Here is a 132,401-nt window from a genome sequence, read left to right on the forward strand (position 1 = left end):
TTCAGTGGGGCTTTGTGTTTCATTCTACAAGAGTTATGCCCAAGATGGATTTAATGTTTTTATTAGTAACCAACTGTAACTGTAATTACTCTCGTGAAGACACCCCTCTTACGCACTACACACTAATTGTACTGTATTGGTCAGCCTGACACAAAAGTACTTAGCATCGTATAGCATCTTATCCTAGCTATCTTTGTTGCATACGGGGATGTGTTAGCCTAGCGATTGTTAGTGCTTGGCACTTGTTCTATGAACATCCTTACTGTGTTACGAAAGCGATATATTGTTGACAAATGTACTTATTTTTTAGCGGCTTTGGATAAAAGTGTGAATGTAAATGTGAAAAAAAATCTTTCCCTTTTGTGCATCAATGGACAGGAGATATATATATATATATAAGAGCTGTCAGTTAAACGCATTATTAACGGCGTTAACGCAAACCAAATTTAACGGCGTTAAAGAAATTATCGCGCGATTAACGCAATTATTTTATACAAAAAAAAAATAGATCTTTTTTTTTCTTTGGCTCAAAACAAAGAAGCAGTAGCCTGACTGCTATGTTCAAATTACATTTGTTCAAAGCAGTCGTTTAATTGCACTATAGGCTCTTTTTTTGTATCGTCCTGTTTTGATCAGTATATGCCAATGTTGTTATCAATAAAAAATCATTTGCACAAGGCAAGCCGATGCAATTCACCATGTTGATAAGAGAATTAAAATGAGAAGAATTAAAAAAAATCAAGGGATATTTAGCATAGAAAAATAATTTGCGATTAATCGTGAGTTAACTATGACATTAATGCGATTAATCACGATTAAATATTTTAATCGCTTGACAGCTCTAATATATATATATATATATATATATATATATATATATATACTTAAATAAGGTGAATGTGTCCATACACATGGACAACCTTACTCTCCAATACAGTTGTGTTGCTCTCCCACGGTGAAGAGCTCAGCCGTGATTGGAAGGCCAAAGCGAGGTCACCTGCTGTCCTCTTCCTATTGGCTCTCAAACACAGACCCCCCCCAAAACCGCTGGCCGCTCGAGGGGTCCGCTGCCACGACGTAATGGACGGGGTCGCAGAGGCACCTCACACGCCAGCAGTCATCACCAGGGGTGGCTGTTGGTCCTTACCTGTAGTCAGGGTGTCCTGTTGTTATGGTTACCTGTTGTTATGGTAACCGATTCCCCACCGCAGCTCGCAATAAGACAAGGACCTGGAGCATCGACATGAAAAGACAACACACACACACGTGCTGACAATCGTATGCACACACACACACACACACACACACACACACACACACACACACACACACACACACACACACACACACACACACACACACACACACACACACACACACAAACCTACGTGTACAAAACACGCACAAAGAAACACACACAAGCCATAAACATGATTCATTGTTACTCTAAGTTTACACATGCACACACACACACACACACACACACACACACACACACACACACACACACACACACACACACACACACACACACACACACACACACACACACACACACACACACACACACACACGTTACAAAGGCTCAGCTCCAGCTGTTTATCACATAGTGGACACAGTAGAACGTGTGTTACTGGTTGATATCCACCGTGTCTATGAGCACAGACCCACACACACAAAGAGACAGACAGACGGCCCCTTCACCCTCTCACGTGCTCCATGCCAACCCGAACCATTTACATCGACATTTACATTCAGGGCATTTAGCAGATGCTTTTATCCAAAGCGAGTTCCAATCAGTACATTTGACAGAAGAAAGAGAAACAACAATATGTCGCTGTCGGTACAGTAAGGATGTTCATAGAACCAAGTGCCAAGCACTAACAATTGCTAGGTTAACCCATTCCCCGTATGCAACAAAGATAGCTAAGATCTGACTTCCACCAGCTAGCTAGCTCTATAGAGACAGCCACCAGTAGAAGTACTGGGAGTTAGGGGCCTCACTGGGGCCCCAAAGATATTAACCCCCACTCTTCAATCGCATGAGCTTTTCTAACCAATATTTAGAATATCAACATGAGCAGTCAAAGAATGATCTTCAATTCCATTCGTGGCAGCGGTCGCCCAAATAAGGGCGTACAGACCCTCCGGAGATGAATTTCAACAAAACATTGACTTTTCTTTCTGGAATGTTAAATCGGTCCCAGCGCCCTCCCTGGAGCCACACACAGCTTTACACTGAGCTATTTCAGACATCCTGCACCTTATAAAAAAAAAAAACACACTTTAAAGAGCACAAAAGACAAGGCGTCCTAATGGAGTTATCTGGTGTGGGGAATCACAAAGAAACGGCCGGCGGCCATTACACTGACTGAGTTACGCCGTCCTCTGTCCCCAGTGTGACGACGCCCCGTACCCGGGGGGGGGGGGGGGGCGGAGAGCCGGTCCTTATCTCCATGAAAGGCCCCGGCCCATTGGACGAGCAGGGAGATAAACTAGGGAGGCCTGCTTTGTTTCGCTAATCCACCCAGAGGGACCAAGACTGAGACCTTTTTCCAAATAGGTCACCTTTTCTTTTGTGATTGCGCTCGCTAAGTGTCTCTGTGTCTCTCTCTCACTCTCTATCTCTCTCTCTCTCTCACTCTCTCTCTCGCTCTCTCGTGCTCTATGGCTTGCTCTCTCGCTCTTTATGGCTCTCGCTCTCTCGCTCGTTCTCTCTCTCTCCCTCTCTCTCGTTCTCTCTCTCTCTCTCTCTCTCTCTCTCTCTCTCTCTCTCTCTTTCTCTCTCTCTCTCTCTCTCTCTCTCTCTCTCTCTCTCTCTCTCTCTCTCTCTCTCTCTCTCTCTCTCTCTCTCTCTCTCTTATAATGTCTAGTGTCCATCACTCCAGATGTGTGTGTTTCTGCACTTATGTTTGTGTGTGTGTGGGTGGATGTTTTGTGTGTGCGTGTATGTGTATCATTTTGTTTAAGGCATGTCTGTTTTTGTGTGCATGTCTGGAGGCGTACATATGCGGCTTTTGTTTGATTGTATAGCTGTTTGTGTGTGTGTGTTTATGTGTTTGTGTGTGTGTGTGTGTGTGTGTGTCCATCAAACACCTGGTTGTTTGCACATGCAGGGCTGCGCAACGTGCGCATATGAACACAGTGTGTGTGTGTGTGGGTGCGTGTGCATGTGTGTGCATGTGTATGTGTGTGCATGTGTGCGTGTGTGCATGGGTGTGTGTGTGCGTGCATTCGTGCATATCTGCAAGTACATGTGTGTGTGCGTGTGTGTGTGTGTGTGTGTGTGTGTGTGTGTGTGTGTGTGTGTGTGTGTATGTGCCTGTGTGTGTGTGTGTGTGTGTGTGTGTGTGTGTGTGTGTGTGTGTGTGTGTGTGTGTATGTGCGCGCCCGTGCCTGTGTGTGTGTGTGTGAGTGTGTGCCCTTTCTCAGGGCCCGACACAGAATCACTCTTGTTAATAAAAACTCTGGATCCAATGCAGCACTAAGCATCGTCGTGGCCTCCAGCAGGTCCTCATCCCCGCTCCATCACTTTACACAGGTCATGTGACGGCTCATGTGGTTCACGTAGCAACGACAACGACCACGACGACCGCGACACGAGGACAGTAGCGGGGCCTCAGAACGCGGCCGCAGTGTGTGGAGCCGCTCTTGTGGAAGTCCGGCCCGGGTGCACACTCCATACGATTATGTAACGCTACGCTGTCCCGCTAAGGCTAGGAGCGCTGTGCTGTGTTGTGTTGGGAAGGAGATACGGCTAGCTACCAGCGCTATGTGTTAGCGTTGTGTTGTGTTGTGTTGGGAAGGGGATACGGCTAGCTACCAGCGCTATGTGTTAGCGTTGTGTTGTGTTGTGTTGTGTTGTGAAGGGGATATGGCTAGCTACCAGCGCTATGTGTTAGCTTTGTTTTGGGTTATGTTCTGTTGGGAAGGGTTGTTTTGTGTTGGGAAGGGGCTGAAGCTACCAGCGCTACGTGTTAGCGTTGTTTTGCGTTGTGTTGGGAAGGGGCTACGGCTAGCTAGCAGCGCTACGTGTTAGCGTTGTGCTGGATTGTGTTGGGAAGGGGTTCCAGCTAGCTACCTGCGATATTTGTTAGCGTTGTGTTGCGTTGTGCTGGGAAGGGGCTACGGCTACCAGCGCTATGTGTTAGCGTTGAGTTGCATGTGTTAGCTTTATGTTAGCGTGGAGTTGCCTGATTTAGCGTTGAGTTGCCTGTGTTTGCATTGTGTGAGCGTTGTGTTGCATGTGTTAGCATTGTGTTTGCGTTGAGCTTCATGTGTTAACATTGAGCTTCATGTGTTAGCGTTGAATTGCGTGTGCAGCTTAACACGCGTGTGCCAGTAGCAGCTGCTGCTGAAGTCATGAATTTAATTTTCTTTTCTTCCTTTTTAGGCAAAGGTTGGATTCCCCCTCCATGATATTATCCCTCTTATTTTAAGAGCTGGTCTCTTCACTTCCTCTCTCTCGCTGTCTCTCTTTGTTTCTCTATCTCTCTCTCGCCCTATTTCTCTCTTAATTTCTGTAACCCCTTTTCCCTCACTTTAATTCTATATCTCTCTCCCTCTGTCTCTCTTTATCTTAGCTTTATTCCCCTGTATCTCTCTCTCTTTCGCTCCCTATCTCTTCATTCCTCCCCTGCCTCCTTCTCTTTGTCTCCCCCCCTCTGTCTTCACATTTCTCTCCCCCCCTTTCGTCTCCCTCCCCCCTCTAAGGTCGATCTATTTACACCCTCACCTCGGGCGCCACACGCACATTAGCTTTTCTTCTTGCTCCTAATGGCGTGTCAAGTGTGATTGTACCCTACTTTGGGCCGGGGGGGGGAGACGCGCTTTTATTTTGGCGGGGCGTGATGCAGTTAAAGCAGCATGACGAGCGCACCTGTCCGTGCCCCCCCCCCCCCCCCAGACCCCCCCTCCTGGAAGCACATGACCTCTTGAAAGTCTACATGGTTACGTAACGACCGGTTGGGGGGCCGGAGAGGGAACCCTGAGGAACGTGAGCTCAGAGAGAGAGAGAGAGAGAGAGAGAGAGAGAGAGAGAGAGAGAGAGAGAGAGAGAGAGAGAGAGAGAGAGAGAGAGAGAGAGTTACTACCTCCTGTGATTTCTTTAGGGAACGCAGAGGCCCCTATCTTTGGCATCCTGAGGTGGTTCGGGGGGGGGGGGGGGGGGGGGGGGGGGGTGAGGTAGGGGGAGTGAACGGGTGATTCATCCCCAGTACCCGGTGGAGATTTTGTATCAGCGCGTACCGTCTGGTGAATCTCAGGGAGGGGGTGAAAGAGTGGCGGCGTGCGACCGGGAAGAACAGCTGATGGTGTATACTTAGTGGTTTAGAAGTGTGTTCTCCGCTTTGTGTGGTTTGGTTGCGTGTCGACGCCCTCCCGGTTTAAAGCACGGAAAAAGATATAGGCCTCCGATAAGGAGGCCTATATCTTTTTCGGCGCTTTAAACTGCGGGGAGTCTAGCGATGTGAGTGTGACTGAGGAAGTGACTGAAAAAGATATAGGCCTCGATACTTTCACTAGACTCCCCCCCCCCCCAGTTTAAAGTACTGAAAAAGATATAGGCCTCCGATACCTTCACTACGCGTCCCCCCCCCCTCTGCCATTTTAAAGCACTGAAAAAGATTTACGCCTCTGATACCTTCACTAGATTCCCCCAGGTTAAGGCACTGAAAAATATTTAGGCCTTTAAGGATACCTTCACTCAGCGCCCTTTAATTCCACATACTTCACCTTTAAGTGCTTATATTTGGCCGGTCGTTCTGGCCGATGATTGTCTTAACTGGGCTCTGGTCTGACTAACCGTCAATGACGTCATTCGTCCAATAACAAAAAAATCTATTTTGTGTCTGGACACCGTTTGGAATTAAAGGATGATTCCTCAGCGGTGGAGTCTACTGGTTTAGAGTCGCCCATGTCACCACGTCCCATGGTGGGCAGAGTGTGTTTAATCTGATCCCAATCCACCGCAGGTCGGATTAGAGCCCCCTCCCTCTGTGGGTATAATGGGGCTTTCATTTTGGGGGAACACCCACCAATACGAGATTAACCATCCCATAATCTAGGAGCCAGCAGTCCCGCTGTATTAAAGCAGTACTGGGGCTAGGCGGGACGGAGCCTGGGCAGGAAACCGGAAATGGGAGGGGGCGGAGCTACGCCTTGTTCCCTGTTTTGAAACTGAGATGTTATGCTGAAGAAAACTCGATTTTAATAACTGTTTTTCTGAATTGGCATGTCTACACGGTGTTGATTTGAAACATTTATGGATACTTTAGATATTGATCTATCTGATTTGACCAACCTTCCCATAGTACATCTTTATCCAAAAATTGCAATCACAGAAGAAATTGAGCAGCATCACTTGTTGATAACCCTCTGTCAAACGTAGAACCGATATATTAAAACATTGTATCATATGCGAGGCGGTAATCTGTGTAAGCTGTTGTTCTTAAAGAGGGGTCGCATATCAAAACAGGCTTGGCCTAGTTTCTGATGTGGATTTTGTGAGGAGGACGTGATTGAACGGAGGGTGAATTGGCGATCCTTTGGTTCTATTGACGACATAGGATAGAAACAAGTCTAAAGCTGTGAATCAAGACTCAGAGGGCTGGACTAGCATCGCTATCAGATAGCCCACTGGCTCAATAATTCATATCAATCACCAAGTTCATTAAATAATCTTTGTGTTTTTGAGTGGAGGAAAAGTGATGAAAAAGAACGTTATGTCCATCTTAAATCAAAAAACAATTATATTTAATTATGTATAGACTAGCAATAGCCAGCGAGTGTCTTATTAATATTAAATCATTGGAATCACCAAGTGACCAAATTAATCGGTTTCAGAGGGGAGGAAATTTGCTGGAAAATAATTTCAATGCCGCAATACAAATCCCCATAAACCCAAACCAACATTCCATAATATATCACAAATAGAGCCATTCATATATGTCTTCCCTGATATAGTTCCTTGATAAAGATTGCAGGGAGATTAGCAGAGATGTCACCTGCGACCCTGACTTGTAAAGCATGAATCTATTGACCCTTTGACCCTGTATGTGTGAGTGCGTAAGTGTGTGTGTATGTGTGTGCTTGTGTGAGTGTGTGTGCATGTGTATGCTTGAGTGTGCGTGTGTGTGTGTGTGCGTGTCTGAATCCTCTCCCTTATCTCTACATATTGCTTTGGACTGGAGAAGCTACACCATCACTCCAGTTTGTTGTCCAGTTGTTTTTCTATTTCTAGGATAATATTTTAATTTGAAGCACAAATAATAATAATAAGTATTATTATTATTATTATGATAACACAGCACAGATTTCCTTTCTTATAGCTATAATATAAGCATATTGTATCATATATAGCCTAATTAAACATCCTCACTCTATATTCCTCAATCATATGGTTAAGTGTCGTTATGATCATGTGGGCCACGTGAATAACCCCGTAACAACCTTCAGTTGTTTTATATGTAATAACATATAAAACAACCTTTATTATCATATTATAATTTATTCACTGAATCTATGATTTAGAGCAGCTTGAAGGAGTTAATCGGCGCTACAAAGGCAAAGAGAAAAAACCAACTTTCAGAACCGAACACACACACACACACACACACACACACACACACACACACACACACACACACACACACACACACACACACACACACACACACACACACACACACACACACACACACACACACACACACACACACACACCTCTCTCTCTCTCTCTCTCTCTCTCTCTCTCTCTCTCTCTCTCTCTCTCTCTCTCTCTCTCTCTCTCTCTCTCTCTCTCTCTCTCTCTCTCTCTCTCTCTCTCCCCAAACACACACACACACTAGCATGACTCTTGCTCACATTCGGAGACCACCCCGACGGCTCGGCGGTCGTACGTTGGCACGTTGACGTCAGTCAGAACGTTACTCTCCCATCCGGGTCCTCGCGCCTCTCGTGCTCATATTTACTTTGTCCAGACGGGAGGGAAAAGCTCTGCGCGTCTTAAGCGTGTTGGACACACACAGCCTCCCGTTCCCCGCGCGCTGTGATGGGAACCTCGCGACGTCCAGCAGCCCTGAAACTATTCCCGCCTTTGCTGGCTTTCTACTAGATTTCCCCCCTAATTGATTGATCGCGTGATTGGATACTGATTTTTTCGCAACCACTTTTCGCAACAAGTGGTTTTACGCCCGCCCCCCGATGCATTCGGGTTTTTGATGGCTCCGAGGGGACCATGGAGATAGCCTTGGTGAGCTTTGAGAACGGCGGTGCCAAGCGGACCGTGGCGGGGGGCAATGCCGACGAAGCCTGCCGGAACGCGCTGGATCATCACCAACCCCAACCCCCTTTCCTGCAGACGGGACTCGGAGAGGACTACGGCAAGGAGCTGAACACCCTCAGCGGCTGCGGTGGTGGTGGAGGTTTTGGTGGTGGTGGTGGTGGACTTCATCCACCTGCCCGGCGAGGCTCGTGGCGAATCAACGACATGAACAACACGTTCGGCTGCAGCGAGGGCTCCATGGATGCGCTTTTACGCGCGGACCACAGTCCGCACCTATTCGACGAGGACACGCTGGAGCTGGACAACGTGGACCGGGACACGGAGTGCAACACGGAGCGCGTGCTCATCAACATCGCGGGGCTACGCTACGAGACGCAGTTGGGCACCCTGAACCAGTTCCCGGACACTGTACTCGGGGACCCCGCCAAGCGCATCAAGTACTTCGACCCGCTGCGCAACGAGTACTTCTTCGACCGCAACCGGCCCAGCTTCGACGGGATCCTCTACTTCTACCAGTCGGGCGGGAAGATCCGGCGGCCCGTCAACGTGTCCATCGACGTTTTCGCGGACGAGATCCGCTTCTACCAGCTCGGAGAGGAGGCCATGGAGCGGTTCCGCGAAGACGAGGGCTTCATCAAGGAGGAGGAGAAGCCGCTGCCCCAGAACGAGTTCCAGAAGCAGGTGTGGCTCATCTTCGAGTACCCGGAGAGCTCCAGCCCCGCGCGGGGCATCGCCATCGTGTCCGTGCTGGTCATCACCATCTCCATTATCACCTTCTGCTTGGAGACGCTCCCCGAGTTCCGGGACGAGCGCGAGCTCCAGGTGACGGGTCGCCTTGACAACAACAGCAACAGCACCGGCGGCGCCCCGCGTCCCTCGCTCACCTTCACGGACCCCTTCTTCATCGTGGAGACCACGTGCGTGATCTGGTTCACCTTCGAGCTGTTCGTGCGCTTCTTCGCGTGCCCCAGCAAGTCCGAATTCTCCAAGACGGTGATGAACATCATCGACATCATGTCCATCCTGCCCTACTTCATCACCGTGGGCACGGAGCTCGCGGAGCAGCAGGGGGGGCAGGAGCACCAGCAGAACGGCCAGCAGGCCATGTCGCTGGCCATCCTGCGCGTCATCCGCCTGGTGAGGGTCTTCAGGATCTTCAAACTCTCGCGCCACTCCAAGGGGCTCCAGATCCTGGGTCAGACCCTCAAGGCCAGCATGCGCGAGCTGGGCCTGCTCATCTTCTTCCTGTTCATCGGCGTCATCCTCTTCTCGAGCGCCGTGTTCTTCGCCGAGGCGGACGAGCCCGAGTCGCACTTCTCCAGCATCCCCGACGCGTTCTGGTGGGCCGTGGTCACCATGACGACGGTGGGCTACGGCGACATGAGGCCAGTGACCGTGGGGGGCAAGATCGTGGGCTCGTTGTGTGCCATCGCCGGGGTGCTGACCATCGCGCTGCCCGTGCCGGTCATCGTGTCCAACTTCAACTACTTCTACCACCGCGAGACGGACCAGGACCAGTCGTCGCTGAAGGACGACCCGCCCAACCCCGACCACGCGAGCCCCGAGGCGAAGCGCCGAGGTAGCAAGTCCTCCACCAAGTCAGAGGACGTGGAGCACAACGACGGGGGAGGCGGTGCGGATAAGGCGAAGGACGCGAAGGGGAGCCGCGGAATGGCCATCAAGCGCTCCCTTTACGCGTTCTGCCTGAACACCAGGGACATGGACCTGTAGTGTTTGAGACGTTCTGCTGTGGTTGTGACTGAGACGCTGTTATAGTGTGCTGAAAGGCCTGTTTACTAGGGTGCTGTACGAGCCAAGGATCCACACTTTGTAATCCTGGAAAGGGATTCATTGACTGCGTAAAATACGCACAAATTAAAACCATTGCCATCCCAAACTCCGGTGAACATTATACCCCCAAGTTTCTATAGGATTCATTAAGAAATATCCTTAGGGCCCATATTATAAAACTAAAAACATAACATTTAAACAACATAGCATGCACTGCACATCACCCCTTAAACCGCAAAAGTCCAGTTATTTTTTATGCTTTTATGCTATTTTGCATTATATAACAAATCAGAGTTATGTTCGAAGTGAACGGCATTAGTAGGACGTTTATAAAGTGTTAGAGGGAGAGAGAGTGCACTGATGATTGAGACTCTGGATGATTACTTTACGCGCTTTCCATTACGCACTGGATGACTGGCATCCGAGAGAGGGCCTTCCCCGCTCCCCTCACGGAGCCGCTGGCCCCTCCTGTACATATGCCTCTGTAGATAGAGAGAACCACATGGCGATCAGCCCCGACGGCTTATTTTCGTATTCTTTCGTGTTTTTAGTCGTATGTTTACTGAATTGGATAACACTGCGCAAATCGATATGGAGATACCCCCTGAACCGCCTGCTGTTTGTTGTTGTGATCGTGTTGTTTGGGATGTAAAAGAAAAAAAACTGAAATAACAATTTGTTTTTTAAACATAACGCTAATCTCGCTGCCCAGTTTGATTCACTCAGGTCTTTAGAAGTGAGTGAGTTTTTTAATTTTTAATTCATTTTATTCTTTATGGCTATGCCCAAACTCAACCCACTACCTAACGAGGACTCACGGAGCATTTTGTCTCTCAACACTGACAGTTTTTCCGTTTCTGATCACGTGACCAGAAGAGAAAAAGAAAACGAAAAAAAATGAAACAGACCCACTTTGGAAGTACCGCTGGAATAAACCGGAAATGGGACTAGGAGACCGACCAATCAGGAAGGCGTCTTGGGGAAGTCCTCAACCGTGAGTACAATTAAACAAATGTGATAAACTGTTCAGAGAGTAGGTCTCTGAATCATTAAGGTTTAACGAACTCCCACTTCAGAAAAAGGTCTTAAACAGGGTCTGTGTCCTCCAACAGCAGCCAGCACTCAGACAGGGATCATGCTTACAGATCAAAACCTTTTGTAGCACAAGGCTGAAAAGTTGTTCCAGAGAGCGGCACGCAGCCAGGCCTCCTGACCTACATCCCTGCACTCGTGGATTAGATCTCAAATCAAACTTCCAGGGCCAAAGCTATGCACATTTTGATGAGACCTATCAAAGTATCTTTCTTCTTCTTCTTCTTCTTCTTCTTCTTCTTCTTCTTCTTCTTCTTCTTCTTCTTCTTTTTCTTCTAATTCTTCTTTTCTTCTCACCGAATTCTTAATCTTCTCTTCCTCCTCCTCCTCCTCCATCTTAATCTTCTCCTCCTCCTCCTCCTCCTCCTCCTTCTGCCCTCATTCCTCAGAGACCTCCCCATTGTACACTTGACGGCGCTGCTAAACCAGGTTAATAGCCACCAGGGGTTTCTACCTGTCCGCCTCGCTGAGCGTTAACCATGTCTCCCCGTCACATCAGCCACGTGACTGGATGATGCATCTCCACTCTGCGTCCTTCTGCTTCCAGTGTGCTCACAGCGGTTCCTAAAGGCTCAGTTATGGTTCCACGCCGACACAACGCAATGACAACACAGACGCTTCGACACAGTCGTGAACCTGTTTGTGGTTCTGCGTCAGGTTTTAGTGAGCGGGCCAATCACAGCCCTTGTTGCTGCGTCGCCTCGACGCAAGGTTGCAATTCTTGGGAGGCGCACGCCAGGCCCTTGCGATGGACGCAAGGAGAATCCGCAAGGACGTAATGGGTTCGTAAACCCCCTTGCGTTGTGTCGAAGTGGTACCATAACTAAGCCTTTAGCGATCGTTACTCTGGGATGTGACTTTCACAAGACAGAGTGTGAGCTCTCTGCAGGGGGGGGGGGGGACGAGGGGGGGGGGGGACAAAGGAAGTGTCTAATGACAGCAGAACAAGTCAGAGATAAAGTGGAGGCTGCAAGGCCAGAGATGCTATCGGTTAAAAGGGCCGAGAGAAGCTCAAGTCGCTCCCCTGTCAGAATTGTACATTTGCAGGCACTTAGTGGCTGCCACGCGAATATATTTGACAAAGAGGGAGGGGAAAGGTTGGCCTTGCATGACAAAAGGAGATAAATATGGGCAGCTGCTAAATTACTGAACGTTTCATATGTAACAAACCTGCTTTTTGGTTTCTTCTTTCAATTTCTAACCAGAAGACTAATTTTTCCAGAGTTCATTTAGCCTCTGCAAAGCTTCCTCCCTTACCTCCCCATACCCCTTTTAGGCACTTATTGTATGTTGTACGTCACGGCACTTAATGTGCGCACTTATTGTATGTTGCACGTCCTTGCACTAAAAAAGAGTACTGAACATTTTGTAGTATCTTATCCTAGCTATCTTTGTTGTGTACGGGGAATGGGTTAACCTAGTGATTGTTAGTGCTTGGCACAACATCCTTACTGTACCGACAGCGATATATCATTGTTTCTCTTTCTTCCGACAAATGTACTAATTAATTAAAACTTATTAGTAATTCGATTTGGATAAAGTTTCGCTCTAAACATAGAATGTCAATGTAGATTTTATGCTCTTGGGTTAGTCAAGAAACCAGACCTCCAGCCCCTGAATGGTGTATTCACGACGTTGATTCTGATTGGCTCATCTTAGTTCAAATCGGTCACTTAGTCCTAAACCCCGCATAATCTGTGGTGCCCAGGGACCGGCGGGCGGATGTCGGAGCACATCAGATACGGCCCTGTTTGTATCCTGCCCGCAGTGTGATTGTTGGACGTGTTTGGTTGCTATGTGCATAACGTGGCCATTAACCGGCTGAGCGTCTATTTCACTGCTTGCTGGGCATTGTGCAAAACCACCGTCCTTCTCCTCAGACAAACTGGATTTAGACAATTTGCGTGTGGAGCACGGATGAAATGACAACGTTTTGCGTGGCGCTGTGCAGGGTTTACAAATTGAAACACTTACGGTTTCGTCTTTTATGCAAACACAATCAGTTCAGGCGCTCGCTGGCGTCTTGCCTGAGAGGACAAAGCCAGCATGGGTGTTTGTCTTCCTCCGTGCCGACGTCTCCAAGGTTACACCAGTAGCTTGGTGCTGCCTCTTCTGCTCGCGAGTATTGTCTGTCTCGAGACAGCATATAACCTTGGCTCCCGGGAACTTCTATTGTACATCTGAAAGCTTCTCGGCAAAGTGGTGTTAAGCGGCAGTCAGACGGCAGTATCAACAAGAGAACCCTAGACTCTTTCTATATACCGTGTGGCCTTCATCGTCCAACCGGAAGTGATTTAATAACCGTCTTTTGTGAAAAGGCGACTTTAGGTTATGTTTGACGAGGTCTCATGTTCATGCCCTGTATATCGTTTTTAAGATATGGGTCCTAGAATGCAACAATGTTCACACTGGAGATGAGCCATCTCCGCGAGACGGACGGACACACGGGGCGTTGTGTCTGTCGGTCGTTTCCTAGGCGATAACGGGTGACGCACATACATTGAGCGTAGAACACACACCGCCACCAGATCCAGGGATGCAATCCTATAGAGGGAAGCTGCTCTACCATCTTCTACTCTTCCTTCTCAAGCATGAGCGCAGATGCGTCCACCTGAGTAAAAATAGGAGTAATTAAGCATCCCAGTGCTCTCAGAGAGAGAGAGAGAGAGAGAGAGAGGGAGGGAGGTGGGGGGAGAGCTTGGGGGAGGATTCCTTCTGTTCGTCCGCATGGCCTTGTCTCCGCGCTCCTGAATAATCACCGGCAACGCAACATCTGGACGCAGTCATCCATCAACCAATTAACGTGCCATTTTTGTTTCTTTCCCGTTTTGTTACGGTTTACCTGGTGATTACAGCTTCCCCATGTCTCAGGCTGGGCTAAGTAGTGGTTGTCAGCTCTCACGGTGATGTCGCCGTGGTAACCAAAACCCTAGATTTAAATCCACAGGCTCAGCGGCAAAACTGGTTAGGGGGTTCGGTGATTGCCCGTTGGTGATTGGTTGGAGTTTGCGTCATCAGCTCTCATTAAGCATACTTACTTTGTATATAGTAAGTCATGTGACAACCTTGGGTCAATAAGAAAGTAGACTTGCTGGTAAGCGTGTATTGTTGTGAATGTTTAGTTTGCCGAGAATGCCTGTGTACCCCTGGGGTTTCATGACATTGTCAGTTGAGCTCTTTTAAAGATGTTACTTGTGTAGTTAGTGGTGTGATGTTAGGTACACTTGCCCTCGCTTCAGGGCGTATCCATAAGGCCTACCTCGACATTTTCTCACACTGTTTATTTGGGCCACAGTCAACTGGCTTATTAAAATTTGAAATACCGTATGCAATATTGACATTGCTTAGTCGAAAGATATTTGACCCAATCTATAACCTGTGTTTTCCCCTGTATGTTTGTACTTTGAAACTTTCCCTATACATGGTGACTGTAGACAAACAAAGCCTTTGAATTCGGATTTGGATAATTATATTGTGCGTACGCAACCAAACTGTCAAAACAGAGTTCATGGAAGGAGCTTCAGCCACCGGATCAGCAGGGGCCATGAAGAGGGAAAACCGTTTCTCACGGTTCTGTTTGGATAGGTCTGGATGTCTCCGGGCAGTAGTGTGTGTGTGTGTGTGTGTGTGTGTGTGTGTGTGTGTGTGTGTGTGTGTGTGTGTGTGTGTGTGTGTGTGTGTGTGTGTGTGTGTGTGTGTGTGTGTGTGTGTGTGTGTGTGTGTGTGTGGATCACTACTGAATGCAAATTAAGTTTTTTCCCTTTTCACATCCAGCATTAAGATTGACTGGATTAAAGCAGTGACTACGCTTACATTAAAATGTATGTATTTAGGTGCAGAGCTGTCTCTCACAGCTTTTTTTCTGTCCCGGTCCGACCCTGTTGCCATAGTAATACCTTAGGAAGGACAAGTGTCAACTGACAAGTTTAACTGTTATTAGATTTTCATGCATTTCAATGCAGTCTAACTATAATTATTTTTTCAAATGTAAGCTGATAATTGCGTACATGTTAATTGAACAAGAGATGATTGTTGTGGAATAATTTTGATGTGTTCATAATATTGTATACAAAGTTAAACGCAAAATTTCCACTAAGATTCCTGCAAAACAATTTGCCACTTCCACACTATGTGCGCTCGCTACGTCCCTTTCGGATACCAAAGCTAGCTGCTCGCCGTGGCTGATTCTGATGTTACCTGATACAATAATATATATATAAAAAAACATATACAGTATATAGGCCTATATATATGTATTCCTGCAAAATGTCTTTCTTGAGATCATTAAGCCAAAGAGCATTTGGCCCAAAGGCCCCTCATTAGAAAGGTAAACATAGCCGTAGCACTTTGGGGTATTGATTGCGAAGGGACCAAAGTGCTAATGCTGTTGTTAACATTCGTGGTGCGCTTACGCTAAATGCTCTTTGGTGGAATCGGAACAACAAAGTGATTCTATTGGTAACAGATGTTTTAGTGCAGCCAGGAAAGTCATGATCGAATCACCCGGATCGAATTTGGTGCATTTGCTGTTTGTTGCTCATCTAATCTAAAGGTGCATCTGCATTTTATGGATATACTATATCCTACTATCTTAACTGTAGGGTTTGGGTTAGGGTTAGGCCTAACCCTTTCCTTAATTTATGTTTTTAATAAGCAGGAAACTGCAGGATATTCCCTGAATGTTAGCATCTTGCGTTTATTCTTTGCTAGCATCCTGTATTCTAGCTTTGTGCTTCAAAATAACGTCACACTACCAACGCCACCGCACGTTGAAAGGCAGGCCAGTAACGTTTCAAGGCTAACATTTTGAATGGACCCACAACCCTTTTCTCCCAGAGTGTGGATCGCTGTATGCCGTCAGACCTCAATTTCTAAGAGTGTTAAGAGCTCACAGTAGCAGATAGCATCAGGTCATATCTTTGTGGGGGGGTTCGCTCCACATGATGTGAAAAAGTGAAAGCTTCTAGTGTTCACAACCAAGAAAGCGTCGGAACACTTTTAAACTTGGAGCGTGCTACGAAGAATGGTGACGGCTTCAACATGGTCTCCAAGCCAGGAGTCAGATCTACCTCTGTCTGTTGGCCTGAGATAGTTTGTTCATTGAGAGACAGGAAACAGATAGTGAATGAAGCCTACACATGACGATGGATCAATTGAACACATATTTATCCATATCAAACTACTTTATTTCACAGGCGTTATTGAGAGGAGTTGCTGTTCCGTAAGATGCTTTAGCCTTAGCCTTTATCATTTAGCCTTAGACTTTAGCCTTAGCCTTTAGCATTCATCTTTGTTTAGCAAGGAACGGTAAATCTATCTATGAGTCATGTTGCTATTCTAATTATTTGCTTGTCCTGCAGTCATGGTGATGACACCTGTTTTGACAATTAAAGTGTAGCTGTGGGAATATGGAGGATTGGAAAATTAATAACGTTTTTGGCAGAGATGGTAGGCTCATCCGGCCTTTTGTTGTAAGTTGTAACACAGAGGCCGATTCATATCGTAGGAATTCCAAAGGGAGACGTAATGATTTGGCAAAGTCTTTGTTGCTTCTCACCTCTTTGTTGTCGGAGACAACAGGAAAACCTGGATCTCTGCCTGAATGTTGACAGGGTTCATCAGAGTGACTTGATGTGTTTGTTGAAACCACGACAAAGAAGTTGTTCACACATTCAGAAGTAACATTGATGAGAAAAAATGTCACACCTCGGAATTGAAGATACATTGGAATTCTCAAGTGTTTGTTATTTTAATCTGAGTGGAATATGTGTGTGTGTGCGTAGGTGAGTGTGTGTATCTTGGTTGTGTGTGTGTGTGTGTGTGTGTGTGTGTGTGTGTGTGTGTGTGAGTTTGTATCTGGGTTTGTCTTTGTCTGTATAAGTGAGTGTGTGTGTATAAGTGAGTGTGTGTGTTTGTCTGTGCATGGGTGCATGTCAGCCTGAAGCCAAATGTCATTACTGCTGTCATGCTAATGCCATTAGCTAACTGAGTCTCAAATATTGTCCGCCCTTATTGGCAGCATGATAAGCCAATCATATTGAGGGGCGGGCCTAACGGAGGTTTAAATACCGAAAACGACTCATTGTGATGGGTAGATGATGCATTGTGGGTATTCATGTGTGTGAATGCCAGGGTTACCCTTTATGGAGGACCTCATTAGGCAAACATACATTCAGCGTTAATAGTGTTCTTCAAGGCAGTATGTTCTCATTTAGCCAACATTATTTTGACTATTGTGTTGTGTTGTGTAGCGTTTGTCTACAGTTTATTTGTGCAGCATGTATTTCAAGACCATTATATTTGTAGCTTATTAGAACTGTATCTTAGAATAGATTAGGGCTGGGTAAAAAAATCGATTGAATCGATTTTGGATCGATTTCATTTAAATTTTGCAATATCGATTCATAAGGCATGAGATTGATTTCTTTGTACTTTTTTTTATTATTTTTTTATTATTATTATTTTTGCACTTTAATAAACAATGCCTTGATGCAATTTGCAGTGATGGAATGTTGTAGTTCAAGTACACTTTCACATGCAATTCCTTTTCTAATTTCAAAATTGTGCTTTTGAGACTTGAGACAGTTTTGTTTACAGCTGAAGTTTAAACTGTCCAATTTACAAGTTTGCCCTTAAAACCTGTTGGTTAAGACGAAGAAAAAAAAGAAAGTACATTTGTATTTTGTAACACAGTTGAGCCATTTTCATTATTTAAGAGCAGATTGAACCGAATCGAATCGTGATTAATCGATTCAGAACCTTAAGAATCAAATTCGAATCGATTAAGGAAATTGGCCAAGATACCCTAGAATGGATATGTGATAAAATGCCTAATGTTAGAGGCCACTTCTAGGGATAACCAGGGGTGCAATACGTACTCTATAAGAGAAAATGAACGCACAATAGCAGAAGGTAGAACAAGACAAAATGTAAAATGTTGAAAGAGATCTGTTGCTTATTAAAACAATACAAAATTCACCTAGAAACCTTACATTCATATTTACATGAAGACTTAATAATTAACAAAAACATACACAAAAACAAACTTGTTATAGACACCTGTTTACGATAATAGGTTGCAGTAGAACCAAATTCTAATCCATCTAACCATTGTGAGCGCCTTAAGAGAAAGCGGAGGGCATCCTGGGGAAGAAAAGAGTGTCTAATATATCTGTCACAGACAGATATAAAGAAAAAAGACATCGGCCTGTTTGAATGAGACGTCAACACAAGATCTCTGATCAGGATCAGTTCTCCAAGTGTGACCCCTGTTCTCTCCCCCCTTAACTCCTGGCCTAAGCGCCCCCCGTTCCCTCCCCCACCCCCCTCTGCCCTGCATGGGGGGGGGGGGTGAAGGAGAGAATGTGGCAGAAAATGGGAGCGATATGAAAAGGGTCGAGGAGGAGATTACGTAAGCCTCCTGACACACAGTGGAGCGGCTGCAGCTGCGGCCGCCTCTTCCTCCTCAGCGTGGAAAAGCAAAGGTTAGGAGAGAGAGAGACAGAGGGAGAGAGAGACAGAGGGACAGAAGGAGAGAGAGAGAGACAGAGGGAGAGGGAGAGAGAGAGAGGGAGAGAGAGAGAGGGACAGAGAGGGAGAGAGGGACAGAGAGAGAGAGAGACAGAGGGAGAGAGAGGGACAGAGGGAGAGAGACAGAGACAGAGGGAGAGAGAGAGAGGGACAGAGACAGAGGGAGAGAGAGAGAGGGACAGAGAGAGAGAGAGAGAGGGAGAGAGGGACAGAGAGAGAGAGGGACAGAGGGAGAGAGAGAGAGACAGAGGGAGAGAGAGAGAGAGACAGAGACAGAGGGAGAGAGAGAGAGGGACAGAGACAGAGGGAGAGAGAGACAGAGGGACAGAGGGAGAGAGAGAGACAGAGACAGAGGGAGAGAGAGAGGGACAGAGACAGAGAGAGAGGGAGAGAGGGACAGAGAGAGAGAGACAGAGGGAGAGAGAGAGAGAGAGACAGAGGGAGAGAGAGAGAGAGACAGAGGGAGATGGAGAGAGAGAGACAGAGAGACACAGACAACGAGAGAGAGAGAGAGAGACAGAGGCAGAGAGAGAGAGAGACAGAGAGAGAGAGAGAGAGAGAGAGAGAGAGAGAGAGAGAGAGAGAGAGAGAGAGAGAGAGAGAGAGACGGAGAGAGACAGACAACGAGAGAGAGAGAGAGAGGGGGAGGGGGAGGGAGGGAGAGAGAGAGAGCAAGAGACAACGAGCGAGAGAGAGAGAGACGGAGAGAGGGACAGAGAGAGAGACAGAGACAGAGAGACAGACAACGAGAGAGAGAGGGGGAGGGAGAGAGAGAGAGAGAGAGAGAGCAAGAGACAACGAGAGAAAGAGAGAGAGAGGGGGAGAGAGGGAGATAGGGAGAGAGAGGGAGCAAGAGACAATGAGAGAGAGAGAGAAACGAGAGACGGAGACAGAGAGACAGAGAGAGAGAGAGAGAGAGAGAGTAAGAGAGAGAGAGAAACGAGAGACAGAGACAGAGAGACAGAGAGAGAGAGAGAGAGAGTAAGAGAGAGAGATAGAGAGGCTGACCTCATTCTGCCTGTCAACGGGGGACGTGACATTGTTATAATTATATCCGATTTTTGTCATGCGCTAAGGTCATCTTTGAATTGTTTGCCGGGCGTCTCGGCAATCGTTTTCGCCTCCGACGATCGTTTACGTTTGCCGAAACATCCCATAATTTTTGGGTCGGGACGTCTCGGGGCGTAGCGTTGGTAGTGTTCAACACAATCCAACACCTGGTCTAGGACAGGCTGACACTGATTTATGAATCAGTGTTTGGATATTATTATCGATGGCTTTTATGAATCGCTATCATTTATGAATTAGTCCCGTCTTTAATCAGGATCATTATTATTATCATGTTCATCAACATAACAGCTGACGCTGCGAAGCGTAGCTATCATATACGACAAGAGCCAGGGTCCTCACAATGCATCAAATGTGTCCGGGTTGCCTCATTGGATCAGTTTAGGGAGGTTGGTTCCCCCACCTGCTCCCATGTGCCATGCGGCCCAAGCCCCCCACAAGAGCCTGCGGCTGGATGGGGTCCCACAGAGGACATTTGTCATATGAAAGGACGTGGAAGGTGCAGGGCGACTTGGGCAGAGAGAGAGGGGGGGCTTCAAGATGAAACGAGAGACGACAGATCGTTAGTCACCCATGTCCCCGAGACGGAAGTAACCGACGTTTCTCCCCCTCGCCGTCGACAACAGCAGGTTCTGTCTGCCGAAGGAGGGAGGGGTTGTGCGCTGCTAGCGTGTAGCGTGTTAGCATGTAGCGGAGTGCGTTTCGGAGCAGCCATGGTGAGCAAAACAAAAAAACTCTGAGGTCACAGAAACACAACACACAATGCAAAACACCCGCACAACAGTATGATGTCATTGTGTGTACTGAGAAAAAATTGCGACGAAAAACGCAACGAACACTCTCAGGGCGCCGTGGGAACAGGGTCTGTGACGGTACGGTTACGGAGATTGAACGCCAGATCTGAGTGGCCTAGTAGGGCGGTGAACCTCATCCTCGCCCCTTCTCCTCCTTGTGCGTGTCTTTGTGTGCGTGTGTTTTCCCCGGTCGGCTGGCCGTACCGTGTCTTTATCGTGGACTTTAGCTGCCATCTGATTGGATCCCCAGTTTAAACCTCTACTTCCTTGGGGGCCGCTTCTCGCTTTCAAACGTTCTGTTGGTGGTGGTTATGGTATTTCTTAATCTTATACAAACATGTGAAGGGTGGTGGTTTAGCCTGGTTGTAGTCATAAATAAGTAGGAGAAAACGTATGTAAAACACAGATCTTCTTAACGACGCGTTGAGTTGAAACAACAACGACCTTTTTAATAATTTGGCCATTTTCGTTATTAAAGTGCAATGCAAAGTTATGGAAGAAGCTTTGCATTAGCTGCTGTAGCTTCCTCACAACCGTAGCTAAGGCTGGTGGTGTTGGAGCCCTGTATTGTGCTAACCCCCCTAGCATCCCCTTTGGCATCACTGTTCCCATTCGGATTATACTGGAGACCAGTACACTAAAGGGAGAAAAGTGAGGCAGCCTGTCCAGTACGATTCTACTGCACACACAGAGATGGGGTTGATATCTAGTGTGTTACAGATAGTGTTTTGATGCAGAAGTGCGTGACATTAAAACAGTTGAGTATTCATGAAATCTTGCTACGAAATAATCAGATTTTGCATGGAGAATCAGAATAATTCATGAAACAATACTAACACATTATGACATTCCCGCCTACTACTCACAGATACTTACATTAATCCCACCTTGCAAAATCTAAAATCCTGTCACATATGTTAGCAGTCATTAGCTTACTCACAACCCTTCTGCGATTGTTTAGAGAAAAAAATGAAATTGCATGAATCAATTTATGATTTATCAAAGACTACAAGACTGCAGGACTAAATGAAATGGGTGTATTTTAATATTGTACGGATCAATGCTCTCTGCTTGATGAATTTCCCTCAATGGATGTAGAAGCCATGGATGTAGGAACCCGGGTGTTGCACAGATATAGCCGCTCATGTGGCACTGAGTGAGCGAGTGAACCGGCTCATTGGTGTATTTGATAATTAGTTTATTTTTAAGCCGTGGCCGTGGCTGGAGGTGTGTGTGGCGGGGAACCGTAAAATGCTTGTAACAAGCTTACGTAACTTAATTGTTTCGCCGCGGAGGACGACAGCCGTGGAGGCAGAAGAAGAAAATAAACTGAATATGTGAGAGCACGATATATATATATATATATATATATATATATATATATATACACACATGGGGGTTTATAAATCCAGCTCTCAAATTATTTTACTTTCGCTTTCACTTTCCTTCTCTGTTGTTGGAAAACACCAAACGCTAACGGATACAACTTTCAGTTAAAGAAGTCTCCTCCCAGAATGCACCAGAAATGTTCGACAGGCCTACCGTCCCTGCGTGCGAGGCCACATGTGCACACGCTGACAGAACGCTTCAGTGTTTCATTGCAAACGGTTCTCCACAACCCGCGTACGGTGCGACGCGTTCACAGTCGACTGGGAGAAGAGAGATGCCACTGCAGTGTTTACCGCATCCAATCTGATACCAACTACATTCAGTCAGTGAGGAGGCTTCATGTTGGAGTTAGGGAGTAGACATGCAGTGTTTTAAAGGTCATTACTATTTACCATGTCAACATCACTGTTATCCAAAGCAGTTAACAGTGAAATGTGTAAAAAGAAAAAAGACCCACAGGTCATCGATAGATTAGTTTGAGGCCTCATGCTCGAGAATTGGAACAGAATGACCACAGGAAGTGAGGTTTGAACCCTCAGCTGGGAGTCAAACACCCACCAATCACGGCCCTCCTTGACTACCCTGCCCTTGACTATGTTATGCTGCAGAGAGACCGAACCTGGCCTCCACTATTGACTAGGGATCGACCGATACAGATTTTTTAGGGCTGATACGATACCGATATTTTTTCATCAGCCTTAGCCGATACTCCGATACGCCGATACCGATATTTAGAGCCGATATTTAGAGCCGATACTGCTTTTGCTCCCTCAATCATAAAAATTACACTGATAACAAATGTTACAAGTCTCAATTTAAAAAAAGGAACATTTATTGAACTCGAACAGTAAAAACAGGTGAGGTAAAACAAGTAAGAAAAATTAGATGAGCAATATTTAACAAATATTAAAAACAGGTGAGGTAGAACAAGTAAAAATATGTATGTTTATAAAGTATGTTATTGTAATAATTTTTATTGGCTTCTAACTGGATTATGATAGCCTGCACCCTTCTTCCCCATATGTGTCTTATCGGTGGGGTATATTTAGTTAAAACTGAATTTGTGGACAAATGCACATTGCCCATCATAAGAAGTTCAGATAAAATTATGATAAAATCTTTGGGATATCAACATTCCATGTTGGACGGTATTCCGGCCCTCCTGGCGTGACATCTCCTGCAGCTTACGATGTGCAGATAAAGAATGTGATGGTGTGCATTCCATCGGCTCTCATCCTCCGCTGCCTGACTCCCGGGATTTGCCCCGGGGCATCTGATTTGGCCGGCTGCATAATATCAGTCGGCCACACACACGCACCTCCTGTCAGATCAGATCGGATGATGGAACGGCTTCGTCACGGTATCTCAAGACAGCTGTTAGGCTTTTTGCTCGCCGTCCTCTCCCCAAAGAGCATTAGCGTGAACAGGGTAAGGTACCGTCGTGGGTTTTGAGCCACTCCTTTTAAAGAGGACTGGACGGATGAGATGAAGTCTCTCGTTGGCTGTCGTGACATCCATCATTCGTTGTTTATATAGGTTGTCAGGAGAAACGACCGATAAGACGATGCCTTTTATTGGCCGTTGTCGCATCTATGAGCTGTCTTTTATGAATGCCCCCTGATTGGAACAATGACCGATGAGACAAAACCTCTTATTGGCTGTTTATATCACATCTATTACACGCTGCTTATGAGCTCCGCCGTGTAAACAACGGTTGAGCCGTGGCCTCTCACTAGACTGGCTCCGCCCGCCTAAGTACTTCCGCTCAATTTTCATCTCCCTTCGGTACTACGTCTGGGTTTGCGGTATATTAGTGGGTTTTCTCCGTCCAAAAATGTTGTGCATCCAAAACAGACGCCCGCCTTTTAAGTGAGTTAACGTCAGTCAATTGAGTGGGTCCAGACTCTCTTGTGCAAATGAAATGAAGTACGAGAGTCTGGTGGGACCAGGCCAGCCTCTCACTGGCTGCTGATGTCATATCCCTGACCCGTTTCCTTATGAGGCTCCGCCGTGTCAATGACAAGACGAGCCGCGGACCTCCCGCTGGCCGCCATCATACGTATGATTCCGTTGACGACGACCGATGAGACAGGCGGACGCTCTCATTGGCTGTAATCTAAGCGGACGCGGCGCATGAGCGCGCTGCCACTCTGATTACCGCCGGGCCCCCGGGGACCTGTGGGGGCCGGAGCCCGGCCGGAGTCCTGTGCCGCCGCTCTGAGACCCCGCCGCACTGTCCCCTAGACCCGGCTCCAATGAGCTGATTGGTCCTATTGCTCCTCCAAGTGCTGATTGGTCCTGTCATTCCTCCTCCAAGTGCTGATTGGTCCTGTCATTCCTCCCCCAAGTGCTGATTGGTCCTGTCATTCCTCCCCCAAGTGCTGATTGGTCCTGTCATTCCTCCTCCAAGTGCTGATTGGTCCTGTCATTCCTCCTCCAAGTGCTGATTGGTCCTGTCATTCCTCCCCCAATGAGCTGATTGGTCCTTTTATTCCTCCCCATGTGCTGATTGGTCCTTATATTCCTACCCATGACCTGATTGGTCCTATTATTCCTCCCAAGCAGCTGATTGGTCCAATTTTTTCTCCCGATGAGCTGATTGGTCCTATCATTTTTCAAATGTTATCCTTCAACAAGATCGAGGCCCGACCAATCAGAATGGAGAAAGGGAACGTGAACTCACGATTCTGGGATGAACTCATCAGACTGGGTTGGAGGAATAATAGGACCAATCAGCACTTGGGGGAAGAATATTTGGACCAATCAGCACTTGGGGGAGGGAGTTTCAGTCCCTGAAGATCAAGGATCACCGCAGTCTGCAGAATCAAAGGAAAAATGACAGCGCCAGAGGAAAGTGAAGCAATCTTCAGAGCAATCGACACGGAATAGATAAGAAACAGACAGAATGGTGAATTACAGATCTCTGCACGGAAGGCTGTTCCTCAGAGGATGCTAAAGTACTAGAAGAAGATCCCTCTATGAAGGAGCCAACAAAGGGTTCCTGGATTTAAGGAATCTAAATAGAGAGCAAAGGACAAGGAGATACAAGAAGAGTATTGGTTACAGCATTGACCTGTGGGCCTCTTAGTTTTCAAAATGCAGGAGGATGATTGGTGGGGGGGTGCATGTTAATGTGCAGGTAACATGCATGAAAACATCCATGCTCACATGCATATATAAACGTGCTGCATAATGTGAATCTAAACATACTTGTAAACATGCATCTGATCGTGTATGTTAACGTGCATGTAAACATGCATTCAAACATGCATTTAAACATGCATGTGAATGCCCCTTTAAATTTGAATGTAAACCTGCTTGTAAACGCACATGTCAACGTGCAGGTCAATGTGAATGTAAACGTGCATTTTATTAACTGTGCATGTAGGCGTTCGTGTAGAAGTGCATGTTAACATGCACGTAAACATGCATGTCCTTAACCGTGCATGCAAACGTGCATGAAAACATGCATGTAAACATGCATGTCAACGTGAAGGTATGCACGCACGTCGTCAACTTTGCATGACCCCCGCTGAGTCTCCGGGTGAAGGATCGCGACGGCTCCCTGCCTTGTGATTGACTTTTCATTGAGGACTAATTCACGCTTGACTTCATTCAGAATTGCGATACACGTTTGAGCCTTCCCCTGAACGTTGGATCCCAGAGGGGCATGAGGTGTGTGTGTGTGTGTGTGTGTGTGTGTGTGTGTGTGTGTGTGTGTGTGAGGGTGGGGGAGATGACAGATAGACTAAGCCACCCCCCCAGGCTAGTTTGTAGCCCATGAGTGAGGGGGGGGTGTATGGCAGGCAGGCTAGTGCTATGGAGTAAATGTTAATGTATTGTGAGCTTAGTTTAAACAGAGGACGCGCGTCACTCTGTGACACAGTACAGTGCTCTATCAGTGACAAACGTGTTGCCTAACATCCGTCGAAATATTGATTGATACATCTGTCCGTCTGTTTGGTTGTTTATCTCCCTGTCGATCTTTCTATCTGTCTGTCAATCAATCTTTCTATCTATCAATCTCTGAGTCTGTCTCTCTGACTATCTGACTATCGATCAATATGTCTATCATCTAGCTATATCTATATAGATATTGATAAAGATATATATCTCTGTCTGTCTGTCTGTCTATCCATCTCTCTGTCTCTGCCTGCCTCACTGTCCCAAAGGCTGTGCATCATTGTTTTGTAACCACGGTTACGCCGGACACTTGGCCTATTTCGTCAGGATGATATTAGGAGCGTTTCCCTCCGCGTGTCCTCGTGATTCCTGCACCTGGTCTCCCTGCTCTCGTATCTGACCCCGAACCAGACGGTGTAGGGGGGGTCTAATTCAACCTAAGAGACGGAGAAAGAGTATTCAACCTCATACGGTCCTGGTTCTGCATCCTGTGCTGCCGCACGTGAGGCCATGGCATCAACAGTCGATGCAGGGATTCAGTTGTGTTTCTATGGCGACGGTGTTTGAACTAGGCAACAGGGCTACACCGTGATACATTGTGGTGGTTTTTTTTTCCATTCGCAACGGTATTCCCCCCTTCCCCCACGTCTTAGTATTGACATGAATAATATTGCAATGTTATTTTATTAAACTATAAATAATAGCATATAAGGCTAAACGCCCTTCATTTAAACAGGCCCTCCAAACCCACCTTTTCAAAATTAATTTTGCCACCATCCCTTCTCTCCCCCTTCCTCCTTTTTTTAAATGTTTTTTACTCATATACGTTCTTATTAAATTATTTCATTTTGGGTTCACTCTGTAAAGCATCCGAGTATCTAGAAAAGCGCTATATAATTCTGATGTATTATTATTATGATGATGATTATTAGTATGATTATTATTTTTATTATTATTGCAAGGGTCTGTGATATTGAGAGACCCCATACAGCTGTCAGCCCACCCAGTGTTTATACAGGACTTAGCAGCTAGGCTGGGCTAGGCTGGGCTAGGCTAGGCTAGGCTAGGCTAGGCTAGGCTAGGCTAGGCTAGGCTAGGCTAGGCTAGGCTAGGCTAGGCTAGGCCAGCTGCTCCAGAGCTGGGTGTCTCAAACGGGGGTGCGCTCTTCCCTAGGGTTCAGGATTACAGGGGGGTGCTGGGAAACTCTTAACAATAATCGAACAATCCTAATATAACGATGTATAACAGATGCATCACATCTGAATATCACATTTGCACAATCCTGACTATCCTGCAGTTGCCCCGCCCAGTTACTGTTCACCAAACCACCATCGTTACCTCATTTATATTCATGTTCGTTCTGGCTCCCAAAAATGTTTAGTTAAGATGCCCCGGAGTGGGAATACACAGTAAGAATACAGACGCTCGTTTTTGGAGCTTGAATTGACGACTCCATCTATGAACTGTTCCTTATAAATGTAACGATGAACGGTGAGACAAGTCCTCTTGCTCAGATCATATCTATAAACCATTCTTTATGAAGGACCACAGTGTAAATTACAGATGAGTCGAGGCCTCTTATTGGCAATTCAGATCATACCTAAGAACCGTTCCTTATGAAGGTCCACTGTATAAATGACAGATGAGAATAAGCTTCTTATTGGCTGTTCAGATCATATCTTCCTTATGAAGATCCACTGTATAAATGACAGATGAGACAAAGCTTCTTATTGGCTGTTCCGATCATATCTAAGACCCGTTCCTGATAAAGATCCTCTGTACAAATGACAGATCACAAATGAGACGAAGCCTCTTATTGGCTGCTGACATCATATCTATGAACGGTGAGTCAAGGCCTCTTATTGGTCGTTGATATCATATCTCCGTTCCTGATGGAGGCTACTGGGGCTGGGATTGAACCCTGGTCCGGTTGAAGGGTTGGGGCTAGGGTGCAGGCGAGCGCTGACGGGCTAGGCAGGGGGGGGGGGGGATGAGTTTGCTGTTCACTGTATGTCATTATGCACAGACGAAGGGACGCGGGCGCGTCACGTTACGCTCACGGCTGCAACCATGTCAGACTCGCACGTTCGATTCCATGTGTCACATCAGCCGCGCATGACAACACTTATTTAATTACTCACTTATAATATTCGTTCTGTTGGTGTGTCCGCGTGTGTGTGTGTGTGTGTGTGTGTGTGTGTGTGTGTGTGTGTGTGTGTGTGTGTGTGTGTGTGTGTGTGTGTGTGTGTGTGTGTGTGTGTGTGTGTGTGTGTGTGTGAGAGAGAGAATGTGTGGGTGCGGGCACATCTGTGTGTTTGTGTGCGAGTGTATGAATGTGTGCGTGTGTGTGGGCGCACGCATCTGTGTGTGTGTGTGTGTGTGTGTGTGTGTGTGTGTGTGTGTGTGTGTGTGTGTGTGTGTGAAAGAGGGGCATGAATCTGTGTGTTTGTGCGTGTGTGTGTGTGTGCGCATCTCTGTGTGTTTGTGTGTGTGGGGGTATGTGTGTTTAACCCGGATATAAATAGACACAATGTGTGTGTGCATGGGTGAAGGCTCATGCTTGTGTTGGCAGCAGCAGTAGGAGGAGTAGACACCAGATGAGATACACTTCATGTGTATTTAAATGTCCAAAGACAGAAATACATTTTGTCTTCTTGGAGAGAGAGAGAGAGAGAGAGAGAGAGAGAGAGAGAGAGAGAGAGAGAGAGAGAGAGAGAGAGAGAGAGAGAGAGAGAGAGAGAGAGAGAGAGAGAGAGAGAGAGAGAGAGAGAGAGAGAGAGAGAGAGAGAGAGAGAGAGAGAGAGAGAGAGAGAGAGAGAGAGAGAGAGAGAGAGAGAGAGAGAGATTTGAATTTGTCATCAGAGCCGGCGGTGTTTCCCAATAGATTATGTATACAGATAGATAACAACAACAAGGCTGGCCCAGGCAGCGTGTGATTGGTCGTCAGAATAAACGCACAACAACAATAGTACAACTGCAGTGCACACAGAAAGCCTCACATATGATATATATACCATTTAGTGGAGGCTTTTCCAGAACGTCATACAATGCTGCGAGTGCATTCATGCGTGGCCTGGGTAGCCCCCGTGGGATTGGAACCACGCCGGTGGTGTTTATGTAATGCCTTGCTCTGCTCGTGATGTAATGCGGCATGTAAATAGTTTTTTTGTGAACGGGGGGGGGGCAGGCATCCATCGCGGGTCCATCGCGGCCTGGGCGGCGTTGGACTCCCCGGCGAAAGGTCCTCGGCTCGAACCCCGATGCGCTAACCCCTACCTGTGTCTCAAGGATGAAACAATTCACTGGGCGTCGCCTCGGATCAGAGCGACTGCTGCATCAAACCCCAGACATAATTTGGTGGTTGCAAGGGAGAAGGTGGGCAGGGGGCTGAGCCTTTATAAGCGGCCTGTGGTTAAAACCGCTGGAAGCTAGCACAGTCTTATTGAGACATTAACAGGGAGGGGGATTAGGGCCTCGGCTGAAAAGGCATGTGGCCCGGCCCACACTCTCTAAGGCTAAAGCAGGGGGGTGGGTAGTGACAGAAGCCCTTGCTCCATCGTAGAATCTCCATCGGCTGAACCCCTAGCCCAATGCGGTTCATTCATCCACGATGAAAAAGTTCCCATGATTCCCGGCACAAGGTGTTTGATAAGGCTGGCGGTTAGCCTGGCAGAAGCCGAATTTGAGATTTGTTTCTGCTATGTGAGCCAGCGTACATTAAGAGTTGGGTTGAACCAACTGTTGTAGCCCTGACTGAGGCTAGCGGTTAGCCTGATAAAAGCCCTGGTTTTGAAAATTGACTCTTTCTATGTTTTCAGTAAGCTACGTTAAGAATGGTGTTTAAACAGCCCTCAATTCTCTTACTGAGACTTTATCGATAACCCTGGTAAAATCCCACGAGTTTGGAGTGTACTCTCGCTGTGTTGTTTGCTATCTATGTCAAGATTTATAGCCAACTGTTGGTTATTTCTTGTGCGTCAGCTGCGTCGGGCACATTAAGTGGGCAGCACCTTCCCGCCGGGCGAGACCGCGCTGTGTGAGCGCTAAGTGCCACTAGAGACGGTTTTGTGGATTTGTCTTTTAAGTACTTAACACAGAGTGCCACAGCAGTGGACCCACTTCACCCGTCAGGGAGATAAAAAATCAGCGCAGCCAATGGGACGTAAGAGATGGATGAGAAGTAGGGTTATCTCCAGAAATAGATTAAAGTGGTCAAAATCAGTTCCTCTTTCTAATTTCCCATCTGCGTTGCTTGAAGCTGTTACACCCGTTATGAATGGCGAACGGTTGGCCTACTACGAACATATTATATCATTGAGCAAAAAACTTGCAGAGCAGATATGTTGATATAATAAATCCTGGAACACTTTAGTAGGCTAACTATTATACGTGTGCTAGCTTAGCATTCTGTGGTTTTCTAAAATGCACTATTGTAACTATAATACTATGAGTGGCTATCAGTTCAATATTAATCTACAAGAAATGCAACTACATCTTAATGAGGTTAAGAGATTTAATTGGGCTATCATAACTAGAATATCTTCATTTGTAGGCCCAGGCATGACCTGATTAACGTAATTATTTTCTATATTTAGACTTCTCCACAACTACATACCGTTTGTTCACATAACCAGGAGTGGTGGAGTCTTTTTACTGCGCGGTAGATTCTGGTGTTAGGAGAGCCATTACAAAGGGTAACACTTTATTACAGGGCAGACATTTTTACGTAACTCGGGGCAAGGTCAGACAGCTTACCGAAAAATCTCTGCTTTAAAGGCCGATACAAAAACACGGGAGAACGGACACACACACATGTATTAATAAGGGCTTATTGATTTTTCTGCGAGGAAATACAACTTAATGTTTTTGAGCGTCATTAACTTCTTGTATAAAAATCTCTGCAGATTTAGCTACCGAATAAAAATACATAAAAAATAGTCAGCAGACAAAAGCAATTAAAAAAAAGGCTGCAAAGTCAAAAAATGTGTTTCTCTGTAAACTATTTTCTTTCTCATTCCTACTTAAAAAATATCGTGGGCAGTTGCTTAGATTTTAACTTGCATGTATTCAAGGCTATCTTCTAGGCTAAGCAATACAGACAAGAGCCATTCAAACGTCTTAACTCTGACAAGCGTTGGATCCTACACCATAAAGCTGTTTTATTTTTATAATCTGCTTTGCGTCATTAAATGGACATGTTCATGCTTAAAATAGTCCAGGGAGTAGACAGCTTGCTTTGGTTAGGCACGTGAACGTGAAAGTCACGGTTTGGATTACAAAGAGTTAAGGTCACAGACCGCATTGTTGTTTTAAAAAAAGAAAAGAAAAAAAAAAGGTTGAATAAATTCTGATCCCCCCCTCCACCGCCGGTCCACATCTGCCAGACAGAATAAGAGGGAACAACCTTTATTGCTTTCTAAAAATAAAAAAATATTTATAAATGCTGAAATAATAAAAAAAAATAATATATCAATAATAATGACCTAATAATAAATGGACAGGCAAATCCTGTTACAGTGGAGTCGAGGCTCGTGAGCTTTATCGTGCGAAACCACCGTTTATACTGCGTTTTAACGGCCAAAGTGGAGCGGGAAAAGGAGGTAAACAAGGCCTGAGTCAGCGGCCATAGATAAAAAACAACGGGAAGATAAACTCCCACACAACGTAAGTGGAGCATTTCTGTGGGAAACGCTTTAGTGTCCTCTAGTGGTGGCAAAGGGGTATATATCATCCTTGAATATCCCGCGGATAAATTAGAGCAGTTTATTGCAATGGCAATCGTTTTGTCTGACAGATTCTAATAACATGTTGTAGAATCGGTTGTGCGATTGAGCGGGGATGTTCCGAGAAGATGGTCTCCGGCATAAAGAACCGGTCGCTAAAATTAAGCAGTCCGCTGAAATCCATATTGGATAACTTAATCTATAAACAGCATTTAAATCCTTCGTTTTAACAGAACAGACAGTAAGAGAGAAGGAGAGATAGAGAGAGAGAAATAGAGAGAGGGAGAGCAAGAGAGAGATTGAGGGAGAGAGAAGGGATTTAAGCATGGAAAAATGCTCTAAATGCATCTTATGATTTATATGATGTCATACATCAAATCGCAATCATGGAAAGAAAAAAACGACCAAATAAAACAAAAAATTTTTTGAGGCCGTTGGACTAATAAATCAGATTGCGGGCGAATGATGACTCACTGTTAGCCGAACGCAGCGAGGCAACGCTAACTGATGGAAGACGGATGATGATGGTGGTGGTGGTGGTGGTGGCTGACCCACAGAAGGTTCTGGTACATGAAGGGTACCCCCCCCCCCCCCCCCCCATGTAAGCTCTACCCGATGTATCACTAAAACAAACACAAGGCCCCTCAAGGGGAACAGAGACAGGGGGGCATGAATAAGCAGTCACATTTCAGTTTAACTTGGATTATATATTCTTGTTTTTGCTTGTGTGCGTATGGATCCAAATGTTTGTTTATGTTTTTTTCTATTTTGTTTGTTTATGTATATGCCTATGAGTTTGTTTGTGTGAGAACACACCGTTGGGAGTCAGTGTGTGTGTTTGTGTGTGTGTTAGTGTGTATTTGTGTGTGTGCTGTGTGTGTGTGCGCAATGTTTGTGCTCAACGTGTGTTTGTGTATGTATTTGTGAACTGTGTGTATGTGTGTATTTGGGAACTGTGTGTGTGTGTGTGTGTGTGTGTGTGTGTGTGTTTGTGTGTGTGTGCACTGTGTATGTATGTGTGTTTTGTGAATGCGTTTGTGAACTGTGTTTGAGTGCTGTGTATGTGTGTTTATCTGTGCGTGTGTGTGTTTGTGTACACTATGTGTGTGTGTGTGTGTGTGTGTGTGTGTGTGTGTGTGTGTGTGTGTGTGTGTGTGTGTGTGTGTGTGTGTGTGTGTGTGTGTGTGTGTGTGTGTGTGTGAATGGGAACTTTTGTACGTTGGCCTCCTTGCTCACTCAGTCTGTTCCAGCCCCCGGGGCAGGACTCATTCTTGCCTCTTCTCCTTCACAAAAAGCCTTCTAGAGTGGACAACAGATGCGTGGGTCGGTCCTCACTTTGTCGGCCAAGCAAAGAGTGTGTTTGTTCGGTACACACAGTGTGACGCCATCCCCGAGAGAAGACATCTTGACATAAAACCCAAACAAACGGAAACGGGAGGCAGAGTTTGAGCGTTTACCCCTTGTGCTAAAACTATTTAGAAATCGCCGTTGAAACGCTTGCTCAGCATCCCGTCCCGACCGTCTGACCATGCTCCCCCCCCCCCCCTTCCCCCCCCCCCCCCCCCCGCGTCGCCCCGGGCGACGACCCAACCGGGCGGCGACCCAAACCCCTGTCCGTCCGCCGCGGATTACAGCTTTGGGAGGTTCTGCTGACCTCGGCGCTGTTACGAAATATCCATGCGCCGACACTGCGGTGACAGAACGAACGTGGCGTTGACCCCGGCATGAACGGGAACAGCTGTCCAGATGGCAGCAGGGAAACCCCCCCCCGCCCCCACCCTGCCTGCACCCCCACCCAACCCCCCCTCCGCCTCTAAACCCACGTGCAGACAGAGCCTGACAGGGAGAGTCCCTTGCCTCTTTAACCGTTGGAGCGTAAACATCAAGGTGACTACAAACTAGAGATGTTCTGATACCCTTTTCTTTTTTCCGTGCCGTTACCGATTACGATACCTAAATCTGCGTGTCGGCCGATACCGAGTTCCGATCCGATACCAGTGCATTAAAAAAAAAAACATGTATATTTTTTTGTAACAGCTGTATACTGCAAACTTTTAAACTGCTATAGAGGGTCGAACACATCTTTGAGTGTCCGAAAAATACCACTCAAAAATATCGACACAACATTATCAAATCAATGGTATCGTCCGATTTCTGTTTGGGCACATCGGTATTTTCAAGTTCTCTGCGAGCATTGCACTTGTCCACACATACACACTCACTAGCAACAAATTAAAGTACTGCGCAAAACGCAAAGAGGTTTCTGGTCCTTGTGTCGACCAAAACGAAAAACCATTGGCGTCCGGGACCTCCGGAAGAGAGAGACAAGTCCCAAAGTGGGATCAGCAGCAGCTCCAGTAGACAAGACCTTCCGTCTCTCAGCCTCAGGGGCAGAGCTTCTCCATCATACCATCGTGTCTGCACCACACATTGGCCCAGGCACCGGCTCTTTATGTGAGCAAATAAAGGCAAGATGAGGAGAAGAACGGAACCACCCGACACAGGGCCACAGGGCAACGTCACCCGAGCGGCCATTACCGGGAAAGAAAGAGAGAGAGCAGGCCAAAGCCTGCTCTCTCTCTCTCTTTCCCGGTAATGGCCGCTCGTTGCCTTAAATAGGACTCGCCAGAGGTCGCGTGGCTAAAGCGTTGAGGGGAAAGGGTGACAGAGGGGTGGGTGTCGCTCTGCCTCGTCACGGCAATGGGTTGTTGGGTGGTGACAGGGTTGGAGGGTAGAATTAGACAACGTGTGCGGTCGGGGTCGAGGGTCATGGCCATATGGGTTGCACTTAAATACCCGACACCGCCATTAGGAATACTCGGACCGTGGCGTACTAGGACTGACTGACATCGCATTGTTAACTAGCGGTGCTAGTTTAGCTAGTTTAGTGCTATAGTTCTGCAATAAGATGTGTATGTTGTCAAGAGAAAAGGAATTTTTAATTCATTATCAAAATTTTGAGAGACTGAAAAATTGTATTGATGGATGCAACCTAAAGATCATGAGTGAAATTGTTGTTTTTGGGCGAAAAAAAATCGAAAATCCGATTTCCCCCCACATCACCCCTAGTCCTACAGCATCCCCGGCCCCTTGTGGATAGGAAGGGGAGCGCAGAGCAGTAGGGGGGGTCGGGGGGTGGTGGTGAGGGGGTTGGCTGGTGGAGGGGGGGGGGGGGGGGGGGGGGGGAGGAGTTGGCGAGGGAGAGGAGAAACCCCTCTCTCTCCTGTCGTCTGCTGGACTTGGCCCCTGCGGGCGACTGCATATGCTGCCACTGGATTACACTGATCCACCGTAATGCCTAAGACCCTGCAATCATTCATAACTACAGGAGCCACCAGGCCTCCACCCCGGGGGCCCCGTCCAGAACACCATCTGTCACCCGGCGCTGCTGCTGCTGCGGGTGGGGGGGGGTGGGGGGGATTAACTTCGAGGAAGATGGGGAAAGGTTGTGATGGCAGAGGTGTTGGAGTGACGTTGGTAGTGGCGGTGTTGGTGGTGGTGGTGGCAGAGATGGTGGTGGCGGTAGGGATGTTGATTGAGGTGGCTGTTGTGGTGGTTGTAGGGATGGTGGTGGTAGACGTTGTGGTGGATGTGTTGCTAGAGGTGGCAGTGGTGGTGGTGGTGTTGGAGGACGGGGTGTTGGAGGTTGTGGTGCTGGTGGAAGTGGTCGAGTTGGTGGTAGGGGCGGTGGTGGATGTGGTGTTGGTGGTGGTGGTGGTGGTTGTGTTGGCTTGGCTGTAGGCAGTGATCATGAGAGGAGAGGGTGGCTGAGGTGGGATGGTCTGGTCTGCGTACGCCTTCGAGGGAGGGTTTTTCTGAGCTTTACATGTTCTTCCTGTTTGGTGGAACGGCTCCGCCTCCTTGGGCTTCTGAGTGCTGTGATAGGCTGGGACAGAGGTTATAATGAACGGCGGTAGGAGGGGTCCCAGCGTCCTGTCTCTACGGACCGGGGCTTTGAGAGATGTACCGATGGAAGATTTGCAGCCATCGGATGAGCCTTCAGTCAGACACGAGGAAGCCCGCGGCAGAGTCTTGTGTTGTCATTGTATTTTGTCGGTTGTGTTTCAGTTAAATAATGTGGATTTCTGGAAACATTTGGCATGCCCTCATGCACACTTATTGTATGTTGTACGTCCTGGCACTAAAAAATGGTACACTTAGTGTAACATCTTATCCTAGCTATCTTTGTTGTATACGGGGAATGGGTTAACATAGTGATTGTTAGTGCTTGGCACTTGGTTTTATGAACATCCTTACTGTGCCGACAGATATATGTTGTTTCTCTTTCTTCTGGCAAATGTATTTATTGTAAGTTGCTTTGGATAAAAGCGTCTGCTTAATGCCCTAAATCTAAATCTAAATCTAAATTTGACTAAACTCACTTGAGATTGATGAGGTCATGGGTAACGTTTATGTTCTAGGGCGGAGTCCTTCTCATGACTTTCAGAAGGAGTCTAGAAACTCCTTCTGAGAGTCCGGATGGGACATGATGTATGATGTGATTTGCGTTGATGAACTCAGGTCATGTGACCAGCATGACATGCATCACTTCCTGTGCTCATGATGAGTGCACTTTACCCACCTGTTCTGACCATCTGCAAACCTCCCCCCCCCCCCCCCCCCCCATTCTGCTCTCTTCCTCCTTCTAACTCCTCCTCTTCCTCTTTTCTTTTTGACAGAGTTGACCCACCCCATCAACTCCTCCCCCGCTGGACCACCAAGAGAAGCTCCCAGGAGGAGCCAGAGAGAGAGAGAGAGATCAGCCCACTGGATCCGGTCCTCGACCGCCCATAATAACTGCCACCCACTTCAGAAAGCTGTGCCTTCAACCACTCGTTGATATTCGACGCTTTTCTATTCATTCATTTATTGGTTAATTTATTTATGTTTGTTAATTTAATTTTTTATCATTTTTTTTTATTATGGAGGCAGCAGGCCACATCATTGGCCACCCTCTGTTATTTGCGCACACAAACACACCCACACACTCACTCACACACTGTTTTCTTCTTTTCCAATCGAGGACATCTGTCCGATGCTTTGGGGACCATCGAACAAGTTGCTCTCTTGTTCCCGGGGTGGGGGGGGCAGAAAAAAAAAGAGAGAAATAAATATATCTAAAAATATATTAAAAAAGGACATGCAATTCTACCTTTTTACTTCTGTGTTCCTGTTACTTCAACTTGTGTTAGTGCGTTGCTTTCTATCAGAGAGACCTCCTTGTGCAATATCAGTCAACATACTGTATGTGTGTGTCAAGTCGTCATGTGGAAAATGTAGATTTCAGATAGCTTTACTCGGTTACCGTTTATTTTTGTAACAATGTTCTCCTGATGTATATTTTTCTAACAACATTACATGAGCTCAGCAGGAACCAATAACTCAACGCGTCTACGTTCAAGCCCCTAGCTTGGAGGGTATTGACCACCTCTCCTTGAAAAGAAACTGATCTATTGACTTAAGAAGTCATCATGGACCTAGCATGCTCCTCAGCTAGGCTAACAGGACATTGCGTGTTCCTGAGTAAGGCTAACGGGACATAGCGTGTTCCTTGGCTCGGCTAACTGGCCATAGCATTTTCCTCAGCTAGGCTAACTGGCCATAATGTGTTCCTCGGCTAGGATAATGGGACTAAGTTAAGGGGACCTATCATGTTCCTCGACAAAGCTAACAGGACCTAGCATTTCCCTTGGCTATGGTGATCTAGCATGTTCCTTAGCTTACAGGACCTAGCATGTTCCTTAACTAACAGGACCTAGCATGTTCCTTAACTAACAGGACCTAGCATGTTCCGCGGCTGAGCTAACAGGACCTAGCTGCTCTACCAGGACTACAGCCATAGTCTTTCTTGGGTTTGAAATACAACGGCTTTGAACAACACTGCATAACGAAGGAAACGTCCTTATCATCAAGTGTCCGTCACAGAGATTTCAATGTTTAGGTTGGTTAAACTAATACTAGTTTGAATATTTGCGATATTTTCACTAGCTTTGTCATCAGCGAAGGAAAGGTGAAATTGTGTTCTCAACCTTTGTGTGGCCTGTATCTTCTTGCCGTAGGTCAATTTTTTTTATTTTATTAATTTTCTCGAATTTTCCTGCATATCATCGAAATAAGTGGCATGAGTATGTCGGTGAGTGAGTGAATGGCTTTAACGCATTTCGGAAAAAAAGAGTCAAAGACTAATGTTTTAAACTGTGTTATTGTTTCGTTTTTTAAATCCACTTTCTGCAAATTGTGAAATGTTTGTTGTTGTTTATCCTCTGTAAGCTGCCATCATTGTACTGTGTAGATTGAAGTCGCCCAGCCTTTATCCCTACAACTTTTTAGTCCTAGACAACAAAAAAAATACATATATATTTTTATAATATTAGGTTAATCAGATGCAGTCTGGATGATCACCATTATAAAAAGAATAAAAGTTAGCTAAACTCATTCAAGTGCATCAGTTGTCTCCATCATGTTCTGCACATAATCGAACCAGCATATTTACTTTTGAGCTGACTGCTGGAAAAAAAGAAAAAGGAATTGTCAACTGAAATGCATGGTTTGATTGAATAGACCTAGTTGTATATATATAGTGTTGAATCTGAGCTGTTGTGTTCTGAGGTCATTAAGAGAGATTTTTTCCTGTGCAGAAGTGGGTGAGTGAGTGAATCATGACTGTAACGCTGCCTCCATCCATCAAGTACCTTTATTTTTGACATTGTATCCCAAAACAATGCTGCCAAATGAAGCCAAATTTCTGATGTTCTCTGTGTGTAACTGACGTTTAACATGTTAAACCTCATCCTTGTAATGTTTGTGTTTTTAAACAGAGATCCTAATTGTTACATTGTTGATATATGCAGATCATACGGAGTAACAAAATAAACAAAATTAAATACATACATGTTTTTTTTGTTGTTGCTGTTTTGCTTCAACAGCTGCTTGTCAAAAGATGTCATTGCATTTCGCTGCCGCATGAGGGCGACATCCACCTATGTATTATTGCTTTCTCCTACAACCAGCCTTGTCCTTAATATGCACATTGATTTTGCAAAGCATGTACACACAATGTAGGATTTTTATTTGATTTAAATGGAGTTGTATAGAGAAGTATATCTTACCTCAAGTATAGAGATACAACATAATCCATCTCACCCAATACAACCAACTACTTAATTTGAGGAAAAAAATGTCTTCCTCTTCAAAATATAATAATCTTTATAGGCCCTAGGACAGTATGCTTCTCATATCAATCCAAGATCTCTTGATTGCATTTCTGCTTCTACAATGTACAAACCATAATCCATAAAAAAAAACCTCCCTAAAAAGGTGTCTGTTTTGGAATCGAACCCCGGGTAGCGCAGCACGATTGTTCAACAACAGGGGGCACTGTCGAAGACTCTGGATTTCCCATCATGCCGTTGGTTTTTGTAGTTGGATCAGTAAGCCCCGCGGACTACAACCCAAGACCAAGGAAGCGGTTCCCCTCTGCCGTTGGTAAGACTAATTACTTAAAAAACTGATTCAGTTGCAATGCCAAAGTTGATATCGACAACTGATATTATAAATGAGATGGCTTGGAGATGTTTGGACATAGATTGTTAAATGCGAAGTGCATTTGCGAGTAGGGTTAGCAAATTCAGCTATGCGGTTAGCTAGTGTAGAGGGTCAGAGAGCATAGATGTGTATACACATAGAAGCCACCCCCGTTGCTGCGAAACGTTAACGTCGCAGCCATATTGGAGAGGTCAATACTGACGATAGCTTCGTTCCTATACCTTTTTGGAGAAAAAAAAACATTGAAATGGGTTGAAGAATAAAAACGTAAGCAGATTTTTGCGCTAACTTTTAACATTCTCAAGCGATCCAAATTATAAAAATATACAAATCGAATATTATTATTATACATTATATATCATATTGATAGATGCATTGTTCTAACTCCACGTAGATCATAAACCGTTGAATAAAACGACAAATTTTAATCGGAAGTATCGAAACGCTATCTTTGTTTATGTCTAGAAAACCGCAGCTCCCCCATCTCCTTTACAGGCAGTCTTGGCCTCCCCAAGATGGTTGCGACGTTGCCGTACGAGCCCAGGGCTGAGGCAGCTTCTATGTGTATATGTCTCTCAGAGCGCCACATTTAAAAACAAGACTGGACGCGAGTCGCTATCCCGTTAGCTTCTTTCGAAAAGCACGCTCACAATTAGTTACAACTCTCCTTCATACATAAAACATTAAACATTGAACGCCCAACGATCTATCCCGGCATTATCTTCCCTGCTTTCCCATTACTGAACTTAAGTAGGGAAGACACTCGGGCTGATTGTTGTGATCAGCCTGGCAGTGATCAGAACGGTCGGCTGCGTAATTGTGTTCATCCGCTCTGATTATGTATACTTCATCTCCATGCTCGCCGTGAAGGGGCCCTTGTTATCGGTCCCCGCAGACGGCGCGTCTCCACAACAGAAGGCTTGTGGGTGTAGCTCTCTAATCACTTGAGCTTGATTCGCCGTTAAGCGGTTGTCATTTTCGCCGGCAGCTTCAAGCAGCCCTGGCCGGGGACTCGACCCGAGCCACCATGGTAACAGCCACAAAACACAGGCACAGACTCGTTTTATACTCATTGTCTGCCTCTTCCCCAACGCAGTGGCTTCTCAGCTCTTAAGATCTGGTGGATATTCAACTCGCTTCAATGTGGGTCGATCTTTTTTGTAACGTTATACGTGTTTGTCTGATGTGCGTTTGAAGCAGGCTTCAACGAACCTTCTCGTTCTTCGGAGTAACCACTTACTCACGGATGCTTATGGTTCTCCCGTTTTTCTTAAATTCCATAGGGATGAGATGATGAACCCCTCTTCGCTCCTCAGCCAGTCCACCCCCCAGCTCCCCGGGGGGCTGTGCGGCCTGGGGACCCCCGCCCTGGGTGTGTCCGCCCTGGGCGCGTCCGCTGGGCCGGGGGTGTCGGAGATGGAGCTCCAGAAGCTGCTCATCGATGAGAGGATGAGGTGTGAGAACCACAAGATGAACTACCAGACGCTGAAGGCAGAGCACACCAGGTACACCTCACTCTGGTCTGAAGACCCCCCCCCCGTTCATCACCTGGAGCTGATGAAAAGTAGAGTTTATGTCTGTGGAAATGGTTTGTTTGTTTGATAGCTGTAGATTGTCTACACTAAGGTTGTATCTGCTTGTTCGTGCTACTTTGCTGATCCCTTTAAGCAATGGTTTGAGTGTATCATGGAGTGACTGTTATTTTTGTTATAGCTAGAGACCTAAAATATAAATGAATTAAACCATAGTGACACCGACACCATCACTAACTGTCCTGTTCTTACAAGTGGAGGCAGTACAAGCCCTAGAGTATTTATTTTTTATTTGTTTCATTGCCTACATTTCGTGTTAAACTGTGTGTGTGTGTGTGTGTGTGTGTGTGTGTGTGTGTGTGTGTGTGTGTGTGTGTGTGCGTGTGCGCCCCCTCCAGGCTGCAGGAGGAGTTGTCGCGGGCCCAGGCGGAGGTGCGGGAGCTGCAGGGGGAGAGGACGGCCCGGCAGGAGAAGCTGCAGCTGCAGCTGGCCGAGCTGAGGGGAGAGCTGCTGGACAAGACCCGCGCTCTGGAGGAGAGCCGGCTGCAGGTACCCTCCTCCCCCCCACCGGCTCAACCCCCGCAGGCTCCACCCCCGCAGGCTCCACCCCCGCAGGCTCCACCCCCGCAGGCTCCACCCCCACAGGCTCCAGCCCCGCAGGCTCCACCCCCACAGGCTCCACCCCCACAGGCTCCAGCCTGACAAGCTCCACCTCCATAAGCTCCTCCCTCACAGGCGCCAGCCTCACAAGCTCCACCTCCATAAGCTCCTCCCTCACAGGGTCCACCCCCACAAGCTCCACCTCCATAAGCTTCGCCCTCAATAGCTCCGCCCTCACGAGCGCCACCCTCACAAGCTCCACCCCCATAAGCGCCACCCTCACAAGTGTCATCCTCTACGAGCCCAACCCCACAAGCTCCGCCCTCACAAACACCACTCACAAGCTCCGCCCTCACAAACACCACTCACAAGCTCCGCCCTCACAAACACTACTCTCACAAGCTCCTCCCCCACAAGCACCACTTCGGATGCGCTTAGTACAACGGCACAGGTGTGTTTGTGTATTTGTTTATATTATTGCAGTAAACAGAAGGAGAGACCAACCTACTGTTATTATTCCCCACGTATATATATATAAATATATATATAGAAAAGATTTTGTATATGTTCGGGCTGCACTTGAAAATAAGAATTTTGTTCTTAATTTGCTTGCCTGGGTAGATAAGGCAAGCAAATTACGAGGGCTTCCCAGCCCTCGTGTTCTGATTGTGTGTGTGTGTGTGTGTGTGTGTGTGTGTGTGTGTGTGTGTGTGTGTGCGTGTGCGTTGCCTAGGTGATGACCCCCCAGAGGCTGGACCTGCTGCGGGCTCAGCTGCAGCAGGAGATGGAGGCGCCCGTCAGAGAGCGCTTCAACAAGCTGGAGGAGGTCGGTGCCCTGTCCCAGGCGTCAGAACGGCCTTCATTCACCCCCATGCTGGGATGGCCACGTTCACATTTATTGATGTTTTTATTCATTATAAGAAATAAAAATAATAATAATTGCAGATGCTAAAATCGCGATTTTGATTAATATGAAATTAATTGTGCAGCCGTATTTTGCAGATCGATTACTGTCTGTCGGTCTTCCTGCCTGCCCATGTCTGTCTGTCTGTCTGCCTGTCGATCTGTCTTGAATGGTTAGCTGTGTTCTGCTGTCTGTCACATTGGTCCTTCGGTTTGCATACGTCTCTCAAACACTAGTACATTTGTGCGTATCACTATTTATATACAATACTCAAGTCAACACTATGGGTGTTTTGTTAGAGTGTGTTTAGTGTGTTGTTGTGGGGACGTGAGTGTTGTGTTAAAGTGTGGTGTGTTGTTGTGGGGACGCGAGTGTTGTGTTAGTGTGTTTAGTGTGCTCTGTGGGGACACAAGTGTTGTGTTAGTGTGTTTAGTGTGCTCAGTGGGGACGCGAGTGTTGTGTTAGTGTGTTTAGTGTGCTCAGTGTGGATGTTGTGTTAAAGTGTGGTGTGTCGTGTCGGTGTGTCAGGAGGCGGAGCGGTACCGGTCGGAGTACAACAAGCTGCGCTACACCTACACCCTCCTCAAGGCACAGGCGGAGCACCAGCAGCAGGAGAGCGCACGCACGCTGGAGGAGAGGAACATGCACTTTGAGGCCCAGGTAGGTGTGTGTGTGTTAGGGAATATCACATAATTTCTCTCTCTCTCTCTGCCTCTGCCTCTGCCTCTGCCTCTGCCTCTCTCTCTCTGACACACACACATACTGACGTGTGGTCTGTGTCTGGCCAGCTGTCCCACCTGGAGCGGGAGAAGGACGACCTGGTGGCCCAGCACCGGGGCTCGGACCCCAGCCGCGACGGCCGACGCGTGGAGGTGCTGCTCCGGGAGAAGGCCCAGCTCCACCTGCGGCTCAAGAGCATGGAGGCGGAGGTGGCGGAGCTCCGCGCCCAGCGGGACAACTCGGGCCAGCAGGCGGACAACGTGCAGCGCATCCAGGTCCGGCAGCTGGCCGAGTCCCAGGCTGCCCTCAAGTCCCTAGAGGTAAGACGGGGGTCCCCCATTGGCTGGTGACTGGTATGGACTGGTTGTGTTTGGCTGTTGATTGGCTGTTGACTGATTGACTGGTTGTGATTGGCTGTTGACTGTTAGACCGGTTGTAATTGGTTGTTAACTGGTTGTGATTGGCTATTGACTGATTTTGACTGGTTGTAATTGGCTGTTGACTGATTGACTGGTTGTGATTGGCTGTTGACTGCTTGTGATTGGCTGTTGACTGATTGACTGGTTGTGATTGGCTGTTGACTTGTTGTGATTGGCTGTTGACTGATTGACTGGTTGTGATTGGCTGTTGACTGGTTGTGATTGGCTGTTGACTGATTGACTGGTTGTGATTGGCTCTTGACTGGTTGTGATAGGCTGTTGACACTTTGACTGGTTGTGATTGGCTGTTGACTGATTGACTGGTTCTGATTGGCTGTTGACTGGTTGTGATTGGCTGTTGACTGATTGACTGGTTGTGATTGGCTCTTGACTGGTTGTGATAGGCTGTTGACACTTTGACTGGTTGTGATTGGCTCTTGACGGGTATTGACTGCTTGTGGTTGGCTAGTGACTGAATTGAGTGGCTAATGATTCACTAGCCAATCACAACCAATCAATAGTAGTGGTGAAGGTTGTTCAAGTAGTGAAAAGGTGTCCACCCCCTCGTCCTGATTGGTTGGTTGTACTCGCAGGCGGAGCGTCAGTCGGTGCGGTCGCAGCTCGAGCGCGTGGAGAGCGAGATGCGACTCGCTTACGAGCAGAACTCCACGCTGACGGGACGACTGCACAAGGCAGAGAGGGAGGTCAGCAGCCTCACCGACCAGGTACGCTACCCCTCTGACCTCCGACCTCCGACCTAGGGCCGTTCATCCCGGGTTCAGGTCATCCACCCTATCGCCCTTTAGCTTCGAACTCGTCTCTTTAAGTCATATCATACCACCAGGAGTGAGTGGGGTTAGCCGTTACAAGCCGATTTGAAAACCGGTCTCTTCTGACATCACAAGTGGGCGCCGCGTGTCCACCTAGATGTATGACGGTTAGATGAGCAACGTTTGCTACAGTCCACTGGGCAGTCTGGTAGACTGATATATCCAGCATTGAGGCAGATTTTCAAAACGGCTTGTAATGGCTAATCACACTCACCCCTAGTGGTATAATCTTTAACATGGTGGTCGCCTTTTAACAACTCAAGGGATAGTTTGATAGACACTGACCCTAACCGTTAAACTGCAGCGTCTGACACCTCTATGTACTCTATTTCCACCCGCAGACAATCCTTTTCCTGTTCTCATGGGACGCTATACTGCCCCCTATTGGTGGGGGTGTGTCAGTGTAATACACCTTTACTAACGAGTGTAATACACCTGTGCTAACGAGTGTACTGCTACGATTCTGTTACCGTTTGTGGCTGATTCAGGACAGTGTCTGTCACAGCCCCCAAAATAAGCGGACATTATTGAGGATATGTTGCACTTTTTAAAAGAAGGCTGACATTTATCCAACAACGTTAACGGAAAATCCTCCGCTTAAACTCTCGACATCCCGTCCGAGTTTTATGGGGAAGCGTCTCAGCGTAGCCACGCCGCCCGGCCCGCCTCACGTCGGTCTGTGTTTGGTTCCCCCAGGTGGAGGGCCTGAAGCACTCCCACAAGCTGGACCTGAACAACGTCAGGCTGGAGTGTGCCCGCAGCAAGGGGGAGCTGGAGAGGGAGAGGAACGCCCTGCAGGGCCAGATGGATGGTAGACGCACACACGCACACACACACACACACACACACACACACACACACACACACACACACACACACACACACACACACACACACACACACACACACACACACACACACACACACACACACGCGCAATAACAGTGAAAGTGTTTCACTCTGACGGTGGTTAGGTTATTTGACTAACTAGCGTTGAATGGTTGTGGGTTTGAACACCAATGGCCGCCCAAGGGTGGAATTTTGCCCAAGGGAGCCTATCAACAGATAGGCTCTCGGTTGGCCCCCTTGGGAAAGATTCCTCACCCCTGCCTGACTAATGATGCGTTAAGGCCACCCTGTTGGTTGCTATGGGAGCCTTGCTTACACACAATACATTTTTCTAAAAAACGAGTGCAGAGAGGTTTTAGAAGAATGTTATTACTAGCCAAATCAAATGAATAAGCATATGTGATAACTATATACTATCAATTAAATTAAACTGTTGGAACCTTATTCGAAATAGTAACACAAAGATAAAATGACATGCAAGAGATTTTTAAAACTACTGGCAGTAGGAATAGGGCTCGTGTTTAATGTATAGTGTCCAACGATGTCTCTGTCTGTCTGTCTGTCTCTCTCTCTCTCTCTCTCTCTCTCTCTCTCTCTCTCTCTCTCTCTCTCTCTCTCTCTCTCTCTCTCTCTCTCGCTCTCTCTCTCTCTCTCTCTCTCTCTCTCTCTCTCTCTCTCTCCCTCCCTCCCCCTCCAGCTCTGCAGACAGACGTGGAGGTGCTGAGGGCCTGCGGGGAGAGGCAGAAGGAGGTGCTGGTGGAGAAGGAGAGAGAGATGGTGCGGCGGGTGCAGGCCGCCCGAGAGGACGAGCTCCACAAGATGGCCATCCTGCACGAGGAGAAGTAGGGCACACACACACACACACAATAAGAGTGAAAGTGTTTCACTCTGACGTCTCTGAGATCACGTATTAAAGGCCTACGTGCAGGCTAACCGGAAGTTTTGATTAATGGGTACATAAAGCACTCAAAATATGTAGATCATTCATAAAATGTCTTCAAAATAGTGTCAACGTCCAGTTTTTGTCGTTTTTGGCAGTAACTGGTGTTTTCTAACGCCGCGACGACGTCACGTTGGGGAGAGGTGGTGGAAGGTAGCCTCAGCCTAGTACGAGAACTATGGTGTCTTAAGAGGTGGCAAGAACCACAAATAACATGTATGATGGCTCACAGCCGTATCATTTCGAACCTGTCAGACGTGAGAGGGCGAATGAGGAATTGCCGAGAACTGATGGCGGTCAAAGCTAATTAAATGCATGATCAGAGGAGAATGAGTGGAGAGTTGCTATCATTTAGCAACGCAGCAACGAGCGCTGGAGCTAGTAAATGAACAGCAGTGCATACAATAACGACACTTTTATTTATGTTTACTGTCCGAGTGAAAGTCAACGTTTTCTTTATATCTAGTGACGGCGATTATGTCGTTCAGATAAGTACCGGTAAACTTAGTCAGAAGATCTAGAAATAGAAGGCATAGTGCTAGCTACTGGCTAACTTGCCAGTCCCACCTGTGAAATCCCCCCAGAATCCCTAATTAAATCTTACCCCCGACGTTGTAATCAGATTTCCGATTTAGTTATCCCACGTTTTGATAGTAGCCTACTAGCCCCAGTAGCAACATCTTTGCCTAGTGTTTATTTCTAAGCTTTATTTTACCCAGTGTGTCTATATTCGGGGGTCCCCATCTCCCGATTGTTGCGCAATACCGATATACATTTTGCAGTAGGCCTATAACAATACAATAGTTGATGGATGCAAGACAATCAGTATTTAGCCTAGATGACAACACAAACACGCACACACCTAACATTTTTGGATAATCCGATATGCTATATATTTTAAAGCAACACTGACATAGGAGGCTGCATTGGCTAATGTTGTTTGGATGCACGTTGATTTATAACAAGGAGAGGCAAAGTTGTGCATTACAATGCAAACACTGCAACACAGCCTTTAATTTAACCATTTGATACATTTACTTTAAAAAATGTAAAAAAATTTAAAGTAAATTTTTTTTCTTAAAATCGTTTAAAAAAAAAAAAATTTAAAGAGCAATCTGATTGGTGTGTTTCCTGTCAGGCTGGAGGTGGAGAACCGCCTGTCAGAGCTGGAGCAGCAGAGGGCGCTGCACGACACCGCTGGCCACGCCCACCGCGAGGAGTGGGAGGAGCGTCTCCGTGGCGCCCAGCTGGGGGAGGAGTCGGCTCGCAAAGAACTACAAAACCTCAGGTCTGGACGCCTTGATTAGTTTTCACGTGCAATGGCTTTCACGTCAAATTTGTTCGTCAAATGAATTATGTTTATGTGCATATTTATCAACATATGACGTTTTTTTTTTATAAAACATAACCCTAATAGGAGACCCTAATACCAAAAAAACAAACCTTTACGAGACCCTAACCTTAGAACCAAACCCTAACCCTAAAACCAAACCCTAAACCCAACCCTAATAGGAAACCCAAACCCTAGAACCAAACCCTAATAGCAAACCCTAACCTTAGAACCAAACCCTTAAACCTAACCCTAGAACCAAACCCTAAGCCTAGAATCTAACCCTAATAGTAAACCATAACCCTAGAACCAAACCCTAAAAGTAAACCCAAACCCTAAGCCAAACCCTAATAGTAAACCCTAACCCTAGAACCAAACCCTAATAGTAAACCCTAACCCTAGAACCTAACCCTAATAGTAAACCCTAACCCTAGAACCAAACCCTAATAGTAAACCCTAACCCTAGAACCAAACCCTAAACCTAACCAGAACCAACCCAGTGCAGTAAGAGGTTGGCGCTGTACAACGTACGCTGTTCTGTGTGCACGGTGGACCCGTAGACTGACGGGGGGCCTGGTTGTGTTCTCCAGGACCAAGCTGCTCCAGCAGACCGCCCACCTGGAAGAGCTGGAGAGGAGGAAGGAGGAGCTGGGCGACCTCCGACGGGTAGACACGGGCCTTTAGTGTTCATGACCTCTCCCTTGGGTCCACCTTGGGTTAGGTTGGAGGGATTCCTGTTTGGGTTAGGTTTAAGTTTTGGGTACTAAGGTTAGGGTTAGGGTTTCATAGGATTTGGGGTTAAGGGTTAGGTTTCAGGGTTTGCTTTTTGGTTCTAGGGCTAGAGTTTGCTAAGGGTTTGGTTTTAGAGTAAGGGTTTCCTACTATGGTATGGGGTAGGCTTTAGGGTTTGCTTTCTGGGCTAGTATTTCCTGCAGTAGACTGATTAGATGCATGTAGAACCCATTAGCATCAGGGGGGGCTGATGTGCTCCAAGCTAACGATCTAACTAATGCTATCCGTGTGTTCTGGTCAACTGTGCTGAACCTCTCTCGCCCTCCTCCTCCCGTCCCACAGCAGAACCAGGAGCTGGGGGTGCGGCTAGGGACCCTGGTGCACACGGAGGGGGGGCTGCAGGCCTCCAACCAGCGCCTCAAAGACGCCCAGGACGTCCTCCGGGAGGAGCTGAGGGCCGCCCGCGCCCAGGCGGAGAGGAGCCAGCACGACGCCGAGCGGTGTGTGTGTGTGTGTGTGTGCGTGTCAGTGAAACCGTGAAATACTTTCACTGTTATTGTGTTCGTCTGTGTGTGTGTGTGTGCGCGCTCCCAATCAACAACTTTCTTAGTAGTGTGTGTTGCAGTGCGACCAACTTTTCAAAGGTTCCTATTGAAGGCAAATCTGACCGCGGCCTGTGTGAGTACATCGCAGGCTGCACGCCGGCCACGGAGGCAAGAAAAGCGACCATTATGGTCTGTCGTAGGCACCGGTGTAGCGATGCAAATTAAATGCTGAGTCTAGGTGAGCTCTGAACACTCTTGAGAGTCTTGAGTCTTATGCGGAGGCTGCTGATTCACTGACATCAACAGGGAGCCCCGAAGTGGCGGTGTGTCCCCTAAAGCGAGGGGTCCACCGCCTCCTCCTAAGCCGCTGTGGTCCCCCCCCCCCAGGGTTCTGGAGGAGCGGCAGGTCCAGTGGCTGGAGGAGAAGCACGGCCTGCAGGCGGAGCAGGACCTGCTGCAGCACAAGTACGGCCAGGCCAAGGAGCGGCTGCACCGTGCCGCCGGCGCCCAGAAGAAGGTACGCCGCCCGCCCGCCGCGCCACAGGTCCCAGTGAGACCGGAGAGAGACCGGAGAGAGACCGGAGAGAGACCGGAGAGAGACCGGAGAGAGACCGGAGAGAGACCGGAGAGAGACTGGAGAGAGACCGGAGAGGGACCGGAGAGGGACCGGAGAGAGACTGGAGAGAGACCGGAGAGAGACTGGAGAGAACGGAGAGAGACTGGAGAGAGACTGGAGAGAGACTGGAGAGAGACTGGAGAGAGACTGGAGAGAGACCGGATAGAGACTGGAGAGAACGGAGAGAGACCGGAGAGAGACGAGGCAGCACTCGCCAACTCATCCTGTGTGCTGTGTGTGTGTGTCATTGAAATGGTGAAATTATTTCACTGTGTGTGTGTGTGTGTGTCCGTCATTGAAACAGTGAAATACGTTCACTGTTATTCTCTCCGTGTGTGTGTGCGCGCGCGTGTGTGTGTGGTCGCTGATCACCGTGTCTCTCTTGTGGCGTCGCAGCGGAAGGCGCAGACGGAGAACAAGGAGAAGCGGCTGCACAATAAGATCCATCAGCTGGAGGCCAGGATAGCAGAGCTGGAGCTGGAGAGCAGCACAGCCAAGAGGTGAGACCGTCTGGGACACAGGGAGCTGAGGTCTAGGGTGGGGGGGGGGGGGGGGGGGGGGGGGTCCTGGAACACAGGCCCGCATGGAACCTAGAACACACACAGGAGAGTCTAGAATCTGACACGCCACCCTGTAGAACACTGGTTCTCAAACTTCTTCTATGAGTGTACCCCAAAGTTACCCCCATTTTAGAACCACTGATCTAGAACACACACCTGAACCTAGGCTCTAGGAAGCCCCCGAAAGGTTCGGAACACGCACGTCTAGATTCTATGCTGTCGTGTGACTTGGATTGTGTTCTGGTTTGTCTTTGCTAGAACACACGCACACACACAGAAAGTTGTTAATTAGGAGCGCACACACACACAGACGAACACAATAACAGTGAAAGTATTTCACGGTTTCACTGACTGACACACACACACACACACACACACACACACACACACACACACACACACACACACACACACACACACACACACACACACACACACACACACACACACACACACACACACACACACACTACTGATCACCCACCTCTCTCTCGCCCCAGGCGTCCCTCCCACTCTGAGGAACAAACCAATCTCAACCGGCGGCTCAAGGAACTCCAGCGACGACACAGCGAGTTCCGCCACCTCCTATTGGGCCACCAGGCTCCCACTGGCACAGGCCCCGCCTTCCTTCCCTCCTCGCTCTTCCCCCCGCCGCCCTCAGCCCAGGTCACGGTACGGACGCTTTCTTCAAATCAACACAACTTTTATTTTCTTAAAACTTAAAATCTCATCACGGTTTTTCCAGGTCTTGTTTTGTACGAGGCACCGAACGAAGGCAGTCATCATTCTCACCGTCCAATCGATCGATCAAACATTGACCTTCAAATTTTCAATAGTAGTAATAGTATTGAAGGTTTGTTATCTTGACTGCCGACCTGAGGCGATTCATCCAGTAGGGGGCGGTAGAACCCTCGATATACTTGAGTCCTGTCTCAAGGATATGACAGTAAAGTAGTACCAGTCTCCCAGTGACCACTGGCAGGACGTGTTATTATTGTATGTTGTACGGCCTGGCACTTAATATATGCATTCTCTGCATACATCATGCAGAGAATAATGCGCTTAAAAATAGAGCATTGTGTAGCATCTTATCCTAGCTGTCTTTGTTGTGTACGGGGAATGGGTTAACCTAGCATTCGTTGTGGACTGCACTTGGTTCTATAAACATCCTACTGTACCGACAGTGAGATATTCTCGTTCCTCCTTCTTCTGACAAACGGACTCATTGTGCGTCTCTGGATAAAGCGTCTAAGCGTCTGCTAAACGCCCTGGATGTTCCCGTTGTCTTCCCCAGGAGGAGCATCACCTGCGGGAGGTGTCCCAGCTCTACCGCCGGCTGGAGGAGCTGGAGAGCGTCCAGCTCCACCAGATGGAGGAGCTGGGGGCGCCCGCTCAGAGGGACCAGGCCGTCGCCGGACAGTGCTGACCGCTGACCCCGTCTGTCGCCTGAAGCCCTTTGACAGTCGACCTCACCGCCTCAAGGCCACGCCCCCTAACCCCCCTCCCACACTTGACCACTGCCACCTGTCGCCTGAAACCCTTCCACGCTCGACCTCACCGCCTCAAGGCCACGCCCCCTGACCCCCCTCCCACACTTAACCGCTGTCCCCCTTTCGCCTGAAGCCCTTCCACGCTCGACCTCACCGCCTCAAGGCCACGCCCCCTAACCCCCCCCCCCCACACACACTTGACCTCTGACCATGTCGCCTGAACCCCTGAACTTCCCCCCTTTGACTTTCGACCTCACCGCCTTAGGGCTAAACCCCCTGACCCCCCCCCTCCATATTTGACCTTTGACCTCTGACCTCTGGTACCCTGACCTCCATGCCCACCGTCTCCTAACCTTGTGACCTCTCTGAACACCCACAGACAGAGAGTATTACCAGCATCAGTTTCATTCTGAACCCCCAAATCTTCCCCAGTATAAAGAGACTCGTACCAGTACCACTGGCCTCAGGATTAATGGCAATAGATTATGAATAGATTGTTCTGGTTCAAATGAATCAATGAGTTAAACAGTGTTACTGTAAAAAAAAAGAGACAATATTTATCGGGTAAGACATCCATGATTTTTAATGTTTTATATTGTCACACTCAGGTGCTATCGTCGCAGTCGGAAAAGGTGTGAGACTCCGAGCCAGGGCTGCAGCTTCGCGCTCCGCATTGCACATCGTCTTTATACTTGACTATTAGCTAGGTTGTTGTACAAAGAAAGTAGTTTGAGCCTGAATAAAAAAATAATCACTTGACTGACCACGTGTGAAGTCGATCAAAGGGCCTCTTGATGTCTCCTCTGCAAGATTTCTAAACATTGTCGTACTATGCCAGCACGTAACTATTTCCTTGTGCACTAAAAACCGCCTTCATACTTCAGTCACTATAGTTGTACCGGTTGTTCTCACCAAAGGTTTTTGGAGGAGTTGTCAGCAGACGTGGCGGTTGCAGGTAGGGCTGGGCGATTTGGCCTAAAAATAAAATCAGATTTTTCAAACCAAACCCGATTATCGATTTTAATAGATATTTTTCGATAAATGACAAATATGTATATTTTTTATGTTTCGATTTTATTTGAAGAATAACAATGATTATCAAATGCAAAATAAATAACAAACATCCCCCCCCTCTGCTGTGTGCCCCAGTTTTAAGATGTTGGAATAAATGTGATGTGCTGCTGCTTATGGCTGCCACAGAAATTAAGCAAACTCTAGACACTCACTTTTTTCAGTGCATGCTGACATGATGACTGCCTTGATAACTAACCTTTTTTTTTAACCTTGCCTTTCCGCATGGTGCAGAAAGGCAGAGTCAGCATGTTTATGGGCGACTGAAGGTGTCCGAAGACTGCTGTGAGAACTTCACCGAGATGAGTGCGTCCCCCCCACGCACACACAATTTCTCATACCATTGCTTCGGCGGCCAGGCACAAGACAACCATATATTTGGATGGAAGAGTCATTAATTATTGACTGCATTGCTGTGCCAGAATAAGGAGGCTACTGTAGGCTACTTTACAACAAAGTATGCAATGTAACAGTAACTCAAATTCACATTCTGCCAGCAAGATAAGATTACAATCAATACAATTATATTGATTCATGAATGTATATCAATTATTGATTGTAACTCGTACTACACCGCAGTCCACCGAGCCCCACACATCCACACACACAAACCGGGTTCGAGTGACGTAACGTCCTGCTAAAACTGGCACTTCGACGTCAATCACGAAATTCATTCGTAGGAGAGACTAGAAAAAACATCGTAGCGAAGTCATGCCCCTTCCGGTATAGAGCCCATGGGACCTATGAGATCGAAAAATATGAATGGCTCCCCATTGAAACCCATTCATATTTTTCGACCGCATAGGTCCCATGGGATCTACCGGAAGGGGCTTGACTTCGCCACTCAATAGGATTGTAACTCCTGTTATCTCCAAATGATATTCTTATTTCAGTAACAATTACATAATGGCGATCATCAATAAACATGATGAAGATCAAATACCACGTTTAAAAAACCCGCTAACTAGCTGAAAGTAGTTTGTATGATGTTAGCAGGTGTTAACGTTACAGCTATTTAAATACCGTATTCTAACCTACAAACAAAGCACAACTTTAGTGTGTCATAACTCATATGTATATAATTAAAACCGCTACACAGCTTTTTCCAATGTTATTAAGAATCCTACTGTTATTTGTCTCCATAATCCTTACAAAAGACATTGACAAAGGCGGTTATTGTATTTTTTTAAAAAGTTTTTTTATCCCGCTCTCCACTTTCGGCGGGAGTCTTGTCCAATATCGTTCAGCTACTGTACGTAAATCGATTAGTATTGTTTTTTTTATCTTGACAGCCTACGTGAGGTGATTCATCCAGTAGGGGGCGGTATAACTCTAGATATGAGGGAAGCTTGAGTCCCGTCAGAATATGACAGGCAGTACAGTAGCCTAGTAGTACCCGTCTCCCAGTACCGGCAGGACGTGCTGTTGTGTCGCCGGCTGGAGGGCCTGAAGGTCCCAGCACCACCACCAGATGGAGGAGCTGGGACCGCCCGCATAGAGGGACCAGGCCATCTCCGGACAGTCCTCCGTATAGGCCATTAAAGTCCTCGGTTCTTCTCCACTTATATGGGGAAATGGGTTGCGTGAGTCATATCTAATCTTGCACGATTAGTTTGTTAGGTCGAATCACAGTTAAAACCAATGCGTCGGTTATGGTGGTTTCTGTTGCTTAGAATCTGATTTCTGACTACATTTTTTTTTTTGTCTTCTTTGTAAATTTTTTTACTCTTTTAACTGCCTACAATGTTTCAATTTAACTACCTGCTTAAGCGAGAAATTGTGGTCTGGAGTTGAGTTGAACAGTAATGACAAATAAACAAGCAACAAGCTAAGCTACCACTAACAGACAAACGCACATTTCAAAGTCATTAGTTTGGACATTTGCTTGAAAATTAGTTTTCATATTGCAGTACAATTGCAATTCATTATAATTTATAATTTTATTTCTTTCCTTATTAAGTATGCAGTTTTGGCCAAATTAGTGTTTTTGGTTCGTATAAGTGTCATTTTTATTAGTACCTACACTGCTTCACATTTGAAAACTTGTCATATGATCTCTGACTAGGCTGGTTCTGCTTCATATTGCATCAACACCTGTTCTTTCAAAGTAATACTAATAAATATAATAATAATATATAATAATAAGGTATTGTAAAGTGACGGTGCTCAGATCTCCGTTAAGAACTAAAACATCCTCTGTGATAAATCACTAAAAAATGAATCGCTAAACGATGGACTCTTGAAGACAAGCGAGTGACCAAGTATTCAAAACACATTTTGCATATATTCCAGAACCTCATATTTACCATCTCTTAAGAACGAAGATGCAACATATTCTATTCCTCTGATGGAGGGCTGTTCCAGGATCGTCTGGATTCAGTGTGCTGTGGAGATGGACCTAGAAGTGCTGTGCTAATGAATGCATTGATTACAGGCCGGAGAGAGCTTTTCAAAATAGAAGCTTTTCAAAATAGAAGCTTTTCTATCCGTTCAAAGGCAAAATACTTTTATAACCAACTCATGTAGAAAAAATTACATAACATCATCTCATATTATTGTCTTGTACAACACACCTATACATATGTTCGCATTTAGCACAATGCTGATAAGCACATAAAAAAATGGTAAAATAAAGAAATAAAAACAGTTTACGGCATTTTAGCTCATTTTAGCTTATGGCACAAAATACGTGCCATAAGTTATAAGTTAGCATACATTGTCACTGGGACAATTAATAGCAGAAGAATGAAACAAACCGGTTATACCTGGAATTTGACCATGGCCTACAAGAGGAGAGCGTCCAAACTAAAGCAGTGCTCACCGGTCCCATTTGCTAGAGATTTGAACAATAAATAACATTGTTTCTCCTCTTCTCATCCCTTCTGAGATCTCATTTGACTGTTGACACAGGAAGTCTTTTAAGAGCGTCACTGCCATAACGAAGAAATGCAAATAAAGCCACTTTTGCATAATTTCTATCAGTCCCAAGAGCAGCTTTTCTGGCCATCAAACTGATTTTTGACCTGCTTCAGTTGCTCTTTAAGCTCAGCAGGGGCGCCGCTGTGCTCCAGCTTCTGCTCGATCTGTTGGGAGAAGAAGGTGAGCGCAGGAAGAGGGTTAAGACTGGCAACCATGGCAACCTGAGCAACCGCAAGAAGCCAAGCCTCTGCTACAGGATGTGTGAGCCACAGACGAGAAGATCAAAACGAGTAGATCATCGGGATCAGTTTGGCGTGTGGCCTCGCCTGTATCCACACACCATGATTTGAATAAACTGTCTTACCTCCGTGAAATACTGATGAATGAACTTGTAGAGCTCTCGGAGAGCCGCCGCCTCGTTGAACTCGTTGTCGTGTTTCTGTTTGAACAGGAACGTTGTTAGTGTTGGCACGGGGGTAACACCAAATATGGGCGTTTGTAAAAACAAAAAAAAAAAAAAAAAAAAAAACTGTAAAAACAAACCCTTGACTCTTCTAGCAGGAAATCCTTGAATTCAGCTGTGGTGATCGGCTGCTGTTCCCGGACACAATTGTAATACGCTTTCACTTCCTGTTTGAACTGAGGGATGTCTTTGGCATATAGAAGCTTATTGGTGGGCGCGTGCTGAAACAAAAGAAGTTTGAATAAATAGTTGTAACTTTATTTCAACAGATTCGGTCATGGGATAGGTTTCGGCATCACCCTATAGTTACACATCCAAACTGTTTCAACACACTCACTTATAAAAACAGACATCTTTGTTGGTCTCGGTCAGGGCACTGGTGCAAGTTAAATATGACCATTTTAAAGAATATAATAACAAAATACTATGCAAAAGAGGCGATGCCCCCTTGCACACAACGTGACCAATAACAGTTGCAAGACAGATGTGTGCATCTAATGTGACACTGCAAAGGTACGTGCAAAGTATGAATTCTGCCCATTAAAATCCTTACAAAACAGACCAAACCAATACCAATTTGGCCTGACTGATACTTAAAATTGACTACTTGCTAAGTAGACCGTTGGACATTACACAGCTGTGGCAACATGACCACAGGCTGTGGTCTCACCTTGCCCAGCTTGGTGTCCGTCAGGGAGAAGGAGTCCATGAAGGCCTGAGCGATGACGGACAGACAGCCGTCCAGGTGGTCCGACTTGTCCATGTCGAACACAAACTGGGGGTTCTTCAGGATGTTCACCCAGAAGCGCAGCGGCAGGCTTGGGGGGGGGGTCACAAGGCAGACATGAGGTTCAAAAAGGTCGTCTCTCCCGGATCAAGCATCGCTTTTAAAATAATGTAATCGTTCTAGGCTGCGTTCCAATAGTCGTGCTTTAGTGCTTTTCGAACCAGTGACCACTCATGCGCTTTACAATATTGCCTGACATTCATGCACACGTTCACACACCGACGGCGGTGTCAGCCACGCACGGGGAAAGTCAGCTTGTCTGGAGCAGTCAGGGTGAAGTGTCTTGCTCAGGGACACCTCAACACTTAGCAAGTCGGAGCCAGGGATCGAACTAGCATCCTGCCTCCGTGGCTCACATACCTCCTGAGCCACGGAGGTTAAACTTTCCTCCTGCTCAACTACAACTACCACTGCTCGTCTCCTTGGGAATATAAGCGAAGGAGGAATAGGATGGCAGACATAGTCCAAAGTTTTGGAATGCGCCCCTAGGCTCGTTACTTCCGTCTACACTACTGCCAGCGAACGATGAAGTAAAGGGGAGAGAGAGAGAGAGAGAGAGAGAGAGAGAGAGAGAGAGAGAGAGAGAGAGAGAGAGAGAGAGAGAGAGAGAGAGAGAGAGAGAGAGAGACATATACGGAGAACGGGGTATTTCTGGCTACTCTGCATTGACAGTGCTTCACATTGTCCCCATCCCCGCGGCTATGCTACCCAACGAGCCATTAGCAGCCTGCACTCAGGGCTGATGGGGGAGGTGGACGGGGGCTGAGAGAGAGAGAGAGACACGCACCTGTTGGTCTTCCAGATGTGCAGGACCTCCGGGTCGGTGATCTTCATTCTGGCCGCCTGGCCGTCCAGGAAGTCGAAAAAGTGTTTGATGGCGGGGGGGGCTTTGCCGGGGCCCACGCCCCAGATCCCCCGGAACAGGTTCACCACGTAGGAGTGGACCGCCACCTAGGGGATGGGAGGGAGACGACGTTCAACAAACACTGGGAGCAAATACATGCAATGAATACTACAGTAAGGATAGTCTGCATCAGCAATCGTCCTACAGTCACGATTGGATGTTTTTCATCGAAAGTTGTAGGCTATCAGAAGCGGTGCGTAACATAGTGAGATAGTAAGGGAGGTGGATGCCTTGGTGGACAGCAGCTTGGTGAGATGCACTTCCTTCAGCTTCAACTTCTTCCTCTCTGGGTTCATGCCCTGGTCCTCACACACGTCGGGATCGATCTGTGTGAGAGGAGGGAGAGACAGAGTTTAAGGGCCATCCAGGTCGGGCGGTCGATATAGACAGGGAAGTTGCTGAGTGAGTGAGTGACGGAGAGAGAGTGTGAGTGATTGACTGAGAGTGTGAGTGGGTGAGTGACAGAGAGTGTGAGTGTGAGTGAGTGACAGAGAGAGTGTGAGTGAGTGACAGAGAGAGAGTGAGTGATTGAGAGAGTGAGAGCGAGGATGACAGTAGAGGGGCACAGGTCGGAACTGAAACCGGGCGTCTCCGACCAGGTTACCCAACAAGGAACCAGCCAGTTAAACTTATGCCGAATCGTTTCACTGTTAGATTCTACTGAATCGTTTCCCTTTTTGCCTTGTGAACTATTGAACTACTGAACTAGAGTGGACGCAAGATGCAATGCTATAGAGTCTCGCAATTTTCAAAACTATCGCCTCAATGTTAAAAAACAAGTATAATGTTACCCATACAAAGACATTGACCTGGACAGACACTGTACTACTGCGCTACTTACCAGATGAAAGTACTTGACGGAGAAATCCTGATCATCTGGGGAAACCGAACAGTGGTTAGGTTTGGTTAGGTCAACAGAGACAGTGGTTAGATTTGGTTCGATGTGATACTTCCTCCAAATAAAAGACACACACACACACACACACACACACACACACAGACACACACAGACGTACGCACACCCACACACACAGAACAATGTTCACACACACACACACACAGATAGAGGTACACACACACACACACACAGATAGATATAAACAAACAAAATGTACACGCCACACACACATATTAACACACACGCACACACAGATAGATGCACACAAGCACAAACACAGAATGATTTACACACACACACAGATAGATGTACACACAAACACACACGCAGATAGATGTACACAAACAAAATGTACACACGCCATGCACACACATTAACACACATGCACACACAGATAGATGCACACACACAGAATGATGTACGCACACACAGATAGAGGTACACACAGACACACGTGCAGATAGATGTACACAAACAACATGCACATGCCACACACACATTAACACACACACAGATAGATGCACACACATAGACACACGCAGAGAGATGCACACACAGGCTCACCCTTCAAACTGCTCTGTGAGACCAGTGGTGGATGGCAGCCGGTAGACAGGACCTTCACTGTGACTTTAGCCGGCACCTGGAGACACGTGGCATGACATCATGTTGCAATAAGTTACATAACATGATGTTACATTACGTTATGTGACATTACATAACATGATGTAATGGACATTCTGGAGTATACTCCCCAGGAAGGTAAACTTATTGTTTACCGGCCACCACCCCATCGCCGATGTATGTATATGTATGTATGTATGTATGTATGTATGGCACCCATTGCACTCTTGATCATCCCTGGAAGACTTGTGGTGTCTGAGGGCCTCACCTTGTAGTGTCTGAGGGCCTCACCTTGTAGTGTCTGAGGGCCTCACCTTGTAGTGTCTGAGGGCCTCACCTTGTAGTGTCTGAGGGCCTCACCTTGTAGTGGCGGAGTGTGTTCAGCATGGTGACCTCCCCGATGACCTCTGAGCTGCGGTCCACCTCCTCCAGGGCCACAAACACACCGGGGCCCTTCTCCAGCTCTGGGGGACACGACACACACACACACACACACACACACACACACACACACACACACACACAGACAGACAGACAGACAGACAGACAGACAGACAGACAGACAGACAGACAGACAGACAGACAGACAGACAGACAGACAGACAGACAGACAGACAGACAGACAGACAGACAGACAGACAGACAGACAGACAGACAGACAGACAGACAGACAGACAGACAGACAGACAGACAGACAGACAGACAGACAGACAGACAGACAGACAGACAGACAGACAGACAGACAGACAGACAGACAGACAGACAGACAGACAGACAGACAGACAGACAGACAGACAGACAGACAGACAGACAGACAGACAGACAGACAGACAGACAGACAGACAGACAGACAGACAGACAGACAGACAGACAGACAGACAGACAGACAGACAGACAGACAGACAGACAGACAGACAGAGTGAGAGACAGACAGAGTGAGAGACAGACAGACAGACAGACAGACTGTTAATAAATATTATAAATAAATATATAAACGTCACATTTAACGTCACAGTACATCTTCAACCTAAGGATTTGCGGTGATATGTTAAAAACAATTATTAAACAATTATTAAAAAAAACATTTATTAATTATGATTATTTATTTTATATTTTTCTTGTCTATTGTCTGATTTTCCCGCGTTTCCTCTTCTTTGTACCTAATGCTAGATTGCCAGTTAATACAGAATATATAGCTGTGGGCTCTGCTGCTGCGGCTCCCCGTTTAGCGCCATTGCTTCCACTGTTCTTTTGAATAGACGCAGTGCATTCTGGGGCGGTTGAGTACGTCTAGTAAGCTTGCGATGCTTGCACAAAATCTTTCCGGAAGTAGAAGACATTCGGATACTACTCGCTTACCTAAAACTCGCTTACTACGTTCTACTTACTCAATTTGACGTCATAGTTAGTAAGAGTAGGAAGCAAGTAGGTGGTTTCGAACAGACCCCTAGTGTTGGTTTTTCATCTTGTGGTCGAACCCCTTGAGGTTAGAGCACATGATGAAACGAAACGCGCTAGTGTTAACCACAGAAAACACAGAGAGGAGGATCGGGGGAGGGTGGCAAAGTAGTCTGCCGATACTTAACAGATCAACAACTTGCGAAAAAAAAAGTCAGATAAGGTGTGAAACTGCCTAGTCACAACGTTACAGGCAAAAACAATATAAAAAGGACAAATTAAAGTAGGCCATTTGAGTTCCCTTTCCTGTCAAGCTAAGTTTCCACTTTTTAGACCTCATTTCCACCCGCCTCTGAAAGTGGTGTAGTGTGAACAGTACAGCGATCTATACTCTAAGAATGGTGTAGTATGAACAGTACAGCCATCCATACCTTGGAAGTGGTGCAGTGTGAACACTACAGCGATCTACACTCTGAACCTGGTGTAGCGGTGTAGTGTGGACACTATGGAATCTATACTCTGAAAGTGGTGTAGTGTGAACAGTACAGCAATATACAGGTTGAAAGTGGTCTAGTGTGAACAGTAGCGAACTACAACCTAAAATTGGTGTAATAGTGTCGTGTGAACAGTACAGCGATCTACACCCTGAAAGCGGTGTAGTGTGAACAGCACAGAGATCTACACCCTTAAAGCGGTGTAGTGTGAACAGCACAGAGATCTACACCCTTAAAGCGGGGTTTAGCGTGACCCCGCCGTCACCCACCCAGCCGGATGTCCCGGAGCGGGATGTTGTAGGCGAAGCCGAACTTGGCCTTGAAGACGGCCAGGATCTTGAGTTTGACCTGGTCCACGGTGTCACAGCTGAGCGCCTCCACCTCCAGCGGCTCGCTGAGCTGCCCGTCGCCGCCCACCACGAACACCGCCTGCAGCTTCTGAGGGGGCCACACAACCACACCACCATGCTTTCACCATTTCCTGTTTCCAGCGCGTTGGGCTCAAGAAAGCCAATTTTCTCAATGCTTCGAATTCTTCTTCTTCTTAATTTTATTATTAACAATTATTGTTCACGATGCTATCTGTGTGTGAGTGAGTGAGTGAGTGAGTGAGTGAGTGAGTGAGTGAGTGAGTGAGTGAGTGAGTGAGTATGTGTGTCTATTTTAGTACAGTACTTGGAAATATGCTGCTCCAGTTTTGGTTGTATGCTCTGATTGTCCTCAGTTGATGGTCGCGATGGACAACCGCGTCTGTCTGCTGAATGTCTGAACGGAAACGTATTCTGTGTCTGTCGGCTGAATGTTTGAACGGAAATGTATTCTGTGTTTGTGTTTGTGTGTGTGTGCGTGTGCATGCACGTACGCATGTGTGCATGTATCTCTGCCTGCATCCTTGAGTAGGAATCACTGCGTAGCGTATCTAACCGAAACAGTGATATTATTCTTCAGTCTCAGGAAAACTAGATGTTCTGAAAGTTCCACAAGCCCCATTCGTGGGCTGCCAAAACGTGTGAGACGTTGAGTCTTGCTGTGTCTCAGTTCCAATATTTGTTTCAGTTTCTCTCTCGCTTTTTCCCACCCCCTGAAAATATCCCTTCATAAGAACATGGATATCTGTAAGTTAGTAAATCGCCTTTCCCCAGTACATGGATATCTATAAAGGGGTGATATTGTGCCAACATAAGCAACATTTGCTACAGTCCACTGGGTAGGTTGGTCGACTGATCTATCCAGCATACATCTAGGTGGACAAGCCCACTTCTGATGTCACTTAAACCCAGGAACATGCAGATTTTCAATCGGCTCGTAACGGCTAATCACACTCACACCTGGTGGCATAATATCACCCCTTTGAGTTAGTAAATAGCCCCATAATCAGGAAATGGATATGTTCTGGGGGCGGGCCTACTCACGACAGCAGTGAAGTCCTGGGCTTGCCACAGTAGCCAGTCCTCACTGAGGGTGTACAGAGCCTTCTCGGTGACAGAGTCCACGGGTCCTTTGGCGATCTGCTGCGTCAGGGCGCTCACCAGGAAGTACAGGTGCTGGCCCGCACTCTCCTGCTCACAAACACACACGCACACACACACACCGCGGGGACGAGGAGAAGGGTAGGGATCAGATCCCCTTCCTCTACTCAAAATGAAACCAAAAGCTAAAGCCACTTAAAATATAGTTATAGGTGACACTGGACAGTAAGGTTACACTCATTATCCATTATAGTAGCATATTATATGCATTAGCATAACATAGCATTACTACGCTGCGTTGGCCTCCGCTGTTAGTAAATTATTACTCAACCCTAGTTAACTGATAATTAACTAGTTAGTTGATGATTATTACTTCATAACTTAATGTTAATTAATGGTTATTAAATGTACTCTTATTGTTAAGTGTTACCCTTTTTATTATATGTCAACCATCAACAGTCCTTTTACAAAAAGTCTCAGTCACGGCCAACGTCTGGTGTTGACATTGTATTCAACATCAGCTGTTAGCCGTGAATCTGATGACATTTAACTCTAAGGTCTGCCCACGTCCCTGTGGTCTGAACGTTGTTGGTGTGTTGTTCTAAACAAGGAAGGAGGTCATGAGACTCGGTCTGGCAAGCGTCTCTGCGGCTCAAGCCCTGCCGAGCGACAGGAAGTCAGAGAGAGGAGTTGAAAATCAAGCACCTTGTTTTCTCTTTGTCTAGTCTAATTTGCATGCAAATCTGGGGATTTATCCTTACAGAACCGGTTTAGAAACCGTAAAAGACTTGTCTTTTAAGTCTTGTGTGTTCCGCTTTTTTGCGTTTTAATGTGAGAGGTGCTACTCAAACCAACGGTGTGACTTACTCACATGTGACAATGTTTCATCACGCCCTGTGTGAGAATGTCACTGTCGCCGTGGCTGCAGGTTTCCTGATTAGGGTTTCAGTTTAAGCAGCTTTTGAAGGTTATTCTTTTTGTGTAATTATCTGTTTATCTTTCTGTCTTCCCCCTCCACACCTGCTTCCCTCCTAGCCCATCTTTAAAAAGGAGCCACCCCTACCGTTTGTTCCTTCTAAGGGTGACCTCGAATCGTCCAAGCTACCCTAATGGACTGCATTTATATGACGCACTTCTAAGCAGTGGCCACTCAAAGCGCTTTACAATAAGGCCTAGCATTCACCCATTCATGCACACATTCACGCACCGACGGCAAGGCGACAGCCAGCTCGTCAGGAGCAGTCAGGGTGAGGTGTCTCGCTCAGGGACACCTCGACACTCAGCTCGGAGGAGCCGAGGATCAAACGAGCAACCTTCCGGTTACCAGCCAACTTCCAGAGCCATATGCCGCCCCAAAGCGTTCTCAAGACATAGCTCACTTCCCACCAAGGTTTCGGAGTCACGGTTTGCTCCTCGCCCTTCCGAGGACCCACGGGGTCACATTAACCTCCACCTTTTACAAAAAGCTGCCGCCGCACCCACCCTGAGGAAGCCGTACAGACAGACGGACATCCAGTTGGTGAGGACCTTCTCCACGATGGACTGCGTGCGGCGCAGCACCATCTTGTGCTGGTTGTTGCCGGGCTGCTCCATGGCCGCCCGCAGCAGCTGCTCCATCACCTCCGTCAGGTAGCCCAGGTCGCGGTGCAACGCCACCGTCAGGACGGAGGCCACCGTGCACCTGCAGACCACGCAGGTACGATTGTATGGTGATACACTCATACATGCATGATCACATGGTGGTACACTCATGATACACTCATGATACACCCATGATACACTCATGATACACTCATGGTACACTCATGATACACCCATGATACACTCATGATACACTCATGATACACCCATGATACACCCATGATACACCCATGATACACCCATGATACACCCATGATACACCCGTGATACACTCGTGATACACTCGTGATACACTCGTGATACACCCGTGATACACTCCTGATACACTCATGATACACTCCTGATACACTCATGATACACTCATGATACACTCGGGCCTAAAAAAAAAAGTTGTTTGGTTCCGGTTTCCGACCGACCCTGTCAATTTATGCGCGACCCAAATAATTGTATGAGCTTTACAACTATGATTACGTTTTTGGTACAGCACCTCTTCATTCTGTACAAGGATGAGCGAATTTTCTCGTTTTTAAATGAAAACAAACCTACCTATCATTCGCTGCCGCTGGAAAAAATAAAATAAAAAAATAAAACAAATTCCCTACCTACCCATGACCTCAACTGACAACCAACAGGAACCAAACTTTTTATTTTTTAAGGCCTTATATGGTGATATACTCATACATGCATGATTACATGATGATACACTCATGATACACTCGTGATACACTCGTGATACACTCGTGATACACTCGTGATACACTCGTGATACACTCGTGATACACTCATGCACCTGCCGAGACCACGCATGTACGGTTATATTTTATAATCATGCCCCTGCGAGGAAGTCCCATGTATGATTATGAAATAAGACAATAGAGGAGACTTTGCTACACCCGCTAGAAGTCTGGAGTGGTGCTACTCCACTACTACACCCACCAGACGTCTGGTGTGGTGCTACTCCACTACTACACCCACCAGACGTCTGGTGGGGTGCTACTCCACTACTACACCCACCAGACGTCTGGAGTGGTGCTACTCCACTTCTACACCCGCTAGAAGTCTGGTGGGGTGCTACTCCACTACTACACCCACCAGAAGTCTGGTGTGGTGCTACTCCACTACTACACCCACCAGACGTCTGGAGTGGTGCTACTCCACTTCTACACCCGCTAGAAATCTGGTGTGGTGCTACTCCACTACTACACCCACCAGAAGTCTGGTATGGTGCTACTCCACTACTACACCCACCAGACGTCTGGAGTAGTGCTACTCCACTTCTACACCCACCAGACGTCTGGAGTGGTGCTACTCCACTACTACACCCACCAGACGTCTGGAGTGGTGCTACTCCACTACTACACCCACCAGAAGTCTGGTGTGGTGCTACTCCACTACTACACCCACCAGAAGTCTGGAGTGGTGCTACTCCACTACTACACCCGCTAGAAGTCTGGAGTGGTGCTACTCCACTACTACACCCACCAGACGTCTGGTGTGGTGCTACTCCACTACTACACCCACCAGACGTCTGGTGGGGTGCTACTCCACTACTACACCCACCAGACGTCTGGAGTGGTGCTACTCCACTTCTACACCCGCTAGAAGTCTGGTGGGGTGCTACTCCACTACTACACCCACCAGAAGTCTGGTGTGGTGCTACTCCACTACTACACCCACCAGACGTCTGGAGTGGTGCTACTCCACTTCTACACCCGCTAGAAATCTGGTGTGGTGCTACTCCACTACTACACCCACCAGAAGTCTGGTGTGGTGCTACTCCACTACTACACCCACCAGACGTCTGGAGTAGTGCTACTCCACTTCTACACCCACCAGACGTCTGGAGTGGTGCTACTCCACTACTACACCCACCAGAAGTCTGGTGTGGTGCTACTCCACTACTACACCCACCAGAAGTCTGGAGTGGTGCTACTCCACTACTACACCCACCAGACGTCTGGAGTGGTGCTACTCCACTTCTACACCCGCTAGAAGTCTGGAGTGGTGCTACTCCACTACTACACCCACCAGACGTCTGGTGGGGTGCTACTCCACTACTACACCCGCTAGAAGTCTGGTGTGGTGCTACTCCACTACTACACCCACCAGAAGTCTGGTGTGGTGCTACTCCACTACTACACCCACCAGAAGTCTGGTGTGGTGCTACTCCACTACTACACCCACTAGAAGTCTGGAGTGGTGCTACTCCACTACTACACCCACCAGAAGTCTGGAGTGGTGCTACTCCACTACTACACCCGCTAGAAGTCTGGAGTGGTGCTACTCCACTTCTACACCCACCAGACGTCTGGAGTGGTGCTACTCCACTACTACACCCACCAGAAGTCTGGTGTGGTGCTACTCCACTACTACACCCACCAGAAGTCTGGAGTGGTGCTACTCCACCCACCAGAAGTCTGGTGTGGTGCTACTCCACTACTACACCCACCAGAAGTCTGGTGTGGTGCTACTCCACTACTACACCCACCAGACGTCTTATTCACTTCCATTCACTTATTCACTATCTCATTCATTCACCCATCATCTCATTCACTCAACAATCAACACACTTGTGCTGGATGGTGAAGGACTTCTGCTCCTCCAAGGTGTGCACCATGGAGGTGAGGAACAAGGGCTCTCTGAGCAGCTGGGCCAGGCGCCCGCAGCCATCGTCCTGCTTCTCCATCTTCCTCGGGTCCTGACCACCACCGCACAACACACAACACACACACACACACACACACACACACACACACACACACACACACACACACACACACACACACACACACACACACACACAAAGAGCGCACGTGAGACGGAGAACCACAGGGAATTCACATGACACAGGTCGTTTTTGATAAAGAGAAGGTTAAGGGGCTCAGGCGTCAAATGCCTGCAGGCATCAAACCCGGTACCTCTTAGTGGTACACCACTCTGGAGGTGATTCATCTAAACCAGACTTTGGATTAATGTCTGACGGTAAGACCAGCACAGATTTTGTATGAAATCTGAGCTTGCTTCATATTTGAATCGACGTTCATTCGATATTCAACCGTACTTCAAAGCTGAACGATTAGGATAAAGAAACGCACGGCCCCACCTGGCTGATGTCTTTGAGGCACGCCGTCATCAGACTTCCCCCCTGGGAGGAGATGGAGACAAGAACACCCATCAAATGGTGCAGGAACAATTGATTTGTGTCGGGATCAAGTATGGATCCACTTACATTTACATTTAGGGCATCTAGCAGACGCTTTATCCAAGAGACTTACAATAAGTACTTTTGTCAGAAGAAAAAGAAACAGCAAAACCGTTAGTGCCAAGCACTAACAATCGCTAGGCTAACACATCCCCGTATACAACAAACATAGCTAGGATAAGATGCTACACGATGCTAAGCACTATTTAGTGCAGGGACGTACAAAATACGATAAGTGCGTAGGAGGGGTGGGAGGGGGAGGCTATGAAGTGTCTAGGTGAACTCTGAAGTGAGTCTCCAGTCTTACCTCGGGGAAGAAGATCTTGGCGGCAAAGTGCTTGTAGTCCAGGAAGGGGATCGCCCCCACGTTCTCAATCAGGTCCGAGTCCTCCGTCTGCATGTCCACGAACCCTATCCCAGCAACCCGACCGGTTAGAACCAGTTCAGAACCATAGCTCGGGGCCAGTGGTCTTACTTAATAACAGCCGATAAAGTTCACAGTGACATATTTGCTACTGTGCTCATGTTGAGCACTCATATTTTTAGTAGATCTATTTGTGGTTTTCACTTGTTTGACATTCTGTCTCAGAAGACGCCATCACGTTTCATGTCGTCACAGCGTGGTTGTGTTCCTAGCATCGCGACAGAGCTACCAAAGGTGCGCTCCGTGTCCGGCTTCCCTCCTGGGGCTCACCTTGGCGGATGTCGTTCCTGATGTCCATCTCCAGGACCTCGATGAGATGGTTCATCCGGGCGGTGAGACTCCTCTTCTGCCAGCAGTAGACGCCCACCCCCGCTGGAAGACACAGGCATCACGTTCTCTTGTTATAATGGAGGGTCGGATCGAGCTATGCTACGGTTGCCATGCTAAGGTATGGTTTAGGTAAGGTATGGTTAGGTAATGTTGTTATAATGGAGGTTCAGATTGAGCCATGCAATGGATGCTATGCTATGCTTTAGGTATGGTCGGTTAGTTAAGGTTGTTATAATGGAGGCTCAGATTGATATGCTACGGTTGCTATGCTAAGATATGCTTCAGGTAAGGTCCGGTTCGCCAGGTTTGGTATAATGGAGGTTTAGATTCAGCTATGCTACGGTTGATATGCTAAGGTATAGTTTAGGTAAGGTCCTGTTAGGTTGAGGGAAGGAAGCCTATGGCCTTTCTTACTGCCCACGATCAAGGGAACTACGAGGAGAAGGAGCAGCAGTTTGAGGTAGTCAAAGTGCGTCAGGACTTTCGTCTGGCCTCCGTATCTTATCTGAAAAACAGGCACGGCGAGGCATTGATTGGTTGATTGATTAATTGCATTCAAACAAATGCAAAGTCAATAAAACGCTTTGACTTTGACGTGACGGGACGTACCTTCACCGCTGTGACGGCCGCGTCGGAGGTGCTCTGGATGACGCAGGTGATGAAGTCGGTGCCGCTGCTGCGTTCGATCGTTGTGATGACACAGTCGAGGTCTTCACCGCCCTGGACGCCCTTCACCCGCAGGTCCTCTGGGGCCATCTGGAGCTCATCTGACTTTTTCTGAACATCACAACAGAAGCCGCCGTTCAGGACTTATGGTCGGGTTTTACTTTTGCACACTACTTATACACATGGCGTTCACACACCGACGGCAGAGTCAGCCACGCAGGGCGACAGCCAGCTCATCGGGAGCAGTGAGGGTGAGGTTTCTGGCTCAGGGACACCTCGACACTCAACCTTCCGGTTACAACTAGAGGTGGGAATCTCTTGGCACGTCATGATTCAACGATTCGATTCTAAAGCGATGATCGATGCATCTCGATGCAACAATTTTTTTTATGTACATAATGCGTGATTTTCAAATATATATGTAAGGGATAATGCCCGACGAGGTGTCCATTATCAGGAATTAATGGACGACGTGGAGGCGTGAACCGTCCGACGCGAAGCGGAGGACGGTTGCCTCCGCGAAGTCCATTAATTCCTGATAATGGACACCTCGAAGGGCATTATCCCGCTTATACCACGGTCACTTACCAACGGTGACCAAATTAAGACCATTAATTTATATTTTCATGCGTTTTACAATCCGAATATAAAGTTTTCCACAAAACATACATTTGTTTGCCTGGTTACGCCTGAGGGTCTGACTAATACCCGGAACCACCATTACACGCCCGTTGGGTTCTCATGCAACGGAAACGTTGTTCACTCCTCCAGTAATTAGGACGGACCATAGCTACGACTTTAGAACGGGAGGTAGCGGGAGGTATTATAGTCCGCTCAGCTTTGTTTTGTTTCCCGTTGCTATGGTTACTACTATTTTAGAGACGATACGCCAGCTAGCGCATTAATTGAGAACGGTAAACAGACAATTTGACGGAACTACTTGTCCAGGTGTCCGTATATCAGGAGTTAATGCACACCCTGCATCCAATCAGAATCGAGTATTCCCGCAGACCGTGGTATAAATATATATATACATCAGAGTTTCCTACTCAGAGTTTGCTAATCACTTCCTACATTTGGGATGATCATTAAAGACATCAACAGATGAATTAACTGAATTAAGAGAGAAAGCTTTTGTCACAAATATGACTTTCTATGAACAATGCAATAATCAATGCAGCTTGCATTACAACACAATATGGAAGTAAGTAAAAAATAGGTTTCAGTTTTATTTTCTTTCTAATCTTTCTTTTCTATGTCATTAAAGAAAAAGCTGCTCTTGAATTAGAAGTTCTTGTGTCTGGCTGTGAGTTTGCGTGCATGCTATGCGTAGGCTGAATCGCAATTGTGTCAAGACAAATCAGATTGGCCAATACACACTGAAGATAAATTAAAAATATTAAAAAAAAAAAAATCTGATTATTGATTTATCTGCATCGAGGCGGAATCGTTCTAGAGAGAATCGCGCGATGCATCGAAGAATCGATTATTTTGTCCCACCCATCGTTACATCTAACCCGCTCTACCTCCTGAGCTAATCCGACTCAGCCGTCGACATCTCTGCATTATTATGGGTGTTCTAGATGAGGAGCGCAGCTTGCAGATTCAGAAAGTTAAAGTCCAGCCCACTTTGACTTCAATCTTGAGGACATCAGCCGCCATGTCACCACCATGCCTCAAAGCTTGAACCTAGCAGAGCTTGCTAACTCACTCACTAACCTACCTATCCGCTCACTCATTCACTCACTAGCTCGCCCACCCACTCATTGACTCACCCATTCACCCACCTACCCACCCCCTCACTCACTCCCCCACTCACCCACCCCCTAACTCCCTCACCCCCCTCACTCTACCACCCACCCCAGCACCACCCCACCCAGTGTTTGAAGGGGTCCCGGGGGCGACTGACCTCTATGGTGAGCCGCATGTGGTCCGCCGCGGGCGCGGAGATGAAGTCGGTGAACTGGGGGTCTGGCAGGTAGCGGATGGCGGTGGGGCAGGCCAGCGTGTGATTGGCTACCCTCAGGGTCACAGTGCTGCTGAAGGCGTCGCGGTCTGCCGGCAGGCTCTCGAACTGCAGAGACTGTTGGGACGCAGGCACGTGAAAGGCGGCGCTATGCTGTGTGTGTGTGTGTGTGTGTGTGTGTGTGTGTGTGTGTGTGTGTGTGTGTGTGTGTGTGTGTGTGTGTGTGTGTGTGTGTGTGTGTGTGTGTGTGTGTGTGTGTGTGTGTGTGTGTGTGTGTGTCTCTCTCTCTCCATATTCTTAAGCAAACGTGTCTTGAAAGTGTGTGTGTGTGTGTGTCTTCGCAGGATCGTGTGCCTTCTCTTCCATGTGTGAGTGTGCGCGTGTGAGTGCGTTTGTGTGTGAGTGCATGCACGTGTGAGTGCATGCGCGCATGACTGCATGCGTGTGTAAGTGCACGCGTTGGTAAGTGCGCACTAAGTGCGCCTGAACCAACTCACTTGGTCGCTTGACTCGGAGAAGGTGACCCTCTCATCTGTGTGGCTGTGGATGACCTCATTGACAAACTTCAGGTTGGACACCGTGATGTTCATCCTCCTCTTCCCGCTGCACATTGGACCAATCAGAGAACAGAAGCCCACATCAGAAGCCAATCAGGGAAGCAGAATCTAGATAAAGCTGATGCTACCCCAATAACCAAAAAGAGGGCTTTTGTACCAGCAAACAAGTAATGTAGAGTGAAAATGTAGTGTAGTAAACGGCAACTGCTCAAATAAAACACGTAATATTATACATTCAAAATGTTTTGAATAACTTCCCATGTCTGCAGTTAAAGGAATCTGCACAACACATTGGCCTCCCGTATCAGACTTCGCGGCTATAGGGGCTGCATCTATCCAAGGAGAATGTATAGAAATTCCTTCCTAGGAAGTTCCTGATCGTAATTAAACAAACAGGGTTTATATAACTTATACATTATAGTTACGATTGATATTTCCACAACAGTATTATTATTACATTATATTATGTTATAATCGTAGCAATTTAGCCGCGTCAGGAGAGCACCTGATAGGATGAAGGAGAGGGACCCAAACAACAAAAGGTGTCGATGCAGCTTGATAAAAAGGTTTGATATTAAATGCCTCTCCAGAAGTGGCCGTGGCAAGGTCAGGCCATCTTTTTTTTAATTTATTTTTTATTTTATTATGTTTATTTATTTATTTTTTCCACAATGTCTTGTTTTTTAAACGATTTATGATGACTATATGCTCTGTAAGGTGACCTTGGGTGTCTTGAAAGGCGCCTCAAAATTAAATGTATTATTTATTTATTTATTTATTTATTATCCATGTGTCCGTGGTTTCAAGTTTGCGTGCAGCTGCTGCCGACCGGAACTATGAACCAGGTCATGGTATTGTCAACGTTTCTCTGAAGCGTGGGCAAGGAGGGGCGGTATGGGAACACACAGATGGGGAGCGCTCGGGGGCCTGTGGTGGGCCGGACGTGGTTGGGCTCACTCTCGGTTTCGGTGTTCGGCGCTGGTGGTGGTGAGGGGGGGGCCAACCTAATGGAATTGGTTTGCACCCTTGACTTTCTTCTGCCACCTCACACTGTGATATTGATACGTGGATACAGTCACATGCAGAGATGCTGTAAAAGAGTGGCTTGTGGGAAAAAGCCGGGGAGAAAAGGGCCAGCCACGCTGCTGAGACGCCTCAGTGATTTGACTTAGCAAACCAAAATCAACGTGAAACGTCACTGAAAAAAAATATCACTGGAAAACATACCAACAGAAATAAACACAAAACATGCCACTGGAAACCACGCCTGCATAAAGAGACACTGTTTTCGAAGTTATATAAATCCATGATACTAGACGTAGTGTTATACTTACTGAACAATTTTTTATTTTATTGTGAATGTTGTCTATTTCAACGTCCTAACTGCAGTACCCTCGCAGACCACTAGTGGTACCGTAGGAGGAAAAACACAGCCTGGGGAGGACACCTTTAGAAGCTGAAGTTACGAGTTCTTGAGATGAGTGGTTGAGTGGTTATAAGCGTGTGTAAGTGTGCTTCGATCGAGCCACACCGCACGTACCCGGAAACACACACACCAGATAAGCCCACACACACACACACCCAGCCACGTTTCACTGAAATGTTGGTCAACCATACGGATTATAACCTGTGTGTGCATTCGGATCGACGCCCACTCAGCGACGACTATTCCAAGTATTCTGATTCTGTCCCTCATTCTTAAAATAATTTCATTCTGAATATTGATGTTATTGTAATCATGCTGCTACATTTCTCCAACTGTGAGATCAGACTGCGAAACAGTATAATATTAATGTAATTGAATATAACAAGTTTGTATTTCTAGTCAAAGCCAAGGAGTAGGAATTGACAACTATTTCTTTTTGCTTTGGCCAACCGTACTTTACTCTCTAGACCATTTGTGGATTTTAGAAAGAAGAGACGATTCTAAGGGTGCAGATTTTGGCGGTAAAAACGTGTGCCTCAGAGTGGGTCTTGCATGAGGTCCATGGTCGATGGTGGCAAGGCTCAAGGCTACCACCAAAGTGGTCGCATCTGAGACCATTCATTGTCTATATGCATTTGCAGACAGTATAAAAAACTGTCTGCAAAGGATTGGATTAAGGTCCTGCTCTGTGTTTGAAGTGATGGGTGGTGATGAAGGTGTGGAGCCGTGCTGGACCCCACAGAGAGGCTGTGTGCAGCACTGGTGTGAGTGGTCACGTTGGGAACATGACCCACTTCTATTCCTGTTTTTACAGACTGCCTAACAGTGGGATGTACAGCATGCAAAGTTAAGATTAATTAAGATTAGATGCCCCACAGCACTTGCCCTGATCAAGATATGTGCATGCAAATAAAATACACACTCTCACACACACACACACGCACACTATTCCGGATGGCGGATCACGGGTGTAATACCTAAATACCAGCCTGTTATTATTAGAAGGTAGAATTGTTTTATATAAGAGGAGGAGGAACGCAAAGAGTTGGTTTGTGAGGAAAGATGTCAAGGTACTGATGGTTCTAAAGAAACAGACCCCACATGCAATAAAAACATTTTACAATTTCTTCCAAGGAAGTTCATCTGTTCTAAGTATTTGACACAGATGGTTGTTACGGGACAAAAACATGCCAATACTGCGACAAAGCCTCCAAAATATGGGGTGCAACCACATTTGTAACGAGGCCAGCTAATGAAAATGTCATTGGTTGAAGATGTTATTCTTGAGCCCTGAGTGGTGATGGCTGGTTGCCAAGGTAACCAATCCAACAGATAGCATGTGAAACAGGGGAAGTTACACACAGAGGTGGCATTTCCTGCCTGGGCATTGCTGCCCGGTCAGGCGGATAGTTTCTCAGAACCATACCACTCATGACTTATGGCAACTTATACCTATTTCATTTATAAATATTTCACCATTCAATATTTTACCAGCTAATATTCAAAATGCAGTATATTGCGAATAAACTTTTTACTTCAATAATTGTGGTAAATATTGTACTAATAAATATTTTACTTAAAATATAAATATTTAAAAAGTAAATTCATTTTTTACTTATAATGTTGTATAATCGTTTTTGTTAAATAGTTAAATAATGTTTAAAGTTTTCCTTTGATTATTTTGCTAAAACATATTTCACTGAAAATATTTAACTTTAAATACTCTACTTAAACATATTTGACTTTAAATATTATATTTGTAAATATTTACATGAAACATTTGAGGTGACTTATCTACACCATGACTCCGCCCCCTACCTGGCCCAGGTGCTGTCCGGGGAGATGGAGGCGCAGACCGGCGCCGACCGGTAGGTGAGCGACGCGTTGCCGTGGCAACCGCCGTCGGGCAGGAGGAGGCAGACCTCGACCCGGCCCTTGTCTCCGGCGGGGATGTGGAAGGTCAGCCTGGCCCCCGTATTGAGCCTCACCGGAGCCCTACGCACAGAGAGGGGCGTCAGGGTCGTTATCCTCACTTTAAGTCGTCTCAGTACGTGCTACACGTGAACCTCCTAAGGTGGCGCAATGTGATTGGTTCGTCATCTCGGGATATTGGGCAATATCCCATGACTTTGATCTCAAACTTGGGATTTTGTTTTCATTGCATGACGGTCGTCTCGTCACGCTGTTATCAAGTTTATTTTTCGAGTGTTGTTCACGTGTAGTATATACTTAAACAATTATTCACCTCAGGCTCCGTGATTCACTTCGCCTTCGGCGAGTAATGGTTAAATAGCTGCCATTATTTAATAAATAATAGCTGACATTAGTAATTATAACTGCCATTACTAATAATAGCTGCCATTATTAATAATAGCTGACATTAGTAATTATAACTGCCATTATTAATAATAGCTGCCATTATTAATAATAGCTGACATTAGTAATTATAACTGCCATTATTAATAATAGCTGCCATTATTAATAATAGCTGACATTAGTAATTATAACTGCCATTATTAATAATAGCTGCCATTATTAATAATAGCTGACATTAGTAATTATAACTGCCATTATTAATAATAGCTGCCATTATTACTACAACTGTTGCTCACAGCCTCCAATCAGCTGACTTTGTGTTCCTCAGAAATCATATTGCTGCTGTCATCATTTCCTATCCTCGTTATGACGTTAACATTGTTTAACGTTTTTATCGTTGAAGCTCATGTTGGGATAATGGTAACTAATGATTACTATTACTACTTACTATCATTATTTATGTTGTTATTGTTGTCAAGGCTTAAATATTTAAAGGAATAATTTGCCTTGACAAACCGTTAGGAAAATCTGCCTTTTCCTGTGTTTTAGTGACAACACACAAGTGGGCGTACTTGGTGGTAGGCCTATAATGTCACCCCTTTAATAACATGGATCTGAATCCACTGTTATTTTGCTCTGCGTGAAAGCGTCTAAAAGTGCTAAAGCGACCAACACAGTGTACCTAAATGCTTAGTCATGGTTCCAGGTCGACGCTACACAAGGAGGTGTACAGACCGAATACGGCCTGACGGACCCTCCTTGCGGAGCCTCTCCTTGCGTCCACCGCAAGGGCTTGACCCGCACTTCCAAAAAATTCCCACCTTTGCGTCGAGGCGACGCAGCAGCGAGGGCTGTGATTGGTCCGCTCACTAAATCCTGACGCAGAACCAAAGCAGGTTCACGTCTGCGTGGTCATTGCGTTGCGCCGACGCGGAACCATAACGGGGCGTTTAGCCCCGACTGTCGCGTTGACCGTCTTCACCCACTCTTTCGCGCTGCAGTCCAGGTGTCCTTGAAGCCGAACTCCGATCACATGACCCAGGTTCCTTCCCGTCAGCACCGCGTTGTTTTCACCGTAGAAGGACATCTCACTCGGGGTAATGTTGAATATCTCTGGCTGATAAGAAAGCCACACGTTAACACACCCACCACGTATGAACACGCGCACATGCACATGCACACACGTACGTGCACATACAAACATGCATATACACGCACATGCACATACACACACACACACATGTAAGTGTACATACACACACACGGGTGCATGAACACTCGCACATGCACGCACACATCCGCACAAGCACACTTTACTGAAAAAGGTTCTGCAGAAATTTCGGAGTGTTGAAATCGCATCCGCACACGGATTAGTCAATATCCTGTTTGTTTTCCCGTTTCCATCGACTATTTTAGATTCTAAAACCCACAGAATTGATTTTGCTTTCAGAATGTTATGATGTCCTCGCTTGCCCTAAAATAATCACACAAGGCTGAGCCTCATGAGGAACCAGACCTACCAGAGAGTCAACCCCGGTCTGCAGACCCTGGCAGATGGACATCTGTGGAGAGGAACCAGAAGGTCTCACCATGAACACGTGAAACAGGAACACGTAAAACATGAACAAATGAAACATGAAAACACCAACAAGGGGAGCCGGTCACATGGTGACAGTAGAACCAACAATAACAACAGGTATCCACAGATACACAGTGAATACCTTTAATGAAATTAAAGTAAAGGAATAACTGTGTTTATATTTAACGTTTAACTACATAAAGGAATGATGGATGGGGAAGGGAGAGGGATGGTTCTAGGATGGGGGTAGAGGGGGTGGAAGGGAGGGTGATGGATTGATGATGGATGATGGATTGATTGATGATGGTCGGAGGGTAGAGATGGATGGAGGAGGGACTGATAGATAGATGTAGGAGAAGAAGATGATTGAAGGGATGGAAGGAGGGATGGACTGAAGGAGAGAGGGACATTGGGTTGGTGCTCAGATGGACGGAGCGTTACATTCAGAGCTCCGCTGCGTGTCCACGTACAGGCCCCGTGGCTCCACCCACACCCGGCAGCGAGGCACTGGCTACACCTGAACCAGGAACAAGACACAGGTTCACCCCACCGGGTCACAAAGCGCTCACATCCTCCCCTGAGGCCCCGGTTCCCACAGACTGTGGAGTACATTGTGAAGGCTGGATGGTGTAGGTAGGGCGTCTGAGTACGGGAGACCTACAGTAGGGGAGTGGGAGCTCCGGTGATCCCAGAGCAGTTGAGGAGGTTCAGTTCTTCAGTCACATCCACTTCCCCCAGGCTCACCGTGACGCTGACACGCAGGCCTGCTGTTGTAGAACAGACACAAAGTCGTGTTAGTTCAGTAGCAATAAAGAAGTCACGACTTGCTTTAGAAGTTGGAAAGGAATTGAAGTGAGGGGGATCTCTCGAACCGTGTTTGATTACAACTTAATGGAGTTGAGTTAGTTTCAGAACACACTATAAAATTAATGAGATAATCTGTTAACGTCTCAGTTGATTACATGAATCTTTAAACGATTTATATTGTTTTCATACTACTATATTACTATGTAATATTATCTACTTTTGTTTGGAGAAAGGCCCCTGGAAGTCTTATAGAATAATATACAATTATATATTATTAATATACAATTAAGAGTTGTTGATAGTTGGGTAAGGTAATTCTTCTGAGAGGGGAGAAAGGGGTCCATTACTGACCAATCACAGGAGGCAGCAGGCAGGTGCATTCTGGGTATTTGTACCCTAGTCCTCCCAGCACTCCGACGCTTGAGTCGAATCGGCAGGAGAAGTTAGCAGGAGCTCCACCCCTCTTCAGGTGGGTGAAGACCACCAGCGTGATCTGGGAATGAAAGAGGAGGAGAAGGCTTGGGGTTGACGATTGTGATGGAAAATCTTGATGTTGTTTAGTTTTAATAAGTTGAGCTCTTCCTTCCGGTTTTGTTATCTGGCCACCCCATAAGTTAACAGTTTTTTCCTAGTTCCCCTTTTGTTGACCTCGTCCTTTGGGTTTGACCGGTCACAAGGACCCACTTATCTATACCAGAAAACCCCCTGTATGTCAACATTTCCCTCATATTATGTATGGACCGATACATCGCTTGGAGAGGGTGAGACTGTGTTAAAAGCCTGTGTGAAACTGGATTGGAACTGGATTCACTCTGCAAGAGACGAAACTAGTGTATGCAGACGTTAAAATCGGTTAATTGTCTACAACTATTGTAAGCTTTTTTGGCATTTAAAAGCCTCATCTATCCTAGACGCAATATCTGGTAAAGAAATTGTCACGACAACATCCAAGTCCATTTGAACTGAAGAGCAGACTCAAGCAAAGATCCATAAGGCTTAAACGATGCATAGCTAGGGATCTATTAAAAAAAAAGATATATATATATATATATATATTATATATATATATATAAATATATATATGATTGCGATTGTTTGATTGCGATTGTTTGATGCCACATATATATATATATATATATATATATATATATATATATATATATATATGGCATCAAACAATCACAATAACATTATTCTCAAAACATAACCATCCCTGACTTGTCTCTGGTAACTCACACCTCAAATGATATGATTAAAACGTGATAAGCCCTTTATTGGAACTTCTCTAATGTCACCTATAATTGCTGTTACTGTGTCAACTTTTTGTTTGACTCTCATCACGTCTGATCTGAATCTAATAGCGGTTGCTAATTGTGTGGAAGTTGGAAACCGAACGCAGAGCAAACTGCCACGCAGCAGAACATTACTAAAGTTTGCAAAACAAATACAGAACTGCAGCCAGAGAATCCCCAGAAGGAACCAGGCAACAGAAACAAAAAGGAACTGATACGCAAAGACACAACTGGGGAACTCAGGTAACGAAGGCACACAGGAGGTTCGTATCTGAAACGAACACAGCCAACAAATGTTTGGCCAACGAGATCGAAGAGAGATAAATTGGCCGCGTAACAATTGTGGGCCTCTGGCGGTTGGCTCGGTGCTTCCTGTTCAGCCTCCACATGTTTGCCTCCACCAGTGGCGTCCCTAGGCTGTTTTATTCGGGGCTAAAGCCCCAGATATTATTTCATTAGCCCTGAACATAAAAATAGAAAATGAAAAATATCCTTTCTCCAATATTTATTGGTATATTTACTGGTAACTATGGAATGCATTAATTCAATTCAGTGTAGAAGTGATCGATAATTCTAGTCACCAATGGTAGTTTGTTATTTAGAAAGAAACATGGGGACTCCAGGGACATCTCAAAATAAAGTAACCTATAGTCCTTCTGGAAAGATAATAAAGTTTAAAAACATAACCAGACTGTTTAACAACTCAAGTGAATTAACCTATCCTACCCCCAGTCTGATCCACATATGCATATATATATATATATATATACATGTATATATATATATAAATAATATAAATGTAAGGTTTGTCTCACTTGTATTCATTTTACTCTGAAATAACTTTAATGGAACTTTAGATGTTTGGGGATAAGCAGCACAGCAGTCAGGTATCTATTTAAAGCTATAATGAACTGCGTATTTTGTTTATTTAGGTAAAGCATTATGAAAGAATTTGCATGCACGATCCGGATGTTTATGAAACCTAGAAACGCCCCTGGCATCCACCTCCATCTCGTGCCCTCTGCTCCGATAGTCGACTCGCAGAAGCTGCTCGACACGTTTGGTAAACACACATTAAACAGAACTTGGTGGTTGACCTGGTCATCAGGCTGTGATTGGTCGGATCCACTCAGCTGTCGTGTATCCCAGTTCCTCGTTCTGCGTTCAGTTCCCACACAAGTCAATCAAGATGGCCGCTATAGGTGTGTAAGGCCCTTTGGGTGATGGAACACAATGGAGTCGCTGTGTAGATGCATATTGGCAAATTGGCTCACTAACAGACAGTTAATCAGATAAGAGAGATCGGTTCCCAATTCAGTAAGTTACAGTGTTTAGTGTGTTTAGCTAATGTGGGGTAACTACAGATGTCAGTGGAGGACAATTATGGTATTTTGAACATCGAGCCCCCTTTCTGGTTTGTCCAGGATGAAATAGAGTGGTTGGCACAGAAATTTAGACTATTTGTCCTGTCTCGGGTATTTGGCTCAATTCGAATCGCCCCTGCCTGCTTCACAATGGCTGGCTACGGGAATTCACAAAGCTGTCTTTAAAACGACCCTAAGCGTTAAATTTCAGGAATGTGCAACTCACAGAGTGGTTAGTGGTGTTCGTTGACTTTCAAAATCAAGTATCATAGCGAAATAAAGTTTCTGTTGGGTTATATTTGTCATTTTGTAAATCCATTGATTTCGGTTGGAAGAGTCATTGCTCGTTGACAGGAAACGGAAAGGCGGGCTGGTTGTAGTCTTTTCCCTCGGTTCACCGTCTCAATGTTATGGCTAGAACGCATCGAAAAGACTACAACCAGCCACCCTTTCCGTTTCCGAAAAACCAGAAGAATTAATCAAAAATTTTCAAAATACCAGAATTGTCCTTTAAGCAATTAACATTTAGCAATTTTAAATCTGTTTACTCAGTGGGAATTTCAAAACTAATGGCAAAGGAAAGTTAATATAATATATACAATGGTAAGAATACGTTTATGCACTCATGCTAAAGTTGACTCAAAGGAGGAATAAAAAGATCATCCTTTGGTAAATGATCTTAATGCCTTAAACAAATGAGGGAAAATCCAACCTTTTAGGCCACCAATTTCACCACCTCTTCGTTTTAAAATACAGGGTGCATAGGAACCTTTATGATTATTCCCATAGAGGCAGGCATGGCATGGTTTTATTTCAGTTAGCCTATGGTTTGATTTGCATTGAGAAATCATTAGGCTAACTAACAGCTATAAGGCTAACTGAAAAGAACCACGCCAATCTCTAGGTATGGTGAAGGATATGTGATGATGTGGGGCGATTTTAATTCAAAAGGCCTAGGTGACTTTATCAGGATGCATAGTATCCTGGATCCATGAAATAATTGGCCTTTAAAAATACAAAAAATGCCTGCCTCTATGGGAATTTAACATAGGGGTTCCTATACTTATGAACCCAGTATTTTAATGCAGAACATTTATTTATTTACCATACATTATTCATTCACAAAGAAAATTGGTGGCCTAAAATATGGAATGTTTCATTATTTATTTAATTAAGGCATTAAGATCAATATCCAAAAGATGATTTTGTATTCCTCTTTTTAGTCAACTTTAGCAAGGGTGCATGCATTTATTCTTACCACTGTATGAGCTTAAATATGATACTGCAATTAAAAGAGGAAATTGAGGTTTTAAAGTAATGGGGGTTGAAGTTACATTACCATTCTGTTGCATATGTAACTAACAGGACAACAAATAAGTTACATATGCAACAAAGCCTGTACAATATATGTAAGCTTGAGTAACAAACAAAAATGCACTTGCTATATGTTAAATAGGGGTTGTTGTTGAGAAATGATATGGTTTTGAATTAAAAGAAATTGCAATAATTGCAGGGAACATTTTTTAATTTTGTAATATTCAATTATATTATTATTTCGTGCAGGCATATTTTTGTTTTTCATAACTGTATGTTTTCAGTGTTTTTTTTTTAAATGTACTTCCATAAATAAACTATGCAAATGATGTCACACACAAATGCTTTCTTATCTCCCTTGTTGCTTGAGCTTGATTTCCTGAAAATATTTTTTGTGATGTTCAACACTGATAGACCCAGATTATATTGGACATAAAATTTGTGCCCTGATCACTCTGTATAGTTTTTGGCAAACCAAAAGTTGTGAAGAATTTAGTGAGAGCTTTCACAACTGGCTTGGCTCTGATGGTGCGCAGTGGGATGGCCTCAGGGTACCGCGTTGCAGCGCACATCACCGTCAAAATGTATTGATGTCCAGATTTCGTTTTTGGTAACGGACCCACACAATCCACCAACACTCGTTCAAACGGCTCCCCAAGCACCATTTCGCAGCCCGAATGGCATAACGGTATACTGTAGGAAAGTGTCGGGTGTGACGAAAGCTGATATTTCTGAGGCCCGTGGTGTCAAAGGAACTTGCCAGTAACCTTTTAACAGGTCCAGCTTTGTCACAAATTTGGCGGAGCCTACACGATCTATGCAATCCTCCATCCTGGGGAGCGGAAAAGAGTCGGGTTTAGTAACTGCATTTACACTCATGAAAACAGAGTGATCCAAGTCTCTCCATTATGCCAGTACAGTACAGTGTCTGTGTGTGTGATGTGTGTGTGTGTGTGTGTGTGTGTGTGTGTGTGTGTGTGTGTGTGTGTGTGTGTGTGTGTGTGTGTGTGTGTGTGTGTGTGAGAAGAAATTGAGCTGCAGTTCCGAGGCAGAGACACTGGCTATTCACAGTATGTTAAAGAATTCTAGTGAAGTAACCCTAGTGGACCACACTATCTGCCACATTGTAGAACTCCGGGTTCTACCTCTAATCTAGACTGACCGCCGGTGATTTGAGTTCGCCCTGCACAAGGGTCTGGAGAAGAGCAATACATTTCTTTCTGCTTCCGATACGTTTTCGCGGGAGCCAATCACCAAGCCGGCTTTTCTCCTTGGTGCACTATTGGCTGGTTTAACACAATGACGACAGGGAAGCAACGGCAAGCAAACAATCGCGTACAGAGTCAGTTGAACTAGGCCCGTTGATCACGCCACTTGTGCTGAAGAAAATGACGGCAGCTTCCCCAGACCAAGCGCAATCTACGACTGCGCTTGGTCTGGCAATGGCCAGGCTACCTCTCATCAGCAATCATAGGATTCATTCATGCTCCTTAGATACCATGTCGGGGTTACGCACACATTTTCTGCCGTGGTCTATGGACCCCCTGAAGTAGCCTTAGCCACCCCCTGTATAAAACTCTAGTTCCGCCACTGGTGACACATGAACCCCACCTGGGTTAGGGGTTCAATTCCCTGCCAAGAATGTGGGCACTCGCGGTATTGTAACATGCCTCCGATAAAAGCCTATCTATCTATATATATATATATACACAGTATATAAGAAAGAAATATTTATATTAAAAAAAGATATATATAGGCTAAATATATGTGAAAGAAAACAAATATATGCATTAAAAAAAAGCTATAAATATATATTTAAAGATCCTATATATTTGAAAAAAAAAGGTTTTTTTTCATGTTATATCTGATCTTTGGACCAGGCCTACCTTTCCTTCTGCGTCTTCCTGGAAGCTGTGGGAGAGCATCTGCCGCTGGCTGGGGTCATCTGGGACGGACAGCCACAGAGAAGATGGACACTCGTCCTCAAAGCTGCATCTGTGGTGGAAAAAGAGACAGATAGAGGACTCCATATCCCATGATGCACCATTAACTGTGGTTTTAGCTGGGTTCACCGGCAAGGTCAAATCAGCCCTGGTGCGTTTCAAAGGAGGCAGAAATGGCGTTCTGTAAACGGGGGGACTGGCGGGGGTGAAGTGGTGGGTTAAAAGACTAAAAAGATATAACTTTTAGGTAGGTGGGTAAAACAGTTGGAAGTCGTTTCGCCTCGGAGGTTTTTCATCCGGATTATATCTTTGTCTCTCAGGAGAGGATAAAAAGTATCACGGCTCTGTTTCTCTCTTCTCATTCATTTTATCGAATGATTTGCGTGATTAGTGGCGGCATGTCACTCAGGAGGTCGAGCAGGTTGGCTGGTGACCTGAAGGTTGCTAGTTCGATCCCTGGCTCCTCCTAGCTGAGTTTCGAGGTGTCCCTGAGCGAGACACCTCACCCTTACTGCTCCGGGCGAGCTGGCTGTCGCCCTGCGTGGCTGACACCGCCGTCGGTGTGTGAATGTGTGAATGAATGGGTGAATGCCGTTTTTTTTACATCCATCTTATTCTCCGTCTGATTAAAACACTTTTTTAAAAAACAAGCCCAAATGGGAGGGACCTCTAAAATTGGAGTGACCTCTAAACTGAGCGTGACCTCTCAGTCGGTGACCTCAGCCTGACCTGGCCGCAGTCACTGGCGGAGAACTATGAACCAGACATTAGGTTTGGGAAACTACCTGTTGATACCGTTGGTTAATAAGGCCTATTTAAGGGATGTCCTTAGAATAGATGGATGCTTGGGCATGGCGTGGTTTCCCGATTTAGACATCATCAGAAGTCGTGTTCTCAGAATGAAAAGAAGAAGTGTTTAACCGACGACTGGTGCCCACTGCCAAGTGAAGCAACAACTGGTCACTAGTGGTCGACTAGTGGTGAGTATCCCTAGTCAACGACTACCAGTCAACATCCCTAGTCGTGCACATCACTAGTCATTGACTGGTAGTGAACATCGCTAGTCATCGACTGGTAGTGAACATCGCTAGTCATCGACTAGTAGTGAACATCACTAGCCATCGACTAGTAGTGAACATCACTAGTCATCGACTAGTAGTGAACATCCCTAGCCATCGACTTGAACATCCCTAGCCATCGACTAGTAGTGAACATCCCTAGCCATCGACTAGTAGAGAACATCCCTAGCCATCAACTAGTAGTGAACATCCCTAGCCATCGACTTGAACATCCCTAGCCATCGACTAGTAGAGAACATCACTAGTCATCAACTAGTAGTGAACATCCCTAGCCATCGACTAGTTTCTTCTAGTTGATGATTGGATCGTCGATTTCTTTGATCGCGGTCCGATCTTTCTGTGGTGTGTTTTTCACAGAAACCGACACACATAAGACCAAAGCCTGAAGGTCTTATGCCTCACTTCCTTGCGCGACAGCAGCGCTTGTGTCACTTCCCCTTTAAAAAGAGAAATAAGTGTGCAATGAGGATGTCATCAATGTTACCCAAAGAGTTGATGTGTGTGTGTGTGATGATGTGTAGTGTGTTAGTGGGTCGATGGTAGTGTGTAATAGTATGCAGTGTGTAGTGTGTTAGTGTATAGATCAGAGTATGTAATGGGTGTGTATTGTGTTAGTGTGTAGATGTGAGCGTGTAGCATGTCAGTGTGTAGATGAGAATGTCAGCGTGTAGATGAGAGTGTGTGATGTGTGAAGTTTGTCAGTGTGTAGCTGAGGGTGTGTAATGGGTGTAGCGTCAGTGTGTAGCTGAGAGTGTGTAATGTGTGCAGTGTGTCAGTGTGTAGCTGAGAGTGTGTAATGTGTGAAGTGTGTCAGTGTGTAGCTGAGAGTCTGTAGTGTGTCAGTGTGTAGCTGAGAGTCTTTAGTGTCTGAGTGTGTAGCTGAGAGTGTGTAATGTGTGTAGTGTCTCAGAGTGTAGCTGATCAGCTGACCGTCTCAGAGCTCCACACCATCCGCAGTACGGGTCGCGGGCGTTCCAGCAGGACTGCAGACTGCTGTGTTGAACACACTGAGACACTGGAACACGCATCAACTGGGGGAACACACACACACACACACACACACACACACACACACACACACACACACACACACACACACACACACACACACACACACACACACACACACACACACACACACACACACACACACACAAATAAGCATATACACACACACACACACATGACTGATCCCTAGTGATTCAAATTCCCTTGAAGTTGCTTTGGACGGAATAGTCTTCTACAAAGTGAAGTAAGTGATACATTTCTTCATTAAAAAAAGTAAAGCTACAGATAATCTCCAATATCCACAAGCCTACCTTGTCCCTAACCGCCAGGAAGACGTGCTTGCGGCCCACGGGGTCCAGGTGCATCTTGGGAAAGACGCGGCGGTCGTCGGGGGCCTTCCAGATGACGCTGAGACACTGGGCCTGGAGCGTGGCGTCCACCGTCAGCTGAGTCAGACAGACAACCACACCGAGGTGAGCTGATGGTTACACTTAGAGCACAGAGGACCTTACACCTAGAGCACAGTTAGAGTAAGAGTACACTGAGAGGACCTTACACCTAGAGCACTGTTAGAGTAAGAGTACACTTAGAGGACCTTACACTTAGAGTACCTTACACCTAGAGTACACTCAGGGTACCTTACACTTAGATTACCTTACACTTAAAGAACCTTGCCATTATAGTACCTTACTTAGAGTACCTTACATTTAGAGTAGATTCATAGTAGCTAACAATTAGAGCACGTTACATTTAGCTTACACCTAAAGTACACTTGGTGTACCTTACACATGAGTACCTTACACTGTATGAGTACCTTACACAGCAAACAATGGTCAAGGTCCTCTGCCTGCAAAGACCAGAGAGAATTAACTTCTAAGTTAACTCTCTCTGGTTATTCTACGTTAACCAAAAAAAAAAATAATAATCCCCCATAATATCTATGCATTATTCATTTTTGGTTGTGTATGCTAAAATGCAATGAACATTTATTTTCAAAATTGACGACGAAACAAGTGGCCAGAAATTATGCCTGCAGCTTAATGCATTTCCTTTCCCGACTGCACATTTCAAGGGTTACCAGGGAAGATGTACCACTCACAAGACCATGGCTAACTCAATCTCCCATGACCTTTGAGCCTGAGCCATCCTGTAAATGTAATCACAGGCGCTTTTGCTGCACTCATTTCCTTTTGTGCTGTGATCACATGACACATATGTCGTTTTTGATGAGACAAGCATGCCTACTCGGCTTGTCAGTGTAGAGGAGAGGATGTGATGTAGCATGACGTAGCACGCAGGGCCTACAGACCTTCAGCAGTTGACCGTCTCCGGTGCCGATGAAGACGATCAGCCAGTTGTTGAGCTTGACCGCGAGCACCGACGTCATGAAACGATGCTTCAGCAGCACGCGCAATGGCCTCAGCCTGATAGGCCCGTCACCCTATAGACATGCACGCACGCACGCACACGTACCCAAACACACACACACCGAACGCATAGACCGAAACACACACACATACACAAACGCCAACACACACACACACACACACACACACACACACACACACACACACACACACACACACACACACACACACACACACACACACACACACACACACACACACACACACACACACACAATTATTATGCCTTTATTTGCAATTCCATGTGATCAACTTTGTTTTAGACCTTCATGTAAATCAATTTAGCTTTGTAGTCTATGGCAAGTTCACCTTCCAAGATTCCTGTTTGAAGCCGAAGTCTGGGTCCGTGTAGGTCACTGCATCAGTTGGCGGACTGACGTCATATACGGCGAGCTCCGTGATAGTGACGTCATGGTCGCTAAATATCCCTGCCCAGAGGACCGGTTGGTCCCCGGGAATCACCGAGGAAGAAACGAGTCTCTGGCGCGCTTTGCCACCTTCACAACAGACGAGTGTCGCACCTCGCAGGGACCTTAACGTTTCTTTTTTGCTCGTTTTGCTCGCAAACCAAAGTAGACGAACTTTAGGGGCGTCGTAATTTAAGTTTGAAAAAATTAAAATAGTTGATTTGATTTGAAAGCCATCCACAAACTGGACACCTCGAGCACGCGCAACGATTTCGGGGCTATCCGTACCGTCTACGGCCGAGAGCAGTCCTCCAAACTGACTATCATGTGTGTTATGAAGACGAATTCGCGATTTTTTTGGAAAGTCCCCAAAGCCTGTGTCGTTCATTCCTTCAGCAGCAGCTAAAATGTAAGACTTTCCATTCACGTCAACCACAAAACCCACGGAGATGCCTTTTGGCACAGAAGGACTCAATTCAAAATGCTCCCCGCTTATTATCTGAGTTATGTCCGTCAAGTTCAGCGTCTCACAATAGCCGGAGTTCAGCGCACCGCAGGTGAACAACAGGTTGCGCTCCACAAGTGGCGCCAAGGTATTGACGCTAAAAGTGGACGCGCCCCCCTCCAAAGTCCTGTTAAACCGTCCAAAAACCGAGGACCCTATGTATTCTTCTCTCTGTGTCAGACTGTGAAGCAGCCCCAGGCTGAGGTTGAGCTGGTACAGGTAGTCGCCGGTGACGACGTACACCCAGCGTGCGGCGACGGTGAAGTCACGGATATCTCCACCACGGGAGGGGAACACGTCAACCTCCTGCAGACCGCGGCCCCCCCGGAGCCCACCGAGGGCGACGAAGAGCAGCAGCCACGCGAACACCATGGTGCGGAACAGCAGAGTCCTGAGAGAGCGACCTACTGCCTGCTCATCACGCGAGGAGACGCTGGAGTTCTGACACCGTGCGTAAAGGCGCACGAAAACTCGTAAGAGGAAAGTTCCGGTTTACGCAAAAAGGGAAGTGGGCAAAACATGGCAGTGTTTTGCCCACTAGGTGACTGCTTTTGAGCGTTTTCACAGTGAATGGTGCTTACCGGAGAGGGAAGCAAATTTAAATCTGTTGTTCCGAAGTTTATCCAAAATGTGATTTTTTTTTTCTTATTGTGAATACATTTCTTATTGTGAATACAGTTATTATGCAGGCTGTTGTTTAATTCATCCGCAGCTGCCACCTGTGTGTTTTCTTTTGGTCGTTTCTTCTGAAAGGCGTCTCCAAAACAAAGCTAAAGCTAGTTAAGGTCTCTCATCTAAATGTGGCATTTCTGCAAAAGACAATGTTAATATCCAAGATATAATATCCAAGATATCTAACTAATAAAATTGCACGTTTTCATGATCGTGATAGGGCTTCTTTCACCCAGTTCCCTTATGATCATTTCGCACTTGCGCAATGAAGTGCTGGTTCACCACATGGACTTATTAAGGAGTTCACCATCCACAAGAGAAAGTTGAAGATGAACGGACCCGGGTCCAATTCTCTGCACACGACTCGAGCGTTGCGGTTGCAGCGACTGTCCGCTAGAGGGCGCCCGGAGACCACGCTGCAGAACGCAACGGCACGCAGCTCAGAGAGAGACCCCGCTCCTCCTTATATCCCTTGGTCCACGGGCTAGAGTTTCAGTGACAGTTGAGCCGTTGTTCTGCTCGCCTCGCTCGACGCGGAACGAGTCCACCCCCCAGCTCCAGACCAACGATCGCGGTGCCAGGACCGTCAGCCTTCCGTCCGTCGTGAATCCGAGAAGGTCAACGACACCATCCTAACCACCGACTAAAAGGTTCTGCATTAAGAGAGCATCGTTTCACCGGTTAATCGGTTCGGTCCAGCGGTGTTCGTCCCCTTGTGCATTCCATCAGTTGAGGTGAGTGAAACGCTGTTTACGTGAGAGTTGTGTTCTTTAGCCATCATCCGTTGTGTTGTTTAATCAACAACCCAACGGATACAAGTCGTAGGCACACAGGGGCATTGTAGAAGTTGGTTAGCGGTCGTGTGACGTATTATATGTTAGGGAAACACACGTTATAACCTGTCACATCCAATAGCCTAATAATCGGAACCAAAAGCCTACGTCATATTAGGAACTGCTTGGGACCCCTTTTGCAAGTGTGTACTACACACTTGATGGCTGCATCTGCATGGTAGGCTTCCATCTCTGTACCTGTGTGCGTCCGGGGGGGTGTCGCTATCCTCCCGGACAGCACACGCACACGCACGCGCACACCTTGACCCCCTTACCACCCGGGGGTCTTTCCCCAGCGGCGACATCGTCCCCGCACAACGCACACACCGCGATGAGCCCGCGCCTCGGTCACTCATCCAAAGGTACGATATCATTGGTTTGAATCAGGCAACCGCCAATCCAACTTTCTCTTTTAAGGCGTGTATTCGTCTCGACTCTCACCGGTGAGCACAGACGCCGCCCCGGTGAACAGGGCAGTCTATAAGCAGCAGGCCCGTTTAATTAAAGCATTTGATGACAAGCGAGGGCTGCAGTGGGCGAAAGCCTTTCCTTTCTATAGCGTGCGGTGCACCAGCTGGGCAGGGCCCCTCCCGCGGCGGGTCCCTCCCCGCGGTCGGGCCCCCTGGCTGCCCTGTAATCGGGTGAGGAGCCACCACGACGAAGGAGGGCACCACCCATATCCAGACTTTACTTTACAGCAGAAGTGACAGGAAAGAATATCAGCGGACTTGGAGAATACGCGAGTGTTTACCGGGTTAGGGCACCGCACGCTGGACTGGGCACTGCACTGGGCACTGGGTTCAAGTGGATGTCAGCGAGCAGAACACATCACACACATCATCTTGTGGTTCGGGTTTTTCAAAGTCAAAGCGCCCCCCCAAAGTAAAGGTCCAAGAATGAACCAACTACCAGAGGAACAACTCGGTCTATAAACAGCTTTCCGTGCCCTCCCTGCCTCACACACACAATATGCGCCTTCTTTTTTCGTTTCTTGGCAGTAGTTTGGAGTGACAGTTGAGTCAGAACGCGCTTGCGTGCGTGCGTGCGTGCTTGCGTGCGTGCGTGTGTGCACTGTCTGTGAGACTCGACCGCCAGTATTGTTAATTCTTTTTTTTATTTTTAGCTGGTAGAAAGATATAAAAACGGATACAGCGGGGGATATGTAGAGAGGGAAAGAGAGAGAGAGAAACAACGGACGGAAAATAAAAGTCTGGCAGTTAGAAAAACCGTTGAAAAACCGAGAAAATAAAGACCTACGGCTACGGCACAGCGGTGCGTGGAAAACTCAACTCTCCGCCCGAAAGAGCTTGACATTTAAAAAAATGTAATACAAAAAAAAAGGCTGGAAGGTCCCGCTACCTTGTCATAAATGACCTCTAACCCATGCAAACGACTGCCTTTAACTGGAAAGGTAGGTGTGTGTTGAGGGGTGACCTAATCAGACCTAACCCCCACCCCCCACCAGCACTTCAGGACCAGTGTACCCTACTTTCACCAGCGCAGGCCAAATATGGGCATGCGTGTTTGTTTATGAAAGAAAAAGAAAAGTGAAGGCGTAGGGGTGACGGTGGTTAGGGGTGCAAGTGGGGGCGTGTCTAGGGAGGGGAGGGGGTCAAGGGTCTGCTGGGAGGGGGGTACGAGAGGGGGCATGTCCAGGGAGTGGGCTTAAGCTCTGCGGGGGTACGAGAGGGGGCTTGTCCAGGAGGGGGAGGGGGTCGAAGGGTCTTCTGGGAAGGAGGGGGGGGGGTACGAGGGGGGGTGTGTCCAGGGGGGGTGGGAGGCCTCCCCCCCTCTTGTCCAAGACACTTGGACACGCGCCAGTTCATAAAAGTGTCCAGCGTGACGTCTGGACGGCCCTGGGCTCTGCTCAGGGTTTAATGAGGTGTCCGCCCGGTGGGAAGCTAAGCCGCTAGTCCGCGCTCCTCATCAACCTGGACGGGCCGCTGGTGGGCACCTCAGTGCCAGGGTCTGTTACATCGGCCGCTCTCAAGCTGTGCCTGGCTCCGTCTATAGGCCGACTGTCGGATTCAAGTTGAATGAAAACACTTGTCTTCTTGTTTGTTTACCTTAGAGAGCGTGTGTGTGTGTGTGTGTGTGTGTGTGTGTGTGTGTGTGTGTGTGTGTGTGTGTGTGTGTGTGTGTGTGTGTGTGTGTGTGTGCTGTTCCTGTTGACTTTTTAGGCGGTGCAGAATCTCTGTTTACATGTCTAGCTTTGAGTGCTCAGTTCGCCTTTCGGTCGAACTAGGACCTGAAACCAGAACTAAAACCTGATGCCTCTGGTTAGTGTTGGAAGTGCTTGGTATAGGTGTGATCAGTACATGACTGGACTCTATTGCTGGTCTGTTTCCATTACAGCCAGGAATCCACCTGTCCTGGATGCTGTCTGCATTCCTGGTTCGCTCCATTCTTCCATATTGTTTTCATTCAACATCCCACTCGGACACACACTTGTATTGACCCACACACTCTCTCAACACACACACACACACACACACACACACACACACACACACACACACACACACACACACACACACACACACACACACACACACACACACACACACACACACACACACACACACACACACACACACACACACACACACAGGGGCGATTGTGACTGCTAAAAGGCGGCCACGGCAACAGGGGAGTGTGTGAGTCATGTTGATGATGAAGCGGTTGCCCCCGGTAACACGCTGGACCGCATTCTCAGCCTCTTCGATTGGCGTGCAGGCGTGTGTGTGCGAGTCCGCAGGCGCTGTGAGCATCAGCTGCAGGGAGAGAACGTGCCTCTTGATGTGGGAATCAAGAATCACACCGATGACGGGAGGAAGAGATGGGTTGATTAGTGTGTGTGTGTGTGTGTGTGTGTGTGTGTGTGTGTGTGTGTGTGTGTGTGTGTGTGTGTGTGTGTGTGTGTGTGTGTGTGTGTGTGTGTGTGTGCGCACACACCAAGGTTTGATCCCCAGGTCCACAACCTCAGTCTTCTCGTTGTGTTCGGTCGACACTGCGGGCGTATCGACGTGTTGACCAATAGGGTGGGGCTTTGTTGGACTACTGTGAAATGATCACACGATTAGAACGAGGGACGGGATTCGTCAGGGTCACGATGGGAAACATACTGCGATTCTGTTAATGTTAGTTTTTTTGGTCCATTGTTATTGTGTAAATGAACGCGGCCGATAAGAACTGAGCATAATCGATGCAGACTGACGATTGCAGGACAGCACCGTTGTTTTGCTTCCACTGAGATCAATTTGTGAGGCGACCTGACGATGCAAGCATTGTGAAAGAACCCCCATTCTCAAGTGAAAACGTTTTTGTACCCCTTACCCTGAAGGGGCGATTCTGTGAATCGAAACAATTCAGCTTTTGACCAGCACGCCTCACGAACTCACATACCAACCAATAGATCTGCAGTACAGTCAGATAAACTAGAACGTTTAAAGCTGAGGCTGAGTTTGGACTTTGTTTTTCTCCTCATGTGAGGGGGTGGGGGGGAGGGGTGATATTGTGATTCACTCGATGTTATGACACTGATATGACTCAGAATTCTGCATAACCCTTGAATGTCTTTGCGGAAGATCCCAGATGTGTTTCCCCGCAGCCCTTGAGGTAACGGATAACGACGTTGTGTATCTGTCTCCCATCAGGCAACATCTCCTCTCGGTTTCGGGACCGGGGAATGGACAGCTGATCTCAGAGCTCTGTGATTGGCTGCCGCGGCTGCCGCTGCTGCTGCTGCTGCTGCTGTCATGGCGAAGAGCCCAGAAGTCAAGCTGGCCGTGTTCGGCCGAGCGGGCGTCGGCAAGTCAGGTAGGGCGATGCCCACCGCCCACCGCCCCCCCCCCCCCCCCCCCCCTCATACTTCGCCCTCATCAGACCCGCCGCTGGGTTTGTTTGTGATACCTGGGGTTTGCCCGGGCATGCCCGGACACACATCCCGGCCTCACATCCTGGTCCACTCTCTCACACTGCCCTTATCTCTCCTCTCTCCTCTCTCCTCCTCTCCCTGCCTTTAACTCTCCTCCTCCTTTCTCCTGCTTCCTCTAAGTCTCCTCTCTTCTCCTCCTCACTCCCTTCCTCTAACTCTCCTCCTCCTTTCTCCTGCTTCCTCTCTGCCCTTAACTCTTCCTCCTCCTTTCTCCTCCTTCCATCCTGCCTCTAACTCTCCTCTGTCCTCCCTCCAACTCCCCTCTCATCCTTTCTCCTCCTCACACGTTTCCCTCATCTGTCAAACCCCTTTTGGCCGCATGGTCTAGGACTCGTTTCGTTTCCCTCCCCGCAGTTCCCATGGATACGGCCTCCTCCTCCCACCACCACAGGCCACATCCCATCAATCTACGGCTGCGAGCGAGTCCTTCGCCTGATCCTAAACGGCAGGAACGCTCGGCCCCCGGTCCACGTCCTGCTCACTTAAACACACGCGGTCCTGGGTTGGGGGTGGGGGGGCGGGGTGGGGGGGGGGGCGTAACGCAGAACATGTGTTCCTCAACCGGCGGAGCACAAATCGCTACCAACAGCTTCTGCCTCGGCAATCAGCGGCTGCGGCGCCATGACGCCTCGGAATGTTTTAACGAGGGCTCGGACCGTGGAGGCCAACTCAGGGCCCGTGGTCAATAATACCGACGGAAATATATATATATATCTATATAAACATATACACATACATATACACATACACACGTATGTGTAAGAGTACGGACATGTCTCGCTGAATTAATCCCCGATGACGTCATTTTATAACAACTGGCAGGGTCACGGTGCGAAACGTATTACGACTCTGTTCATGTTACCGATATTTGGTCCCTCATTGTTTTGAAAATGAACGCGGCCGAAACAGAACAGAACATAATGGATGCAAACTGATGGTTGAAGGACAGTGTTAACCATTATTTTGCTTCCACTGCTTATGCCCTGGAATGATTTATCGAGGTTCAGAGGATGCGAGTGGAGAGGTTAACTCAGGGGACGTGGTTGATAATTGCGACCGATTACGTAAATATATATACGCTGAAGTAGGTGACATATACGAACATGTCTTGATTTAATTAAACAGTAAATTGTCTGCATCTATACAGCGATTTTCTAACCAGTGGCCAAGCGCTGTACAATACTGCCTCACACTCACCCATTCAAGCACCCATTCAAACACCGACGGCGGTGTCAGCCTTGCATGGTGACATCCGGCTCGTCGGGAGCAGTGAGGGTGAGGTGTTTTGCTCAGGGGCACCTCGACACTCGAACCAGCAACCTTCCAGTTACCAGCCAACCCGCTCTACCTCCTGAGCGACATGCCGCCCCTACGATTACGCCCGGTTACGTCATTTAATAATGAGGTTTTGACGGAGCTGAATCTTGGATCGTGACAGCCAATAACACAGGAACTAATACTGCATATTATTGGGTCGCTGTTATCTTCGGCGGGATATCCACAGGGAGGAGGCCACTGAGCTGGTAGGCATGAACAGAAATAGATTTCATCATCTCAACACATCATCATAAGTGCCGGTATTATGCTGCTCCTCTGATGTGGGGAGCTCTTTTTGATTCCCTAAGTAGTGCGTCGGACTGGGAATCTATCAGCCGAAAGCTTTTAGTGGAGAAGACGTGTGCCGCGCGGAGCGCACTTCCAGATCCAATTAAAGTAAACAACCCACAATGCACCTCTGTGGCGCTCAACTCATCCTCCGGGTCCTTAAAACATCAGGCAGCCGGCTTAATGTGAAAGCAATCGTGTTTGATGTCACTCCTCGTACAATGGGGAACAGGGTACGGGGTAATCCCAAGATTTGAATCAATAATGCCGGAAAGGTCGGCTGTGGACGTTAGGGAATCGAACCCGGTGCCTTTCTTGGTGGGGGTCGGGCACCCTGGTCTCTACACGATCCAGCACCAGTTGGGAGCCTGCTTGGGGGGGTGATCATCTGAGAGAAACACAGGTTTCACATTTCTTCAACCTCAACCTTGAAGAGCTTCTTCTCTCAGATGTTTCCAAATGCTTCCCGTTCTTTGGGCTTCAACGTCAGGCTTGTGAGAACTGAATGTCTGGACTCTCCTCATGGTTAACCTGCCGCCCCCCCCCCCCCCCCCCCTCCCCCCATTACTGATTTTGAATGTTTGCCGTGTACGTATGTACGTCAATTATGGCACCCATTGCACTCGTGATCATCCCTGGAGGGATCACCCACTCTGCGTGCCTTCTCAAGATTTCTTCCTTGCTAATTAAGGGGGTTTTGGGTCAGGTGAGTGTCATCGAAATATGACCCGTTAAGCCCTTTGAGACTGTACCGGTGATTAAGGGCTATACAAATACAATTTCATTGAATCCAAGATTGGCTTTTAAATCCAAGATTGATTGAGTTCTCGACATCGCTCCAGAAACCTGTGGATCCTATGACGGTAAACCAGCCATCATTAGCACTAGTAGCTTACTGAGGAGTCCTTTGAGTCAGTAGAAGGATGTAGCCAACAGTATGTTGCAGAATATGAAGGCGTCATCTATCCCTGCATGCTTTCACGACGCCTTTTACATGTGCGTGGAGCGGGAGTCATTGCAGGCTCCTACCCATTGTATAGTCAAAGAGAATTGGCCACTTATTTTCCATTATCAAGAATGCCTGAGTGACTCGCTTAACTTGTCGGGCACAAACTCCCACGCGTTTGTTCTGATTGCTGCAGCGGCATGCTAATCAATGTGTTAACACAGAGCCACACGGGAATAGCTCTGTCCATCGCTGGGGCTTTCATCTTAGATGGAGCCTCAAGGTCGAAATCAAAAGTATACCGCTACTGTGGATACAGCACTCTTGTGTGTGCGTGTGCGTGTCTGTGTGTGTGTGCGTGTCTGCGTGCGTGCGTGCGTGGCCAATTTTTGATTGCTTCTAACGACTAATTATCTTAAGTAATTCATTCATATAAAGTTTTACTTTTCAAGCAGCGGAAAGTAAGTGAGTGTTTCAAGAAGGACAGAGGGGGTTTGGAGGGCTTAAGTTGGTCGGAAATGCTTTCAGAGAGTTTGCAGATAAATAGAGTGTATGGGACAGGCATAGGGCTTAAACCAGCAAAGATCCATGTTGTTTGAATGAACAAGCCCCAGGGCTTACAGCAGACAAGATCCAGGTAGTTTGAATAAGCACCAGGGCTTGAACCAGAGAAGACCCATGTTGAATGTATAAGCACCAGGGTTTAAAGCAGACGAGATCCATGTTGTTTGAACTAGCACCAGGGCTTAAAGGAGACAAGATCCATGTGGTTTGAGTGAGCACCAGGGCTTAAAGTAGACAGGATCCAGGTTGTTTGAATAAACACCAGGGCTTAAAGCAGACAGGATCCAAGTAGTTTGAATAAGCACCAGGCCTATGGTATAGCTGAGGAACCTAAGGAGCCGGTAACGACCATGCAGTCACTGTGAACGATCAAAGTCGTGTAGCAGGGAGAGTGCAGCACGTCTAGGGTCTTGGATTATAATTGGCTGTTGAGATTTCAGACCTGGTCAGCTGTTAGAAGGTGATTTGTTGGTTACGTTTGGGTTTAATCCAGTGATCGGTTTGACTTTCTCGTCCATATTTATTTCTTAGCCCAGATACTTGATATGGTCTCCAGGTTTGAACACACACAAACCTTTGGTCAAATTTGGCATTTAAAACAATCATTGATTCTCAAGTCCCTCCAACATTTATTTGTGTCACATAGCAGAAATGAGTCACTTCCCTCTCGGGTTTGAACAGTACTTGGCACTATCCAAGATGGAGGGCCCACTTCTGACGAGAGAGCGCCGTTTTCCGTTCCAAAGAGTTATTGTGTTGTCTTCTCAGTTTGTTCCAGCCAAGCACAGAGTTATATCTCAAAGGTAAATGGCCTGCATCTATACAGCCATTTTCTAACCAGTGGCAACTCAAAGTTTACAATACTGCCTCACATTCACCCGTTCGTACACATATTCACAAACCATCAGCGGTGTCAACAACGCAAGGTGACAGCCAGCTCGCCAGGAGCAGTCGGGGTGAGGTGCCTTGCTCAGGGTCACCTCGACACTCGGGAGCCAGGGATAAAAGTAGCAACGTTCTGGTTACCAGTCAACACTCTTTACCTCCGGATCAACATAACACCCCCTCTAAAGATATATTACGCAATTGAAAGATATATTACGCATTTGAAGACTGTTCTCAGGAAACGTGGGTAGTGGCAGTTAATCTAAGGGGTCCCTTTGGTTATTTTAAGACGAGGTTGAGGGTAATAATTCCCTGACGGCCTATTCATCCTCTGTGCTGTCCACCATTTCTGTTAACTGATCGTATATCAGTTGATACCCATGGATAAACTTCCTATTATACTTACACACACACACACACACCCACGCATACTCCTCAGAACACACACACACACACACACACACACACACACACACACACACACACACACACACACACACACACACACACACACACACACACACACACACACACACACACACACACACACACGGTGAGAAATGACTCAAAGTGATGACATCTGACGTTCCGCAGAGTACAGACGCTTCCGTGGTGAATGAAGCGTGCACATGTGTGCTCCGTGCACATCTTCCCTACATCTGTTCCATTCGCGCACGACACAACTCAAACCATCATGACAATAATAATAATAGTATTCATAATCCCCTTCCTCTCTGCGGCGCTGCTCTGGTTTGGGTTCTCCCTGACATGAAGACGGAGGTCATGCTCGTATCCGACGGCCAGTAAGTCACTTAGCAGACGCTTTTATCCACAGCCACTTGCAGCGAGGTTTAGGGATCTAACGGCCGACTTGGGGCTCAGGAGGTAGAGCGGGTTGGCTGGTAACCGGAAGGTCGCTAGTTCGATCCCCGGCTCCTCCTAGCTGAGTGTCGAGGTGTCCCTGAGCAAATCACCTCAACCCCTGACTGCTCCCGACGAGCTGGCTTTCGCCCTGCATGGCTGACGCCGCCGTCGGTGTGTGAATGTGTGCGTGAACGGGTGAACGTGAGGCAATATCGTAAAGTGCTTTGAGTGGCCACTGGTTAGTTAGAAAAGCCTTACGTAAATGCAGTCCATTTACCGTACAACACACCGACAGGTAGAATGGAGACATCGGGGCTCGAAGCAGAAGCACTCCACTCCCCTGAGCCCAGTTACCGTTCTGTTATGAGGGGTTTTATGCTAAGTCGATTAACGTCCGGGAGCACAGGGCCACACACGGGTCCTTCTGTTGTACCAGGGGCTTTCTTTATCCAACGTGACTGACGATGAACAAAAGGGCAAAGGACGGAGCTATCTCACTGCAGGAAGCTCACCGCTGGGTTGAGGACTAAACCCAGAGGGGGGGGGGGGGGGGGGGGGGGAAGAGACAGAGAGAGAGAGAGAGAGAGAGAGAGAGAGAGAGAGAGAGAGAGAGAGAGAGAGAGAGAGAGAGAGAGAGAGAGAGAGAGAGAGAGAAAGAGAGAGAGACTAAATCAGTGGAAGGGATCTGAATACCTCCTTGATACCTCTCTCCATGGTTAGCTGGTCATTTGGGCACCGGCCGTGAGTCATGTGGAGGACCATTCAGCGGCCTCAATTATTCTCTCTCCTGATAAGACGACGAACAAAGGCAGCAAAGTGTCCGGGAGTGTGTTGTTTTTGAGTGTGCATGGCTATTAGAGTGTTTGTGTCGCCATGACGACGTTAATGTATGGACACGGTGGAATAGGTGTGCACAAAATGGTGGACGAGGGTTGTTGTGTCTTCCAGATGTATATTAATACGTCTTTGGGGCTGAAGTCTGTAAATGTAAAACTATTGAGACAGTACTTGAATGTATGGCAAAGTATTACCTAGTCATGTACTATAGTTATAACCTGGTACCATCGTTGATGTATCCATGTATTTGTTCATATGCTGGAACACACACACACACACACACACACACACACACACACACACACACACACCCCACACACACATAAATCATCCGTAACATCAAATCAATCATGTTCACAGCAAGCCATCAGAAACATCGACCCCTGTTGCCATGGCGTTAAACGACCTCCAATTAGCCGAGCGACTGATTGGATGCCGGGACTGAAACGCACCTGGATAAAATCAGGTGTTTCATTCAGTTCACATCTGGAAGCCGTCCAGTGTCCTCTGGATTCCTCTGTTCTCCCTGCTGTGGGGAGGCGCAGGCATCGCCCAGAAGGAAATTGAAGGCATTTATTGTTGAGAAAAGCAAAACATGTAAGTTGGTCCTGGCGCTTGTACTTGATATAACCTTTTGTACTTACAGACCTCACCCTTTATCACGGTATATGAGGTTTCGCCGTTTCTTTGAACTCGGCTTGTTGGTGATAGAAGCAGAGCTAGATCATGTTTTATGGTCACCCTTGCCGTTTTATTTTTCGCCTCTTCCCCTTTTTTATTCAAAATGTCCTTTCTAGTGACGTCTGCACTCCAACCGTTTGAATGCCAAATGACGCAAATAAGAAAAATCCAAACATTCTTTCATATGACAAGGAAGGAAGGCAAGAGGCCGAACTAAGCGCTAGGTGCAGAGCCAACTGCTAGGTGCCGAGGTAACTACTAGGTTAAGTGCTAAGGGCTAGGTGCAGAGCCAAGCGCTAGCTGCAGATATAAGCGCTAGCTACAGATATGAGCGCTAGGTGCAGAGCTAATCGCTGGATGCTGAGCTAAGCGCTAGGTACAGGAACAACATTCTGGAACCATCTCGGTGAGAGTACCACTTGCTGTTTGGTTGAGCCAAAATGACCACCCCCCCTCACCCCCACCCTCACCCCCAGCGTGGGAGAGTTTTGCGTGATTGAGGGTTTGAATGATGCAGGGGGGCGTGGTGAGACTCAATGTTCCTGCTTGAAATTTGAAACTGCCATTTATAATCAGTGGCGAGAGAATAATGCAAACGGTCTGAAAAACCGGGCGAGATAAATGCAGGGAGTGGCCGTCGAGTTTGTCGTTCTTCGCAGGCCTCGAGCGTGTGTTTAGCAACAAGTGCTACTGAGCTCACCAGCGAATCCCACTCAAGAGACTGCGTCAGTGCAAGTCCACGATGTGGAAGTGTATTGATCTCGGCGTTCACCCCTCCGATTGCCAGAATACGTCGCTCGGTGTTTGAGTTATTCTGGGTTCTAAGGTTTACATTTACATTTATATTTAGGGGCATTTAGCAAACGCTTTTATCCAAAGCGACTTACAATCAGGACACTTGTCAGAAGAAGGAGAAACAACAAACATATCGCTGTTGGTACATAGAACCAAGGGCTGAGCACCTACAATCACTAGGTTAACCCATTCCCCGTATACAACAGAGATAGCTTTGACACTAGTCTTTTCCAAGGTTTGAGTTACCAAAGTTTAAACCTTCTCTCCGTCTCCATGAGTCTCCCCCGCTCGCCCTCTCTCTCTCTCTCTCTCTCACCAAGAGCGGCGCCTTTCTAGTCCAGGAGAAAAGAACAGGATGTCCACTCGCCACACTTTTATCCGTCAGATTCGCGAAGGCCACCTACGTCACGCTTCTCCTCTCCGAATACACCGTCCGCGCCGCCGGCTGACAGGAAGGTGGGCGCCTCGCAGATTCTCCTATTTTATACCTTCGTCCTTTGTGGCTATTCTTAGACGCATTCATCCATCTGCGCTCGCTGTCCGCTGGCTCCAGCCTGCTCTCTCCCCCCCCCCCCACCACACACTCCTCCTCTCCGTCGGGGTGCTGTGAGTAATCACCTGCTCCCACCCCTGTCGTTCATCCTAACAGGTGAGGTCAGGGTCTGCTGTCTGTGTGTCAGAAACACGGCCCCGGGGGGGCGCTATAGTGGTTCCGTCCTACCGGAAAATGAGACGAAAACAAAACAGATTGAAAAAGGTTTCGACGCTCGAACACCTGAACTTTTCCGAACCGTACAGAAGCAGAGCCGCGTTTCAAAGCCGTCTCGTCAAGATCGATCGATCGATCGGTCTTCACGAGACGGCTTTGAAACACGGTTCTGCTTCGATCGATCGATGAATTACACCACAGTCCCAAAAAAGGTGCTCCAGTTTCTGAATTAGCAAGCCACCGGACTAGTGTAGAATGACACAAAAGGCCTTTTGTTCAGCCCTGTGTCCTACCATTTAACAACGACGTCAACCTTTCAGTTAGCTTCAATGCCTGTGTAACCGAACGGCCACAAATTCACTGACAATTTGACTCTTGATCAAAATACACTCAAACCGACGTCTCTCTCTCTCTCTCTCTCTCTCTCTCTCTCTCTCTCTCTCTCTCTCTCTCTCTCTCTCTCTCTCTCTCTCTCTCTCTCTCTCTCTCTCTCTCTCTCTCTCTCTCTCTCTCTCTCTCTCTCTCTCTCTCTCTCTCTCTCTCTCTCTCTCTCTCTCTCTCTCTCTCTCTCTCTCTCTCTCTCTCTCTCTCTCTCCAGGCATTGAAGCTAACTGAAAGGTTGACGTCGTTGTTGTTAAACGGCTCTTTAAATGGTAGGACACAGGGCTGAACAAAAGGCCTTTTGTGTCATTGTACAGTAGTCCGGTGGCTTGCTAATTCAGAAACTGGAGCACCTTTTTTGGGTCTGTGGTGTAATTCATACACTGCTGCCCCCACACACACACACACACACACACACACACACACACACACACACACACACACACACACACACACACACACACACACACACACACACACACACACACACACACACACACACACACACACACACACACACACACACTAGTAGCACCACCGCCACCAATTTCGCGAAACTCAATTCCTCTAATAGCCCCGCTCTCAGCTCCCGTCTCTCCGCTGCCTCGGAGGTGTGCGGGAAATGATAGCCTCCCTCGGTGTCCTATTTAACAAGGACCCCTGGGGTGAGCCACCACATCCCTCCCCCTCTCCCCCCCCTCATCTCTCTCCCCTATTGTGTCTCGGTCGTTGCGGTCGGTTCAGCGAGTGGAGAGACGGCCTCGCCCAGCCTTGCCTTGGGAAACTCCCAGAAGTTAAAAGCAAAACTTGATATTGACGGAGAGGCGCGGCCCGGTCCCTTCAGAGTCTAGACAATGCTGCGAAAACCGCTTCCCAAAACCATTATGAGGATCGTCAGCCTCAGGGCGAAGTATTCCTGGGTTTATTATTCCTAAATTTTGTTTGGGTTAAGAGACGTGAATGGGAGTTGTGTTGGGAGAAGGATGCGTGTCAGGTTCACGGTTAAAGTTGCGTAGTCTTCGACGATATCGTCATCAATTACACGGGGAAAAGACACCGGTCGTTCATTTGGCGTCGAACCTCGAATTTACCGACCGACTTTGTTTGCCAAGGATTCCAAAAACATGACTGACAATTGTTTATCAGCGAGGCTGCAGTTTCAATTCCAGATGGGACACACAAGGTTACACTGAGGAAGACAGGGCAGCAACAGAACTGTGGTGTGACATACAGAGTCGGAAACCAAAAGCTTATCAAACGCCAAATTTTAGAATGTAGCATTCTATTCATCAAGAACGGAGGAATCCAGAGTGTATTGGAGTGGCTTCCAAATGGGATCTAAACAAACCCCCTAATTTGAAAGACCCCCTCCAGGTGTGTTTTAGTCCCTGCATCAAAACAGTCGCTCGGCTAATTGAAGGTCGTTTAGCACCATGGCAACCGGGTAGATAAGGGAACAGGGTTGGATGTTTCTGAGGGCATGCTGTGAACACAATTGATTTGATCTTACTGATGCGAAATCACCGCGACTGGCGGGGCCTTTTAAAACAGCCGGTCGATCCGTCAACACGGGCCCCTGCCGGCCCCGGGGCCCTTTAACGAACCTGAAGAGTCAAAAGCACTCGCAGTAACAGGGTTTTATGCATGTACCCGTTTAGTTTTTGCGCACAAGCAGGGGCGTCTCTCCGCGCCGCTTGACGGTTTGATTGCGGTTTTATTTATCGTAGTGTTGCCCCGAGGCGAGAGCAGGAATAACAATCAGGCGGACATATTGTCACAGGGTGAACGTTAACAGTACACAGACTTTAAAACGGAGAGCACGAGCGAGAGTGGAGAGACACCGAGAGAGGGCAAGAGAGAGCGAGAGAGAGAGAGAGAGAGAGAGAGAGAGAGAGAGAGAGAGAGAGAGAGAGCCAGAGCGAGCGAGAGAGAGCCAGAGCGAGCGAGAGAGAGAGAGAGAGAGTCAGATGGCGAGATAGAGAGCGAGACAGAGAGCGAGCGAGAGAAAAAAAGAGAGTTGGATTGAGATAAGGAGCTAAAGGGAGAGAGAAGGTGGGCGTTCCTCCTCTGAGGCTGTTGTTTGCATTGGAATCAGAGACAGCGATCTGTTGACTCGGGGGGGGGGGCGCTACGACCCCCCCCCCCCCCCCCGGTACAACCTGGGAACGCCGAATTCCCCGCGGAGGAACGCCTTAGCGTTGTGTTGCGTTGTGTCGTGATGCCCGTGCTACGAAGGCTTCCTGGCAGCCGTCCCAAACTATCTGATTTCCCATCAGCCACTAATTGCTAATCATCTCGTTGGGGGCCAGCTGGTCTCATTAGCGAGATACGACCCACCGGTAACCGGGACCCTCCGCTGTGGGTTTCCGCTCCGTGTTATCAGCCCACAGAGTGTGTGTTGCAGTGTTGGTGTGTGTTATCTGGCCCTGGCTGGTGCGTGTTGTAGTTTTGGTTTTTGTTGGTGTGTGTTGTAGTGTTGGTGCGTTATCTGGCCCTGGCTGGTGTGTGTTGTAGTGTTGGTTTGTGTTGGTGTGTGTTGTAGTGTTGGTGTGTGTTGGTGTGTGTTGCAATGTTGGTTTGTGTTGCTGTGTGTGGTAGTGTTGCCGTGTGTTGTAGTGTTGTCGTGGGTTGTGGTGTTGTAGTGTTGCTGTGTGTTGTAGTGTTGTTGTAGTGTTGCCGTGTGATGTAGTGTTGCCGTGTGCTGTAGTGTTGCCGTGTGTCGTAGTGTTGCCGTGTGTCGTAGTGTTGCCGTGGGTCGTAGTGTTGCCATGTGTCGTAGTGTTGCCGTGGGTCGTAGTGTTGCCGTGGGTCGTAGTGTTGCCGTGTGTCGTAGTGTTGCCGTGGGTTGTAGTGTTGCCATGTGTCGTAGTGTTGCCGTGTGTCGTAGTGTTGCCGTGTGTCCTAGTGTTGCCGTGTGTCCTAGTGTTGCCGTGTGTCGCCATGGGTCGTAGTGTTGCCGTGTGTCGTAGTGTTGCCGTGTGTCGTAGTGTTGCCGTGTGTCGTAGTGTTGCCGTGTGTCCTAGTGTTGCCGTGTGTCCTAGTGTTGCCGTGTGTCGTAGTGTTGCCGTGTGTCATAGTGTTGCCGTGTGTTGCTGTGTTGCCGTGTGTCGTAGTGTTGCCGTGTGTCGTAGTGTTGCCGTGTGCTGTAGTGTCGGTGTTCCTTTGCGTTGGGATCGCCGTGGAGATGGGGTCCCGGGCCGGGAGATGACAGGGAGGGGGGGGGGGGGGGGATAAGTGCCGGCTTGTCCTCCTTTACAGCTTGTCCCGTGGACACGGCTAAATGGGACCGTTGAAAGGCGAGGCAATCTGATCTGGGGATGGGGGGGGACAACTCACTGCAGCTTACGTCTCTGACCTGCATAGAGACCTCTCCGACGAGAGACCATCCCTGAGGGGGGCAGGGATGGTCTCTCGTCCTGCTTGAACGTCCTGGCACTTAATGTACGCCCTTATTGTATGTTGTACATCCTGCCACTTAAAAATAGAACTACATCTTGTTGCATCTTATCCTAGCTATCTTTGTTGTATACGGGGAATGGGTTAACCTAGTGATTGTTAGTGCTTGGCACAATTAACATCCTTACTGTAACGGCATTGATGTATTGTTTTTCCTCTTTCTTCTGACAACTGTACTGAATGTTTTGACTTATTGTAATTTCCTTTCGAAAAAATGTGAGTGCTAAATGCCCCAAATGTAAATGAGAGCCAACCTGTCCCTCTAATAAACCCAATGGTTGAATAATCTCTTCACACACCGTCTCATGAATAGGGCTATTTAAATGCCCGCTGAAATAGATATGGGCGCATGTCATAATAAATACAAATATGGGCGCCTTCAGCCCTGGACTTGGCAGAGGTGGATCTTGGCAGTGGGAATGGCACGGTAGGTTTTATAGGAATCAGCAGGCATCATTTCCAGATTCCTCATTTATTTATCGGGAAATTGTATCAACGCCAACCAACTGTCAACATAGTTACATACTGGAGTGGTGAGAGGCATTCTGGGAAGGCGTTTCCCAGAACAACATTGGAGACTTGTGTCACATGGAGACAGACAGAGAGACAGAGAGAGACACACAAGAGAGAGACAGAGACACAGAGAGAGACAGACGCAAAGAGAGACAGACACAGAGGGAGAGCAAGAGAGAGAGAGCAAGAAAGAGAGAGGGAGAGAGACAGAGACCAAGTTAGAGAGAGAGGGAGAGCAAGAGAGAGAGAGCAAGAAAAAGAGAGAGAGAGACAGAGGGAGAGCAAGAGAGAGAAAGAGAGGGAGAGAGAGACGGACAGAGGGAGAGTAAGAGAGAGAGACAGAGAGAGAGAGAGAGAGAGACACACACACAGAGCAACAGACAGACAGACCGAGAGAGAGTGACAGACGGACCAAGAGTGGGAGACAGACAGACAGTGATGGAAACACACACAGAGCGACAGACAGCCAGACCGATCAACAGAGGTAGGCGACCTCTATCCCACAGGAAGTGGTCGGCTATATTTACAGCCCAACGGAGCGCTGTATGCCGGCGGTCACGTCCTCGATCGGAGTGCCAGGCCCTCTGGTCGCTCACACGGAGAAACAAGACGTTGGGGCCATCACAGTGTGACGCCATTGCTGCGCAGCGTTATCACAGCCCGGGGCAGACGTCAAACCACAGAGGAAGTGTTGTTACAGAGACGCTTCCTCCACAAGCTTATCCATGCGGATGAGACACGCTCTGAAAGGCCGAGCCAATCAGAGCGGACGACATCGATACCTTTTGCGGTGGACGGTGTTTGCTTCGGAATGAGAAGCGGTATTCAAATGTATCGGCAGCGCGGGCGACTTCCCTCTCCGTACCGCGGTGAGAAGTTTCCAACACAAGATCTCCTCCCAGAACCTTTGAACTCAAGAGAGAGGAAAATGGTCTTGTTTCCTGTTTGTTTGTGCTGGTAAACAAGAGTGAAAAAGAACGAGTCCCAGAGTTCGGAGGAGAAGCCCGACGCGTTCCCAGAGCAGCGCCCACACTGGCTTCACCTTACAACCCGCCCCAACGAGCCTCACGCCGAAGAAAGGAGCCATTCTCCCGCCCGCGACGGAACAACCGGCTGACCCTCAGGTGGACCCTGGGAGGTGGCCCCAACCGGGTCCTCAGCCAGCGTCCCGGGTCTGGGCCGCGTTAAGCTCTCCGGACACGTTGTGTGGCTTGACAGGACGAGACATGAGAACAATAGCTAGGGCTTCCCCCCACCCCCCCCCCCACCCCTCGGCCCGGCAGGGGGGGCGCGTAGGTGGGCAGACAGGCACCCAGGAGCCACAGGTGTCTGTCTGAGGCTAGGGGGGGGGGGGGGGGGCTTCAAACGGGACCCCGAGCTCGAAGTGGCGCTAATTGCTCGTGTTTTGATTGCGCGGCCTCGTTATCTCTAATGTGATTAGCGTGTTTGTCGGGACATTGGCGTGTTGTGGCGCGGAGCCGGGGCCAGGGAGGTGTGTGGGTTTCGGGGATGGCAGTCTCGTAGGAAAATAAATCTGGGTTTGATTCCCGACGTCCCGTAACTCCTGACTGACACATTCCCCGTTTCCACCAACGCGGTCCCAGGGCTGGTTCGGAGCCAGTGCCAATCTCGGGCCAGTTCTCGGCTTTTCCACGTAACTAATCCTGGCTCCGGGCCAGACAAACAGGTTCCAACTCAGCACCGACTCCACGCTGGTCCAGAAACAAGAACCAGTGACGTCTAGTACTGCGTTAGCGTAATTTTAACACGTTAATTTGAACATCCTGGCGCGTTAATTATTATTATTTTTTATAATATTCCACAATCAAGAGACATTGACGTCTAGTGACGGTTAGCGTTAATTTTAACGTCCTCCTGACGCGTTGCTAGGACAGCGGGGTTGAATGCTTCGACACATTGACGTGGCTCTACTCTGGCCCTAAAGACTTTGGAAAGTCAAGCTGGTTCTTTGGTAGTTGGTCTGTAGAACCAACACTGAACCAGCACCGGGTTTGCGTTGGTGTAAAGGGTGCCTAATAAGTGTGTCGGTGCCCCCTCATCCCTGCCGTTGAGCAATCTGACAGGCGAAGGAGTATGAGAGGAAATGTTTATCTTCTGTGTGGGTTGTGCGTTTGTTGACGTGTTGAAACAAGGCAGCAGTCTGTTGATCCACTTTCGCTTCTCTGACATTGTTTGTAGAGCACAGAGTAAAGTCTTTATTGTAAGTAGTAAATCATATATTCATGATTGATTTGGGGGTGGTATTGTCGTGACCTAAAGCATTTGAACTTAATCTTGATTAGATTCCCATTTTAAATCGACCCGATTTGTGCTTGCAGCTATGGTACGTGTTGTTAATTAAACCCAGATTAGAAGTGAGGCTGTTGCAGCAGAAAGTAAATGACCGTAATTGGAAAAAATAAATGAGCATAACGAACATCTAATTAGAATATGCAGATCTAGAGGAAAAACCTCTCTGTACATGATAATTAAATCAAGGCAATGTCAAAACACACACACACACACACACACACACACACACACACACACACACAATGTAACACTAACACAGAGAGAGACAGAGCGAGAGAGAAGCTTTATTTTCCTACGTCAACGAGTAAACAGAAGCACGTAAACAGAGACTAACTCGCTCATGGACGCCTTGACTGTTTGACCGGCCCACTTCACCCATGCTAAGGGCTGAGTTATTTCAGAAATAAATTGAAAGCCGCATCCCTCTCACACACAGACACAGACACACACTGTCGCACATGCACGCATACAGTCACATGCACAGTCACTCACACACACACAAAGTCACTCACACACACGCAGTCAATCCAAGTCACACACACACAGTGTCACACACACACACACACACACACACACACACACACACACACCAGCTTCTGAGTACCCGCTGACTAAGAGAACAGACAATGCGAGGCTGAAAGGTTGTTTCGATGACTACCTTTCTAGGGACGTCACTAATGAACACAAAGTGCAAATAATAAAATAAACATTGAAATGTATTAAATATGAACATCTCCAAGGAAACGCTGAACTTTTAAAAGACGGCACGCAGAGTCCCAGTAGGCCGTCATGAGACGTGTGTTGCGTAACGTCAGACTAATCGTTCCAACCACGCACACACGCACACACACACACACACACACACACACACACACACACACACCGAGGGAGGGGGGGGCAGACTTACGGCCGCCGCCGACGAAGGACGTTGACCGATGGTCCGCCCCTCCCTGAGACCACGAACGCATTACCCAGAAGGCCTAGCGTCCAGGGTTTTGTGTGTGCGTAATGAAACGTGTCGCACACACGCCGGCCACCACCATGGCTGCCTTTCCTTCAGGGTTTTTTTTCCGACTAATTACATTCAGGAGGAAAAGAAAACAACGGAAGGCCCAAGATGGATGTTCTATTGGTTCAGGCCCCGCCTCTCTGTCTTCAGGGCCCATTGGGAGCCACTCAGCCACGCGACAGCCCATGGCCCCTGAGTGCGTCGTGTAACCGAGAGAAGGGCTGGGGGGGGGGGCACCACCGGACGCCATGACATCATCTCACCTTCTCTGGTCATTATCAACCAACAGAGGAGGGGGGCAGGGAGAGAGAGAGAGAGAGAGAGAGAGAGAGAGAGAGAGAGAGAGAGAGAGAGAGAGAGAGAGAGAGAGAGAGAGCGAGAGAGAGAGAGAGAGAGAGAGAGAGAGAGAGAGAGAGATAGAGAGAGAGAGAGAGAGAGAGAGAGAGAGGAGAGAGAGAGAGAGAGAGAGAGAGAGAGAGAGAGAGAGAGAGATTTCTGGCTACTCTGCATTGACAATGCATCACATTGTCCCCACCCCCGCGGCTATGCTACACTACGAGCCATTAGCAGCCTGCACTCAGGGCTGATGGGAGGTGAGGGGAGCTGTTGGGGGGGGGGGGGGGGGGGGGGGGGTTGAGAGGAGGACAGAGAGGGACTGGGGGTGGAGGGGGGGAGATTCTGAGAGGTTGTTTGCCGTCATCTTGTTATCATCGGAGGTGGAACTGGGCTATTTGTTACAGGGCAGAAATCAAACTCCATTACTTCTCCGTTCTTCGTATTTGATAGGGAGGGCCTGTTTTGTTTATCTAGTGCTTCTCCGAAACAAAAAAATAAGAAAGGACGAAGATTTTATTCGACAGAACGGGAGAAAGACATTTTTATAACATAAATAAAAAAAATAAAAAAATTCAAAGCATGGCATGATTTTTCCCTCTTTCATGTAGCGTCTCCAAATATCGTGCTTTGTCATCCTGGTCGTTTTTTCACGTTAAGCAAATCAAAAGAACAAAAAATATCCCTTATTGTTGTCGTGGATATTTTGGGCCGGTTCCAATTCAACGGTTCTAAAGAAAACGTTTCCTCGCTCCCCGGCTCTGACACTGCCGCTCCGGGGAAGGCGTCGGGACGCGCGGCGTCGCTTTGATGGATTTAATAAGACGGCGCCACACGTTTCCATTCCAATTACTGGCGGGCGGGAAGCTGTATATTCAGCAGCAGGGGGGGGGGGAAAGCTCCACGGGATAAACCGCAAGAAGTATTAACATCCGGACTGGGGAGGGGAAACCGTTGTGTCTACGCAACACCCAGACGTTCAACGTAAGAGGCGCTTACCCTTATCCTCCCCCTTTACCCCAACCACAACCCCGTCTTACGCACTTATTGTATGTTGTACATCCTGGAACCTAATGTACGCACTTATGGTGTTATCCATTTGTATGGTACGACCATTTGTGTGGTCATACGTTGTAAATCTCCCAGCTTTCTTGCGGCATTTGCGGAGGCCCGTCCCCTTTTGGTCGTAGTAGCTTTCCCGTTTCTCATTGGCTAGCCCTTATTATGGTTAGCTACATTAGGCTCCTAGCAAACCAGCTCGAACACAAACAACACAACTTTACATTGTATTGCACAACATTAAAAGGACAGACGTGATACAAATCCAAAGAAAAAAAATCTGCTTACGGGCGCAGCAATTTTTGTTGACGAGAAGTATCAGAAAAGCGTGACGAACCAAAGGGGGGCATGCCTCAGTGAAATGCCGGAAGAAAGATTGGGAGATTTGCAACTTTCGGCTTGCACGTACCGGCATACCATCCAAATGGATTGCAGCATTATTGTATGTTGTATGTCCTGGCACAAAAAGGGTCAAGGGGGGCTTCACTGAAGTGTTGTAAAGTAACCGACTACGTCAGTTGAATGAATGTGTGGTAAATAGACCGATTTGGAATAGCTTTGACATTTAATAATAATCGCACGTGCACACACACACACACACACACACACACACACACACACACACACACACACACACACACACACACACACACACACACACACACACACACACACAACACACACACACACACACACACACACACACACAGGTCAGGGTCTTCTGTCGTGGATTCAGACGAGGAAAACCAATCTGACCTTCTATCCGGAATATTATCTCCGCTGACTTCGTGACCGTCATTCAAGCTTGTTGCGTACGGCTCCATTGAGGAGCAGGGAACGAACATCAACAGAACGCCTCTCATTCATGCATTCATACACCCACACAGTCATTCATGACACTCGCAGCAGTGTTCGCCTGGCAAGGAAGCCAGCGGGAGTACTAGCACGTACTTTCTGCGCCTAGGAATCAAACCAGCAACCATTCTTAACATGGAATTTACACTGCTCTACCGTCAGTGTGCCTCAACGCTTAGACTGAAGCAATACAAATCTATTTCAGATCAGTTTAAGACTAAGCAATACTCCATGAAAGGGAGATACAGCAGCCAATGACCATAGTACTCTAATAGATCTAAAAGATCTTATCAGAGTGCCATAAGTGACATTTAGTCTTTGGTTAGTTGGACTAAAAGTAATGATCTGTTAATCATCTGTTACTATTGGATATATTCCATCTATAACAAATATAAATTTGCACTTCAAAGAAAACCAACTAGAACTTGGAAACCGAATGATCCTGTGAGAAAAAGTCCACCGACATCAAATCCAATTATTTTGATTGGATAACTACTTTGTGATCATGAGACTGATCTCCTCCTGCTTGCTCTTTTGTCCTCAGCTCTGGTGGTGAGATTCCTGACCAGACGCTTCATCTGGGAGTACGATCCCACACTCGGTAAGAAACACCTTCTCCTCTTCTACGGAGACACCGAGAACGACAGCCATGTAGACCGCTTCTACAGTACTGCAACACACAAAGTTATGGATATTCCTACGAAAATACGAGGGACGAAAGACCCACCTCAAGTCATTCAGTTCAATTTGATTTGTATAGCCCCTAATCACGGGTACAGTCTGATAGGGCTTAACAGGCCATATATTTATGACACCCCCCCTGACCCTAGCCCCCAAGAGGGCAAGAACAAACTCCCTTTATTAGAAAGGAGGAAATCTTGAGGAGGTACGCAGAGAGTGGGATCCCTTCTTCCAGGGATGATTACAAGGGAAATGGGTGCCATAATTGAATGGTTTAACCCATTTAAGTCATAACTAATTTCCTGATTTCCTCCTCTTGACACCATATGCTTTGTCATAATACCCTGCATGATAGAGAAACATAGATTGTATTCAGTAAGATTATCACGAATCTCCCTCTAATCCACCTTCCCTTCAAATCAACTGCCACGCCAGACTTTAGGGCCGTTTCAACGTGGCCATTATCACAACCAATATTAACGAGCATCGGTGAATAACACATCTTTTGTATACAAGGGACCGAAATAGCCAGCCCTTGACGACGGCCTGTTCTGCAGTCAGAATGTAGAATATTTCCCGGCCGGCTGTGTGTTGAATCAGAGATAAGTCCCCCCCCCTCTTCATTCATTGCAGTCCAGTGTCCATGTGACACTGTACCCTGTATGCTCGCTGTGGGCATTCTAACTGAATGGTAAATGGACTGCATTTATATAGCGCTTTTCTAACCAGTGACCTCAAAGCGCTTCACAATAACTGCCTATCATTCACCCGTTCATGCTCACATTCACACGCCAACGGCGGTATCAACCATGCAAGGCGACAGCCAGCTGGTTCGAGAGCAGTTAGGGTTAGGCGTCTCGCTCTTGGACACCTCGACACCTCCGGTTACCAGCCAACCCGATCTACCTTCTGGGCCACATGCCGAATCACTCCCTGCACGCGGCAGAAGTGCTACAGTTGTTGCCGTGCTGTTGTTGTTGCCACTTCACCAGACATGCTGATGGCCCATTAGGGACGAGTGCCGAGAGATTGGGAGAAACAAAGGCAGTGGCAGGGAGGTCAATGAGTTTCATGCATTATTCATCCTTGTGGACAACTGGACATGCCTGCTTCCTGCATACCCAAGTGAGGCTGGCACTGTACTGTGCAGGTGAATTGAGAGGACTATTTTAGTACAACAAACCCACACTCACACTCACACACACACACACACACACACAAACACTCACTCTGAGTGTCCACTGGCCACCTCAGGGGGCATTTCTTCGATGGTACTTGTTCAGACACAATCTCAGTATTCATCTCAAACCAATTTCAGTGTTCAGTCGATGTCGAAATTGTTGTGGGAACATACAAGGGTATCAGAATTCATTTCCGGAGGCCTGGATCACGGGCACTTCAGTCACTGTGGCGGCTTACCCAAAAATAAGTGCCATGTTATTGCTGGAGCCTCACAGCTGCGGTCAGATGCAGAGAATAATGCAACTCCGGCGGACCTTCAGTGAAACATGTGGAAGTGATTCAACGTCCCTGCCGACGGTGTTCGGTTCATACAACCTCTCGGCCTTCAACAGAGGCAAACCAACATAGAGCAGCATACCTAGCTCGGCGGTCAGACCGATCGAAGGCTGATTGCAGCTGATCTGATAATCCCCGCCCAATTCTGCTCTGCAACCCCGCTTTACAGCATGCACGCTGCATTTATCGGTTGCCGCACCGACCGCGGTGGTGGCGGTCGGGGATGGGGTGTGGGGTACGCAGTCGTTATGGTGCGCGCTCTTGTTATCGGTTTCCTGCTCTTGAGCAAGGCACATGCATGTTCTAGTGCAGCACATCAGGGTAACACAGGCTGTGAAAGGGAGCAGACTTTTTTTCGATTTCGCAACAGGAAAGCTGATTCGTGATCGCTTGTTTTTTAAAACATGACATGCCGTCAAACAACCCTGACGTTCAAACTCAATTGTAACTGGTTAAAAAAAATAATAATAATAAAAAAAAAAAACTGAAAATCCCGACCCAAATTCCAGTCCAAATGAAAGATTGTCCTCCGGATAAGCCTGGCAGGTGACGACGTTGATGGGCAGGCGTCGAAAGCTGAAACCCCCCCCCCCCCACGTCGAAACTCCTCCTGGCTCCTGGCAAGTGTGCGGTCACCATTCCCCCCCGGCCCTCGCTCCACAACACAATGATTTATTCCCTGCCAGAACGTGACATGTTTGGGTTTTATGCAAACCCTTTAAAGTGTATGGTTGTGCTGCCTAAATCACCCCAAACCTGCCGGCTGTCACTGCAGTTAAGGGGTATGTGTGTGTGTGCATACAATGCGTGTGCATGTAGCCTACTGTGTGTGTGCATGTGTGCATACAATGCATGTGTGTGTGTGTGCATATAATGCATGCGTGTGTGTGTGCACGTGTGCATATAATGCATGCGTGTATGCTTGTGCATATAATGCATGCGTGTGTGTGTGCACGTGTGCATATAATGCATGCGTGTATGCTTGTGCATATAATGCATGCGTGTGTGTGTGCACGTGTGCATATAATGCATGCGTGTATGCTTGTGCATATAATGCATGCGTGTGTGTGTGCACGTGTGCATATAATGCATGCGTGTATGCTTGTGCATATGATGCATGCGTGTGTGTATTTAATGCGTGTGTGGGCTCGTGCATATAATGTATGCGTGCATATAATGTGTGTGTATGTGTGCATGTGCATGTGTGTACAGTTTGAAGCAGAGGTCCCATGGGCGGCCCAGGGCGGCGTTCTAGCTCCGGCTCCGGCTCGGATGGCCCTTTCATCCCTGCGGCTCCTGGGCTATAAATCTGCCCCCCCCAGGGCTCCAGATGACATTTTGTGTACGGGAAGAGGGCCCCCGATTTATGTCCGCAAGTGGGCGGGGCCCCTCCGGGGACAGCGAGGCCGGTCGTACACAACTTAGTTTCTAAACGCTAGGAGTCCAACGAGTCAAGACGCCGCCGTCGCTGTGTGAATGCGTGTATGAATGGGTGAATGTTATAGGGCGATACCGTAAAGCGCTTTGGGTGGCCACCGGTTACAAGAAAGCACTTTATAAATGCAGTCCATTTACCATGTCTGGTTCCCGCAGTAATAAAAAACACGTATAAAGAGAGATTTAAAGAGGACGGATGAGTTGAGGTGCAGGTGCGGATGGGATGGTCAGGTGGGGGCTTCCAGAGGGTGAGGCTGTGGATCGGTCTTCGGATCCCAGGGAAAGCCCTCCATATGAGGGGGGGATTGCGGGGGATTCTGCGCTGGGTGTTGATGCAGATGGTCGGTTTGTTTTTCTACAAATCCACTTCATTAACATGGGCTTTGGAGTGGAGGAGTGTGGTCACGACCTTCGACTGCTGAGAGGCCCGTTTGAGAGGCCGCAATCTAGACGAAAACAACAAAACATCGGAAATTTTTACCATATTGTGAAAGCGAACTTTTATTCGCTTTGATCTATTCCAAGTTTTGAGATCCAAGGTGTTTTGGAGGAAACCCGTTATTGAGGGATTTCTGTGTGCATGTGTGTGTGTTACAGAATCGACCTATCGCCATCAAGCCAATGTTGACGACGAGGTTGTAGCCATGGAGATCCTGGACACTGCGGGACAGGTGAGCACGTTTCATACAAACATGGATCACATTGACGGATGTCATTATCTGGCGTTGCCGTGGCAACCTGATTGAGGAATTCCAATAAGAAAGGAGTATCCTCAGTCAGTCAACCTTTATTACAAAAGAAAACTGTTACGGTGCTTTGAAAGGCTTTCACCCCATAAAAAGGTTGTGGAGGTAGGTCATTTCAGCTGGCTTAATGGCTTAATGTGGATATAAAAATACTCCAGTTCAAGCCAAGACTCAATTGACGCCTGAATTACTTATTGTAAAGGGATGCCATTCCTGGCAGCATGGTTAATGTCTTGCCCGGTTCCTCCGTGATTTGAGAGGGGTCGTGTGGTTTTCCCTCTTTAATGAGCTATAGCTGCATTACCATGTAGGTGTTCTCCTGGCGACATTAGAGGGTTGCTTTCTTATCTTTCTCATATGCACAAGGAGAAAGAACAATATATCGCTGTCAGTACAGTAAGGATGTTCATAGAACAAAGTGCCAAACACTAACAATTGTTAGGTTAACCCATTCCGCACATACAACAAAGATATGTAGGATAGGATGCTACACAATAAGTGCGTACACAGAGCTAGGACGTTCAACATACAATAAGTAGGAGGGTCGGGAACTGATCCCTTCAGGTAGCACCTTGCAACCAGATCAGGGCTGTACCACTCGTGCCGTCGGAGAGACCACCAAGTCATACCCTGCGGCTGTAACCTTTTTTATTCCTCGTTTAAAATGAAGAACACAAAACCAGGAAAGTGATGCAAGAGGCAGGCGCCCCTCCAATCATACGCTCCGTGTTAGTATCGCCTCGCGGACCCGGAGCCCCTCTTCGTAACTCGTAAATTCTCCGGTTCAAAAGTCGGTCAGGTATACAGATGTCAGCCGGTGCCTGGCTTTCGAGGAGGAATGTGGTAATTTATTTGAAAATAAGTAAAAAAAAGAAAATAAAAAAAAAAAAAAGAGAAAATTCTCTTTCCGCTTTCTGTGCCAATAACGATGAGGTCAGACAATCCCCTGCCCGCCTCCGTTCAGATTTACAGACTGCCACACAGCCAATCGAAACCTTTCCCAGGACAACCGGGGCCGTTCCGCTGAACCAGGAGAAGATGCCTGGCTTCCAGCCAACCTCTTTAGATAAGAATTTGCAGGCTTTAGCGGGAGTTAATGCTACAAGACAAGTGACAAGCCTTACACAAACGAGTCCTATGACGATGAGTAAGCCGTCGTTTTCTTTAACCAGGGAGGATAGAATACTAGGGATTACATCACAAGGGCATTACTCAGTACATGCTTAGAGGTACATATACAGAGGCTGCACACGGACGTCCAGAACGCCTGTTCTCTTAAGTGGATCTGAAGAGTGACGGAGATCTCTAGTCTCCAGAGTACATGGTGACCGCATGCATGCAGACTTAAACATGAGTGTTTGGTTTCAACCTGCCATGGTAACTGCATTCTCCAGCATGTGGTCGTGTCAGGCGATACGTCTCTTGAGCAGAACCAGGTTCCAGAGAGAGACCCTTCCGACTGAGCAAATTAAACCTATTTCATCGTCATTATCAAACAATCACGATGCGGCGCACTAACATCAAAAGGTGGAATATAATACCACCAAGTGTGATTAGCCGTTACAAGCTGTTATGAAAATCGGTCTCTTCTGACATCATAAGTGGGCTGTCCACCTAGATGTATGACGGAGAGATGAGCAATGTTTGCTGCAGTCCACTGGGAAGGCTGCTAGACTGATCTACCCCGCATACATCTAGGTGGACACACCAACTTGTGATGTCACAAGAGGCCGATTTTTCAAACTGGCTCGTAACGGCTAATCACCGCTCTCACAATGTCACCTTTAACCCTCCAGTCCCCCCTCCCTCAAGAACGAGGTCAGCCTGGGCTAATGTCTCACATTTGCCGTTTTTTTCCCCCCGGTAACCAGGAGGACCTCCAGCAGAGGGAGAGCCACATGCGCTGGGGCGACGGCTTCATCATCGTCTACGACATCACCGACCGGGGCAGCTTCGAGGACGTGGCGCCGCTCAGAAGCCTGCTGGAGGACGTCAAGAAGCCCAAGAACGTCCCGCTGGTGCTGGTGGGCAACAAGTGCGACCTGGACCACGCCCGGCAGGTGGGCACGGAGGAGGGCGAGCGGCTGGCCGCCGAGATGGCGTGCGCCTTCTACGAGTGCTCGGCGTGCGCCGACGAGGGCGGCGCCGTGGCCGAGGCGTTCCACGAGGTGTGCCGCGAGGTGAGGCGACGCAAGGCCGTGCAGGGCAAGGCGCGCCGCCGCAGCTCCACCACGCACGTCAAGCAGGCCATCAACAAGATGCTGACCAAGATCAGCAGCTAGGGACCGCCCCCACTCCCCCCCTCCCGGGGCACGACGCGGCGCAGAACCGCCGCCACAGCCGTCATGATGGAAAACTAACGCCAAATACCAGAGAGAGAGATGTGCGTTTTGTCGGAACCCCGACGTGGACTATATATAGTTTGGCCGTGGAAGGGGTGACCGATTATTTCTTAAACAAACAAAGAGTCACAAGCACACACTATCTGAACTGCCCTTCACTATCAGCGCATTCAACACAGCGAGAGAAACTACAATAAAGAATAAAAACAAATACAGGTACTTTGTTACAGTAGCCCTCAGGGATTAGTACTAGCTGCAGTTAGCCCAGTTGTCTGTGCCAAGCGCGCAAAAGTTTCATCATAAGTTCCCGATTGAACCCCATACAAATCAGCCCGTCGTCTGATCCGCAGACTACATTTGATTGAGTCCATCTGGGACCATACAGCATGCAATGAAGACTTTCGTCGAAATTGGTGAATTGATAACATGCACGTTATTCTTTGTAGCTTTTTTGTTTGATTTGGAAGGCTTTACAACGTTATGGGCTGCCTTAGGTGTGACTTGTTTAAACTACATTTCCCAGAATCCTGACCATAGCACCGCTGTAGATACGCAGTGTTATGAGTACTACCATTTGGCATCAAGACCTCTATTTCACCCTGTACATCCACTCCGTACACCAACCAACACCAACTCCATACATTGCATTGACACAACATCCATCTACTGGTCTATTCCTTTTGCACTTTAAAAATTGGGGGGAGGGAGGGAGCAAGGGAGAGAGAGAGAGAGAGAGAGAGAGAAGAGAGAGGACGGAGGGGAAGCGGAGAGACGAGGAGAAGGAGAGAGAGGGAGGGAGAGAGTGAGAGGGGAGAGGGAGAGGGGGGAGAGACGGAGGCGGAGAGGGAGAGAGAGGAGATGAGAGAGAGGGAGGAGAGGGGGAGAGACCGGGAGAGAGAGGAGGAGATGAGAGGAGGGAGAGGAGAGAGAGAGAGGAGAGGGGAAGAGAGAGGGAGGGAGAGAGAGGAGGAGAGAGAGGAGAGAGAGAGAGGAGAGGGAGAGAAGGAGAGGAGAGAGAGGGAGAGAGAAGGAGAGAGGAGAGAGAGAGGAGAGAGAGAGAGAGAGAGAGAGAGAGAGAGAGAGAGAGAGAGAGAGAGAGAGAGAGAGAGAGAGAGAGAGAGAGAGAGAGACCCAAAGACGACGAGAAGCAGTACCCTAAAATGGGCAGGTCTGAAACGCAGGGCTTGAAAGACGAAGACCGCGGAAAACAACCGTGTACTTCAAGTTGATTAACGTTTGTATAACTCCTAAGGGAAACATGTGTGATATACAGTAAATGGGGTCCTGTTGTTTATTGTGCACGATCCCCGGGGAAGATTACCCCTGATGAATTCCTCCATATCGCCCGACCCTTAGCCCCGCACCCGGCTCGCTCTTGTTTGTCCAAGACGAGGGTCCAAGATCGCTATCCATCTTTTCATCAAGGGAGTCCCATAGTAGTAGCTTTGAGAGCCAATTTGTAGGGCCTTAAGAATGAATGTGTTTCACGTTTAATGTTTGGGGGGTGGGGGACGGGGGGTGGGAGAGATTGGTGGGGAGGGGGGGAGGGAGAGTTTGGTGTGGGGGAGGTCTTCCGTCTCCGTCAATCATTACTTGCCACATTCCAAGCATTTTCTTTACTGTTGGCATATCTTTCATACTGTAAACTATGTACAATAATGTCGACCTATAGACTGGTGTGCTCTCCTGGGTATGCACAGAAACCAAAGTCACGAGACAAGGAAGTTGTTTAAAGCGAGATGTTGTTCCAGTGTAACATCTGGGACACCCAGACCAGCTGTATGCTTGTGATTAAAAGACTATATCGAGATTACCAGAGGTTGTCTTGTTATTGTTTGAGAACGCAGGTTTCCAAGTTGGTGGGATTTTGACATCGACAGACACAGTATCCGACATGCGGTTGTCATGTAGCTATTTTGATACTGCTCCTTTCTATTGTGATTGATATGAAGCTGTAAATGTCACATTAGCACAGTGCAGTTCTGTTGAAGGTCTTCTCTATAGGCGTCTCTGCATGGCACTAGCCTCTAGCGAGAGACAGACATGCTAATCACCACCCAGCCGCCATTTGGGTCAGTCAACCAAAATAACCATGCATAAATCAACCTTCAAAAACGAATATCAAATCTCAAGTGAACCACGATATTTAGCGAGTCACAAAATCATATTGAGAGGAAAGTGAAGAGAACACAAGCCGTTTTTGTGTCTGCTTTATATTAATTCATGTTGAATTAGTATGCTTCAATCTAACTAAGCCAACCCAGTTATCTGGGAACCAGAAAACATCCATGCTCTTAACCCTGTCAATTCCAGCTGTGGAGCTACATTATGTGTGTAACGGTCTTATGTTTACCTGCAAGATTCTAACCAGTAATCCGATATCGAGTTGTGTGGAATGTTTACAGATATGTCTGAAAATATATTGCATTCATAGCGAATTTAATAAGTCCAAGAAACGATATATTACTGTATTCCCCAAAGCCCCAACATGCCCGTTTTCTCTCTGTGGCTCAGACGTGAGAGACGAAATCTTACATTCTGGGCCCTACAGACCCAAAACGCAAACATCCTTATATAGGCCTGGTCCTATCCTGACTACAGCTCTCCTGTGTATTCTGGCGAGGGCCATATGTTTTAATACGTCGATAGGGGCCAGCTTTAGCACTGCTAGGTCGGCGGTCAAGCTAACCACAGGTAGCCAAATAAAAGGTAGCACCGTAATCCAGGTTCGAAAGGCAGCAGTGCAGTGTGTGCTTATTCACTTTAAAATCGAGGGAACTTCACCACCAGGCTGTAACCCAACCGAAGCTTTCTGGACAAAAAAGTTAAGTCAGTCAAACTTGATTCACTGACGTGTGGCGACTGAAGGGACACCGGTTCAGCGGGGACTCCTAATCTCGGTACTTGAAATCGTAAAACTGCAGTGTTTTCTCTGAAGATAAGCTTGGGTTGGGTGGGAGCCCAGCCCTGCGTTTGAGTTTGAAACATAGAAGGCTACTACATCGTACACTGACGAGCGCTTATTTTTAAGTCTATCAGCGTCTGGAAGACGGATGGGCGTCGTTAATCATCAACGTCGTATTTTGTCTGTATTTTAAAACCGAGCCGTTATCAAGCCAAGGGAAATCACAAATCAGTCCATCTCAGTCGTATGGTTGTTAGTCTAGGGAGAATATGTTGGCCTCTTGTCAGTGATATATTTATAGTCTGTAGGAAAAGTCCTACGGGGTAATTGAGTTCCCATCTCCCGGTGAAGACAGGCCCCATACATCCTGTTTTGAGAGGCAATCATGTGGAGAATGAACTTGGTGGGGAGGTTCTGCAAGGCTGAGCAAAAAACATCCATTAGAATAAACCGAGTTCATGATGATAAACCGAGTTCATGATGATAAACCAAGTTAATGTCGCCAAACTAAACGCAGCTCATTACCGTTGAGAAGATCGACGCACAACCGAATCAACCGCGGACATTAAAAGCCCCCAGTCCACGTGCCCACTCGAACAAACACTTACCTGGCTGCGTTCCAAATTGCCTTTTTCTTCTTTCTACTTGCAGCACGTGCTGGAGAGCCTTGCAAAGTACGTGCTGTTGAATACAGTATGCATACAATTGGAACATACCAAAGGTGATCCTACTACACGTGATTGCACTGATTAGCACACCTGTAGTAGGATGTAGTGCAACATCCTGGTATTATTGGCTTGCTACATTTTCCATAATATGTATCAACTTGGGACAAACTGAACATTTCTGTGCAATATAAATTGTATGGTAGTATCGTGGTGTTAGAACGCAGTACGCACGGTGTGGCTCGGTCAACGGTGGACACTGAATAAAAACAACTCCTTTATAAGATGTGACGTCACATCAGAAGGCCCGCCTCCATTTCGGAAGCACAGGAGCAAGGAACGTCATTGGTGGTAATGGCGTGTCGGTCATTGTTTATTAATTAATCGAGATATTAATTGTAATTATGAGGAGTAATGATCGTGATTAAAAACGGCCACAGCTTTTCTCAAGCAAGGCGTGGCCAAAAGCTTACTAAGTAGAAAATACATTAAAAATTAAAATAAATATTGGCCTAATAGAATAAAATAAAAAGAGTGATAATTTAACATTCTAAATAGTTACCTATATATATATATATATATATATATATATATATATAGGCCTACACACACACACACACACACACACACACACACACACACACACACACACACACACACACACACACACACACACACACACACGGTAATGTGGCCTATAGTGCTGCATAGGTCTCGGTGTATTTACTTTGATTCATTCAGGAGACTAAAACTCTTTTGAGCCCTATTGTGCATACCTCCCACGACAAACACGGTGCGTTCTGACGTCCGATCCCAGCCGAGGACACGAGGGCACGAGGACACGAGGACACGAGTACACGAGCCCAGCCGAGGACACGATGACACGAGCCCAGCCGAGGACACGACGGCCTCTGTCTGAAGGACGCACACCTGCCGAAAAAATCTTGCTCTCTGTTGAGACGGTCCCCTCACAGTCCACCACGTCCACATGTGGGCCGGCCTCAATCATTCATTAGACATCCGAGTGAAGATAAACTCGTCGCCACGGTCTGTGGTCCTTAACATCAAAACTGTGTTTAGATAGATAGATAAATAGATTAGATGGATTAGATAGATAGATGGATCAGACAGACAGACAGACAGACAGACAGACAGACAGACAGACAGACAGACAGACAGACAGACAGACAGACAGACAGACAGACAGACAGACAGACAGACAGACAGACAGACAGACAGACAGATAGTTATATGGATGAATGGATACTTTATTCATCCAATATTCACCATCCCATATTCACTTTATTTACCGTACCATTGACAAACAACAAAATGAAAAAACAGTAAAAAAAATCAATCAACTCAAATATGAACATAACGTATGATTGGGGCTTCTTATTATAAGTAAGGATGGCTGAACTCTCAATTTTATTTTATTTTTTCTCTCCACCCCCCCCCCATGCACTTTTGCTGTTTCAAGTATTACAGTTCCCATGACAACCAAGGCCTTCCCTTGTTCGGAAGACGTTCGCTCTGTGATGACGTGATGGGTGGCATACAGTAGTTTGAAACCATGGAAGTAACATGCTTCAGCTATGCCGCGTGTTGCTTCATGCGCGCGCACACTCACCCACACGCACACCCAGACACGCTAGCACGCACACATACGCGCCGCGCAAGCACACATCACACAAAACCCAAAACACACTCTCTCAAACACACACACACCGCACGCACGTGCGCACACACACGCACCAAACGCACGCACACACCACACACAGACACCATTTTAACACAAACGATTTTCTGCAATTAAACACACTCTACTTTTACGTTTCATAGATAATGGGCTTTCATTCGTTTTTTATGTTTTAAATGTGTGCGACGTCAAGGACAAACTTTGAGGTGGCATTCCGCTAACTGTTCAGAATAGCCTACGGATTTGAATTAGTAAGCCTTTAGCACAGATTGTGGTTGACGACCAGTGAATGGTGTACGTGTTGTTCTGAGGAGCCTGGCTCCCGGGCTCATCCCTGACTCCGCGGCCTTGCGTGTCTGTCGCACCGCGGTGGCGCTGGCGATCACACGACGCCGGGGCCTGCGTGTCTGATCCAGAAGGCTGATACGGACTCCGTCATGAGAATGTGAGCGTCAACAACAAACAGGCAAGGCTGTCGAGAACACACACACACGCACGCACGCACGCACACGCGCACACACACACACACACACACACACACACACACACACACACACACACACACACACACACACACACACACACACACACACACACGTTTCATAGATAATGGGCTTTCATTCGTTTTTTATGTTTTAAATGTGTGCGACGTCAAGGACAAACTTTGAGGTGGCATTCCGCTAACTGTTCAGAATAGCCTACGGATTTGAATTAGTAAGCCTTTAGCACAGATTGTGGTTGACGACCAGTGAATGGTGTACGTGTTGTTCTGAGGAGCCTGGCTCCCGGGCTCATCCCTGACTCCGCGGCCTTGCGTGTCTGTCGCACCGCGGTGGCGCTGGCGATCACACGACGTGCCGGGGCCTGCGTGTCTGATCCAGAAGGCTGATACGGACTCCGTCATGAGAATGTGAGCGTCAACAACAAACAGGCAAGGCTGTCGAGAACACACACACGCACGCACGCACGCACGCACGCACACGCACACACACACACACACACACACACACACACACACACACACACACACACACACACACACACACACACAATGTAGGCTTTACAGGCATAACAAATGTTATTATAGTATTATCAGTATTGTTAGACTGACCAATCCGTGGACAACATCTCTGGCTCTGTGGTGAACCTGTGTGTGTTTCACCAAACAGTTTTTAAAGGTCCCATGGCATGAAGATGTCCCTCTATGAGGTTTTCTAACATAAATATGAGTTCCCCTAGCCTGCCTATGGTCCCCCAGTGGCTAAAACTTGCGTTCGGTGTAAATCGAGCAATACGTGTTCTGCTCGCCTTTGAAAAAACAGAGGCTCAAGCGCGCTGATTTGGAATGTGGTCCCATATGTCATCATAAAGGAACTAAGCCCCTCCCATTTCTCTGCCTGGCCCGCCCAGAGAATTTGGCCCGCCAATGAGACACGACCGTGCGAGCGCCACACGTGTATGTGTGTGTGTGTGATTACACACAGTGTTTGCTGTTGATGTTATGGCTCATAACACGTCGGTCTCTTGTATTTCCACAACGAGACTGTAGTTGGGGTTATCTCAGCCATGGTTGAGAAGGAATTGAGGGAAAGGAACTTTGGCTTTGACTCCCTGAAGTATGAACTGCGACATGCTGTCTGCCACCGGTTGCCGCGAGGCACCACCGCCCGGCAGCAGGCATACGGTTCAGTCTATTTCAGATTGATGTGGAAGTGGAAGAACCAGAGACGTCGGAGAACCCAACAAAGTCGTTTGTGATTCATAATATCGTCTGGAGGCGCACACAGCTTGGCCGTGATAATATGTTTTATATGATATAGATATCTATGTATTCAATTATATTATTTAGATATAGAGCTCCAGGACATTAACGCAAGTGTTGTACACGCTGTTGGTGTTACGGCGCATAACACGTCAGACTCTCGTCTCTGGTGTTTCCACAACGAGACTCGTAGTGGGGGTTATCTCAGCCATGGTTAAGAATGAATTGGGGGAAAGGAACCTTGGCTTTGACTCCCTGAAGTACATGAACCTCGACATGGAGGAGAAAGGGATTGTTGGCCTCGAATGTCTCCCGCTTGAGCCCCGCTTCCCGCTGCCGAGGGACCACCGCCTCGGTGCTGCAGGAGGCGGTGGTGCCTAAGCGATGCCCGCTGCCGAGGCGGTGGTCCCTTGGCAGCGAGGCTCCGGTGGGAGACAACTTCGGTCAACAATCCCTGTCTCCTCCATGTCTTGGTTCAGTCTACTTCAGATTGATGTGGACGTGGAAGAACCAGAGACGTCGGAGAACAACGACATTCATAATATCGTCTGGAGGCTCCCACAGCTTTTGGCCATGATAATATATATTATATGATATAGATATCTTTGTATAATAATATCATTTAGATATAGAGCCCCGGGACTCCCGTGTGTTCTAGAATATGAACAGAACACGGCTAAAGGCTGTGTGCGCCTCGCCATTGCGATACATCCCCTGTAAACAGAGCGCTTGGTACCGTGGCTGAAAGCTGCTCAGGGCCACACCCACATACTCCTCCTTGACCCGCCTCTCTCCTCCTCATTTGCATTAAAGCTACGGACACCGAAACGGCGCATTTGGAGAAAGCTCAATGTGCGACTGGCTCGTAGTGGCTGTAAATCTGCACCACGGCTGAATTTCGAGAACGTCTTCAAATACTGTGTTTGGGGCCTACTAATATCGATATTAAAGCATCCATAAAGTAGCATGCCATGGGACCTTTAAGTAGCTGTGGCAGATGCTTTAAATAGTACCGGGGAAGTGACATCACAAATGGAGTTCCATATATTTGTTGTCCGATTTTGATTTCTTAAACGTTTTTTCCATTATTAAACCGATATATTATTGTAATATTAACAATGTGATGGTTGTGGGACACTTGGGATTACCTTAGAAAAGGGGCTTGAAAAACAAAATGTCATTATAATTCAAGTAGCCTAGACTAGAGGATTTGAAAACTGATGTCATTCTGAGATCAAAGACTTTGTAACCAAACCCTCACCTTTAAAGTAAAATGAAAGGACTGTGCGGTGACGCAAGTTTTTTCTTTTCCGTTCTCCCCCCAAAGTGGAAATACAGGGTTCTGGTAACTGATGAGAAAATGCTTTTCGAAAAGTGAAAGGCTTATTCAGACATTGTGTAGGGCCAGAAGTATTTGAATGATGCCATAGTTTGACATTCGTTACAATAATCCAACCAGGGAGTGTGAGTGTCCAAGAGTGTGTGTGTGTGTGTGTGTGTTTGTCTCAATGTGTGTGTGTGTGTTTGTCTCAATGTGTGTGTGTGTGTGTGTGTGTGTGTGTGTGTGTGTGTGTGTGTGTGTGTGTGTGTGTGTGTGTGTGTGTGTGTCTGTGTGTGTGTGTGTGTGTGTGTGTGGGTGTGTTGTGTGTGTGTGTGTGTGTGTGTGTGTGTGTATGTGTGTGTGTGTGTGTCCAAGTCTGTGTGTGTGTGTGTGTGTGTGTGTGTGTGTGTGTGTGTGTGTGTGTGTGTGTGTCTGTCTGTATAATATATAAATTTGTATTTTGGTGGAGGCTGTCAGACTCATATTACCTGATCGACCCCAAGTGTTATTGCAATCGTCATTCACTTAAAAACCCCATTGTGAAAAATACCAGGGCAGCGATCAGGGAATAGCTTTTAACTGATGAATGCTGAACCCAAAAGTATTTCACCTCTGAGGTGGCTGCCAGTGTTTTTGGCAGACAGCTTTCCAAGACTCAGAAGCCCTGCCAAGCAGAATAAAATAGGCTACAGTAGTATAGTCAACAATGAGATTGTAGGCTTATCACTAAATACGCCTTAAGTTACAAGTTTTTTTTTCTTAAGATGTCTGCCAAGATACTCTCCACAATGCCCATATAAGGCAAAACAACTCAGGGGAAACGTAATGTATTTGTGCTATATGAAACCACGTGGATTTTAATGTGTAGTCGGAAAGGAAACGCAGTGCGCACGCCAGCTGTAGTAAAAGATGTTACTTTTAATAACAGATTTTCAGACAAAAAGCAAGAAAACAAAGTGAACCCAAAAAGTAAACACAATTGGTTACAGAGAAAACGCACACGAGTTGCACCACAGCTCTCGCAAACGGGGCCCGCCCCCAACTGCCGCGTCGCGAGCCGGCCCACCTGAGGCAAACATACACACGGGGAAGACGGGGGATTCATGCCACATTTATACCAGTATTACGGTAGTCAGAAAGGCAACACACGCATACACGCACACACGCACACGACACGAGTAGCAAACAAACGCCATCCACCCCATCAAGGTGGAAAAATCATCAGTAGGTTGAAAATAAGAAGCGAAAAAAAAATCAAAAGCTGCACAGTGGACCGTTGGATCAACAGAGAACTTGAAACCTGTGCTGACATCACACCTGTCGGTTGTCATTGGTTACCCATGCCCGGAGGGATGGATGTCACGCCAGGGTTCAAATCAGCATACCAATCTAAACTTGATCTCAAACCCTTAAAGGGGTGATTTTATGCCATCAGGGGTGAGTGTGAGAAGACACGACAAGCCGTTTGGAAAACCTGCCCTTTCCTGTGTTTTAGTGACATCGCAAGTGGAAGTGTCCACCTAGATGTATGATGGATAGATCAGTCTACCAGCCTACCCAGTGGACTGTAGCAAATGTGGCTTATCTATGCATCATACATCTAGGAACAGGCAGATTTTCAAACGGCTAATCGCACACACCTGGTGACATATCACCCCTTTAACTAATAACCATCTTGAACCTGAGGCTGAAACCTAAGCCCTTTCTGTCTTATCTAAACTTACACACACTTTCAAACTCCGAAAACCCTACATGGGCCAAGACACTCCCTTAATGGTCCATTGAATGCTGACCTCTGATCACACAGCGGTCCACACCAGGTTTTAAGAACGAGGCTGACATGATTATACAGTTTTCTTCTTATTGCCTGCATCCCCAATGCAAAGAACAATAGCAAGACACTTGTTAGCTAATTTAAGCACAGGTACAAAGTGTGCGCCATGCATGTTGGTTTGCTTACTCTTTTCCAGTGTCAGGTCACATGGATATGTTCTAAGAAACAGTATGGTGGTCAGACAAGTTTTAAGTATGGCTTCTGCTTACCCAAGCAACATGATAGCTTTTTATTTGGTGATAGGGTATTCACAGGGTTTTTTAAGTACAGCAATATAAGTGTGTTGGCTTATTAGACAGGCAATACCCAAACGTCATATCATTAGGGATGTGGGAGAGTACACATACTTTTATGACTCCATCTCTGTGGGCTGTATTACAGATTTCTGGCAGCATATCTCTGAAGAATTACCCCTTGGCCTTGGCTATGCATGTGATGATCAGGTACAGTACTAGTGCCTGTATAAGTATTCCTAGGCTAATATAGGTGGGATGTCAAACAGAAGTGTTTAGATAAAGGGAAAGCCGACAGGAGAAGCTGATAGGAGAAGGTGGAGTGAGGAGCCTTTGACCCACCCACTGGGTTTGAGATAGCCACCAGTAAACACTAAACTCAACTGGGACCGATTAAAAACCTTGTTCTGCTGAGAGGCACACAAGCAATGATAAGCCTCAGTCAATTTCATTCATTTACCACATCTCAGCCGATCCCACCTCAGGGGAAACCTCCAACAATCACCTCATTGGTCCGATTTTCATGGGTTCTGAAAACTGGCCAATCAGGAATGTTCATGACTCACGACCACTGGGGGAAATTACTTTACATTTTAGTTGAGCACGGAATTTAACCGATAAGAGTTTGAAGGAACTCAACAGATACATAATCTGACATCAAATTGATGACAATATGTTCGTATGAAATCTGAAACCTGGCCATCGGATTTTACCTTTTTAAAATACAAAATAGCCATTATTGGTATTTGCATTAAATAGCTAAGTGATTCTGTGTGGACAGCCTAAATTGACAGAGGAGCACAGTTTTTTATCTCAGTCCATCAATAAAACCTGGCTTATTATTATTATTAGTAGTAGAAGTATTATTATTATTATGGCACAAGAGGTGACTGCTAATCCATTAAGTGTTGCCATGGCATAATCCAATACTGTTATTAGACATAATTTCATGTTGAAAATAAAATAATTAAAAATAAATCAATAATCACAAATCAAATGAACTCCCAACACATTCAATGTCCAACAACAAAAGAAAAAGCTAATTTGGTCCGACATGACACAGTGACGCAGGTAAACATTAAAATACTTTCAAAACGGTGCCTCTTCACAATCAATCACGCATGCAACTAAAACCAGTAACTCCATTGTCCTCCTCGCTCGATAGGATGGTTGTTCTGAACACGTTATATATATATATATTTTTTTTTTATCACGTTGTAAGGCTCACACTGTATCCGCCTCCGCCTTCAGTAAACATTGACGTAAACAAAGTCGATTCACCTTATATTATACAATTCATGCCAGTTCACATATGGCTTATCTTGAGAGTGTCAAACACACACTTGATTCATGTCGTGAGACATACATGAAGATATTAGCTGATACACAATATGGAGATCTTAAATAGTTATTGCCAGTATGGAGGGGTTATTATGTTTCAGGGGTATTATTAATGCAGCAGGATTTACAGATGAACAAACAACACTCAAATATTCATACACGGACATGCATGAAGATCAATCATATTATGATAATTATTATTTTATATTATTATCAGCATCATAGGGCGATTATTTCATGATGTGATCAAATCACAACTAAGAGAGTGTGCAACGCTCACAGAATATCACGCTGGAACGAGGACCGTGTGTTCTGCGAAACGCAGGGCCCCCAGACCTCAAAGCCATACCCGTACCCCCCACCCTGGCCTGAACCCCACTTTGAACCAGTACAACACAGCCACAAAAGGGGAATAAAACGAGTCTGCGATGCGCACACCGTGAACGCCAGGACGCTGAGCGGATATGGCTGACATCTCTCTCGGTGAAACAGGCTAATGAGTGAATCTGCAGCTGCTTTCAGCAGACATGCGGTTGTCATAGGAAGGGTAGCGCAGCTGTCTGCTCATCAGTACACTAGACCAGCAGGAGGAATGTGTCGGGATACCCAGGCTGGTAATCATACGCCAAGGAGAGCATTACTACCCATTCTCACTCGACGCTCGGGTGTTGTATATCCACTGCATAAGTTGTGTGTGTAATTTGTATGACACTACAGTACGTTTTCTTTGCCATGTTAAAATGAATCCTTGTTTACTCTAAAGCCAGTGCTTTGAAAAATGATCCACAGGTTTTTAGCACAAGAAGTCCTGGGTATTTATTAGTTGAGTGACTACACTGTTGTGATACCTTATTTGGTTCTGTTGCGTTCTGCAGAAGGAAAAGGCAAAATAGTGTTGCTTTTGAACCACAGAGATTAAAGAGTTATTGCCACGCAGTGGGAACAGGAGGTGCCAGAGCAGATGTTCAGACACTGTTTTCCCGAGCGGAATAGCGATGTTATTTCACCAATAAAGCATAGTTTATCTCGTCCAGAAGAAAGCTAAACTCCTCACTCCTGTCAAAATAAAGGTTCCGTCTGATAAGGGAACATTTTACGCTCTCTCTCTGTATTTAACTTGGCAACAATCAGTAGTAATCATGATACAAATGTCAATGTATATTTCAAATTATAAAATTGGAACTTACAATGCAACTAGAATTATACGAAAAATACCAAAATAAAAGTTTTCGAGGGGGGGAAGCGCAGTGATGGAAGACTGTGCTGGGAGGGGTTACAGCAGTTCCCAGGTCACAGGTCGATCTTTAGTCGTGCGTTCGCTATTTTGACCCATTTATAAAATATCTAATCAAACCAAAGAAGTTAGTATCCTTTGGTCGTGTTTAAATCAAAGGTTACTTAATCTAGACAATTCTGGGTCCACAGCACTGCTATTTCTGAGTCTCCGTTGCTGGCTTGTATCTTTCTGCTGACCTCTATCCAACCTCCCGCTGCGATATTATATTGCCTTGGAAATTTGCGAACACCTCGTTAAAAACATTTAAAAAAGAAACGTTACAATTTCTGTAAAAAATAAACCTTGCCAGTGAGACAAGTCAATTAAAGATACAATAATTATAAAAACCAAACCCCAGCAAAAACGACACTTTACATCGCAGAACCAAGCTAGCTTAGCCCACGGTTAGCCGTTGTGTCCCTATATCGATAACAGGGGTCACACCCGGGAGCGGTGGACGAACAGAGAGCTCCACTGGCCTTATTCGCCTAGTGGCCATCCTGGTTCCATCTTAACTCACACAAGCTGGGTGGAGGGAACTCCACCCAATGCGGTATCCCACATTCGCTCGCATTTGGAACCACGACAGCCCCAAGGTGAATGAACTGGAGTAGGATGGGGGGGGGGGGGGTCTTCAACACATCTATAGTGAGGACAAGGGGGTCAGGATGTGAGCAAGGTGGTGGTGGTGGCGGTGGTGGAGGTGGAGGTGGTGGTAGTGACGCATGGAGGTGGGGGTAAGGGGGGTCGGAGGTTAGTCGGAGAAGAGACTGGCGAAGGACTGGCGGAGGCTGCGGATGGTCTCCGCCTTGGCCTCGTCGTCGGTGGGGTTCCCTCGCAGCGTCTCGGTGAAGGTGTTGGTCAGGGACTGGGACTTACTGCCAAAGAGACGGTCGATGCGGCCGTTAGTTAGTCTGTACGCTACGATAAGTGATAACACTATCCTTTCTAAAAATCGATTTTAGGAAACATGTGGATTGTGAGACATTTGATCTAAACAAGTGGTTCTAAAGAAATTTGAAGAAGAAATAAATAAAGACAATGAGATAATATCTGCTTGTTAAGAACTAAATAACAAATAGCAATATTTAAGACGTCTTTATGAGCTGCGTAATGAGCGTAGACTGCAGCAAGCGACCATGGATGTAAAAAGCACTCAACGCATAACGTGTGAAGAAGGGACATAACCTTCCGACTGTCACCACCTAGCGGCCAGACCGAGTATTACTAGATCTGGTGAAATCGGACTTTCCATTGTTACATTTAGCCTTGAAATATTCATGAATGAACAGCCGACATGAATTAATTTGTTTATTTTCACTGTATTGTTAAGCACCTTGTATTGCAATTTTGCAAGAAAGACGCTAAATAAATAAAGTTTGATTTGATATGACAGACTACATTTGGACGTTATGGGGGCCCCACTCACTTGAGCTGGGGGGCTTGCTTGTGGGCGGGCTGGCCGGGGCCGGGGGCCGGCAGGGGCCCGGGCTGGAAGGCCTGGCTGGGGGAGGTGGAGGCGGAGCGGGCCCTCTGGGGGGAGCTGTGGGCCGACTGGGCCGGGGAACCAGAGGTGGAGCGCACCCCGGCTGGTGGTGGACACACACACACACACACACACACACACACACACACACACACACACACACACACACACACACACACACACACACACACACACAGAGACACACACACACACACACAAACACACAGACAGACACACACACACACACACACAAACACACACACACACACACACACACACAGACGACACACACACACACACACACACACACACACACACACACACACACACACACACAGAGACACACACACAGACAGAGACACACACACACAGATTGTTATATGTTCACAACACACACATACACACATTTATAGAATATGCTATTTGGACATATCACACACAACAC

At 47.1% G+C, this 132,401-nt stretch overlaps 5 protein-coding genes across 9 annotated transcripts in view; 3 read left to right on the plus strand and 2 right to left on the minus strand.

The window, feature by feature from the left end:
- The first annotated feature begins 8,156 nt into the window (after positions 1–8,156).
- Positions 8,157–10,512, plus strand: LOC130380744 (potassium voltage-gated channel subfamily A member 1). Of its 2 annotated transcripts, XM_056588063.1 has the most exons (2): positions 8,157–8,417; positions 8,469–10,512. In XM_056588063.1, exons 1-2 carry the CDS (start codon positions 8,237–8,239, stop codon positions 10,013–10,015), a joined length of 1,728 nt encoding a protein of 575 aa, XP_056444038.1. In that variant the 5' UTR covers positions 8,157–8,236; the 3' UTR covers positions 10,016–10,512. The 2 variants fall into 2 exon arrangements, with proteins under 2 accessions (XP_056444038.1, XP_056444037.1); XM_056588062.1 differs by having other exon boundaries at positions 8,157–10,512.
- A 28,498-nt stretch (positions 10,513–39,010) lies between these two features.
- Positions 39,011–52,483, plus strand: cep83 (centrosomal protein 83). Of its 3 annotated transcripts, none has more exons than XM_056588055.1 (16): positions 39,011–40,262; positions 40,403–40,624; positions 41,050–41,200; positions 41,985–42,077; positions 42,684–42,815; positions 42,944–43,195; positions 43,888–44,019; positions 44,821–44,935; positions 45,671–45,815; positions 47,052–47,201; positions 47,834–47,909; positions 48,318–48,475; positions 48,908–49,037; positions 49,533–49,636; positions 50,197–50,368; positions 50,991–52,483. In XM_056588055.1, coding segments are annotated over exons 1-16 (2,166 nt in total). In that variant the 5' UTR covers positions 39,011–40,260; the 3' UTR covers positions 51,123–52,483. The 3 variants fall into 3 exon arrangements, with proteins under 3 accessions (XP_056444030.1, XP_056444032.1, XP_056444031.1); XM_056588057.1 differs by having other exon boundaries at positions 39,011–40,149; XM_056588056.1 differs by having other exon boundaries at positions 39,011–39,059.
- Positions 52,484–53,528: 1,045 nt separating this feature from the next.
- On the minus strand, positions 53,529–87,920 carry plxnc1 (plexin C1). 2 transcript variants are annotated; one of them, XM_056588042.1, is made up of 31 exons: positions 86,861–87,920; positions 86,434–86,565; positions 85,436–85,570; positions 85,047–85,147; positions 82,981–83,089; positions 77,476–77,617; positions 76,979–77,081; positions 76,759–76,834; positions 76,259–76,300; positions 75,725–75,855; positions 74,241–74,417; positions 70,937–71,042; positions 70,383–70,556; positions 68,417–68,584; positions 68,222–68,312; positions 67,748–67,849; positions 67,361–67,464; positions 66,955–66,996; positions 66,422–66,549; positions 63,693–63,891; positions 62,154–62,300; positions 61,011–61,179; positions 59,210–59,313; positions 58,793–58,868; positions 58,172–58,206; positions 57,561–57,656; positions 57,214–57,377; positions 56,310–56,457; positions 55,720–55,860; positions 55,541–55,615; positions 53,529–55,340 (listed from the first exon to the last, which is right to left on the minus strand). In XM_056588042.1, the coding sequence occupies exons 1-31, from the start codon at positions 87,833–87,835 to the stop codon at positions 55,236–55,238; spliced, it is 4,497 nt and encodes a 1,498-aa protein (XP_056444017.1). In that variant the 5' UTR covers positions 87,836–87,920; the 3' UTR covers positions 53,529–55,235. The 2 variants fall into 2 exon arrangements, with proteins under 2 accessions (XP_056444017.1, XP_056444016.1); XM_056588041.1 differs by having other exon boundaries at positions 76,979–77,084.
- A 660-nt stretch (positions 87,921–88,580) lies between these two features.
- Positions 88,581–118,170, plus strand: rerg (RAS-like, estrogen-regulated, growth inhibitor). Its single transcript, XM_056588106.1, has 5 exons — positions 88,581–88,869; positions 92,625–92,787; positions 111,255–111,311; positions 114,944–115,017; positions 116,964–118,170. Exons 2-5 carry the CDS (start codon positions 92,727–92,729, stop codon positions 117,372–117,374), a joined length of 603 nt encoding a protein of 200 aa, XP_056444081.1. The 5' UTR covers positions 88,581–88,869; positions 92,625–92,726; the 3' UTR covers positions 117,375–118,170.
- Positions 118,171–131,224: 13,054 nt separating this feature from the next.
- Positions 131,225–132,401, minus strand: part of syn3 (synapsin III) — a 59,427-nt gene continuing 58,250 nt past the window's right edge. The window contains exons 12-13 of the mRNA XM_056587622.1: positions 131,900–132,059; positions 131,225–131,348 (exon numbers count right to left, since the gene is read on the minus strand). Of these exons, the coding sequence (XP_056443597.1) occupies positions 131,225–131,348; positions 131,900–132,059 (284 nt within the window). The remainder of the gene's footprint in view (positions 131,349–131,899; positions 132,060–132,401) is intronic.

The sequence above is a fragment of the Gadus chalcogrammus genome, chromosome 4 (genome assembly GCF_026213295.1).
Source record: "Gadus chalcogrammus isolate NIFS_2021 chromosome 4, NIFS_Gcha_1.0, whole genome shotgun sequence".
NCBI classification, from domain to species: domain Eukaryota; kingdom Metazoa; phylum Chordata; class Actinopteri; order Gadiformes; family Gadidae; genus Gadus; species Gadus chalcogrammus.

Coding starts and splice junctions, on each gene's coding strand:
- LOC130380744 (XM_056588062.1), top strand. CDS start 8,237: ATGGAGATAGCCTTGGTGAGCTTTGAGAACGGCGGTGCCAAGCGGACC.
- cep83 (XM_056588055.1), top strand. Junction 40,625..41,049: donor CTGAAGGCAGAGCACACCAG/GTACACCTCACT, acceptor CGCCCCCTCCAG/GCTGCAGGAGGAGTTGTCGC. Junction 44,936..45,670: donor CCTGCAGGGCCAGATGGATG/GTAGACGCACAC, acceptor CTCCCCCTCCAG/CTCTGCAGACAGACGTGGAG.
- plxnc1 (XM_056588041.1), bottom strand. CDS start 87,835: ATGGTGTTCGCGTGGCTGCTGCTCTTCGTCGCCCTCGGTGGGCTCCGG. Junction 77,618..82,980: donor AGGAAGACGCAGAAGGAAAG/GTAGGCCTGGTC, acceptor TTTCATTCCCAG/ATCACGCTGGTGGTCTTCAC. Junction 66,997..67,360: donor CCAAGATCTTCTTCCCCGAG/GTAAGACTGGAG, acceptor ATCTCCTCCCAG/GGGGGAAGTCTGATGACGGC.
- rerg (XM_056588106.1), top strand. CDS start 92,727: ATGGCGAAGAGCCCAGAAGTCAAGCTGGCCGTGTTCGGCCGAGCGGGC. Junction 111,312..114,943: donor GGAGTACGATCCCACACTCG/GTAAGAAACACC, acceptor TGTGTGTTACAG/AATCGACCTATCGCCATCAA. Junction 115,018..116,963: donor TCCTGGACACTGCGGGACAG/GTGAGCACGTTT, acceptor CCCGGTAACCAG/GAGGACCTCCAGCAGAGGGA.